The sequence below is a fragment of the Odocoileus virginianus genome, chromosome 3 (assembly GCF_023699985.2).
Source record: "Odocoileus virginianus isolate 20LAN1187 ecotype Illinois chromosome 3, Ovbor_1.2, whole genome shotgun sequence".
Taxonomy (NCBI): domain Eukaryota; kingdom Metazoa; phylum Chordata; class Mammalia; order Artiodactyla; family Cervidae; genus Odocoileus; species Odocoileus virginianus.
In genome coordinates, this window is record NC_069676.1 from 43,542,442 (window position 1) to 43,686,620 (window position 144,179).

The following is a 144,179-nucleotide window of genomic DNA, read 5'->3' on the forward strand; positions in this document are numbered from 1 at the left end:
CTCTTTTCCACAGTCCCTGAGCAAACCACATTGGTGGAAGGGAAGTAGGAAGGATGTGGAGCAGGAAATGGTAGCGGCTCTGCCACCGCCTCTCTGTAGGACTTTGAATGGATCACTTGACAACTCTGGGCCTCAATTTCCATAATCTGTCATACGTGATCATTCCTGTTCTGTCTCCCCACTGGGCCATTTTGAAGACCAAGTGGAAATATGTACTGAAAAGATGTCAGAATCTTATGCAAACATCTTGAGTTGTTATTAATGGAAGAACACGGTGATGTATGGATAGTCACTGGCAACAGTTGATTTGTAAAATACTGTAGTTAATATTAGGTGTCTGAGCTCCATGGGTGACTTGGAAAATATACCAACTGCAACAAACATTTGCATTTTGAGGAGTCTACACGTTGTGTATTTTACATTTAATTGCACACCCTTCTATCTTCCTAAATAGAGCAGAGAAGAAAAAATTTAACCTTTTCTTGTTGACCTGGCCATTATAAACATTATCAGCAATGGTAGCTGCTGGAGGCCAATTAATGAATATGCATTTCCCTCTGCATATATATTATCTTACTTAATTATCTTATTATTAAGTATTATCTTATTATTAAGTATTATTATCTTAATGAATATGTATTATCTTACTTAATTCTTGTCACAAACGTGGGAGACAGAGCACATTATTTATTCTGTCTTATACTGAGAAGACTAAACTCATAGGAGTGAGATAACCCACATCACACTGCCAATAAGAAGAGGGACAGGCGTTTGAGACCCTGAAATCTATTGCCCTCTAGTATAGCCAATAAGTCATTTAGAAATACTTTGCCTCTCTTCCCTTCCTCTCTCTTTTCTTCCTTCCTTCCTTCGTCAATGCCTCAGTCAAAAAGCCATCAGGCATTGGTATGGTGGGAATGAGAGACTTGGCAAATCCTCTCCCCAAATAACACAGGACCAAATTGTCAAAAACAACCATTTCCGGGCTCTAGAAACTGACCAAGATTACATGTTTCCGGTAAGAAGATAAAATGTTACAGCAGCTTTGAAAAACAGCCTGGCAGTTTCTTAAAAAGTTAAATATAAACATACTCTGCAACCCAATTAGGTATCTGCCTGTATTGGTTTCCTGTCATTGCTGTAACAAATTACCACAAGCTTAGTGACCAAAAATCACACAAATGTATTATCTTACCTTTTAGGAGGTTAGAGGTCCACCAGGATCTGACTGGGATACAGTCAAGGAGTCTGCAGGGCTGCATTCCTTAGGAAGGACTGGAGGAGAAACCGTCCGGCTTCTAGATGCTGCCCCCGGTTCCTTGGTACATGGCCGCCTCCCTCCACCTTCAAGCCAGTCAGCAACAGTGGGTTGAGTCCTTCTCACATCACTCTGGCCTTCTCTTCTGCTTCTCCTACTTTTAAAGACCCTTGTGAGTAAACAGGACCTACCCAGATAATCCAGGATAATCTTGCTTTCTCAGACAAGTTGATTAGCAACCATAATTCCATCTCCAACCTAAATTCCCCCTTGCCATGTAACATATATTCACAGGTTGTAGAGATTAGGACATGGGGGCTTCCCAGGTGGCTCAGTGGTAAAAGAGTCCGCCTGCCAGTGCAGGAGACGGGAGACTCGGGTTCGATCACTGGGTCAGGAAGATCCCCTGGAGGAGGGTATGGCAACCCTCTCTAGCATTCTTGCCTGGAGAATCCCATGGGCAGAGGAGCCTGGCAGTCTACAGTCCATGTGGTCTCAGAATCGGACATGACTGTGTGACTGAGTGTGACTGTGTGACCCCCTGTGAGCATGGGGGTTTAGGACATGATATAAAATAATCTAGGATAACCTTGCTTTATTGAAGTTGGCTGATTAGTAAATTAGACTTCTTTTGGAGCCATTATTCTGCCTACCATACAACCCAAGATAATGAAAATATGTATCCACACAAAGACTTGTACATGAATGTTCATAACATTATACATAATGGCCCCAAACTGGTAACAATCTGAATTTCTGTCTACTGGTTAACAACAGATAAACAAAGTATGACACATTCTTAAAATGGAATATGATATGGTAGTAAAAAGGAGCTATGGATGTCTGTTACCTCATTATGTAAAAACATTGTGTTAAGTGAAATGAGATGCAAAAGATATATAATTCCCTTTATATGACATTTCCAGAAGAGGTAAATCTACAGACAGGAAGCAGATCTATGGTTGATCTGGGGATGGGGAATGGGGTCTGGCTGCAAATGAACACTGGGGAGCTCACCAGAGTGATGGAAGTGCTCAGAAACTGAATTTAGATGATGGTTAGGTGATGGTTACACAATTCTCTGAATTCCCTGTACAAATCTTTGAATGATATAAGGTGGGTTAACTTTATGGTAATTTATAATTCACTAAAACTGTTCAGGAAGAAAAGCGTTTATGTAGGTCCAACAGGGTTGTGGCCTGGTAGAGGTTCAAGGCCAGGTGAGGAAGGTGGCTGAGTATGGTAGCAGCCTAGTAGACCTGAGAATTTGATTATACACAGGATGCTTGAGCAGATAAGTAAATATATTAGGATAATTGAGGCTGGTTTTCTCACTATTAGAGGAAGGAGTTACAGATAAGGAAATAGGAAAGTGAGATTGAACCCAGTGTTGTCAGCCTAGAATTGGAGGTGTTGGTATAAACACTTGGTTTTAAACACAGATAAATTTAGAAATTAGCATATATGTAAATTTGATGTGTATATGTGCATTCACATATGTAAATATTACTGAGCTCTTTCTACTAGGAGGGCATAGAAATACCTACATAGCAAATAGCACACCTGGTGGCTAAGGTAATGGTTTCTAATGCTGTTTTTCACTAAAGAAGACCAGGACTACTTGGAGAAATGGCTGATTTCAGGGGTGGGGCAGGGAAAGAACACAATGAGTTGGAAATAAGTCCTACCAGAAAGTATGGAGGTGATCAAAAAATGACATGGATGTGTCAGAAGAACATGGAAGTCAATTTGAAAGGACTCCCACTGGTGCAATCTGGGACATTTGAGCATCATATTATATAATAATAGTAATGGTTTAAAACCTAATAAATAGCATTCCATGAGTCACTGGTTTAAATTAATGCAGAAAAGAAAACTCTTTATCATGGTAGAATGCCAGCTGATTAAGGTAGAAGGAGTGATGGGGTTAGGAAAAAATCTCCACTCACCATTCATTATAGTGGTAATGAATTCAACTAAAACTCATTCATTGAAAGTAGTTTCATGTTAAAACATTCAGGGACCTCCTTAGCAGTCCAGTGGTTAAGACTTCGCCTTCCAATTCAGGGGGTACCAGTTCCATCCCTGGTTGGGGAGCTAAGACCCCCACATGGCTTGTGGCCAAAAAAAACAAAATATAAAACAGAAACAATATTGTAACAAATCCAGTAAAGATGAAAAAACAAAAAAGAAAACCTAAAACATCACAAAATCTATTTGCATGCAGTGATGAGCCAGGCCTTGTTCTGTGCTGATCAGATATTTAGCACCGTCTGTTCCTGCCTTGAATGGTCACAGGCTGCTTTTTAAAGTTTATCTGTTTCATGGGTCTACATTCTTTGCCTGGGTGTCTGCTGTCCGTTAGTAGCTGTCTTTTTTTTTTTTTTTTGCTGTGGCCTGTGTTCCATCTGCAGGTGGTCCTGCTTGATCTTATTGGCAGTTCCCACCTGTAATTTCCAATCTGTTGTGGCTTAGGACACCATAGGAACAAGCTTGTTAGGGGCAGCACCACTGGCTCTGAGGGACTTGCGCACGAGGAGAGGGCATGGGCTTTTGTACATGGAAGTTGGGACAATATTTTGGCTGCTCAGAGACCTTGTAGCCTATTTCCTGGCTCCTATGATACTTTGAAGAGGTAAGATTGCCTGAACATTGGATATAACTAATGACCGCCTTTGGTTTAGGGGGACATCCGGTTTCTTTTCCTAAAGCAGAGTCACTTGACGGGTCAATGTGACCCGTGAGAATACACGGGAATACAGTGAGAATACACACGCTCTGGTCAACATTGGAGCCCGTAGGTTGCCCGGTGTTAATAAATTGGCCAAGGCCGCCTGCAGAGGGAGTTGTCCTTAGACACTTGGGAGATGGCTCCAGGGGAACACCAGTCAAGTGATCCTTTTAATGAAAATGAGCAAACTCTTGGCTGTTAATGAGCTAAATAATTGTCCCAGTTACCTATCCAGACTCAGACCCTTTTGCTCAGAGACAAATGCTGTTTCTTCACTTGCCAGTCCACACATTCCAAAAGCCTCTTCACTTCCATGTCGGCTGGGTCATCACGAACCCTGCAGCTGTGTCTGTCTTTAGCTCTCAGAGCCTGGGAGGAAGATATTTGCAGAGGCATATCCTCAAGACAGCTGTCATGGGGCCAGAGCCCTCATTGCCAGTGACACCTCTGGGATTGGGAACGTGGGCAGGACAGATGGCTCTGGGCTATGGGAAGCTGTCCCAAGATGTTTGGTCTACCACCCACAAGTAGACATCCATCATCCTGAAACTGGAAATTTGGTTTCTGTGCTCATTTTTATGTGTATTTATGTTGGCTGCTCTCCTCGTAATAACCTTGGCCAGCTGAGGAATAAGGGAAGTCATGCCGTGTCCACTCTGAGAGGGTAATTCCAAAGGGATGGGTGGGATGGTCAGGGACTTTTCTGATAGGGTACAACATGCCTCTGCTTGGCTGAGCTTGGTTTTAATGTGGGCCGAGTGCTCTCTTTGGAGTGGTAGCGAGGGTATATCATGCCAGGAGAGGCCCCAGAAGCCCGCTGGCACCATGTGGAAGGCAGTTTCTTCCAAGGAGCAGCATCATGAGCCAAAGAGGGTCTGGGTCTGGGGCCCATGCATCAGAGCCCTCAGTGACCCTCCTTTCTTCTTCTGAAAGTGAAAGTTGCTCAGTCTTGTCCAACTCTTTGCAACCCCACAGACTATAGAGTCCATGGAATTTTCCAGGTGAGGATACTAGAGTGGGTAGCCTTTCCCTTCTCCAGGATATTTTCCCAACCTACGGATCAAACCCAGGTCTCCTGCATTGCAGGCAGATTCTTTACCAGCTGAGTCACCGGGGAAGCCCAAGAATACTGGAGTGGGTAGCCTTTCCCTCTCCAGCAGATCTTCCTGACCCAGGAATCAAACTGGGGTCTCCAGCACTGCAGGCAGATTCTTTACCAACTGAGCTATCAGGGAAAGTGCTTTCTACTTGTAGGCCCTGTCATATGGATTTGGAAAGTACCTGTTCTCTGTGTACCCCTCTGTACCGGGCTGGGCACATTCGGCCTTCTCTGATAGGAAACACAGGCTGGGAAGTGATGCTCTGGACTCTCACATCCGCCAAGAGAAGGAGACAATCTACATGGTCACTTCCTTTCTTTCCTTTGGAGCCCCGTATCCCTATCTGTCATTGAGGGTGCTAGATTAGAGACCCTCTAAGGTTCCTTCTGGATAACATGATACCTGCAAAGCCACCTGCCTGGCAACTCTCCTCAGTGAAGGATGTAAGTGTCTGTCCCCATATGTAGACCCCTAGGCATGGAGTTCATGCAAGGCAGGGGATCAATGGCATCCTTGCTGGCAACTTTTAAGATTTTTTTTTTTTTGGTCTTTGAGTTTATACATTGTCACTGTGATAGGTCTAAGTGTGAGTTTCTTTTTTTCTGTTGTACTTGGGATTCATTTGGCTTCCTAAATCCGAGGGTTAATATCTTTTACCAATCCTAAAAAAGGATTTGATGAGATATACAATAAATAAACTTTCTCAATCTATCTTCCATTAAATTTTTCAAGGAAGTACTTATGATAGAACCATTTACTTTTTGCTCACAGATTTGTAGGTTGGGTTCTGGTAGCTCCACTCCACGTGGAGGGTTAGATTTGGATCTGATCCACGTATTGTCATCCCAGGATCCAGGCAGAAGGGACAGCAGTTACCACGGACATGTGAGAAGCCAAGGCAAACCACAGAAGCACATTTTAAACTCAGTGTACTTCATGTCCACTCACAGTCCATTGGCCAAAGAAAGTCACATGGCTATGCCCAGAACAGTGGGTGGGAAGTCTCATTCACCCATGGAAGGGGCTGAGGAAAGATGATTTTTTTTCTGAGCAGCAATGCACTGTACCTGTCACAGTCTGTCCACCTAGTCACAGATACTCACTTTAAGCCTCAAGCAGAACACACTTCCTTTCTTCCCAAGACCGTCTGAAGTTTTACCCAATGATAGAATCTGGCTGAGTCTTGTAATCTCCATCAGGTCTCTTGGTCCAGAGTCTTGTGAACTAAAGAGACGAGTATTTGCTTTCTGCTCCAGCCCCTTCCACTGCAAAAGGAAAAACTACACAATATGTAATTGAAGAATGGGGACAAAGTGGTCACAATTATTATTCCTGTTGACTAGAGGAAGAATGGGAGGCGCAAAGCAGTGGTCCAGGGTAGATTCCTCTTCCTGGGAAAATACAAAAAGATCCTCTTTTTGGGAGGGTAGACAGTCGTCCTTGATTCTTGCTTGAATATTCCTGAATTCCTTGATTCTTGGAGCAGTACCCACATCCATTGTTCTCCGTGGATCCTGGTTTCACCTCCTGGGATTTTCTCCTTCTTCCATTAACCTCCTTGCGTCCCTCCAAAGAGAGTGTTAGAATGTATGCCTTCCTTCCATGGCTGAGAAACTTTCTGTGGAAAGTGGGGGTGGGTGGAGGCAAAGTCTTTTTAAAAAAATGTATCTATGTTTGGCTGCGCTGGGTCTTCGCTGTGGTACGCGAGGCTTTCTCTAGTTGCGGTGAGCAGGGGCTGCTCTCTAGCTGTGGTATAGAAGCTTCTCATTGCAGTGGTTTCTCTTGGGGCAGAGCACGGGCTCTACGGCTCATGGGCTTCAGTAGTTGCAGCACATGAGCTCTAGAGTGCGGGCTTAGAAGCTGTGGCACATGGGGCTTTGTTGCTTCGTGGCATGTGGAATCTTCCCAGACCAGGGATCGAACCCATGTCGGGAGGATTCTTAACCACTGGACCACCAGGGAAGTCCCAGGTGCTTTTTTAATGGTAATATAACTCTCTCAGAATCATGTTTTAAAATGTGTTTGATTTTATTGTATTTTTACTACTTACCTCTAAAAATGTTTCTGAGTTCCAACTCCATATGCCACAAGCCTTTGGAGGACTGCCTCTCCCTCTCTCCTTCCCTTTCCCTCTGCCTCTCTCTTTTTCTCTCTCACTTTAATTATAGGTATGCTCAGTTAATCAGGCTTCCACAAGAGGAAAGCCTGATGTTGCTCTTTATCTACCAGGTATGATCTTAATCCCCTCAGATTTTAGCAAATGCTATGTGATGGTCACATCTGTGCTCTGAGACAGTGTCTTAAAGCCTGTGCCCTTGATTTGTTCTTTGACCTAAGGCTGCGTCTTTATGGCCATACCCTCAACTTGGTGAGAAAGCAGTTCCATGTTGCACCTTTGCAAGTCCAGGGCTTTCGGGACCCTCTCCATTCTGCTTGCAAACTGTTCCCATGGTCAGTCCTTTCCTGCGCTCATTTCTCTCTTGTGTCACCCTATGAAATGCAATGAGTAACATCCAACTCAGCCACAGAATCATCTTTTATGACGCTGCTTCACTGGAAGCCATAAATACATGAGGTGAATCTCTGGCTTTCCGGTTTCCAGGGCAGCAGTTTTCCCACCACGTAACACAAGTGCCGTTTCTCTAGCCCTGCTTAGTTTTCTTTACCACCTGCTACCCGGCCCCAAAGCCAGAGCCACATATTTTAGGTTGTGAGAGCAGCCCTCTCCTAGGTACCAAGTTCTGTATTAGTTCTAGCAGCAGCAGTACTTTCTGATAACTTCAGAAAACAAATACTTCCTTTTAACTCAGGGATGTGCAGGGCTTTTGTTCTGCTCCAGGCTGTGGGTCAGGTCTGGGTCCATGCCACTCGTTGAATATTCTGGGCTCCAGGCTGAAGTGCCGACCGCTATGGAGGGTGTGCTCATATCATGGTGTATCACAGAGTCTGAGCACTAGCTTATTTCTACCCAGTGGTCCTTTCATTCCCCCCCTCCCCCACCATCCCATTCTATCTTTGTGTCAGTCTCTTATTTGTTTAGATCTTTTCCAGTGAGTTAATTCTCACATCAGCTGTGTTTTAACTGTTCATTGGGCATTTAATTTTATGTTTCATTTCTGGAAATTCTAAGTTGATTCTTTTTCAGGTATTCCTGGTCAGTTTTGAAATGTTCTTTTTTCATTATGTTTAATCTCACCAGTCTTAATTTCTATTTCATGTCTGCAAATTTAGTATCTGGTCCTTGGGGCCCAATTTTGCTGCCATTGTTCTGGCTGACTCTCACTCCTGGTGCCTTCCTTGGGTCTTTGGTAATTTTTCATGGTGAGTTCATAGCTGACTAATTGTAATCTGCAAGATTCCTGGAAGGCCTGGGCTGAGCATGCATCCCCTAGAGAGCTTTTGTGGGTGCTTCCTCTTGATGCCTGAGGATACCACTCTCTGAAATCACTTTTTTTTTCTTTTCTTTTCTTTTAATATGGACCATTTTTTAAAAGTCTTTATTGAATTTGTGACAATATTGCTTCTGTTCTGTTTTTGGTTTTTTGACTCAGTCCAAGGCATGTGGGATCTTAGCTCCCCAAACAGGTATTGAACCTGCACGCCCCGCATCGGAAGGTGAAGTCCTAACCACTGGACCATCATGGAACTCCCTGAAATCACTTTAAATCAACATACCTTCCAAAAGTTTCCCAGGCTGAGAAGGTGTTGTAAATTCACATTCAGAGCCAAGCATGGAGACGGCCACATTTCCTAGCTCTTTTGTCCCAGGGACCAAATTGGAGGAGGTAGATCTCTTGCAGAGTCCTGGGTTCCGGGCAGAGGTCTCAGTACAGACCTCCCTCTTGTGTCTGCTTCTGGGTTTGGCAGAGGCCCCAGGGACAGCCCATGGCTTTAGTGTTCACATGGCCTTGGCCTCCATATAGCACTGTTGCCACATCTGTTAGCATTCCCCACATCTGTTCCTTGCCTCTCTTCCTGCCTTCTTGACTTCCTCTGCTTCGCCTTTGCATTTAAATTTATCTTTATTGTGTCCAATCCAGCATTTCTGGATGTTTATAGTGGGAGGGTGGTCGGACACAAGGGCAGAAGGTCTCCCCTCCGTGGGATGCTTACTGCTTCCTGGGTGCACAGCAGGCCCTGTCTCTCTAGAGGCCTGGGGGGCACAGTCCTGGATGCAGCCCAGGGACCATCCAGAGGAAGGAAAAGGCCCATGTCCCCTGCATTCTCGTCAGAGGACAGGGTGGATGGGCACAGAGAGGTGGAAGAGGAGTAAGGACTCTGAGTTTATTGAGTGCCTCCTGTGTGCAAGGTACCATGTTAGTGCCTCTCTACTCATATTTAATCCTATTTAAATATGGATTTAAATCCTATTTAATCCTCACAATAACCTTTTGAAAGGCTTATTATTTAAGCCTTATTTAATCCTCACAACAATCTTTTGTTTAATCCTTCTATTTAACCCTCACAACAACCTTTTGAAAGGCTCAGAAATGGCAAGGGATGTACCCAAGGTCACACATGTAGTGGGCAGCCAGGTTGAGAAGCCAGGTCCACCCCGTTTTCACTTCTTTAGAAACCAAGGTGCAGGTGGGCCTGGCTGTCTGGGACGGGCCCTAGGCAAAGCAGCCTGACCCTTCATGTACCGCCCTGGGCAGCTGGGTCTGAGTGTGCGGGTGCAAGCTGACGGTGGGCACCCATAAGGGGGGCCTTAAGGGGGCATTCCCCCTCGTCCCTTTTCATGATGGTTGTAGAAACTCAAAAGTATGCTTTTTAAATGAGGTAGAGAGACGCTGTACTCTCTGGGGGCAGAGGGCTGTGGTGCGGCGGGGGCTGGCAGGACTGCCAAAACCCTGTCTCCTTTATTTATTTATTTATTTTTTCTTTATTTTTTTTTTTTTTAATTTTTTATTAGTTGGAGGCTAATTACTTTACATCATTACAGTAGTTTTTGTTATACATTGATATGAATTAGCCATGGAATTACATGTACTCCCCATCCCAGTCCCCCCTCCCACCTCCCTCTCCACCCGATCCCTCTGGGACTTCCCAGTGCACCAGGCCCGAGCACTTGTCTCATGCACCCAACCTAGGCTGGTGATCTGTTTCACCCTAGATAATATACATGTTTCAATGCTGTTCTCCTGAAACATCCCACCCTCACCTTCTCCCAGAGTCCACAAGTCTGTTCCATACATCTGAGTCTCTTTTTCTGTTTTGCATATAGGGTTATCGTTACCATCTTTCTAAAGTCCATATATGTGTGTTAGTATACTGTAATGGTCTTTATCTTTCTGGCTTACTTCGCTCTGTATAATGGGCTCCAGTTTCATCCATCTCATTAGAACTGATTCAAATGAATTCTTTTTAATGGCTGAGTAATATTCCATGGTGTATATGTACCACAGCTTCCTCATCCATTCGTCTGCTGATGGGCATCTGGGTTGCTTCCATGTCCTGGCTATTATAAACAGTGCTGCGATGAACATTGGGGTGCACGTGTCTCTTTCAGATCTGGTTTCCTTGGTGTGTATGCCCAGAAGTGGGATTGCTGGGTCATACGGCAGTTCTATTTCCAGCTTTTTAAGAAATCTCCACACTGTTTTCCATAGTGGCTGTACTAATTTGCATTCCCACCAACAGTGTAAGAGGGTTCCCTTTTCTCCACACCCTCTCCAGCATTTATTGCTTGTAGACTTTTGGATAGCAGCCATCCTGACTGGCGTATAATGGTACCTCATTGTGGTTTTGATTTGCATTTCTCTGATAATGAGTGATGTTGAGCATCTTTTCATGTGTTTGTTAGCCATCTGTATGTCTTCCTTGGAGAAATGTCTGTTGAGTTCTTTGGCCCATTTTTTGATTGGGTCATTTATTTTTCTGGAGTTGAGCTGGAGGAGTTGCTTGTATATTTTTGAGATTAATCCTTTGTCTGTTGCTTCGTTTGCTATTATTTTCTCCCAATCTGAGGGCTGTCTTTTCACCTTGCTTATAGTGTCCTTTGTTGTGCAAAAGCTTTTAAGTTTCATTAGGTCCCATTTGTTTATTTTTGCTTTTATTTCTGAAATTCTGGGATGTGGGTCATAGAGGATCCTGCTGTGATTTATGTCGGAGAGTGTTTTGCCTATGTTCTCCTCTAGGAGTTTGATAGTTTCTGGTCTTACATTTAGATCTTTAATCCATTTTGAGTTTATTTTTGTGTATGGTGTTAGAAAGTGTTCTAGTTTCATTCTTTTACAGGTGGTTGACCAGTTTTCCCAGCACCACTTGTTAAAGAGGTTATCTTTTTTCCATTGTATATCCTTGCCTCCTTTGTCGAAGATAAGGTGACCATAGGTTCGTGGACTTATCTCTGGGCTTTCTATTCTGTTCCATTGATCTATATTTCTGTCTTTGTGCCAGTACCATACTGTCTTGATGACTGTGGCTTTGTAGTAGAGTCTGAAGTCAGGCAGATTGATTCCTCCAGTTCCATTCTTCTTTCTCAGGATTACTTTGGCTATTCGAGGTTTTTTGTATTTCCATACGAATTGTGAAATTATTTGTTCTAGTTCTGTGAAAAATACTGTTGGTAGTTTGATAGGGATTGCATTGAATCTATAGATTACTTTGGGTAGTATAGCCATTTTGACAATATTGATTCTTCCAATCCATGAACACGGTATATTTCTCCATCTTCTTGTGTCCTCTTTGATTTCTTTCATCAGTGTTTTATAGTTTTCTATGTATAGGTCTTTTGTTTCTTTAGGTAGATATACTCCTAAGTATTTTATTCTTTTTGTTGCAATGGTGAATGGTATTGTTTCCTTAATTTCTCTTTCTGTTTTCTCATTGTTAGTGTATAGGAATGCAAGAGATTTCTGTGTGTTAATTTTATATCCTGCAACTTGACTGTATTCGTTGATTAGCTCTAGTAATTTTCTGGTAGAGTCTTTAGGGTTTTCTATGTAGAGGATCATGTCATCTGCAAACAGCGAGAGTTTCACTTCTTCTTTTCCTATCTGGATTCCTTTTACTTCTTTTTCTGCCCTGATTGCTGTGGCCAAAACTTCCAAAACTATGTTGAATAGTAGTGGTGAGAGTGGGCACCCTTGTCTTGTTCCTGATTTCACCCTGTCTCCTTTAAAGTCAGCATGTGGAGTCTCTGGTCACTCCCGCATGGACGCTTCAGGTTGAGAGGCGGGGGTGGTGGGTGTGTGTGGATGGGGCTTGGCCGTGTGGTGCTTACTCTGCAGAAGTCCTGGCGGCCGTGTTGTTGAGTTGCTCCCGAAACATTCACCACCCAGGACTCAGGGGGCCCAGGATCCTCAGGTGTTTTATCATTTTTTAAATCTAGATTCATTCCCAAGGATGACAGCAGCTTTAACACACAAGTCTGGCCCAGACTTTCTCCCCCAGCCCGGGGGAGAAAGTGGCATACACCTTTGCCACTGAGCAAGCCACATTTCCTGTCTCCTCCTTGGCACTGCCCCAGCCCCCGGGCGGTCTGCTCCCCTGCATCAGGGTGTCCCCATCGCTGAGAGGGAAGGCTTCAGCAGATGTTGGAGGCAGAGCAGAAGGAAGCTGCCCTCAGGGGATACCGGGACCTGTGCCGCGCTCACCTTGGCTTTCCCAGGCCAGCAGGGGCAGGGTGCTCTGTTTAAGGAGTGGGGCAGGGTACTCTCTCTAAGGAGGGGGTGGCCTGGGGGCTGAGGGGCGGGCTTAGCTGCCGCACAGTAGTGCCCTGAGCTGACTTTAGGTCCACAGAAGCTTTCTGGGCACAGCAACCTGGATGCTGGGCCTCTGGGCAGAGTTCTGTGATGGGAGGGCAAATGCCAGGGCAGGGAGCAAAAAGGTTCAGAAAGTGGATCCAGGATACAGATGAGCCTGTTTGCAGGGCAGAAACAGAGATGCAGATGGAGAGAATGGACAGGTGGATATGGGAGGGCGGGAGGATAGATTAGGAAACTGGGAATGACGCATGTGCGCTGCCATGAATAAAACAGACAGACAGTGGGAAGCTGCTCACAGCACAGGGAGCTCAGCTCGGCGCTCTGGGGTGACCTAGAGGGGTGGGATGGGGGTGGTGGGAGCGAGGGCCATGAGGAAGGGATGTATGTATGCATATAGCTAATGCACTCTGTTGTACAACATTGTAAAGCAACCATACCCCAATTTTTCGAAAAGAAGAGAAAATGGACCCTGGGTTCAGGTTCTGGCCTGTTGCTTGCCTGTGTGACCTTGGGCAAGTTGCTTGACGTCTCAAAGGCTCACTCTCCCCCCACCTTGCGAGTGAGAGTAACGGCAGCATCCTCCTCTGTTGTTGCCGCTGCCTTTTGCACAAGGCCTGACACGTGCTAAGCAGTCAGTCAATGCTGCCTGTTGTTGGCGGCATCATCGTGGTCGGTGTTAAGGAATCCTGGAGTCCATGGTGCTGACTTCTGTCGGCTCTGGTCTGAGCATCAAGATGAAAACTCAGACCATAAAGCGCAATAATTCAGAGCATCAAGGTAGAAAGTGAGTCACCGGTGCCCAGTACCGGTGTGGTGATGCCCCTCACTCTGGGGGGAGGGCATCTGAAAGACCAAGTGGGGTGAGCAGATGGTTGAAGGGGGAAGGCCCTCCTGGTAGCTTCTCTAGCGAGCCTGGCAGGTGAGTCAGCCTTCTCCTGCTGCTCACTCAGAGGCGGCTGGTCTACCCTGCCTGCCTCCGGGAGGTCAGGAGACAAGGGCCTTTCCTGGAGGAAAGCTGCAGAGGAGCCTGGGCTGCCAGAGATGGGAATCTGGAGAAAGAGCAGGCATACCAGGACCCAAAGAGAATTAAGAGAAAGCCACCACGCCTGACATTTGGAGGAGGGTAGATACTTACCCACTAGGCTGCACTGGGACTGGGACTGGGGTCGGGTCAGGATCTGCAGGCTCAGCCAGCTGCAGAGGTGGGCATTGATCCTGGGCTCATGAACTCCAGAGCCCGTTCTCAGCCTGCTTGCTGTGTGTATCCCACGGGAGCTGCAGTTTGTGGCTGCTCAGAGCCCATTCCTCCAGCCCTCTGTGGCTCTGCATCCCCTACATCACCCCCTGCCAGGGCTTCACAGGGTCAAAAACTGGTCCAAAACCAAGTGGCTGGAGCCCACACTTGGAGCTTTGTTAGGTGGCACCATGAAAGATTTGAGTCGGGGAACAGCAGCCTGATGGGGGAAGGTTTGGGTTAAATAGTGGAGGGCCGGGGTCCTAATTCCCACTAGGGCTAAGCACATGCCTGACCCTGGAGCCAGCCCTGGCCAGGAGAGGGGCCTTATGCCCCTGGGCCTTCAGAGTCACGTTCATCGGGTGATGCTGGGAGAAAGCACTTTGCAGGGAAAGCTATGTTTCATCTACTGGATTTCCTTCCTTGCATGACACACACGATTCTGCTAATCCTTTCTTGATGGCAAGTCCATCTTTCCCTGTTCCTGGGGGTATAAGTGCCACTTATGCCCCCGAGATCTCTGAGGACAGACTCTTGTAGATGGAATACCACACCCCCCTCCCACCCAAAGGTGCTCAATCCTAATCGCCTTTACATGGCACAAGAGACTTTGCAGATGTGATTAAGTTCAGGATTTGGAGATGTGGCTCAGATGTAAAAGCATCTGCCTACAATGCGGGAGACCCGGGTTCAATCCCTGGGTTGGGAAGATCCCCTGGAGAAGGAAATGGCAACCCACTCCAGTACTCTTGCCTGGAAAATCCCATGGATGGAGAAGCCTGGTAGGCTACAAACCATGGGGTCACAAAGAGTCAGACACGACTGAACGACTTCACTTCACTTGGAGATGAGGTTATATGGCTGGGTCCAATGTAATCATAAGGGCCCTTACAAGTAAGGGAGGAAGGCAGGAGTGTCAGAGTCAGAAAGGGGTGGGATGACAGAAGCAGAGGTCAGAGAGAGGCAGAGAGGAGTTGGAAACTGCTATACGGCCGGCTTTGCAGATGGCAGAAGAAGCAGGAGCCCAAGGCCTCTTGACAATGGAAAAGGCAAGGAAGTAGGTTCTCCCTTCGACCTCCCCCTGCCCCCAGAAGAAACACAGCTGGGTGACACTTTGATTTTTAGTATAAGGAGACCCACTGTGGACTTCTGACCTCCAGAACCATAGGATAGCATGTGTTGTTTAAGCCGCTAAGTTGGAGATAATTTGTTACAGTAGCAATGGGAGACAACTAAAGACACAGACCTGCATGGGGCTGAATGAGACACTGAGGGGGCCTGTCCTGGACCTTCCCCAGAGCCTCTCCCTGAAGTGGCCCTGGCCACCGCTGTCTGTGTGGGCTTCCACTTCTTCCCTTGCCACTACCCGACACTCTGCTGCCGTGTCTTTGTGAGCATCTTCTATCTTCTCGGTGTTTGTTTCCTTCAGAGTTGCGTCCAACAGCTGATTAGGAGCAAACAGAAAAGATAGCAGGCCCCTGGGGGAAGATCAGGCCTCACTGACGGGGAATCGAGCCCCCTTTTCCTCCCAAGTCATAACTGTGAGCTTTGTGACAGCGGTTTCCCTCCATTTGGCTGCACTCCGTCAACAATTTCTGGCTTTATATCAGTGTTCCAGAGGGCAGAGCTCCCAGAAGGCTGAGTGCCAGCCAAAAATGGGTTCCATGTGCTCTCAGGGAAGACAGGACAACTCACTCCACTTTCTGGCCTTTAGAGAAAGCCAGCACAGGAGTGGAATCTGTGAGTTTTTATCAGAAACACCTTTGGCTTTGGTGTACCTGAGAAGAAGCCCTAAACAACACCTTCATCATGGCTTAAGGAAGATAGCATGCGATTGGCAGCTGGCTTTGTTGGAGGAAATGGCAGGCTGTGGTGATGGACAGGGGGTGGGAGGGGGGTGCATCAGCTTTGGTGTTTTGCTTTTTGCTAAGGCCTTAGGAATCTTCCATGACTAGGCCAGCCTTTGCTTCTGGGGGGCCTCCTCCCAGAACCTGATTGATCCACACATTCCTTGACATTTTAGAAACTTGAGAAAACAAATCAGCTCTTTATCTAAAGAAAAATTTAGCACAGACAATTAACCTTGGGATTTGGGCATTTCAAGGCTGTTATAAAGGAGAGTGAGGCAAAGACAGAAAGGCAGATGGACCAAGACAGTGGCGCTTACCTCCCCAGCACTGACACGAAGCTAGCTGGTAACTAGGTCTTGAGTGGTTTCTCTGCACTGAGGCCTCAGTTTCCCCACCTGCTACCCAGGTGGTTCCCCATGCATCCAGCCACTGACTTCTACCTCATACTACTGGTTGATTCTAAGCCTGAGTATTGCCACAGGCCTGTGTTTTACATGACTTTACAGTGAGGAGGTCTTGCTTCATTCAGAAACAAAGAGAAAATATTTCATGAATGATTTCAAGAAATTCTCCTAGAAACTAAGAATTCCCTAAAGGTGGTTAGCAGATAGTTCTCAGAATTTGCAAAGAGATAATCAATTTTCCAGGTGTTTCCAGACTAGGATGTGGCAGAGAGATGTCAGATCTTTAAGAGGAATGCCAGGCAGCCGGATTCCTACCTGCAATCCCTCCCCACCCCACCCCTTCCTGAGGGCACAGCCAGAGGACTTCTGTTGGCCTGGCCTCCACTGCTGGCTGCAGGACCTGGGCTCTTGGAGCCATAGTTAGTTAACACTGGAGTTTGAGCCCACGGAGGAAGAGTTTGATTTTCTGCAGCAGATAGTAAACGGTCCCCACACACTAGACCAACTCCCTGAGCCCTGAAAGCATTATAATAAAACCACTACCACCCCCCCCAACCATCGCCAACTCAAATGAAAATGTTTCCTTTGTATAGTTGCTGATTACAAAATTCCAGCTAAGCTTCATGATGCTAAGTGTTTCTTACTGATTGAAGGGCCTGCTTGGCTTTCCAGCCTGGAGTGTTCTGTACTAAAGAGTTCATGGTTGTGGCCTTTGGAGTGTGAAAGAACTGAGATTTAAACCCAGTTCTGTCTCCTTCCCCCATGTGAGCGTCTCACTTCCCTTTTTCTCGGTGTCTTCCTCATGGAGCTATTAGGCTTGAAGCTACCATTTATGGAGTGCACTGTGTGTGTATGTGTACGCTAAGTGGTGTCTGACTTTTTGTGACCCCATAGACTGTAGCCCACCAGGCTTTTCTGTCCATGGGATTTTCCAGGCAAAAATACTGGAGCTGGTTGCCATTTCCTACTCCAGGGAATCTTCTCGACCCAGGGATTGAACCCATGTCTCTTACATCTCCTACCTTGGCAGGCGGGTTCTTTACCAGTAGCACCACCTGGGAAGCCCAGTTGGGAAGCTTGCACTGCGGCATAATAGTCACAGTAACCTCATGGTGGGTGTATGTATGTGTTGGGGACATCACTGTTCCTATTTTAGAGACAAATGATAGACTCAAAGAAGCTAAGTGACTTATCCAAGGTTACAGCTTATAAATGGCAAAGCTGGAACTTGATCCCAGAAATCAACTCAAATGTCTGCATTCTTGACCACTAAGTTCATGCTCACCAAGTGCCCAGGAGGCCTTGTACTTAGTAGGTGCTCATGCAAATGAGTGAATAGAGAAAAGCTGTGTGCATGTCTGCAAACCTGACCCAAGACACATGCTATCACAGGCGTGAAACCGTGGCTTCTGTGACCTTGGCATGATGGCAGGCAGACAGCGCCCTCGGGGATTCTTCCAGGGCGAGGCTGGGCAGGAGAAGGCCCTCTGGGATGCCCGAGCTGTCTCATCCTCCTCCTCCTGGGCGAGCATCACTGGAGTTTGAGTCCAGATCCTGGATCCTGGAGGCGGGCACGGAGGTGTTTAGATTTAAGGGATAAGTTCAAAGTAGAAAGGAAGCTCTCTTAAAAATGAAGGGCAGCATGAGTGTCGGGGCCAAGGGAGGATGGTTGAGAATTCCTAGTAAAACTTTACAGCTTCCGCATTTCCCCTCCTCTAAATCTTCCCATGAAAACTGTGCGTCTGGGGGGCCGTCTCGGCCGAGTGAGGGCAGGAGCCACCCATTAGCCCAGCCAGGGAGGGCTTTCCGGCTTCATTAGTGCCTGCCCATGGTCTGGTGGGCAGTGGCCTGCTGAGTGGGCGCCATGCTGCAGGCCCAGAGGTGAGGAGAAGCAGCCACAGATGCCCGCGGCGGCCGGGTGGTACCCACGCTGCCCTCCAGCCCTGCTGGACTGCATCTGGGCAGAGGAAGCTCAGCTGTTGTCCCTTTTATGCGTATTGACTTAGTGGAGTGCAAACATGTTAAAAGTTCACTTTCTCCTTTATAGAAGTCTATAAAAAGGCTCTTAAACCGGAGTCCTAGGGCTTCAGCGAGACACATATAGACTTGGGCCCTGGGGACGGCACGGTCCATCCCTCTGCCTCCAGCATGGGGGTGTGATCCCCTCAGCTTGAAGCCCGGAAGCCCTGGTTTAGCCAGCATGGCTGCAGTGGACGCATAACAGCGGGCAGAGGGGTCCTGACTCAGGGGCCGCCTGAGGCCTGTGGGCTGTCTGAGCCCAACGCCTGGCAATCCTTGTTCAGTGACTGATACACAAATGAACGAAGGTTCTGGGGCTCATGCCAAGGGCCCGGCCACCTTTGCCCTGTCCTGCACCCTGCACCTTGGCATGGGCCACAGCTAGGGCTTGGGGCAGGAGTGCCTGCTGCTCACAAGTACATACAGTGGCGTGTCCACCTGACACCTGCTGCCCCTTTGCACCCCACTGACCTGACCCTGCAGAGGGCCGCACTCCCTGAAGGGGGCTGGCAGCACAGCTGGGGGCTTCATCCATCATCTTCCCCCACGGTCCCTGGCCATGGGCAGGCCCACTGAGCTGGTCCCTCTAGGAACTCGGGGGCCTGATGGGCTGGGGCAGCTCCCCTGGCCAGGAGGGGTCTTCACAAATAAGGCTGAGCTTTCCTGAGAGGAAGAAACATTCAAATCTATGTGAAAGCCCAGAAGGGAACTGGCACTTACGGGAAAGAGCAGGCATTCCTCTGGGTGCAAATCTAGTCAAAGCACAGAGGGTCAGACGGAAATCCGCATCTGAGGGGAGGCTGGCTGTGCAGCTGGAGCTGGTAGTGTCCCTCTGCCTTGCTTGAGCTCTAAGTCCATGTTGTCTTGAGTAAAATGGAGGTATGTCACTAACTGGAGCGTATTTGGAAGGTAGGGGTTAAATGTAATACAAGTATGAGGCATGCAGCAGTGTCTGAAACATAGAAAGCATCAGTGCATGGATTTTACTGTTTCCACCAGCACGATTATCAGTCCCTGTCCCTGTCATTATTGGCAGCATAGAAACATTTGCTAGTGGAAATGCCTCAGCCATTGTTGTCGCTCCATACACTAAATGGTATGAAAATCTTGGGGTGTTGCTTGGAAGGGCTCCATGGACTGATGTTCTAGAACGGAGCTGCCTGGCTACTGAGTACTTACAAGGTGACCAGTGAAAACAAGGAGCTGAATTCTTAATTTTATTGTGTTTTAATGAATTTAAATTTAATGATTTTAAATTTAAATAGCCACATGTAGCTAACAGAACAGCTACACTGGATGGCACAGTTCTAGAAGGTTCCCTCCAAACTGGGCATTGCCCAGCTCCTCTCTGTGCTGTGGTAACACGAGATGGGGAGGGGCTTGCCAATGACTGCAGCCCCTCAACCATGCACAATGCTGGGTTGGAATTTACCATGGTATTGTTAACCACGTGGCCATGTTCCCTTGAAGCTAGCCACATGGAGATGAGCTGGCTACTGTCAAACACTGACCCTAGCCAGACTTTGGATTCTAGCCATGACAGCCACGTGGCTTCTGACCTTTATGGGAACCAGAGCAGAGGAAGAAGTAGCTCACTTTGATGGAGCATCTGTCCCTGACACTGGGCTGCCAACTCCATTTTAACAGATGAGACCACCCCCGGAAGAGGCAGGGTGACTTGTCGGGGCTTCATCCCCTAGCAGTTCCTCAGACCACAGAGATAAAGAATGAGCCAGGTTTTGCACTGACTGGACAGACACCAAAGTACAGAGGCTCAAGGTCGCAGGCTGCAGAGTGGAGCTTTCCTGGCCAGGCAAGGCATGGTTTCCCATCAACAGCTGTGGGGATGGAGGCTCAGAGGGTCAGGGGACCTGCCCAAGACCCCACAGAGAGGTGGACAGTCACTGGTGGCAGGATGGAGATCAGGGGCTAGGTGTCTGAGCCCACTTCTCCCACGCCCCTCTCCCCCCGGCCCCCTGCAACCCTGCTTCCCCTTCCTGCGGCCACCCTCGGCCCCTGAGCGGACAGGCCCCACCCCGGGGTGCATCCTCGTGCACTGGAGGGTGGGCGGGGCCCGGAGTGGGGTGGTCGTGCCTCCAGGGGGCGCGGTGTTTGGGGGGGCGGTGGGGGGCTGACAGCTGACAGCCTTAATGGGCACATTGTCCCCTCACTGCCGAGAGCGCCGCCCGGCCACTTCCTCACACGCCGCGCGCTGGATGAGCTCATGTCTGAGGCCGCGGGCGGCGCGGGGCGGCCGAGCTGGGCTGCAGGGAGGCCCGGCGGCCGCGAAGCCCGAGCGGCTGGGGCGGCAGAGTCGTGAAGCGGAACGTTGTAATGAGCGACGCCGGCTGGATTTATGGGGCTGCGCACGTGCGCCTGGCCTTCCTGCGAGGGCCTCGCCTGGGAACAAAAACAAGTCCTGGCCCAGGCACGGCGCGACTGGGTCTTAACAAGAGCCCACTAATTACTGGAAGGCCCCGGCCAGGTCCCCGGCCTGCAGAGGAGCAGTCAGTGCTGCTTCCTGTCAGTGAAGGCCTTGCTGGAGCCCCCGTTCTCTGCCCAGGAGGACGCCCGAGGCCAGCCTCTCCCTGGCTCGATGGCCTCCTGGAAGGTGCTGATCGCCATCCTCCTCAGTTTTCCTCATCTGTGAAATGGGGGTAATGTACCTTATGCGGCCATTGTTAGGCATTCTAGAATGAGCAAGAGTTGACTTGAGAGGGCCTCCTTCCTGGTTTTGAATCCTGTTCAGCCAGGTTCCTGCTGTGTGGTCTGGCCAAGTCACTTCACCTCTCTGATGCAAGTTTCCTCACCTAGAGTGTGGGGATGGTCTTGCTCATTGTCAGGGTCATTAGGAAGGTCTGACGAGAGGACGCATGCAGGCTCCTTGGTGTTCCTAGCATCCACACTGCTGCGGCTTCTCCGTGCATGATCGCATCCCTGCTTGTGTTGTTGGTGTGGTTTCCACCCGAGCGTGGAGGTGGCAGATAGGGTCTTGAGCGGTTGGCATCAGGTGACCCTGCCCTGCGCCCTGGTGGTCTGAGCAATGCACAGTTGGACCCACGTCCTGTCCAGGGCATTTGAAGACTCACCAGGGCCAACGAGTGCCATGAGCTTGTGATCACAGCCTCGCTCTGCTGGTGTGGAGCCTGACGGGACCAGGATCCAGGCCTTGGACTGAGCTGCCACAGGACCTGTTGTCCTGTCCCAGGGCTGGGGCTGTGAGATGCTTCCTGACTCAGGCTTGTATGTCGGGGTCATCAGGAAATGCTGCCCGTGGCCCATCCAGGACACCTGCCCTGGGGTTAATAGGCTTGCACCCTTGCCTGTGAAAGGTGTGACCTCAGCCTCACTGGCACACAGGCCAGGGCTCTTGGCCACCATCACACAGAGGTTTCTCCTGCACACATTTTCCGCTGCTGTCCCTGTCTGTTGATACTGTGAATTTAGCATCTAGCCGGAAAGTTTCCATGTCCACACCCTTTTCAAATCAAGATCCAGGGAAGCGGAAACAGCAGATACCACGAGACCCAGGCTGCCATTAGCTATGTGGCTGGCTGGTGCAAGTCAAAGTCTAGTGGCAACATCGGACTTCACTCTGACGCCTCTCTGTGCACACATGGAGCCAGAGACCCAGTAGGGTGTTGCTCCAGAACCGGAGCTCCAGGAGTGGGCACATGTGCCTGGGTCTTCCTCCTGCTTCCCCTCTGAGTCAGGTGCTCTGACTGCTGGTTGGCCTTTGAGGTTCCAGCAGGCTCGGCTTGACCGTGATTTGTGCAACCCTGAGAGAGAGTCCCTCTTCCCTTCTTCCCTGGGGTGATGCACTGAGGGTGCCGCAGGGCGCTCAGGGAGGGTGGGGTCTTCTTTGCTTGCTCACTGCTGCACATCAGAGCTGAGTGCAGTGCTTGGCCCAGAGGGCTCTGGGGATGTGTGTGAATGAACTTGCTGTCTGATAGGGAGATGGCCATGTCAGCTTCTGATAGCTGTCCAGTAGGTACAGTGCTGTCACTGGTGGGTGTGCAGGCTACACCGAGGGAGGACACTCCACTGGATGGTGGGGTCAGGGAGGCCTTCCTGGAGGAGGTGGAAGGGCAAGAGAAGAGACCTAAAAGGTCGAGCAGGGTTACACAAAGCCAGCAGTAATGTGTTCTGGGCCGAGGAACTGACACACACCAAGTCTTGCAAGCAAGATATGAGTGGCCTGAAACAGAGTCAGGACAGGTATAAAGAGGGGCGGAGGTGGACTTCGACTTCGAAGACAGCTTTTAAAACTTGCATGGATGGTCTCATATCCTTAACAGTTTTATAAATGGAGACATCGAGCATCACCCCGGTGTGTTAGGATTGAACCCTCTGTGTGTATGCAAGTCTTGCATGCTGGAAAGGGCCAAGTGATGGGGTGTGGTGATGGTTTCAGAGCGCTGCCCTCTGAGAAGCCCTGGGGTTACTGGGGACACTTGAGGCAGAGGAGGGTTCAGCTAAGGGGCCCCTGGGAAGTGAGGCTCCCTGGATAGCACCTCAATGGATGTTGTCAGCATCCTCCAGGTGTTAGGATCTGCTCATAATTAAATCCTGGAGGGGCCATCAGTGGCTGTTGACAAGCATGTCATAAGCACTTGGCTGAGTCTAAGTTCTCTGAAGTTGGTCCAGCCTTTGCCCAAGGTGGCATCTCTTTACAGAAGCTGTGTGGCAGGACCAAGTAAGTAAGTGCCTTCTCTCTGGGGGCTCGGAGACTGTCTCAAGGTGGGAATCCATAGCTCGGACCTGAGGGGCCCTAATGAGGAGCTGCCAGGGTTCAATTAGGCGCCTGGCCCCGGCTCTGCAGTGTTTGACTGACAGCTCATTACCCTGCTGCCATTTTGGGGCAGTGGAATTTAATCTCCCAGATGGGAAGCAAATCAATTTGCCCATCGGCCGCAGCTGAGCCTCCTTGAACTCAACTCTAATTTATTCTCCTAAGCTTAGGAAGCTTTGTCGTTTCAAGGTACAGAAATATCAGGTTTCCCAGCCAGCCTGGGCATGGTGTGCATAGGTGAACGTGTCGAGAAGGTCAGGCCTGGAGCCCAACCTGGGCCAGCCGTGTTGGTCGGTGGGGACTGTGCCATCAGCCTGGCTAGGAGGATACCAGGGTTCTTGCCTGGGAAGCCAGGCTCATCTGTGGGAAGGTTGTATATGGAAATTGGGGGCCATGTGACATCCCAGGTCATTGGAATCAAGGTTGCTGCCCAAGAACTCGGCCTGGAAGGGACTCCTTCCAGCAAGGCACATGTGACTGGCTCGCCTGGGTCACCTGCATCCTGGGGCCACGTTCTTCTGTGTTGGGGTCATGGCTCTGGTTTCCTACATTTAGACACAAGAAGACTTGGAGGGTGTCGTCCTGGGACTCTGAGCTTTTTGCCCTCCCTGGTGAAAAGTGAAAATGTTAGTCACTCAGTCGTGTCCAACTCTTTGCGACCCCACCAGGCTCCTCTGTCCTTGGGATTTTCCAGGCTAGAATACTGGACTGGGTAGCAGTTCCCTTCTCCAGGGACTCTTCCGGACCCAGGGATCAAACCCAGGTCTCCCAGCAGATTCTTTACCATTTGCGCCACCAGGAAAGCCTCCCTAAAGTGTCATCATAAACCCACAGTGCAAACAGTGACCTTTACCTTGTAATACCAGGACTGTGCTCAGGTCTCAGAGTGGCCTCTCGTCAGTGATGACATTACCTGCAGCATGTGTTCCAGGGCATGTGATGGTGCCCCCTCTGCTGTGGGCGCTGGGCCCCAGCGGGCTCTGGCGAGCAGTGGGTGCCCCTTCTAAGCACACTCAAGGGAGTGTTAGTAGAAGATGCACATTCAAAAGGTGAAACAGGCCAGGGAGGGCTTTGCTGAGCAGGAAGGTAAGCTGTCTTATAGAGCAGAGAGTCCTGGCTGATTCTGTTCAAGGTGGATGTTTCTCTGCTTGTCCCTTGATTTTGTCCCCTCTGACACACAGGGCCTGGAGTCTCCCGCCTTAGGTGAAAGAGGGTGAGCACGTGCATGTGTGTGGGCGGGTGTGTGTGTACACGTGTGAGCATGGGTGTGAGTGAACATGTGCGTGATGGTGGGTCACTTGGGTGGGAGTAGGGGAGTGAGGGGAAAGTGCCGTCCATGGAGAGAGAGTTTCTGAGATTCTTTCTCTGAGTTTGACAAAGGCGCCCGGCTGGGTTGGTTTTCAGGGGTCAGGGAAAGGCCAGTCTATTTACACACCTTTGCTGAGGAGCATGGAGGGGCGGTGATGGGGGCCGGGATTAATGAGCAGTTTTATTGCTTTGCCTGTCAGGAGGGTCATGCGATATTATTTTGATATCGGGGCCCCCAGAAGCAAACACAACGGGCCAGGTTATAAATGGGAGAAAAGCCAAAGAAAAGGCGGCCTCACCCTTTGCCATTGAGCGTTTCCCTTTCTTCTCGGCCAGGGTTGGCCCGGGACCCTCCTCCCGCCCCCCGTGCCTTCAGGTGGATCGCCCCGAGGCGGCACCGAGGCCAGCTCCCAAGATAACACCGGTCAGTGGCGCCTGGCCGTGAAAATTAAACACCATGGTTGCTAAAGAATAAATGGGCCATGCCATCCCCCAGCCACCGTGGCTCTGATGAGAGCTGGACCACTCAGGGTGACTGAGGATGCAGCCTGCATGACACAGAAGCGAACAAGGGGGCTACCGACCCCCTGAATCGACTGGTCCAGGTTGCCACCCTCTCCAGGAAGGCCAGACTCAAGAACAGACCAGCCGTGGGGCCTCAGGGTTTTGAGGGATGTGATGGAATGAGAGAGGGCAATTATGTGCATCTCTTGTTCCCATCCCTTCCCTTTCCTTTTTCTCTTCTCTTGCCTTCTTTTCTCTGTCAGGGCTAATTGTACCTAGGACTAAACACAGTCCTCTGACCCAGGTAAACACATCCACGGATGGACAGCTCCATATGCGGGGGGCAGGGATGGGGGCAGAGCTAGGGCTGGCGTGGCTCCCTGGCTGTGAGCAGGCTGCAGACACAGGCTTCCCAGCTCAGAGAGACAGTGAGCTTCCCCAGCTGGGACAGAGATGCCTGTGTGCCATCCTGTCGCTCATCCCTATCACCTGGCTCTCTTGGCCTAGATGATTCCAACCTTCCCCACATGGCCTGACTGTAGGTTATCTGCTCCAAGAAAGTCTCCCTGAGCACTGTGAGCCCATGGGTGCAGCTCCCCCTGCCAAGCCCCTGCCCACACAGTGGCTAAGTCTGTGGGTCACCCACGCTGCTGGGCAGAGGCAGCGTCTCACCCGTCCCTGCGGGAGGCCCTGGTCTAAGCCTCAGCCAGAGTAAGCACCCAGTGAGTCCTTGAAGCCCACTGTGCATGCGTGCTGTGTGCTCAGTTGTCTGACTCTCCGAGACCCCGGGGCTGGAGCCCGCCAGCTCTGTCCCTCTATGGGATTCTCCAGGCAAGAATCCTGGAGTGGGTTGCCATTTCCTACTCAAGGGGATCTTCCTGACCCAGGAAATGAACCTGAGTCTCTCGCATCTTCCTCCATTGGCAGGCAGATTCTTTACCACTGTGCCACCTGGGAAGCCACTAGATTGTTTTAAATACATGTTTCTGTTTGCCTCTCATCCAGGTCCTGGGTATACCCCCAGGCCAGCTGTGTAGGACCTAGCAGTTGAATAGGCAAGAAGCCATGTCTCATTGGAGCAAAATTTGGGAGCGCATACCATAGGAGGGGCCAGTCCCCAGGGCAGAGGGGACGGGAAGAACTCTATCTGTAGACGCAGACAGCTGAGTTCAGACCCCATTCCACCACTGATAGCTTGGGGGATACACTTCACCTCTCTGTGTTGTAATTTTTTCACCTGTAAAATAGGGAGAGTATGACCAACTTCCTAGGCTTGCCATGAGAAGTAGATGAAATGATGGATATAGAGGACCAGTACACACACGTGTGCACATGCACATGCACACGCATACACACACACACACAGTAGTTATTGTCAGTGTGGTCCCAGTTGGAGCCACGGCGCTGTGTTTAGATCTCCGATGTCATTTAAAGAAGCTCATAGGCTTTCTGACAAAATCGCCTGGGTTATTTGGGGCAGAGCCCAGCTGCCGAGGGCAAAGGTTGCTCCTCAGAAACAAGCAGGAGGGGGTGTCATTTGCCCAGCCACAGGCACAGGCTGCGTTGCCGGCTGCAATCCTGAGGTCGGGCTGGGGCTCAGGCATGGTGGCCATGTGGCCGTGTGACTGTGGGGTGAGTGGCTCCCTCCCTGCTCACTGCAAGCTCACCTCCAACATAGCTCACAGCACCAGGGAGGCCGGGACAGCCCTTACCTCTGCAGAGGCTGCAGGTTTCTCCCGTCCCAGAATAATCTCACTTCTGGTAGATTTTACTAACTGCAGACTTGTCTTTGCATTTGAGGTCTGTGTACGTTTCAAGTGGTTCCTTGCACTCATACCATTTTTTTTAAAGTAATGAGCTGTTTTCTTTTTTCCCTGTAAACACGAGGCCAACATCAGAGAACAGTTTTTGATCTCCGTTCTGAAAACAGACAGGGTTGTTTAGAGATGATGGGGATCCCAGGCAAGGGGCTGGTGCGCTTTCCCTCAGTGTCACTGAAAAGAATTTCTTCAGTGAGCCCACATTTCAGGGGCAAGACACACTCTGGATTATCGGAAGTTTAGAAACACTTAGGTGATTATGGTAAATAATTCACACAAATCCTGACGAATGCAGTATTCTTTTGTGCAAACTCGGAAGAGCAGAAACCTGCAGCGCTTTCCTCTCTTGGCTTCCCATCCTTCGAGTGACATCTAGTGGACGATCTCTGATAAACACAGGACTAGTTTTTAAGGTGTTCCTTTTTCAGGGCGAAGGAAATGCCATTTACCTAGAAACCACTTATACCTCTGTTCCATCTGTTTCAGTCTCTGAGTTGAAAACTGCACCGAGGCCAAATGGCCTCTCTTTGCTGCTGATTAGCGTGCCATCTTGGGCCCTGACATGGTGGTCAGCATTTCTGTGTTTAAATCTGGTTATCACTTATTAGCAGTGTGATCACAAGGTACTCAATCTCTCCCAGTCTGTGTTCTCAGCTGTAAAATGGCTTTAACAAAAGGACCCGCCCTACAGGATTGTCACAAGGACAGAATGAATGATACCTGTAAGACACTCAACACAGTGCCTGACACAGTCAATAACCAGCTCCTAGGGGCCACAGCGTCCACATCACAGACTTCACCTGCACAGGCCCTACTCTTGGGTGAAAGGCTACTCAGGCAGACGTGTGCGGATATTACTGATGGAATGATATCATTTTAAGATGCATCTTCTTTTTTTCTTATTATTTTTAAATTTTTGTTTTATTTTGGACAATAGTCAACTAACAATGTTAGGTTTCAGGTGTATGGCAAACTGATTCAGTTATACATGTATTTATTCTTTTTCAGATTATTTTCCCATTTAGGTTATTAGAGCATACTGAACAGTTCCCTGTGCTATACAGTAGGTCTTTCTTGATTATTTTATATATGGTAGTGTGTATATGTTAATCCCAAGATGCATCTTTAAAAAAAAAAACTTTCTTTTTGCCAAAATATAATGAGTAAGTAGGAATATGTAATCTAGACATAGTAAAGATCTTGGGGAAAAAATATAAGTCTTAATAACACCTTATGTTTAGGAAAATTTCAAAAAATCAGGTTTGAGTGAGAAGGGTTGTAGTTGCTCTTTCATTGAAAAGGCTGGTTGTGTGATGGCTTAGGAATTCTATTTTTATTTCCTTAGGCACAGTTTGGAAAGGAAAAACAATCCTTTACATCCATCCAAGATATGCAGTGTGCTATATATTTCCTCCTGGGTAAAGTCTGCTTTAGAATCAGGCACGTTTCTTTTTTAAAGTGACGAAAGCAGTCTTCTGTGCCTTTTAGGCAAATTTAGATTAAGGTGAATGTACCTTCTGAAGCACAGAGTTTCTGCATTTTGCTAACGAGTTGAGATAGCCAGAGTTTCGCTACTCTAGTGTGGTAGGGCGGAGAAGGCAATGGCACCCCACTCCAGTACTCTTGCCTGGAAAATCCCATGGATGGAGCCTGGTAGGCTGCAGTCCATGGGGTCACTGAGAGTCAGACACGACTAAGCGACTTCACTTCCGCTTTTCACTTTCATGCATTGGAGAAAGAAATGGCAACCCACTCCAGTGTTCTTGCCTGAGAATCCCAAGGACGGGGGAGTCTGGTGGGCTGCCGTGTATGGGGTCGCACAGAGTCGGTCACGACTGAAGCGACTTAGCAGCAGCAGCAGCGTGGTAGGGATCATCCCTAAACACCCACAGCTGCAGGCAGGCGTGTAAAAGCTGGCAGCATGATGAGGGCCTCGGTGACAGCACCTTCCTTGCCTTTGGAAAGCTCCCAGTAACAGGGACCCCATCCTGTAGGAACCAGCATGGCCTGAGTTGAGGGCTCAAGGCTTCTGTCACTCCATCTGGCAAGTAAGTGGCCCAGAGGCTCTGGGTTCACCCATGACTCAGAGAGATGGTCAGGAGGGAGGAGGTGGCAGGAGAAAGCTGAGCTCAAGAGTCTAGTGATCCAGGCTGCGGGACCAACCTGCCACCCACATGGCTGTTGGAACATCTGCTTTCTCATCCATGAAATGGGATCTCACCCTTGCCCAGCGTCACGGGATGAAAGGAGACTTTATACAAACTCCCCCCTAGAAACCATCAGGGTCTGAAGCTGCTCTCCCTACCCCAGGGGTGCAGTGACCACTGCAGTATTTCTCGGGGGTAGGCTGCCCCACCCGGGGTCCCCCATTCCTGTGATGGGAGGAACCAACTTAGGACTCAAGGGTACAGTAACTTGGGACACACCGGTCAGAACAGTTTAACATTTTACTAAATCAATTCACACAAATCCCAAATTGCAAATATAATTAAGGACAACAGATTCTGTTCTGCCTTTTAAATCTTTCATTTTTCAAATCCAACATTAAGACAAAAAGTAAACAAAAATTAAGTCTGCGGCAAATTCATGATTTTTCTTGAGGGGAGGGAAAAAGGAACATTATAGTAAAAAGAACGCCACTGGGTGTACAATAAAGCACCACGACACACGGTTACAAAACGGGCTTCCTGCACTCTGCCCCACGCAGAAGACCCTGCTCTCCCCACTGCTCTGCGTCAGGCAGGATTCCATTAAAATAAAACTATAAAATCTCCTAGGTTACACTAAAGTCAGACACGGTCTGGAACAGTGCTTAACAACAATAATGTCAACTATCAGTGCTAACGTAAAGACATTTTAGAAGGTCAAAAACAATTAAACTGGAAACCAAAACCTTATTTTCCCTAGATGAGCAAAACTGGGGAAAAAAAAAATGAAAGGGTTCCCGCCTCCCACTAGGAGTGGAGGGGATTTTTTTTTTTTTTCCTTTTCTTTTCTTTCTTTCAAATTGGAGGCGGGGGCATGGTGCGGGTTGGCCTGCAGTTCCTCAGCCTAGTTGGCGTCCAGCTTGGCCATTTCCTGCACATATATGCCTATACTCTCGCTGTCGAAAAGCACAAAATACACCGTCTTGATGGAGGAGGACATTGTGGACACGAAGTAACTGGAGATGGCCTTCAGGATCAGCTGAGCTGCCGTCTGCTTGGGAAAACCGTTCCTGTGAGAGAGAGAGCGAGGGCTCAGCAACTACAGGGGCCATGGAGGCCACGGGCCCACCCTCCCCCGCCACCTCCTCCCTCCAGGAGCCCCTCGCGCTCCCTGTGCTGAGGTGGCTGGAGCTGTGTCGGGGTTCACGAGCGGCCCTCGGCCTCTGGCTGCTCGGACACAGGTGTGAGCCCAGTGCCAGCAGGCAGGGGGAGGATGAGGCGGCGAACTGTGACCTGCAGGAGAGTATGCTGTGTGCTCCAACAGGGGGCGTGCCGTGAAGCTTTCTGAGAGGCAGTTAGCAAGGCGACAGGGTCTGTGTTTCGCGACGTGTGGGTGTGTACCGTCTCTTGTGGGCAGTGTGAACACTCATGGTTCTCTTCCCAACATCACTGGGACTAGCATGGGGCTTGAGATACAGCCCAGGCTCCCAAAGGCTCCCCGGGGGGCTCAGTCTCAGGGGTAATGGAGGCTGGAGCTTCTCCAGGAAGCTCCAGCCTCCGTCCTGTCCACGGTAGAGGGTTGCACCCTCCCCATGGGCCTTCAGATTTCATGGGTGCCGAGTATCCTCCTCCCAGCACAACCAGCTTGGACACCCCATCGGCCTGAGTGTCAGGGAGCTGTGTGAGGGAACAACTCTGGGACAAGTAGGCTCTTCATCCCAAGGGACAGCATCCAAGTCTCCAGGCCAAACTGATGTGAATTCACATACAATTCCATTTAAAGTAAACGTCACGTGGCTCAGAACTCAGGCAAGAATCTGAAGGCAGGACTAACAGGATAAGCACTGTTTGCTCCGTGTGTGCCCAGGCCGTTCCTGGGCAACACTGCAGGTGTGGGACCCACAGGATCCAGGACTGTGGCACTAGGCTCAGTCTAAGGGAGATAACGTGGCCTTTGGAGCCAGTGGCCCTGGGTTCATGCTCTTACTGACCCTAGTTTACAGTTCAGGATCCTGAGGGCAAGAGTGAGGGGCTGGAATCCACGGGGATTTCTTTGTTCATCTGCAGGTCTCCCATCTCCCATCCGACCTGACCTTGGAGTCTGAAGTGTGGGGCCAACTTGCCAGTTTCAGTTGGGACTTTCCTTCGAATGGTGCACCTGCTGCCAGACGAGAGGCTTTCAGATGTCAGGTACAGGATTTCTCCCTGGCTCACTCGCTAAGTGCTGTGAAATGTGCACCACCGTAGCTTCTTTTGGAGGGTCACACTTACTCTATTGTCAGCACTCAGGGCCTTTCAGAGCCGAGGAGAAAACCATTCTTGCAACTTGCTTTTGATCAAACAAGGCTTCACTCAGCCTGATAATGGACCCCTACTAACTCCTGAATGCTTCAGAAGTGAAGTTCACTCTTAGATGACACGGGCATCACCCCAGGCCTGTTCCCAGTCTGTGCAGAGGAGCCTGCAGGCTGTAGTAGGTGCACCCCAGAGTTGGGGCTCCCTCACAGGTCCCCTGCACCGAGCACAGGGCATTCCTGCCAGGCAGCCAGCATACACGAGCCTGTGACCAGACCAGGGTCAGAAGCTGAGGGAGAGCTGCAGAGGTGTTCTGGCCAGGACGGTGCTCCGGACAGGCAGCTTCCGCATGAGGACCCCCTGGGGGTTCTGTGCACCCGCAGAGTTGGGCTGACTAACAGGTGGCCTGGGGTGGAGGGTGGTGGAAACGGTGCAGGAAGAGTTTCTCATCCCTACTCCCGGACCCGCAGGCTCAGCCTGGGAAGCTGCTGTTCTCACAAGCCTGGCTCAGCTGCCCTGACTCTCCTCACAGGAGTCAAGAAGCACAGAGGCCATGCTGCCCAGGACAAGACACTGGCTGGAAAGACTGCATGAAATAAAGCCGACCTTCTGTTTTGGTGCTTCTCTCTGGTGAGTGTGCTGTGGGGCACCCAGCTCACACCCTGGAGGGGCTATCCTTCCTTCCCCACCCCCCACTCTTGAAAGGGGGACCAGGCCCACTTTGGGGGCGAGTGTGCAGGCACAGGGTCCTAGGGTCACCCGAATAAAGGGCCCCCTTGAAGCATCTCACAAAGAGCAAATGTTTATTTTCCTGCTGTAAATACAGATGCTGTCCAGAGAACTCATCAATTAAAACGATCCCACTTGTTCTGATCCTGATGAGAAAAGCATGATGAGGCAGCTGCCGCTGGGCAGACAGGCAGGAGTGGGGTCGCGGGGCGGGGGCGGGTGGTGGCAGGACCACAGAGCTCCACCTACCGTTGGGGGTAGCCTACACTCAGGCCAGGAACTCCAGGGGCTTCTGACCAGGCAGAGCTGGGCCTGTACACACCACCTGGCTAGACAGGGGCTGGGCAGCACTGGGAGGTGTTGCCTCTGCACTGAAAGCCCAAGACCAGGCTCCACCAGCCCCAGACACCCCACTAACGATGCCCTCCTGGGCGTCCCTGCCTGCACCTGCACAGGTGAGCTGGGCTGAGGTGAGGGCCTCTGTTGTGTGGCCTGATGGTCACAGCTCACCTCCTTTGGCGTGTGCTCCATTGGAGCTGGCTCTGGGCACGGCTTTGTGAGCTGCCCTTGTGCCACTCTGAGGCTGCTCTGCCCGAGCCAGGGGAGATAGTGTGGTATAGAGATGTGGCGGGGCCTCACTGGGGCGCCCCCAGCAGGCCAGCCACTGCACCTGTGCCCAGCACTTTCTGACACAGACCTTCTCTCCCAGCTTCCCACTCCTCTGCCCTAGAGGATGTGTAACTCTGACTGAAGGGACATTAGTCCCTGTTCCTCTCAGTCAACAGTTCTCCACTTTAGCTTCTATTAGGATTACAGAGGGGTGGCCAACATACAGTCTCCTGGGCTCCAGCCAGGAAGTCTGATGAGGTGAGCCCAGGGACCACAGTCTGAGAGCCACTGTTCTACATGCAGTCAGGGTGGACTTAATCTGAGCTTGTAGGGTAGGCCCGGAGGTTAAGAACCTACAAGTGGGGAGAAAGGGAGGGGTCAAAGGTCATACAGCTGCAGTGCCCAGGCCTGTATGCCCCACGGTTAAGGGAGCACGGGCTAATCTGGCTTGTCCTGCAAGGTTGCTGTTGGGTGACTATCAATGTGATCTGTTTCCAGGAAACCTCTTGTGGACAAACCCAGCCCCATGTCCGAGGCAGTTACAGCCTGAAGAGGACACCTAGGCATGGGACTGTGGCAACTCTGGACCACACAGGCCGCCGGGAAGGAATGGAGGCAGCAGCTTTCCTCGTGTCTTCAGGTAGGACCTCAAAATGATTTCTAGTAGGCACACTTAGAAGTATTTGTAACAGAATGGAATGTGTAAGTGGATGCTTTCACAGGCAGAGCCCTGCACCCTTAAGACAGGGGCAGCTGTGTGCACGCAGCAGCCTGGAGGCCCAGAGGACTTGAGTCTGGGCCCTGGCTCTGTGCCTTGTTTCCCCACTTGGTGAAATAAGGCAGGTAATCAAGTATTTATTACCTGGAGAGGCTGTGCACATTGAACAAGATACTACACAGAGCCCTCAATCAAGTGTCATCTATAAAGTGGGAACACAAAGTCTTTCTAAAGGTACACATGGTGGAAAGTGGCCTCCCAGGCCCTGTGACGGCTGGGACTGGGTGACTGCTGCTGTCTCTGCTGACAAAGTTGTAGTGGAGGCCCCCAGAGGGCCGCTGTCCAGGCCTGTGGTGTCCAGTTCTCTTGGAGGGCCATCAGCCATGACTGCTGTGGTGTGGGCTGGGGCTCTGTCAGCCCTCCTGGTGCAGCACCGGCTGGTCTGGAGAGAGGTGCTCACCTCTGTGTCTCACTCATCTCTTGGCTTATGGGCGGGCTGGCTGGGCTCCCTTGTGGGTGGAATAACTGCTGCCTCTGCTCGGCTGGGTCTTCCTCTCCAGTCACTCTGTTCTATGCCACTGCACTGTGTCTGCCTCCTGGCTGAGACCAGTCGCCGCCGCCTCTAGAGCGAGGGCGGACACGGGCTCCCACTCCTGTCAGATTCTAGCCTGAATCGTGCTCTCTCAGCACAAGCTTCGTCCACTGGGATACAGGTGCGGCTTCCCCGAGAGCTGGGAGCCCCCACGTTCCCCTGTGGCCCTGACTCAGCCAGGTGTGCTTATGCTGTGTCTTAAGTTGCTTTGTGAGAAAGGGCTTCCCACCCCTCAGAGAGTTTATCTTACACTTTGACCTTTTTTTATTGCGTTGTTTTGACCAGACTAAGAAGGTGTCTGAGCTTCCCTCAAGTCACTCCAGTTGTGGCTGAGGCCTCAGTCTCCCTGACTGTTGCAAGTGGACCCCATGGGCTACCACCATGTGGTGCTCGCCGATGGCTAGGGGCTGTCTGTACACACCAGTTTCCTGTCCACTGTCCCATCTGGATGGCAGAGATTTGGGTTCACGTGGCACAGAAGAGGGTTTCCTGCCTCCAGCTGGGCTGAGCCCCTCTTCATTTAGGGCTTTGCCAGGCATCCCTGCTTCCAGTGAGCTTGGCCTCCAGGGCTGGGTAAGGCAGGCCTGCATGACTGGAGGCCAGGGGCAGTGCTGAGGAGGCTGACCAGGGACCCAGAGATTCCTGCGAGGAGAGGCTGTGGCTTGGGAGCTGGAGAACCCAGATGGATTTTCTGAAGGAGAAAGACGAGGCCCAAGCCTAAGAACAAAAGTGGCTTCTAGATGGACTCTGGTTTTCATATTGGACCAGGCCACCTGTTTAACTGTCTCGGCTGTTTGGAAGATGGATAGGGCAGGGTAGCTTGGGTGATGCGGGCAGAGTGTCTGTCGCCCCATGTGGACCCCGTCTGCTGGGTGTAGGTCTCCTTCACACTGTGCTCTGTCTGGCTTTGAATAACTCCAACCAGAGACAACTCTATCCAGAGGTAAAGACCAGGCGCTCAGGGTCCGAGCTGAGAGCGGTGGGTTACAAGAGAGTGAAGCTAAAATTCAGAAGGCATTGGCATCCAACACAGTGCCTCCAAAGCCAAAGAAAGGCCAGGGCAACACAACCCCCCTGAGGCCTCCTACCTTCTCTCCAGGGCTCATGAAAGTAATTCTCCCCAATAGAGTTTGTCTCTGCTCTTTGTATTTGTCTTCTAAGGCCCATGCCCAGGGAGCAGGGAGGCTGATGCTGTGCCTGGGCAGGTCAGGGAATTCCGAGCAGCGTTTCCAAGGTTCTCTAAAATCTACTCCCACAGAGAGTGCACAAGGAGTGGTGTGATCCTCTGGCAAGGCTGACCAGAGGGGACAGCAGGCGGGGGTTCCATGTGCCTAATATCAAGAGCCAAGGGCCTCGGACGAAAAGCTGGCTCTACAAGTACGTGCTGTGTGACCTCTGGTGAGTGACTTAACCGCTCTAAGCTTCCCCTTCTTTGCCTTTGAGTGGAATGAACAGTGCTGCTCACCTTGTGGGATTGCTGTGAGGATACTGCAGATAGAAGGTTTAGCACCACTCCTGAAACTCAATGAACAACCATAAATGGTAGTTTGAAGAAAACAAACTGGCTTTCCTTTTTAGGCTCATAAATCTAAGGAGAGTTTAATCAAAGCCCCACACTAGCTATTCCCCAAGTACTGCCCCTCCGGAGAGGGGTCGTCCCCTAATGTCAAACAGAGCGGAGGGAGTGGGGGGATCCATAAATACTGTGAGCAGGATGCCCAAGGATGGGAGGGCCAGAGGCGGTTTCCCAAGCCCGGGGTTACACTGTGGGGGTCTCATTTGTCTTCGGTGGGCTCTAGGAAGGCAGTGCAGGGCTGTGGTCATCCTCCACACGCCTGTGACACTGGGCCTTGGCTGAGAGAAAGTGATCCCACAGCCCTTCACCAACATGTTTGCATTTATATTGTTTTAATTCCAGCATGACTTTTATGCTGGAGACACTGGATGCCACAAACAAGCTGTTTTATTTCCCCTCCTAAACCCCACTGTGATTTACTGGCCGGCTCTTGTGTAATCCCATTCTCTGCTCATGAAAGGGAGGGCAGCTGTTTACATGGCTCTGTGGGGCGAGGTCTGCCCCACAGATGTGGGGCCGGGCGGCAATGCACATGTGCTTGTCTTTGGCATTCTGCCCTCTTAAAAGCTTTCAACTGATTATTTTTTAAAACATTTTACTCCGTGAAAAATGTAAATAAGTTTGTAATAACAGATGCTCTTTTTATGGGCATGACTTTTATGCTTCAATTAAAAATTTCCCAATAGTCATATGAAAGAGCGTGAAATAATTACCTCCAATAAAGACTCCTCTATTGCTTCTCTCCTCGGAAGCACCTTTCATCAGAGTAGATCAAAGTGCATCCGAAATGCTAATTAACTGTGCCTTAGAACCGTCTGTGAGGAAGGGCAGTCCCTTAGCCTCACTAGCTGATAAGGCCGGCCAGGGTCAGAGAGGGTGATTCATTTCCCAAAGGTCACACAGCAGAGCCATGCCACAGAACAGAATTTCTGTCGGAGGATGGGAAAGTGAGAGAAGCAGGAAACTAGCTAATTTTATGCTCAGATCCAAGAGCACGTTATTTAAAAAAAAAACAAAAAACACCTTGACTCTGGGACCGAGTAGGGTCAGTCCCTACTCACATCTCCACAGTTCCTGGGGAAATTTGGTCTGCTGGGTGCTTGCTGACTATCTTATGAAGGGTGCGTGTCTTTGCCAGGTGCTCTTAGAACCAACTGAAAGGGCTGTTAGATGCTCTAGCTCTGTCAGCTTTGCTTTCTTCTCAATATGCATTTACATGGTATTGACTTTTAAAATGATGGTCAAGTTTTGCTTCTGGCAGAAAATAGAATGAAGATGCATGGCAACTAGAAAGACAGACGGCATTCCAAAACAACAGTGGTGTTGGTTCTGGACTTACCTGCACTTGGAGGTGAAGGGGCTAGAACACAGGGCAGGGTGAGCATGGGAACTCCAGGCTGGGGCGGTGTGCACTTTCACTTGTCCTTTGTTCAGGGTCCCTCCCCCCCACACACCAGCTCTGCTGGTAAGCCCCAGAAGAGAGCCCACTTCCACAGTGGGGCCCTTGTGCCCCCTCCCACTGCCCAGAAGTGCAGAGCCTGAGAGGAGGCGTGGCACCCATAGCTCATCTTCAGGAGGGGCAGCAGGGGGATGCTCCTTCTGTCCTTGCTGGAGGGGGACGGAGAGAGGCTTCAGAGGAAGAGTTTTCCCGTATCAGCTCCTCTGGTGTGACCACCATGACCCCTCAGAAGCCCTGGTGCATGGTGCCTGTCTGCCTATAGGCAAGGCCTTCTGGGTATAACAGCTAAGCTCTGCTCGAGCAGAAGTCCCAGGACCGGCCGCAGCACTTAGGCTGTGGGACCCTCAGTGATGGCACTGTTCAGGGAAGCAGCATTACAAGGTCTGCACAAGGCTAAAAACAGCAAAGTCCACTCTCTGTCCTTGTGGGTTTGAAAGGGGAGTCCTTTGAAAAGAGCAGCTTTCTGTATGCACAAGGAATGGTTCTGGCCCAGGAGGACAATGTAGCTGGCCATGTCATAGGACATCAGTGTGCTGGACCCATGTGGTACTGCACAGCCCACCTTCCTCAGGTACTGGGAAGCATTGATGGCAGAGACCCTGCAAGGCTCTCCATGTGCGCAGGATGCCCCAGGGACAGCTACCTGCCGACACAGTGCCCTGGGCTGCAGCAGCTCTGAAGGCCACTTTCCACTTGCTACTGTGCCCTGTTCAGAGAGTGAGGCTTCTAGAGGCCTGAGGCTCAGACCCTGGGGAGGGAGGAGCCTAGAGATGTGACGGGCAGTGAGACACAGCCTCAGAGGCAGCCATCCCACCTTCTTCATGGCAGAGTTCTCAAAGCATGCTCTTTTCAGAGAGCACCTTAATGTCTGAGCAGTCCCGAGATGCTGCGTCGGGGTAGGGGGCGACGATCACGTTTCTTTTACAGGGTAGGGGGTTAGAGCCAGAGTGGGGGGTTCGTTTGCCTGCTATCACTCGCCTGGTTAGCCAGGCCCAAGTCTGAGCACAGTGCTGCTGACAGGCAGGGACCTTGTGGGCTGTGTGCTGACATCTGGGGTGTACCACTGTGGGCGTGGGGGGTTTGTGGTTGGGGTTTGAAGCTGAGTCCTACCTGCCCCGTTAGAGGTTCAACAACTACACCCTTCCAGGGCTGCCCCTCTGGGTTGTGTGTCTGTCTTAGGGGCAGTTGTACTGCTCCCCACAATCTCTGTAAGTCTCCCTGGGGAGATGTCAGGGCTGGGAAAAGGGGGCAGCCCTGTTTCACGTACCTTCCCACTCAGATCTACCTCATGTGCGGGGCAGTGAAACACAGGTAGAGAGGGGGGTGGAGAACGCTTGGGAATCCACAGGCAAGGGGCAGAGGGCTTTGCCCAGAGAGCGCTGGATGCAGCCTCAGCTGACCATGTGCACACAGCTCTCTGCAAGCGTGGCCCACACACACCAGGGAGAGAGCCACATGCCCTTACCTGCCGCTACCGATGGATGGAAAGGCAATGGACTTCAGCTTCTTGTCATCTGCCAGCGCCAAGCAGTTCTTCACCGTCTTTTCCAGAAGTTCCTCACACTTGTCTGCACCCCAGACGGGACTGTTACAGTGGATCACAAACTTGGCGGGCAGGCCATGGCCTGCGCTGACAGCAGCTGCAGGGGACGCGATGGGAGCAGTGAGTGGGGTTCCCACACAAAGCACAAGGACCACTCTCCAGCACATCCCTCCAGACTGCCTGGTCCCAGAGTCTCCTCCCTCGGTAAGGGGGACACCCACCCCCACCCCTGCGAAGTTGGCGTTAGGATGAATCACCACCAGGAACTTTAGCCAAGGTCACAAGGCAGGGCCTTAACCATCTAACTTGACCAAATGTGTCAGAATGTTTGTAGCCTCCAATTAATTGCCTTCTGGGGTCTCCAACTGCCTTTTCCTCAAGTGGATTCATGTGCATTTAATTATGATGTATCTATAAATCTCTCAGACACAGTTCAGAATAAACCTATTGGGAAAGTAATCTAAATAGCATGTCTGCTGCTCTAGTCTTCTCCCTGACTAACCCATCCTGCTAGTTTTGACAGAATTAATTGGACGGTGTTTCTAGGATGCAACTATTTTCCATCTTACTCTTTTCCTCTCTTAGAAGAAGCCTCTTTCCAGCTAAAGATCTCTAGAGCAGACCTGCCTTTCCAGGAGTGTTCTCACTCTCCGCCCTGGGTCAGATCTAAAGACAATGGTCTTGGGTCTGCTCCCACCAGGATATGTGACAGGTCAGCCCATGGCTCCCAGAGCATGTTCTAGGATTCCCATCCCAAAAGCTGCAGCGCAAAGAAGGTGGTTCTAGAACCAAGGTGTCTGATGAATGCTGCCTGCCAGATTTCTGTACTGGAGCACACTCACGTAACCACCCACTGTTCCACTAAGACACCCAAACCTTTTTAATCAAATGTTCCCTAAACCCAGTTTGTGAAGAACACCCAAGTGCTATCCAGGGGTCTTGGTGGTTACTGGGTCTGCTATGTGACTAGCAGAATCCGAAGGGGGTTTGTGAGAAGTGTCTCATGGTGCAGCAAGCAACAGTCTGAACCCAAAGTCACAGGTCTGACTTTGAGTCCTGGCTCTGCTGACTGGTTCAAAAACTGCGGGCTTGACTGACACTGAGGGACCTAATTCACAGGTCTGCCCACATGAGAAGTAACTGCTAAACCATGCTTGGAAACGACAAAACCTGTGTTAGCAGTGATTATCTATTTCCTTCATACTTAAAAATATTTTAAAACATTTTCTAAAATCTTAGAATAAAGAACAAAATGTGTTCTTGTTTTTGAAACAAGCAAACATACCTTTAGTTGTGCTAAGTCTAATGGGTTGGCACCAGCTGTGGCTCCTCTGTCGCCAGCTAAGATGGTGTGTGGCAGCATCAGGGCCCCCTCTCATCACACCTCCCGCTGAGGGCCACCCAAACCGGCTTGAACTGAAGCACCAATGGGAAGGACGCCGGGCTGGCACAGAGAGTGCCAGGCGGGGGCTGAGGAAAGGCCAGGAGCCCCTGGCTGGGTGCTTTATGCTGCGTGTGTCTTCCCTGTTCAGTGTGGGCAGTTTCAAGGGCAACTGCCTCCAAGAGCTCGGTAACTGTGCCCCCACAAACTCTCCGCAGTGTCTTGCCCTTTGTAGGCAAAACAGAACTGAACTGGCTGAGCAGAGGTCAAATGCAAAGCCATCCTTTTATCCCCGCTGGGACCCATGACTAGCCTAGGATGAGAGGTCACGTGCAGGCACTGGGGAAGGAAGCGTAAGGCCTGGGGGACCCTCAGAGAAGGCTGTGTGGGTGTGACCTAGGAACCATTGATGCCCATATTTAATTAAGATTCATTTTAAAAATCATAAATAGGATGTGGAATGGGCATTGGGGAACCATCTAGTAGGAAGAGGAAACGAGCCCAGAGAGAAAGGAAGCTGTTCTCACACAGCTGGGGGGTGAGCCAGCCTTGCCCCCGTCCTGACTCTCAGGTGCTCGGGAAACCCTGTGTCCACCTAAAATCCCCCAGTCCAGGCTGGCAGCCCTGAGTAGTGGCCTGCCTTGAGTTCTCAGCAGTAACTCTCCTCATCTCACACTTCATTTTCTTACCCCTCTTATCAGGAAAGGTGTAACTGGCAAATGACAGATGTATATTTGTATTTCTCCCATTAAAAACACAGACGGCTGAATGGGAATGATTCATTTGCATCTCTCATCAGCAATTTTGCAGATGGCTCAGTATCACTGTAATTCTCGGCTCTCAGATTTGCCAAGTTTGGCTTCTGTAACTGCTTAAAATTTGAGGGCTAGACACCAACCATTTAGAAGCTATTTTAAGTAATAAGGAAAAAAGTTTAGAAAGGCAATTTTCACAACCCCTAATTCCCCTGACAATTAGCATGTGATAAAAAGTCTACCAGGCTTTCTTCTGCCCTCATCTCAGAGACACCCATACACCTCTGAATTCTAATCTGTACTATAAAATGGTTTCCATGATACAGCATGTACCATTTCCAGATCGTCAGGGTGCTGCCCCTCCTTACCTCCAGCTACTTCCAAGGGCCCGTTCTTTTTCCGGAGTTCCAGGACAGCTTCCACAAACTCCTTGCCACCTTTCTTCTCTAGTGTGTTTCCTAGACAAGAACAGGGCGAGGTCAGATCGCCATCCCTGGGTCCCAGGGCACACACAGACACTTAGCATGTCAGATGATTACGTACTAAAAATGATCTGACCAGCTAAATTTCCAGGCAGCTGCAAGATAGGAACAAAGCTGTGGCTGAGTCAGAAAAGTGAAATTTAGAAGAGATTCACTATCGGCCAGTCACCACTCTGCACAGCTGGTCACCGGGCCACCTTTGCTGCCCCTCTATGTGGGGGTGACTTGGGGTGATCCTGGACGTGCCAGAGATGTGGAGGAGACGCCTGTTCTCTGCAAGCATGCCTGTCTCGCATGCTTTCCATCAGCGTGAGAAACCAGATGGTGCTGGCTTCCAAGGCTGATGCCTCCCCCTGGATTTTCTTCTCTGTCTCTGGGGAGAACCCCCAAATAAGGAGGTTTTAGAAGAAGCATACCAGGCTTCCATCAGGCAGCTAGCTCTCCTCTTGGCAGCAGGCCCAGAAGAAAGCATTCAGATTTGGCCACCTTTGGACTAGCACTACTACCAATGCTTAGTTTCTATTTTGCAGCTTTGGTGTCATATGTGAATTAAAAAAAAAAAAAAATGGCCTCAGACAATATTTCCTTAATCACACTAATGATTCAGAATTGTTTTAGGTAGAGGAGGGCAACATCAGAAACAGAGCTTAAAGATGACCTTATATCAAAGCTTGGAAAGAAGGATGTCTGTTCAGGACCAGGTTTTAAAAATCAAATGGGATTTTGGGAGCACTACTTCTTAAATTAGGGTACTTACTAAGTAATCAGTGCCTGCTATGAAAGCCAAGTTCCCAAACACAATCATCAGCACCTGTAATAGGTCTGTGGGTCGAACGTCTCGCCAGGGAGCACCAACCAGAGTCGCCCTTTTAAGCCTGGCCAGCATGGGGTCCCAGTCTTCCCTAAGCTCTGCCTCCTCAGCTGTGCACATTTTAAAGCACATTCCTCACAAGAGGATAAAAGTACTCCCCTTAAGATTCACCATCTGTCATGGAAAATTCCAGGTGCCCCTGGCACATTCTGGCATGGGTCAGTCAGCGTGCACTGGGATGCACCAGCCCAGATTCTCTTTGGATTCACCCTGGAATGACTAGGTCTGATGATCTTAGAGAAACCTGCCTCATTAGCATGTTGTTGTGGAGGGGTGTGAAGTAACTCCAGGAAGTGTCTAGAAGGAAAAGCAGATGGCCTGGGCACTGTCACAAATAAGTCAGCACAAGGGCTACTGGCAAGCACCACCTATAAGCCGCCCACTCCACGAAGTCTGGGGGCCTGAATGAATGTGAACAGCAAGCCGTCACCCATGAGGAGCTCTCAGCTAGGAGAAGGCCTGGCTTTCAGACAGAGATTAATGTGGGATCCCTGAGGTGGGATCCAGTGCCCCTCCTCGTTAGCCTGGACTGCCCACAAACCTTCACCTGTCTTGGAAAGCGGTGAAGTGGGCTTTAAATGGCAGAGGCGTGCAGAGGTAAAACACACCCACCCGCTTCAAAGACTTTCACTGACAGCGGTAGTGGCCTCTGTTTGTGACAAAGTTCAGCATCAGGGACAATGGCCAGTGGGCTTAGGGGAGCAGGCCTGGGCCACATGGCCCGGCTCCAACCAGCGGGAAGTGGAGAGTTTGAGCTACAACCCAGGTGAGTGAGGCCCAGTTACAGGTTCACCCGAAATATCCATGCAGCCGAGAGAAATGAATCTGAAATCTAAATCCGCTGGACCCCAAACACTGCTGCCCAACTACACCTGGTCTGGCCTTCCCTCCATATCCATCCTCCAGCCTGAGAGATGGATACGAACATGCTCTAGGCAGGACTACTTCAGGACGCATTCTTTATTCTACCTACTCTTTAGGGGGAATGGGAAATTTGGAAGATAAAATCAGTGCTGTATTAATACTACCGACACCTTTCTGAAATAGAAAATATTAAGAAAATGGGCTGATTTATAATTAAAGGTGTTTTATCTTAGGAAGAGTGTTTACTTTAAAATTTTTACTTATAATTAAATCTTGCTTTAATTAGAAGTGAAATTTGCACGTTAAATTACACTTAATGCATTTCCCAAACTTAAAAATTGAACCCTAGATTGCAGGCAATCAACCCGGGCAGGACTTGACTCCTACACACACATATGTATGCACATGTTCATGTAGACACACGTGTACTTTTTAACAAGAAACAGGCCCATTTCAACTGTATTGTCAACACTCTTAATGTAAGACTCTTGCTTTTTAGGCTTAACTTCAGGGTTAATCATAAAGCAATTGGCTTATTTGCCCCCAAGCATAAACATGTGTTACTCCCATGAGAACAAGAACATTATTTCATGCTTAGAAAGCAGGCATAAGTATCAGTGTTCAAAACAGCCTAAGCAAAAATTTAGGCTTGGACAAATGTCAGGCTCAGCCTGTGGTCTATTTCACTGTTAGAAAGAACTTTTTGATGGGTAAAAGTTAATCACTGGGGCTAAGCATTCCTGCACTCGCATTCCTTCTTCCAGCAGTCTCGGGACTCGGGAATTCACACCAAATATGAGAAGTGGAGTGATTACATCCTCGCTTCCTCTTTTCCCCTCTCACACATCAAAGTGGGAGCTGGAACCAATTGAGACCATGTGTGAATCTGGTTGATCATTATTTTGGTATTGTAAGAGATCTGGGTTCAGTTCTAGTTTGGACTGGTTCAGAGAAAAAGCACAGAGGTGGGCTTTGGAAGCCCTGAGTTCTAGTCCTGGCACAATCTTGCTCCCTGGCCAGTCAGGTTGTCTGGACCTGTTTTGACAGTGTCTGTGAGTGACATGCCAGGCAGCCTTGGCAGAGCTCTCAGACCTGAGTTAATTACATGTCACTGAGGCTGCTCTTCCCTGCCCTGTGCACATGAGTGGGTTAAGGGCACACGTGTCAGAGAGAAAAGCACTAGCACTGTCATTATTCCAAGGAGACCAGTTCCATTCATGGTTTAGGAAGGACTGGGCTCTTGTAATGTGGGGACAGTTGGCTCTGCCTGTTACCCTAGCTGGCCCCTTCTGGCCTCAAAGCCTCCAGCTCCACCTCCTGGTGTGGCTAATCCTGAGGAAAGACTTCTCCAGTGGCAGCAGGCTGGCCCTTCCTTTCTCTCCCCTGGGCAAGATTATTTTGCCCAGCAAGTTTCATAATTTCCATTTCACCCAAAGTCCGGGATGGCAGGATGAACCCAGGCTTTAGCCAATCCTGGCTGAAAAGATAAGCCCTTGGCTGTTCGTTTATTTTCCTCCAAATCAGCACTTCCCTCCCATCAAGTTTTCACTTGGTTAAGAAAGGAAGTATCTTTCTCTTAAGTTGCTTGACTTAGGAGCTCTTAAACTCCTCCAAAATCTTGAGAAAGGGGAATTTATTTTAATTGCCTACAGCCTGATTTCATCTGGGCCTAACAGGTTTGGCAAATCCCGACTTTCCATCCAGTTTGTCTTTCCATCTTTATCCAAAATCCAAAACGCCCAGGAGAGCAATCAGCCCAAATCCCAGTGGCTGGGGCAGACTGTGAGCAGCGGGCTTTGTGACAGACACTGAGCAGAGCTGGACAGCTACAGATCGCTAAGCTGCTGTGCTTCTAGTGTCTGGGACACTCAGGCAGATCCCTACAGCCTCATCCTTCAAGATGACTTCACTTTTGCCCTTAATAGAAATGTATCCATTCTCTCTGGAAGCAGGTGTTGGAATCTACACTCAGAAATGCTGCTCTCAGGATCAGCACGCCTACTGTAAAAATCATACATGCCCCTGAGAACAAGACCACAACGGTAAGCCCCTATCACGAGCCAGACGTGAAGCAGGGTGCTTTGCTTACATGATTTAACATAATTCAACACAATTCTCATTGTTAACACTATTTTATGGATAGGGAAACCAAGGCACTGAGGAGTTAGGTGACTTGCCAAGGCCCCAAATCTGGTAGATGGTAAGGTTAGGAATCAGGATTCTTCTACCTAGCTCCAAACCTGCGCTGTTTTGCCATCACACCCACATTACAGAAGCCCCTCAACACATTCGTACAGCAGGGCACTGTCTATGCCAGTCTGCAGCCACAGAGTCTTGGCGCCCTGCATGCTCATTTTGCCTTGCCCCACCCGCAGCTACTTAGGGCCAGATGCCAGCTACTGAGTGCCAGATGCCACCATGTGGGTCAGCTGCTGGGGCAAGGAAGGGGCTCTATGGACACAGGAGAGTGTTTCTCAAGAGTGTCTAGAAACACGACATCAGAATGAGGGGACCTTCGTGCACTTAAGGTCTGAGAACACGAGCGTGGGAGAGGGTTGTCAAGTTCCTCCAGCATGCACTTCAGGTTGAAGGCCACTGTCAGGAACGAGCGTGCTTCTGACGCAGACCTGTGCTTCTGTGCACAGGCGTTCCTACATGTCTGGTCCACAGAAGGGCACAGAAGCGGTCATGGATGCCACGCAGCCCATCAGGCTGCATCCCTCTGGCAGCTTCAGATCACACGGGAACTCAGTCTCCAACAAAGCTGTGCCTCAGGAAGCAAGTGAGGACACGATGTTGCTGAACCAGTTTCCAAACCAGAAGTGGGCCCAGCTGGGAGCGGCATGATGCAACCTGGCTGACAGTTAGCTGTACTTCTCGCATTCACGACCCGGGGACAGGAGACCTGGGGAAGGTCAGGACAGCTGGAAGTGTGAAATGAATGCAGCCCTGCATAGCTGTCAGAGGATCAAGCTGTCTGCGGCGGCCGACTGACCATGCACACACACACTCGGCAGCACCCCGCTAGGCATTACCTACTTCACCACCGGTGTAGAAGTCAGTGTTTGTCGGGTGAACGACAGCATCACTGTCGATCGAGGCAATGTCAGCCTGTACAACTTGCAACTATAACAGGTAAACAAATGTATATCAACTGTGTTGGACCGAGACCCACGCACAGGCACATTTACTAAGGCCCCAGTGGCAGGGCTGGCCTACCTGGTCGATTCCAACATACGAGCCAAAGGGCAGTCAGTCCACGAGGTGTGCGCACGTGTGGGTGGGGGTGAGCGGAGGAGGGGGAGGGATATCAAATGTGACATGTTTAAATTAAACATTTGAATGATAGGTCCAAAAAAAAGAGAAACACACACGAGATCATTTCCAAAGGTTAAAAGAAAGAACAACGAATGCCCCTTTTCACTTCGCAAAAGCCTGTAAGACTGGCACCCCACTGAGAAGGCTATTAAAACATGGCATCTGTTTTTTTTTTTTTAAATGTGGACTATCAGGCCAACCAAAACAACAAGTTTCTCCATTTTCTCGGCAGCAGTCACCGTTTAGGGTTTGATTTTTATTCCTGTTCAGTTCATCATTTTGTCTACCTTTGAGGGACATTTCTTGAAAACGGAGAAAACAGTATAGGTGTGCACAGAGGAGTGCCTTTATTCTTCCCCTTAGATGTGTAAAAATATTTTTCTAGGCCTACCTCTTATTCTAATCTTGTTTTTATGTATACTATGAATAGATGAATCCTCCCCTTTTCTAGCTTGTGGGCTTTTTTCCCCTAAAAAATGAAAGGACCTGTTTAAGGCAGCTGGAAAACAAGTTCAGGCAGGGCCTTTTGAGTCCCAGTGCTCACGTCTTCAGCCCACGACTGCACCCAGCGTGTGTGGGTCGGGCCTGGGCTCTGGCACGGGTGTCTCTCCCGATAAGGAAATCTGCCGTCTTACAAAGGCGGCCACAGATGAGAGCTAAAGGCGCATAAAACGTGCCTAAGTCAGTACCAGACACATGGCTGCCTTGGTGGGCATGTGACAGCCTGCTGCCCCTGCAAGGCTCACAGCTAAGGAGACAGGAGCCTTCGCTGTGCCCTGGTCCTCTCTACAAAGGTGAGACCAGAGTGGGACTCCCGAGAGCTACCTCTCAGCTTGTCCTGAACCATCCACCCTCCTGGACAGGGACTCCACAGCTCTGGCATAGGTATCCTCCATAGGAACTCACTCAGAGAGAGTGAGTGCCTTCTCTCTAATATCATACTCAAGCCAAAGAATTCATGAAGGTGGCACCCAGTCATATACTGTTTTCAGTTGTAGAAAAAGTTGAAGTGGCAGTACATGGTAAATTTAGGGGAATCCAATTTGCTGGTGGATGAAAGACAACTTAATAATATCCTGATGTGCAGGTTAACTGTCTCCCTTCTCAAGTGTTTTCATGCTTTGTTTAACTGTCATTTCTAATTAAGGCTTAAATGGAGAAACTCATTTTGTAGTTACCTGAGATGTTTCAATTCTTAAAAAAAAACAAAAAAAAAAACAAAAAAAACACAGTTTTAAAAAATCCCCCCCAAAGTAACCAGCAGTCAGTGTGATCATTATGGAAGAGAATTTAGATGGCAATATATTTATAATCAAGGGGAAAGCAGCCAATAGGGCTTAACAAAACATAATCACATCATTCCCAGTTGGAAGGGCTTAGAGTAAGTAGACATTCAGTGTCTACCCTCAAATATTAATCTCGGTTTTGGGAATTTAGTTTGACCATCTGAAATTTGAGAAGGTGAAGAGCCTAAATTCTGGGTTCCATAACTTTTCAACTGACAGCTGATGGTGCCAAACCCCATCCCCAATTACCTAGGTCATCTTTAAGGTCAATGTCAGCATTGGTAGGATTGATTATGGCCTCCACCTCAAAGCCGGCTAAATTACTGATTTCACTGTGAATAAGGTTCAGCTGAAAAGAAAAGCATGAGGTGGGAAATAACAGGACAGCTGGGAAGTCACAGAAATGGGAGCCTTGGGATATAGATGAAGGGCAGGGGATACTCCAGGTGCACTGGGCACAAACGGGAAGAGGGACTCACTGGCTAAAATGAATCCATTTCAAACAAAAGACTCAAATGCCACTCAGGATGCTACAAAGAAGCAAGCTAGGCTGAGGGTCCAGAACATGTTTGGTGATTCCTGGGGCCAAAGAGAAGCCTAAGCCAAGTCAGACTGGGGGATCCACCTTCCTTTAAAAGAATTTGTGATCTGGGTGCCAAGGTACAGCAGCTCTCAGGACCCAGAGTCAAGTAATGGCTGGGGTAGGGTCGGGGGGTATATGGGACTGTCCTCTTTTGGAGCACTGGGATACTACAGAAGTCCTAGCTGGTTTGGGCAAACCCCTAGCAGCCCTGCCATTCTCTTCCAAGTGGCCATGGGTTTCTTAAGCTCTTCTTGTCACTGTGAACACTGGCTAAGTGGCTCCCATGCCCTGCTCAGGGGTGGTGAGCGAGAATGGTCTGTTATTTAGTAACATCTAATTTTACAGGCCTGTTAGTTTTATGATGCTGAAGATCTGGCCAAACCCAGGAACAGACACAGCAGTTCTCCAGCAAGACAGTGTGTCTTTTAAACTGTGTTCACCTTGTCGGTGAGGCTACTCCAAGGCGCAATGGGGAGAGTGCTTTCCTTGAGTGACTTTTATGAGTACCCCACCAGCTGAGTCCTTATAAAGCGCCACTGCAAGTCCTGCCTCCCTGCTGCTATTCTGGTGCCACAGCCTCTGAGAGGCTGTCAGAGGTGCAGGAGGGTTGAGCTGGCCCAGGACTCCCCTTCCTGCTCTCAGGCCCAAGTGCCTGCAGCGGGGCGCTCACTCTCTCCCAGGGAAGATGGCTGTTCTTAGGTGACAGAAATTCCGACCAGCTGCACAGAGAGCCATGCCCAAGCGGCCCCCAGAGGAGCTGCTGACCAAGACAAATTGCAAGCCTGGCTAGGGGAGCTGACCACACCCACTGGGCCCAGCGGGGCAGGCGTTCATCCCCCAGGACGGGGCCATGTGCGGACACTCAGCCGGGATGCTCCTGGCCACTGAGCTCCAAGTGACTGAATTTCTGGGGTCAGACATTTTGTTGCAGACAAAACTAAAACAATCCAAACCCTGACATCCTATAAGCAATAGAAATATTACCCCCCATTTCTGATTCCCAGAAGCAATGATTCTCAAAACAGGGGCCTGCTTAAACTAAAAGTTGTGGAAATGAATTGGTCTTATGGCCAGGGAAGGACCCTGGCTAGGCCCCGCCACAGCGAAGGGAGGCCTCATCTTCAGTTAAGGCTCAAAAGGAGTAGACGCACAAGCTCTCTCCACTTACACTTTCTGGGGTGCAAGTCCCAGCACTGCTGGGTGATCAGGGGCCCTGACATTCTGGCAGCTGAAGGATGCCCACCGAGGTGACCTCACACAGTGACGTGCTCAGAAGCACATGTGGGCCCTGGTGCCAGGACAGAGGCACAGAAGGGATGGCATCGGGGCGAGGGTACTCATGGTTGTGCTCAAGGGGAAGGGGTGTGGATGGGGTGTGATCTCAGAGTAAGGCAAGTGAAGCTTCAGGACAAGGCAAAGGGTTTGATTATGTATCATGTACGTATTGCATATGACTTCAAGCAAATGCTGTTTATAAAAGCTCAAATTAAGCCAATATTCCCCGTTCCTTCCACCAAAAATAAAAACACACTGTGTGAAGCAGCAGGAGGCTCTAGCAGGAGGAATGGAAAGGAGAAGGGGGCGGGGGACACTCCACTTGGTGTTATGGGTGAATACGCTTTAAAGACATCTAGGAGATTTTATTTTTTAGGTTTTTTTTAAATTAAAAAAAAATTTTTTTTGGTTTGTTTTAAAGTCATACATGTTTAAATCTTTAAAACTCATGCTGTTTTTTCCCTCAATTGTATAGATGCTTCTGGATTTGTATTCAGAAAAGCCTCAACAGAAAACCAGCTATTTCCATGGGCTCTGATTCAACTAGCCAGGGAGACCCTGGTAGATTCTGTCTCTGTCTCGGAAGAACCACCCCCCACTCTTTAGCGGGAGGGGTGTTCTGGGGAAACCATAGGGCTTCAGGGCCTTGCTGAAGTGAGGGAGAGGTTGCAAACAGAATTCCCAGTTCTCTCTGGGCTCACCTTCCCTCTGAGTGGAAGCAGTCCCCCTCTTGGAATCACAGAATCCTGCCTGTCAGGGAGCCACTGCCCCTAGCATGAAGAAGCCCTAGCTAACCAAGTGCACCTTCACTCTCACCCACATCCGAGCCTTGATTTCCCAACTCTGTTCTGCCAGGTGCCAGGCTCAGAAGAAGTCCTCAGGGTGAGGGGCTGAGCCACAAAACAGTATTGCTATTTAAAATGTTTGTGCTTGGGGGAGGCCCAGTCTGTGTCTGTGTTGGGGGAAGAGGAAGGGGGAGGGGAGAGGACACATTGCTTCAGGCACTCTGGACAGGTACATGGGCAATCATCTTGGCTTGGACAGGCTGGACCAGGTGCAGAAGCTGACAGTGATCTGATCATGAACAAGGACAGAAGCTCCCCTAGACAGGAGGATAAGTAGAGGCTGTGCATGCACATGCCTGGAAAGGATCTGGATGTGCAGAGGACATATGCCAACAGGCCTGGCAGGCCCAGGATAGATGTCCAGTAGTAGGAGGTCCAAGGACCGACCCCCCACCCCCAAGACCCAACCAGGATCAAATCCACTTGGGCCTCTCACCCAAAGGGGTGCACAGCTGTCTGAAGCACATGGCAGAGCAGCAGTGTTTGTGGGCTGGGAAATCAGATGTCTGGGGCACTGTGAACATTCCCAAGTTGAGCCTGATTTTCTGGGAGGAGGGAGGCTTGTTAATGATTTCGGAATGTGAGTAAGGTGACTACTTCCTTTGTCTTAATATTGGGAAAGATGGAAAACTAAGTTTCAAACTCCGGAATGGTGAATTTAAAATATCTGTGAAGACTACTGGTCACTGGAGAAAGTGACCAAAGAGCGTCGCCGGGCATACAGCAGAAAAGGGCCCCAGGGGCTGTGGGGCTGGGGGAAGGGGCTGAGCCAAGGCTCCTTCAGGATCTCCTCCATCATGGGGGCCTGATGATGCCCAGGTCACTGGGCGCTGCTGCAGCCAGCCTCTGGTGTCTGCGGTCCCCAGTCTTCCCTCAAGGAGTTATGCCGAGTGAATCCTTGTTGTCTACTTCTGATGTGAACTCGTTAGGGTGTAAGCTCCTTGAAGGCAGAGAGAGGGCCATCCAATGCCTATGACAGTGCTCAGGTCTCTGTAGGCCCACAAACAGGGCTGGGATTGAACATCAAACATCCAAACACAACTCTGCGATGCTTCCCTGAAAGCAGGGATATGGCGAGGTCAGAGCTCAGGCACTGCCCTTGTCCTGGCTGGGACCTGGGTTGGCTCAGAGCTGACCTGGCCATCCTGGAGCTGGCTGGGAGGCAGCCTGCCTGTGGTAAGGAAGGAGCTGGTGGCTTGGAGCTACTGGAAGGACATCTGGGCTAGCTTGACATAACCTCCTTGGCTAAAGGAAGCAGTACAATCATTGTTTTAAACATATGTGATCAGAAATTCAATTTTAGGGAATAAAAGTCAGTATTAAAGATTATCTGAGTGACTGAGTATAGACTGTCATAGTCCAAGCTTTCTCTCTCTCATTCCCTCACAATGGACAAGGAAGAAGACTTCTTTCCCTGTATCCACCACATAAAATGGAACTCTTCTTCTGTCCCCAGGGTCCACTTCAACTAAGGCGAATGGAGAGGCGAGGTCCTCCACAGAACTGTCTCCACCTCCTCACAGAGCACGTGTCCCTGTGGCCTGCTTCAGGACCCACTCCCACCCCGGCCCCTCACGTAAAGGGGCTTCCTCCTCTATGCTATGCTGCCCAGCCCACACGTATGCCTGGTCTGAATCCCCCAGAGGCTCAGGTCTGGTGGTGGCATCTGGTGCGTTTCAGGCTAGAATGTGCCACCCAAGGATAAGGACTCAGGACACGGCTGGAGGAAAAGCATGGGATCGCCCGTGTCCTAAACTGTCTCAGAAGCGAACTGTCTGCTGTAGGGTGGAAGGGGGTGGTGGGCCTCTCCTCCACGTTACTGCTTCAAGAGCCCTCTCTCTCTTCACTGTTCCCTAGCCCTGAGACTAGGGTGTCTGGATCTGAGGAAGAAAACCCCTGGTGCCTACCCCTGCCTCGAGCGGCCTACAGGGGTCTGGCTGCAATCCTGATAGTGTGTGGTGGGGGCGGGGAGGGCACATACGCACGCCCTCCTGACACCGCCTTCCCGGCCGCTTCTAGTAACACTGACTCTTCCAGGGAAGTCTACATCACTTACTACCACTGACAAAGACTTCTAATACACCTTGGAAGTACTGCTTTTGAACATAAAGCTTTTTAAATCTCTGAAAAGACGCTGAGAATCTCCACTGAATCACAAAGCAAACACATCTCACCAACTTGGATTCACAGCACCGTTTCCCTTTTGAAAACAATTCAACACTGTATGTGAACACTGGGTAAAATCAAAGAATAATGAGAGTGATTACTCCTGAGACAGCTGTATGTGAAATACATCATCATCAACAACAATTAGATCCCAGGCTCCTAAGCCCTGGGCCAGCTTCTCCTGCGAGTAGCTTAGCAACCATGCCTTTCAGGGCTGTAGTGAACACAGTATCACCTTTCTGACCTCAGCTTGCCTGCACTACTCTAGCATCGGTGTCATTGTCACAGGTGGAAAACAAGACTCGTAGAACATAGGGTACCATACAGTCATCACTGTGAAGTATCCTTTCTGAAACATTTCCAAAAATCCAAGTCAAAATTAATGCCTGTACTAATAACATTTTAAAATGCGCTTTGTATGAAAATTCCTGTGTGTTAGTCTAACAACTCAGGCCCCTTTTGCACTAAATGCCATGACTTTCCCCCGACAGTAAAAACTAACAGAGGGCCAGAAAGTATTGCTTCACAGTAATGCTGCTAACTATGAACACCTACTCCCTTTCTCACGCTGCAGGGGCAGAGTTCCAGGGACACTGTCTTCTAAGAGGGTGCCCCGGCTGACGAGATGTTGATTTATTCTGTGATAGCAATTCTGGGGAGACAGAGTTTACTCTGCTAAATGGTGCCTACAGGACTGGGTCTGGGGTAGCTCATCCTGGATGTGTGTATCTAGGGTTGTAAAGCTGCACGGGGAAGAAGGTGGGTGTCTCTTCCGGCTCTGCACTCAGCCCCTTCTCTCACAGCTGACCATGTGACACTGGCTCCAGCTCAGCCCCTCCTCTCAGGCTCTCCCTCCAAAAGTCAAGATACTGAACAGCCACGCTAGCGTCACTGTCGAGCCCACTGCTTCCATTTTCCTGTATTTCCTATACAGTATTAGATAACACACCTGTAAATTACTCTACAGTATCAGTGCCTCTCTATGGCATTTTGGACTTCCCTTCCAACCTAAGTCGGGTGTAGTCAGTGTTCACTAGATTTGTACTTTCCGGTACTTTCCTGCCTGTAGTGCTGACCCTGAGGTCAGAGGCCAGACCCATACCCATCATGGAGCAGGTGGCGCTGCCTGGTCGCAGCAGTGCTAGCCATGAATCTGCAGCCTTTGCTGGCTCCCTCCCAGGCCTCATATGCAGCACATGAGGCCCTGATCCCATGGCCAAGAAGAGCGTCTCTATGTGTACACGGGCACTGTATGGCCAAGTACTGCCACTGGAGGGATCCTGCAAGGGGGTGCGAGGAGTTCTGTTCTGAGGCTGGTTTTGGAGTAAACAGCAGGAGACAGCAAGAACACAGGGAAGGGAGAGGCACCCAAGGGTGGGGCAGGGGAAGGAGTGAGGGAGATGGTGGCCCCTGGGCTAAACTGTTCTACCTGTTTAACAGGCTTCCAAGTGCCAGCTAATAGTCAGCATTTGGGATCTAAAGCACACTGGAGCTAGTCCTTAAATCGCAGAGCTTTTTCACACTTTGGTTCAAATGAAAGCAACTTGGGTGACAGGTCACATTAATTTTCAATATAGTACCCAAAGGACAGGTTAAAGGGTGAAAGTAAGCCCAGGTGGTTGCCTTCACTGCTGTGCTGAAATTTTATCAATAAAAAATATTTTACACAAAAACTTTCAAAGCCCCAGACCTTAAGATGACAACTAGTGCTGCTTATATTTTCCCTTTGAAAAGTGCATACAAAATACAGACAATGGTTATAAAATGTACACTGTAATGGTTATTTGCTGGAACACAGAGTCCACCACAGGAATTGCATCATGAGAGCCTGAGTGCAATTAGTGACAGGAAGCGGGAGGGGGAGGAGAAGGCTTGCAATGAAGTGAGCAGGAGGACTGTGTCACTGAGATGCAAAAGAAAACTGACGGTGAGCTTTTAAAAATGATGCAGCTTCAGGACCAAGTTGTTCACCACATTCGAACTAAATGCAATTTACGTGGAAGTTCAGATCCATGCCTTTAATACTTTTTAATGTAGGATTAAAAAAAAAATCAGCCAAGTAATTCCCACTGTCTCTCCACCCCCTTTTTTGGTGTTAACAGAGAAATATTAACCCTCCTTCTGAGGTCTTAAAAGCCTTTGCATCATTTTTATTTTCAACAAAAGTGAACCATCTGTTACAAAACCATATAGTGTCCTGGCAAATCTGCACCACTGGGGCAGGTGAAAACACTGCCCACGGTTAAAACAAACACCTGGCTTGAGGACTCCTCAGGTGGCACGGTGTGTCTAGCAACAATCCCGGCCCCTGGATCAAGGCTCCGCCTCCAGTGTCCACCAGAATGCCTGGGCTGCCAGCTAGATCTTTCTCTTTCCAGGCCCTGGTTTTGACTTTCTGGCCAGGATTATAGGATGACCAGGTCCTCCCATGTAGGCAGCTCCTTCCACAGGCCGAGCCCAGGCTGTCTCCAACCCCACAGGAGCTACTGTCCCTCTTCTTCACCACCCTATCTCCTCTCCCCACCTGCCAATCTCCCCTCAGCAACTGGCCCAGCCCTCCCCGAGTTCTCTCCTAAACCGCCCGCCCCTACTCTCTCCGCCAGCCCGCGAGGCCAGGAGTGGTCCCCAGGCAGCCTTTCTGCTGGTGGAGGCACCCATCCGTCCCAGGGCCCGCGAGCAGACTGGGGCAAGCGCTGGCCTACCTTCTGGCCGAGGAAGAGGCTCTTGGTGGAGAGGACAGTGAAGCCATCGGCGGGCGTGCCCTCAGTCGTGCTGTCTGCGCTGGCGGCCTTGCTGACTTCTCCCTGCTTCTTCTTACACAAACAGAAGAGTCAGTGTGAGGCCCGCACAGGTGAAGACCACGTGAATCTGGGCTTTTCTGACAGGCGCAAAGAAAGCCTTGCCCATAATGCTCAAGAGAAAACAGGAAACTAAACCACTACCAGTTCTCAGCATTTGGGGGCTGCAGGCTTATTTTCAAGTCCAAGAATTCCATACAGAGTGCTAAATTGTATTTTCATCACTTTAGAATCTTTAAAAAAAAAAAAAAGGGACTTAAAGGCAAAACTTCTCAGTGATAATTTACAACAGAAATGCTTGTATAACTGTAGACCAAGTAAATGTCTCTTAATTCAGGGTCTTCACTTTCTAGATGCCTGTACAGTATTCACATCTGAGAGGAAAAAACAAACTGCTCTGGGTACTTAGTTCTCAAAGAGCCAAAAAAGCAGACCAAGGATCATCACCCTCCAAGCCTCCCCAGCTCAGGAGGTAAGATTCTCCCACTTTCTTTCACTAAGACCCACATCGGAGAAGCCTCTTTATGGGGGCTGTTGGTGAGCTGATCTGCCCCCTTGAAATGTCCCAACCCCCAGCAGTGGGCATGAATCTTGGCAGGCTCCTGGGCCTCTTTCTGGCATCATTCACATTGAAGGATGTACACCCTGGGGTTTCCAAGAGCCATGCAAGGGTATGTTGGGTTGAAAGGTTTAATTACTCTCCAGATCCTCAGCTTCCTAAAGTATTTACTTCTTCCTGAAATGGATCAGCCCTAAGAGTGATCTACACCAGCAATCAAGGCTTCATGCTGGATCTTGCTGGACAAACATTTCTCAGTTTCCAAGAGTGGACGCTGCATGGCGCACCACCCTTCCAGAAGGGATACGTGCCTTTCTCAGTCTTTCATTTCTGTTAAGGATGTATTAGAAATGGATTTTTTGGCTCATCTGGGGATTTATTTTACATTCAGATATATTGTCGAGTAAGGAAGGTGAGCACAATGGCAATTTTTGTTTAGATACTTCACTTTTTTTCTTCCCCCAATTATTATCAAAAAGGACATCACTCCTGAAGAATGGTCTAATGGGAGCAAATCAAGAAAGTAGGGGGTGAGAAATATAAGTGGCTATGCCTTCCTGAAGGAAGGATCTGGACAGTAAATTCAGAGCAAGGCCCATGCCCTATCCATTTGCCCTTTTAATACTCAAATTCATTAACATATTAACATTTTTACTGACATTGAAAAGGTCTAGTTTTACTAAGTCCTTTAAAAATAAGGACTGGTTTGGCATTTAGGTTACATGGCTAACCTGGAACATTTTCTATAAATAAAATGAGCTAAATTTGATGCTTCAAGGTGTTTATATAAATGATAAGACAGAAAGCATTTTATTAAGAAATATGGTATTAGCAAAGATCTATTAAAATTATCACAATTTTGTTTCTCCTAACCATTTGAGTGTATCAAATTTGACAAGTAAAAGAGAAACAGGTATAATCAACAATTACATGGTAAGTCTTAGTAAAGCCTTTTTTGATATACTTTCCAGGAAACAAGAAAGGCAAAGGCTGGATGACAAATCCTTTCACAAGTCAGATGTTTCTAATTCTGTGCTTTCAACAAAACTGAAGAAATACCAAACTGAGTTAGCAGCTGATTCATCATTAAAGAAAGGATTGATGGAGTTTAGTTAATAGTAGTGTACCAGTGCAGGTTTCTTAGTTGTGATGAATGTACCAGGGTTATGGAAGATGTTAACAACAGTGAAACTAGGTGAAGGATATTCAGAAATTCTCTATACACGCTTTGTAACTTCTATAAATCTAAAACAATTCTAAAATAAAACATTTATTAAAATAAATTGATGACAGATTACTATGTGATTGTTGGCATGCAACTCAGAAAGAGTTCAGAGGATTGAGTGATGTTGCTATAACAAAATCCTTTCCATCCCCATTTAATTATTTTTGTGAGCAAGACATTCCAGGCAGTTGTACCTATAAGTATAAAAATATAGGATGATGATTCATTTTTACAATAAGCAACATTCATCTTAGGTTACTTGAGTTAATTGAAAAAACTATCTCCTTGAATCCTATGACATGATACAGCTCCAAAAAACTTTTACTTTCTCAATAGTTAAAATGTGTCAAGTATTTATCAGCTTGGTCAATTGTGTATTATTAATAAAGATGATAACTATCCAATCCTGTGTAAACCATAACATTTAGTGCTTTTATGATCACAGGAAATTTTTTCAAAATGAATTTAAATTTATATTCATTATTTTTGTTGTGCAAATCACTAACACAGTACAAGCAAAGAAAAATGTATTATGTTAGGATAAAATTTTCTGGGGAAAGGGAAGGGAAACAAGGGCTCACAGGAGAAAGATGATGTAGATTTTCCAACTGTTAAAAAAGAGACTCCTTGTGTATTTTATGGTATATCAAACCATCACAGTAATTAGATTTACTTGGATACATTTAAAGGAGTGATGAAAGAACTTTCTTTTTAAATTTCAATATTTATTATATATCAAAATTATGCCCTTTATAGATATTTAAATTTATTAGTATGAGAAGTTTAGTTGTCAAATTTTAGATGTATGAGATATGAAGATTTTCAAAACTGCTTTAGGAAGTATGCAAGCAAAAAACTGCTAAAGCCAATGGTCTACCCAGTGAACACCATTCATACAGGAGATATTCAGTAAATGCTTGGGAATGGAGTGCAGTTGATAAGTAGACAAAGATTTACTGCTTCTGTCCAAGGATACATGAATTTTAAGAGGTCAGAAAGCCCTAAATGATAGAATTTCAGGCATCTGGGAATTGGAGCTGGTTTTACTGGGAGGAGGGGCCTAAAGGGCCCCCTATGCCCCTCATACAAGCCAGCAGCTGCCTATACAGCCAGGTCACAAAGCTTAGCCTGTGATAACTAAAACTGGTAATTTTCAGCAAGCATTCATTTGCATACAGTCATCTGCACTAAAGCTGTTGCCCCATACTGTAAATTGGTCCAGCCACTATGGGGGGGAAAAAAAATATATATATATAAAGATTCTTCAAGAAACAAAAAATAGAACTACCATGTGCTATAGCAATTCTACTTCTGGGAATGTATTCAAAGGAAATGAAAACATTATATGAGGAGTTATCTGCACTCCATGTTCACTGGAGCATTATTTACAATAGCCAAGACATGGGAACAACATAGGTGCCCATCAACAAATAAATGGATAAGGAAAATGTGATACACATACATGTGCAAACACATACATACAATGGAATATTATTTAGCCATAAAAAAAGAAAATCCTGCCGGGAACCTGAAAGTGTTCCAAATGAGATGAATGCAAAGAAATCCATGCCAAGACACATTATAGTTAAAGATAAGGAGAGAATCTTTAAAACAGCAAGAAAAAAACAACATGTTACCCAAAAAAACCCATAAAATTACCAGCAGATTTTTCAGCAAAAACTTTGCAGGCCAGAAGGAAATGCCTTTATTTTTCTAAGTGCTAAAAGTTAAAAAAAAAAATTTCCCATCAAGAATACTCTACCCAGCAAAGCTCTACTTGAGAAGTGAAGAATACAGATAACAGTTCTCCAGACAAGCAAAAGCTACAGGACTTCATCACCACTAAAGTCACCTTACAAGAAATAATAAAGACTTCTTTAAGCTCAATGGAAAGGGCACTAATTTACCAACAGGAAAATCTACGAAAGTATGTGTCACTGGTAAAGATTTACAAATACATAGCAAAGGTGGTAGATTAATAACTTATAAAGCTAGCATAAAAGTTAAAGATAAAAGTACTAAAAATAACTAACTACAGTAATCAGTTAAGGACATACACAAGAAGAAGCTTCCCAGATGGTGCTAGTGGTAAAGAACCTGCCTGCCAATGCAGGAGACATAAGAGACGTGGGTTTGATCCCTGGGTTGGGAAGATCCCCTGGAAGAGGGCATGGCAGCCCACTCCAGTATTCTTGACTGAAGAATCCCATGGACAGAGGAACCTGGCATGGACAGAGGAGTCCACAGGGTCACAAAGAGTCAGACACGACTGAAGCCACTTAGCATGCATGCAAGCACACATGAGCAAAGAAATGTAAAATGGAGGGAAGAGTAAAAATGTAGAGCTTCTGAATGGGATCAAACTTGTTATCAATTTTAAATAGACTGTTATGTTATACATAAGCCTCAAGGTAAAGAATAAGCCTATATTAGATATGCAAAAAGAAAGAAATGTTAGCATACTACTAAAGAAAATCATCAAATTACAAAGGAAGAAAGCATGAAAATAAAGGAAAAGGAACTACAAAACAGACAAAAACAATTAAAATGGGAATAAGTACATACTTATCAATAGTTACTTTAAATGTAAATGTACTCAATGCTACAATCAAAAGACAAGGAGTGGCTGAGTGGATGAATATATAACACCCATCGATGTGCTGCCTACAAGAGACCCATTTCGGATGTAGGAATATACACAGACTGAAAGTAAAGGGGTGGAAAAACATTTTCCATCCAAATAAAAACCAATAGAAAGCTGAGGTAACTATACTTCTATCGGACAAAATAGACTTTAAAACAACAACAGACAATGAATGACATTGCATAATGATAAACAGGTCAACCCAACAAGGGGATATAATATTTGTAAATATTTATGCACCCAACATAGGAGCAAATAAGCTTATAAAACAAATATTAACAGACCTAAAGAAAGATACAGACAGCAACAGAATTATAATAGGAGACTTTATACCCCACTTTCATCAACGGACAGATCTTTCTTACAGAAAATCAAAAGAAACAATTCCATTCACCACTGCAATGAAAAGAATAAAACACTTAGGAATAAATTTACTCAAAGAAACAAAAATATTGAGAACTATAAAACACTGATGAAAGAAATCAAAGATGACACAAATAGATGGAGAAATAAACCATGTTTGTGGGTTGGAAGAATCAATATAGTAAAAATGAGTATACTATTCAAAGCAACCTATAGATTCAATGCAATCCCTATCAAGCTACCAATGATATTTTTCACAGAACTAGAACAAATAATTTCAAAATTTGTATGGAAACACAAAAAACCTCAAATAGCCAAGCAATCTTGAGAAAGAAGAATGGAACTGGAGGAATCAACCTGCCTGACTTCAGGCTCTACTACAAAGCTACAGTCATCAAGACAGTATGGTACTGGCACAAAGACAGACATACAGATCAATGGAGCAAAATAGAAAGCCCAGAGATAAATCCACATACCTATGGACACCTTATCTTTGACAAAGGAGGCAAAAATAAACAATGAAGAAAAGACAATCTCTTTATCAAGTGGTGCTGGCAAAACTGGTCAACCATCTGTAAAAGAATGAAACTAGAACACTTTCTAACACCATACACAATAATAAACTCAAAATGGATTAAAGATCTAAATGTAAGATCTGAAACTATAAGACTCTTAGAGGAAAACACAGGCAGAACACTCTCTGACATAAATCACAGCAAGATCATCTATGAGCCACCTCCCAGAGTAATGGCAATAAAAACAGAAATAAACAAATGGGACCTAATTAAACTTAAAAGCTTTTGTACAACAAAGAAAACTATAAGCAAGGTCAAAAGGCAGCCTTCAGAATGGGAGAAAATAATAGCAAATGAAGCAACTGACAAAGAATTAATCTCCAAAATATACAAGCAATTCATGCAGTTCAATACCAGAAAAATAAGCAACCCAATCAAAAAACAGGCCAAAGAACTAAACAGACATTTCTCCAAAGAAGACATACAGATGGCAAACAAACACATGAAAAGATGCTCAACATAACTCATTATCAGAGAAATGCTACTCAAAACCACAATAAGGTACCATCTCATGCCAGTCAGAATGGCTGCCATCAAAAAGTCTACAAACAATAAATGCTGGAGAGGGTGTGGAGAAAAGGGAACCATCTTACACTGTTCGTGGGACTGCAAACTAGTATGGCCACTCTGGAGAACAGTGTGGTGATTTCTTACAAAACTGTAAATAGAACTGCCATATGACCCAGCAATCCCACTGCTGGGCATACACACTGAGGAAACCAGAATTGAAAGAGACACATGTACTCCAATATTCATTGCGGCACTGTTTACAATAGCTAGGACATGGAAGCAACCTAGATGTCCATCAGCAGACAAATGGATAAGGAAGCAGTGGTACATACACACAGTGGAATATTACTCAGCTATAAAAAAAGAACACATTTTAGTCAGTTATAAAGAGGTGGATGAAACTGGAGCTTATTATACAGAGTGAAGTTAAGTCAGAAAGAGAAACGCCAATACAGTACATTAACACATATACATGGAATTTAGAAAGATGATAATGACGACCTTACATGCAAGACAGCAAAACAGACACAGATGTGAAGAACAGACTTTCAGACTATGTGGGAGAAGGCGAGGGTGGGACAATAAGAGAGAACAGCACTGAAACATGTACATTACCATATGTAAAGATGACCAGTGCAAATTCGATGCATGAAGTAGGGCACGCAAAGCTGGTGCTCTGGGACAACCCAGAGGGATGAGGTAGAAGGGGAGTGGGAAGAGGGTTTAGGATGGTGGGACACATTTACACTCATGGCTGATTCATGTTGATATGTGGCAAAAACCACCACAATATTGTAAAGTAATTAGCCTCCAGTTAAAATAAATAAGTTTTTTTAAAAAGCAGGAAGAAAATGACTGCAATGAATGACAATGAATGACACTGCATAATGATAAACAGGTCAATCCAACATGAAGATATAATGTAAATATTTATGCACCAAAGATAGGAGCAAATTAAGTATATAAAACAAATATTAACAGACCTAAAGGAAGAAATAGACAGCAACACAATTACAATAGACTTTATACCCCACTTTCATCAATGGACAGATCTTCCTTACAGAAAATCAGTAAGAAAACACTGGCCTTAAAAAACATATTAAACTAGATGGGTTTAAAAGATACATATAGAATATTCCACCCAAAGCAACAGAATACACAGTCCCTCTCAAGTACACATACAACATTCTCCAGGATAGACTACATGAACGGCCACAAAACAAGTGTTAATAAATGTAAGAAATTATAAAGTATCTTTTTTTGACCACAATGGTATAAAACCAGAAATCAATTATAGGAAGGAAACTGAAAAAAATCACAAATATGTGAAGGTTAAGCAACATGTTACTGAACAATCAATAGGAAGGAAACCAAGAGAAATTAAAAAAAAAAAAAAACAACAAAAAACCAAAACCTAGAAATGGATAAATTCCTAGAAACATACAACCTACCAAGAGTGTGTTGTGAAGAAACAGATAGTCTGAACAGACCAATTACTACTAAAGAGGTCAAATCAGTAATTAAAATCCTCCCAATAAACAAAAAATCCAGAATCAGACAGCTTTACTGGTGAATTCTACCAAAGATTTAAAGAAGGATTAATACCAATCTTTCTTAAACTCTTACAAAATATAGAAGAATCAGAAACACTCCCAAACTTATCTTACGAGGCCAGCATTATCCTACCAAAACAAGACAAGGACACCAAAATAAAATTAAAGGCCAATACCCCTAATGTACACAGATCAGAAATGCTCACCAAAATATTAGCAAATTGAATTCAACAATATATTAAAAAGATAATACACCATGATCAAGTGGAACTTATTTCAGGGATGGAAAGATGGTCCAACATCTGCAAATCCATCAATGTTATACACAAAATTCAACAATACATTAAAAAAATAATGCACCATGATCAAGTGGAGCTTACTTCAGGGATGGGAAGATGGTCCAAGTCTGCAAATCCATCAATGTGATACACAAAATTCAACAATACATTAAAAAGATAATGTACCATGATCAAGTGGAGCTTACTTCAGGGATGGAAAAATGGTCCAACATCTGCAAATCCATCAGTGTGATACACCATATTAAAAAATGAAGGATAAAACTCATGATCGTAACGATACAGAAAAAGCAATTGAAAAACTTCAACATCTATTTGTGATGAAAATCCCTCAGCAAAGTAAGTACAGAAGAAGCATACCATGACATAATAAAGGCCATATATGCCAAGCCCATAGCTAATATCAGATTCAGTGGTGAAAAGCTGACAGCTTTTCCTCTAAGATTAGGAACAAGGCAAGGAGGTACACTCTTGTCACTTTTACTCAATGTAGTATTGGAAGTTCTAGCCACAGCAATCTGGCAAGAAAAAGAAAAGGAATCCAACTCAGAAAGAAAGAAGTAAAATTGTCACTATTTGAACATGACATGATATTATATACAAAAAAACTCTAAAGTCTCCACCAAAAAAAAGTTAAAATAAATGAATTCAGTAAAGTTGCAGGACAAAAAAATAAATACACAGTTTTCTGTGGTGTTTCAAAACATACACTGATAATGAGCTATCATAAACAGAAATTAAGAAAACAATTTACGACCACATTAAAAGGAATAAAATACCAAGGATTATACTTAAACAAGGAGGTGAAAGTTCTGCACAGTGAAAACCATAAGACATTGATGAAAGAAATCAAACACACAAATAAATGGAAAGATATTCTATGCTCAAGGATTAGAAAAATGCCATAAAATGGTCATACTACCCAAAGTAATTGACAGATCCATTACAATCCCTATCAAAATTCCAATGGAGAGAGATCTCTGCAAGATGGCAGAATAGAAGGGCCTGAGCTCACCTCCTCTCATGCAAACATCAGAATCAAAACTAACTGTTGAGCAACCAGTGACAAAAAATAAGGTATTTTCAAGAAAAGAAGAAGCCACAACAAGATGGTAGGAGAGGTGCTTTTGTGATATCATCAAATCCCAACCTTTAGCCAGACTCATCAAGAAAAAAAGGGAGAAGACTCAAATCAATAAAATTAGAAATGAAAAAGAAGTTACAACAAACACTACAGAAATGTAAAAAATCATAAGAGACTATTACAAGCAACTATATGCCAGTGAAAACAAACAATCTAGAAGAAATGGACAATTCTTAGAAAGGTACAATCTCCCAAGACTGAACCAGGAAGAAATAGAAAATATGAACAGACCAATCATAAGCACTGAAATTGAAACCATAATTAAAAATCTCCCAACAAATGAAAGTCCATGACCGGACTACTTCACAGGTGAATTTTATCAAATATTTAGAGAAGAGGTAATACCTATCCTTCAGAAACTATTCCAAAAAGTCACGGAGGAAGAAAACTTCCCAATTCATTTTATAAGGCCACCATCACCCTGATCCTAAAACCATACAAAGATACCACAAAAAAAGAAAATTACAGGCCAATATCACTGATGAACATAGATGCAAAAATCCTCAACAAAATACCAGCAATCTGTATCCAACAATACATTAAAAAGATCATACACTATGATCAAGTGGGATTCAATCCAAGGATGCAAGGATTTTTCAACATCCACAAATCAATCAATGGGATACACCATATCAACAAATTGGAACAAACCCATATGATCATTTCAAAGACACAGAAAAAAATTTTTGACAAAATCAGCACCCGTTTATTATAAAAAGAAACTCTCCAGAAAAGTGGGCATGGAGCCTACATACCGCAACATAACAAAGGCCAGCTACCTGGAGAATCCCCACAGACAGAGGAGCCTGGCAGGCTATAGTCCGTGGGGCTGTAGAGAGTCAGGACACAACTGAGCAGCTGAGCACGGCACACATGACAAACGACAAACCCACAGCAAGCGTCACATCAGTGCTGCAAGCTGAAAGCATGTCCTCTGACACCAGCAACAAGACAAGGATATTCACTGTTGCCACTGTTTCCAACACAGTTTTGGAAGTCCACGCTATAGCGATCAGAGAAGAAAAAGAAGTAAAGGGAGTCCAAACTGGGAAAGAAGTTAAACTATCACTGTTTGCAGATGACACAATACTATACAAAGAAGACCCTAGAGATGCTACAAGAACATGACTAGAACTCACCAATGAATGTGGTAAAGTTGGAAGTTACAAAATTAATACACAGAAATCTGTTGCATTCCTATACACTAACAATGAAAGATCATAAAGAGAAATTCAAGGAGCAATTCCATTTACCATTGCATCAAAAAGAACAAAATACCTAGGAATAAACATACCTAAGGAGACAAAAGACCTTTATTTCAAAAACTAAGAATGCTGATGAAAGAACCTGAAGAAAACATAAACAGATGGAAAGATATACCATGTTTGTGCACTGGAAGAATCCATACTATCAAAATGACAATACTATCCAAGGCAATCTACAGATTCAATGCAATCCCTATCAAATTACCAATGGCATTTTCCACAGAACTAGAACCAAAAAACCCTCAAAATTTGTATGGAGACACAAAAGACCCTGAATAGCCAGAGCAATCTTGAAAAAGAAAAATGGGGCCATAGGAATCAGGCTCCCTAACTTCAGACTATACTACAAACTCACAGCCATCAAAGCAGTATGGTACTGGCACAAAAATAGAAATATAGATCAATGGAACAGGACAGAAAACTCAGAAATAAGCCCATGCACCTGTGGTCAATTAACCTATGACAATGGAAGCATTACTACATACACAATGCTGGAAAGAAAGTCTCTTCAACAAATGGTGCTGGGAAAACTGGATAGCCACATGTAAAGAAATTAGATCATTCCTTAACTCCATACACAAAAATAAGCTCAAAATGAATTAAAGACCTAAATGTCCAACCAGACAGTATAAAATACCTAGAGGAACACATAGGCAAAACACTCTCTGACATAAATCACAGCAACATCTTTTTTGAGCCATCTCCCAGAATAATGGAAATAAAAGCAAAAATAAACGAATAGGACCTACTTAAACTCAAAATCTTTTGCATAGCAAAGAAAATAAACAGACAACCCACAGATTAGGGGAAAATATTTGCAAAGGATGTGACTGATAAGGGATTAATCTCCAAAATTTACAAACAGCTTATGAAGCTTAATGGCACCAAAAAATGGGCAGAAGACCTGAATAGACATTTCTCCAAAGAATACATACAAATGGCCAATAAGCACATGAAAAGAGGTTCAATACTGTGTTATTAGAGAAATGCAAATCAAAGCTACAAGGAGCTATCACCTCACACCTGTCAGAATGGCTATCATCATAAAATACACAAACAACAAATGTGGCAGAGGGTGTGGAGAGGAGGGAACCCTTCTCTGCATTGTTGGTGGCGATGTAAATTGGTATAGCTGCTATGGAGAACAGTATGGAGGTCCCTTAAAAAACGAGAAACAGAGCTACCATATGACCATAATCCCACTCTAGGGCATATATCCAGAGAAAAACATGGCCCGAAAAGATAAATGCATCCCAATGTTCACTGCAGCATGGTTTACAATAGCCAAGACATCGAAGCAAAATAAATGTCCACTGACAGAGAAATGGATAAAGAAGATGTGGTACACACATACAGTGGAATATTACTCAGCTATTAAAAACAATGAAATAATGCCATCTGCAGCAATATGGATGGACCTAGAGTGTCATATGGAGTGAAGTAAGTCAGACAGAGGAGAAATATCATATGACATCCCTTATTTGTGGAATCTAAAAAGAAATGATACAAATGAACTTACTTCAAAACAGAAAAGAGACTCACAGACTTCGAAAATGAACTTATGGTTGCCAAGTGGAAAGGATAGGGACTTTGGGAAGGTCATGTACATGCTGCTATATTTAAAATGGATAACCAACAAAGACCTACTGTATAGCACATGGAACTCTGCTCAATGTTATGTGCAAGCCTGAATGGGAAGGGAGTTTGGGGGAGAATGGATACATGTATATGTATGGCTGAGTCCCTTCACTGTTCACCTGAAACTGCCAGAACATTGTTAATCAGCTATACCCCAATACAAAATGTTATTGCTGTTAAAATTTTTTAATTAAAAAAAAATTACAACTAACTGCTGAGCAAACACTGACAAAAAATACTAGAACCTACCAAAGAAAAAAGATATTTTCAAAGAAAAGAAGAAGCCACAACAAGATGGTAGGAGAGGTGCTTTTGCAATATTATCAAATCCCAAACTTTAGCCAGACTCATCAAGAAAAAAAGGGAGAAGACACAAATCAATAAAATTAGAAATGGAAAAAGAAGTTACAACAAACACTATGGAAATATAAAAAATCATAAGAGACTATTGCAAGCAACTATATGCCAGTGAAAACAAACAATCTAGAAGAAATGGACAATTCTTAGAAAGGTACAATCTCCCAAGACTGAACCAGGAAGAAATAGAAAATATGAACAGACCAATCACAAGTACTGAAATTGAAACTGTGATTTAAAAACTCTTGACACAAGTCCAGGACCACATGGCTTCACAGGTGAATTTTATTAAAAATTTAGAGGAAAATTAACACCCATCCTTCTCAAATTCTTCCAAAAAACTGCAGAGGAAGCAACACTCCCAAACTCACTTTACAAGGCTACCATCACCCTGATACCAAAACCAGACAAAGATACCACAGGAAAAGAAAATTACAGGCCAATATCACTGATGAATATAGATGTAAAAACCCTCAACAAAATACTAGCAAACCAACCCAACAATACATCAAAAGGATCATATGCCATGATTAGGTGGAATTTATCCCAGAGATGCAAGGATTTGTCAATATCTGCAAATCAATCACTGTGACATACTACATTAACAAACTGAAGAATAAAAACCATACGATCTCAACAGGTGCTAAAAAAGCTTTTGACAAAATTTAACACCCCTTTATGACTTAAAAAAAAAAAAAAACCTCCAGAAAGTGGGCATAGAGGAAACCTACTTCAACATAATACAGGCCATACACAACAAGTTCACAGCAAACATCATTTCAATTGTGAAAAACTGAAACCATTTCCTCTAAGACCAGGAACAAGGCAAAGGTGTCCACTCTCACCACTATTATTCAACACAGTTTTGGAAGCCCTAGCCACGGCAATCAGAGAGGAAAAAGAAATAAAAGGAATTCAAATTGAAAAAGAAGTATAACTGTCATTGTTTGCCAATGACATGATAGTATACATAGAAAATCCTAAAGATGCCACCAGGAAACTACTACAGCTAATCAATGAATTTGCTAAAGTTGCAGAATACAAAATCAATGCACAGAAATGTTGTGTTCCTATACACTAACAATATAAGATCATAAGAGAAATTAAGAAAACAATCCCATTTATCATTGCAACAAAAAGAATAAAATACCTAGGAATAAACATACCAAACGAGGTAAAAACTTATACTCAGAAAACTATAAGACACTGATGAAAGAAATTAAAGATGACCCAAACGGATAATGTTCTTGGATTGGAAGAATCAATATTGCAAAAATGACTATACTACCCAAAGCAATTTACATGTTCAACACAATCCCTATCAAATTACCAATGGCATTTTTCACAGAATTAGAGCAAAAAATTTTTATAATTTGTATGGAAACAGAAAAGATCTCAAATAGCCAAAGCAAGCTTAAGAAAGAAAAATGGAGCTGGAGGAAATCAGGCTCCTTGACTTCAGACTATAGTACAAAGCTAAGTCATCAAGACAATGTGGTGCTGGCACAAAAACAGAAATATACACCAATGGAACAGACTAGAAAGCTCAGAGATAAAGCCACACACTTAATCTATGACAAAGGAGGCAAGAATATACAATGGAGAAAAGACAGTCTCTTCAATAAGCAGTGCTGGGAAAACTGGACAGCTATATGTAAAAGAATGAAATGAGAACATTCTCTAACACCACACTGAATGTCAAAGAATTGATGCTTTCAAATTGTAGTGCTGGAGAAGACTCTTGCGAGTCCCTTGGACAGCAAGTAAAACAAACCAGTCAATCCTAAAGGAAATCAGCCCTGAGTATTCATTGGAAAGACTGATGCTGAAACTGAAGCTCCAGTACTTTGGCCACCTGATGCAAAGAGCCGACTCACTGGAAAAGACCCTCATGCTGGGAAAGACTGAGGGCATGAGAAGGGGACAATGGAAGACGAGATGGTTGGATTGCATCATCAACTCAACAGACGTGAGTTTCAACAAACTCTGGGATATGATGAAGGAAAAGGAAGCCTGGCGTGTGGCAGGAAGTCCATGGGGTCACAAAGAGTCGTACATGACTGAGAGACTGAACAACAGAAACACCATACACAAAAATAAACTCCAAATGAATTAAAGACCTAAATATGAGACCTGGCACTATAAAACTATCAGAGGAAAACATCTGCAGAACACTCTTTCACATAAATCACAGCAGATATTTTTTTTACCCACCTCCTAAGGAAAATAAAAACAAAACTAAACAAATGGGACCTAATTAAATGTAAAAGCTTTTTGCACAAAGATAACCATAAATGAGACAAAAAGACAACTTCAGAATGAAAGAAAATATTTGGAAATGAAGCAACTGACAAAAGATTAATCTCCAAAATATACAAACAGCTCATGAAGCTCAATAACAAAAAAACAACCCAATCAAAAAATGGGCAGAAGACCTAAACAGACATTTCTCTAAAGAAGCCAACTATTGTCGATAAGTCACTGAGTCATATCCAATTCTTTTGTGACCCCATGGACTGTAGTCTGCCAGGCTCCTCTGTCCATAGGATTTCCCAGGCAAGAATGCTGAAGTAGGTTGCCATTTCCTTTTCCATGTGATCTTCCTGACCCAGAGACTGAACCCATGTTGCCTGCTTGGCAGGCAAACTGCTGCATTGTAGGCAAAGCTTTTTTTTTTTTAAACCACTGAGCCACTAGGAAGCCCATACAGACGGTCAAAAGGCACATGAAAAGATGCTCAACATAACCAATTATTACAGAAATGCAGATCAAAACTACAATGAGCTATCACTTCACATCAGTCAGAATGACCAAGCAGGGAACTCAGCTCAGTGGTGACCTAGACGGATGGGGTGTAGGGGAGAGATGGGGGTCCAAGAGGAAAGGGATATATGTATACACAGCTTGTTCACTTTTGTTGTACAGAAAAACAAACACAAAATTGTAGAGCAACTATACCCCCAATTAAAAAAAAAATAAAAGAATAGGTATGTGTATAACAAAAATCACTTCACTGTACACCTGAAACTGACACAACAATGTAAATCAAATATGCTTCAATATAAAATTTAAAAGATAAAAATGTGCTATTAAATAATTTTAAAAGAATGTATGTATATACGTGTGTGTGTATGTGTAACTGAATCACTGTGCTTTACAGCAGAAATTAACATTATAAATCAATAATACTTCAATTAAAAAAAGAAAACAGTAACATGTGAAAAAGATTCCAATGGCATTTTAAAAAGAAATAGAACAATCTTAAAATCTGTATTGAACTGTGAAAGACCCTCAACTATCCAAAGCAGTCTTGAAAAAGAACAACAAATCTGGAGGCATCATGTCCTCTCATTTCAAACTACATAGGAAAGCCGTAGTAATGAAAACAGTATGGTACTGGCACAAAATCAGACAATGGAACAGAATAACAAGCCCAGAAACAAACACAGGCATATATGGCCAACTAATTCACAACAAAGGAGCCAAGAATATACAATGAAGAGAGGACAGTGTCTTCAATATATACTGTTGGGAAAATTCAACAAGCAATGGAAAGGAATAAAACTGCACCACTATCTTACACTATACACAAAAATTAACTCACTATAGACTAAAAACTTGAACGTAAGAGTTGAAACCATAAAACTCCATGAGGAAAATAGACAGTAAGCACTTCGGTATTTGTATTGGCAATGATTTTGGAGTTGATGCCAGAAGAGGCAACAAAAGCAAATATAAATAAGTAGGTCTATATTAAACTACAAAGTTTCTACACAGCAGAAGAAACAATCGACAAAATGAAAAGGCAATCTATGGACCTATATAAAAACTCCAACAACTCAAGAGCTAAAAAGCGCAAGAGCACTTTTTCAAAGAAGACACACAAATGACCAACCAGTACATGAAAAGGTGCTCAACATCACTAATCATGAGGGAAAATGCAAATCAAAACCATAATGATATAGCACGTCACACCCTGTTAAGAGTGGCTATTACCATAATGACAGGAAATAAGTGTTGGTGAGGATGTAGAGAAACGGGAACCCTGGTACACTGTTGATGGGAACATAAATTGGAGCAGCCACTTTTCCACTTTCCACAATGGAAAACATTGTGGAGATTCCTCGAAAAATTAAAAATAGAACTACCACATGATTCAGCAATTCCACTTCTGAGTACCCATCCAAAGGAAACAAAAACACTAACTCAAAGGATATAAGGGCTTCCCTGGTAGCTCAGCTGGTAAAGAATCCGCCTGCAGTGCAGGAGAACTGGGTTCGATTGCTGGGTCGGGAAGATCCACTAGAGAAGATAGGCTATCCACTCCAGTATTCCTGGGCTTCCCTGGTGGCTCAGCTGGTAAAGAATCTGCCTGCAATAGGATATATGCACTCCATGTTCACTGCAGCATTATGTGTAATAGCCAAGATATAGAAATATGGAAACAACCAGAATGGCCATCCATGGAAGAATGGATAAAAAGTATCACACACACACACATACACACACACACCCCTATATAAACAAAAAGGAGTATTAATCAGTCATAAAAATGAAGGAAATTCTGCCATTCGTGACAAAATGGATGGACCTTGACAGCATTGCTAAGTGAAATAAGTCAGAGAAATTAAAATGCCATATATACCGTATAATCTCTCTTATATGTGGAATCTTAAAAAACAGTAACAGGAAAACCAACCTCACAGGAAAAAAAGATCAGATCTGTTACTAGAGGCAGAGGGTTAGGGGAGGAGGGATTAGAGGAAAGTGGTCAAAAGGTACAAACTTCCAGTTATCAGATAAGTACTAGGAATGTAATATCCAACATGAGGACTATGGTCAACATTGCTGTATGAGACACAGGAAATTTGTTGAGAGCAGGTCCTAAGAGTTGTTATCACAAGGAGAAAAAACATTTTTTTTGCATATGAGATGATGAATACTAACTATACAAATAGCTGAGAAAAGTGAAAGGCAAAGGAGAAAAGGAAAGAGATACCCATCTGAATGCAGAGTCCCAAAGAATAGCAAGGGGAGATAAGAAAGCATTCTTAAGTGAACAGTGCAAAGAAATAGAGGAAAACAATAGAATGGGAAAGACTAGCGATCTCTTCAAGAAAATTAGAGATACCAAGGGAACATTTCATGCAAAGATGGGCACAATAAAGGACAGAAATGGTATGGACCCAACCGAAGCAGAAGATAATAAGAAGAGGTGGCAAGAATACACAGAAGAACTGTACAAAAAAAAATCTTAATGATCTGCACAACCACAATGGTGTGATCACTCACCTAGAGTCAGACATCTTGGAGCATGAAGTCAAGTGGGCCTTAGGAAGCATCACTATGAACAAAGCTAGTGGAGGTGATGGAATTCCAGTTGAGCCATTTCAAATCCTAAAAGATGATGCTTTGAAAGTGCTGCACTCAATATGCCAGAAAATTTGGAAAACTCAGCAGTGTCCACAGGACTGGAAAGGTCAGTTTTCATTCCAATCCCAAAGAAGGGCAATGCCAAGGAATTTTCAAGAGCACACAATTGCACTCATCTCACATGCCAGCAAGGTGATGCTCAAAATCCTTCAAGCTAGGCTTCAACAATACGTGAACCGAGAACTTCCAGATATACAAGCTGGATGTAGAAAAAGGCAGAGGAACCAGAGACCAAATTGCCAACATCCAATGGATCGCAGAAAAAGCAAAGAATTCCAGGAAAACATCTACTTCTGTTTTGTTGACTATGCTGAACCCTTTGACTGTGTGGATCACAACTAACTGTAGAAAATTCTTAAAGAGACAGAAATACAAGACCACCTTATGTGCTTCCTGTGAAACCTGTATGCAGGTCCAGAAGCAACAGAACTGGACACGGAACAACAGATTGGTTCCAAATTGGGAAAGGAGTATGTCAAGGCTGTATATTGTCACCCTGCTTATTTAACTTACATACAGAGTACATCATGCAAAATGTCAGGCTGGATGAAGCACAAGGTGGGATCAAGATTGCCGGGAAAGATATCAATAACCTCAGATATGCAGATGACACCACCCTTATGGCAGAAAGCGAAGAGAACTAAAGAGCATCTTGATGAAAGTAAAAGAGGAGAGTAAAAAAGCTGGCTTAAAATTCAACATTCAAAAAACTAAGATCATGGCATCCAGTTCCATCATTTCATGGCAAAGAGATGGGGAAACAATGGAAACAGTGACAGACTTTATTTTGGGGGGCTCCAAAATCACTGCAGACGGTGACTGCAGCCATGAATTTAAAAGATATTTGCTCCTTGGAAGAACAGTTATGACAAACCTAGACAGTGTATTAAAAGCAGAGACATTACTTTGCTGACAAAGGTCTGTACAGACAAAGCTATGGTTGTTCCAATAGTCATGTACAGATGTGAGAGTTGGAACAAAAAGAAGGCTGAGCACTGAAGAATTGATGCTTTTGAACTGTGGTGTTGGAGAAGACCCTTGAGAGTCCCGTGGACTGACTGCAAGGAGATCAAACCAGTCAATCTTATAGGAAATCAATGCTGAATATTCACAGGAAGGATTGATGCTGAAAACTGAAGCTCTAATACTTTGGCCACCTGATGGGAAGCGCCAACTCATTGGAAAAGACCCTGATGCTGGGAAAGATTAAAGGCAGGAGGAGAGGGGATGACAGAAGATGAGGGGGTTGGATGGCATTACCGATGCAAGGGACATGAGTTTAAGTAAACTCCAGGAGATGGTGCAGGACAGGGAAGCTTGGCGTACTGCAGTCCACAGGGTCACAAAGAATCAGACACAACTGAGCAACAAAATTATGGTAAGCATTTTACGATATATGTAAGTCAAAGCATGCTGTATACCTTACATGTATCAGTGCTTTATGTCAATGGTAATTCAATACAAGAAAAAGAATGCTGTAGAAGAGGCAGAAATTATAAAAAGAATATATATCATGAATGTACACACAAACTTAACAAGAGGCCAGAATGTGGTATTAAACAATTTTTTTAAGCTGTTGCCCCACTCACCCTGCAGTGCACAGCTTTGCAGCCCTCCACCATCAGGCCTGGGGGTTTGTGCCTGGAGAAGAGGTCCACAGTCACAGGACACACAGTGACACTATGTTTGAACCTTCAAGTCCTTCATTTCAGTCCTGATCTACTGGCTGAGAAGCCTTAGGTAAACAGTTCACCTTCCCTAAGATTTGACTTCCTCATCAGTAAAGGCAGAAGAACTGACTAAACGAGTGGCCAAGGCCAAAAAAGAGGCAAATGGTGTGCAAGATAGGCCATTCCTTCCCAGTTCTCACAGTCTATCCACCTGGAAACCAACACCTGCCTCTTCCTTGCAAGGTTTTCAGCCCATGCTTCAAGGGTGCTTCAGGTCTGCACAGCTGCCTCAGGAGACGTCACTACATGCCAGTCATAGTAAGTGTGCCGTAAGTTTTCCTAAGGTCTGCAGTCTGAGATTATGTCTCTTTCTCACTTTTTGGTATTAAGATGCCCTTTCTTACAGGAAATGGTGATAGTATGTGGCAAGTTCTTTTCATATCCTGGCCCAAGGGGGACAAAAGAGAGCAAGCAATACTTTGTCAATCTCCACAGTGATTGACAGTTTGGAAATTCATACTGTTTTACAAATCCAAATGCTCCATGTATTGTGCACACACCCAACCTTGTTTTCAGCAGCAGAAAAACCTGTAAGGTCAGAGTCAGCAGGAGGTGCACTTAAGAATCTGTAGATGTGAGTAGTCCCAAAAGACTTGTGTGAAATTATCAACCCAAGATTACCTTGGCCAAGTCTCATCTGCTCTGATGTTTGAATCTCTGGAAATTTCATTAAAAAGTCAGCAAAATTTTGCAAGGATGGCAGCTTCTCAAAAGAACCCATCCCGTTCTTTGGCATCCCTTACCAGAACATTCATCCCTCATTTGCAGTTTAAAATATTTCTCAAAAAAGAAAGAGGCACTCTCCCAAAATCATCTTGGGCTTTTCGCCAGGCAAAAAGGAGCAAGTATATTTTCTTGATCAAGGAGAGTGATTCACACATGAGGGTGGAGTTCAGTTGAGGCAGCAGCATGGATATATATTTGAAAAATCTGAGGTGAGATAACTTTTTATCAGAATTTTTGGCAAAAATTATCTTCTTGGCGATGCCCTAGAGATTATCCTGTGAATCCTGGTGAGTCTTCTGACAAGGGGGCTCAACCTAGAAGATTTAGGCATGGATAGTTTCCTTTGAATCTTCAGTCTTTTACTTTGAGAAAGGGCCCAGGTTTCTATGACGTGCTGGGGACCCCACCTGAAGGCCTGTCCCCTCCTCTCTGGGAGGAGTCTGGTGTGCTCCCATCCTTGCCAGGAGCTCTCTTCTCTGTCGCGGGAATGCCTGACACCTCCTCCTGCACGTGCTGCCTCCCCTGACCACCTAAGCAAGGCGACGCTGCCCTACCGTCACCCCACTTCACCACGGTCAGAGAACCAGCCGCCCCCCACCCCGCTGCTGCAGTGACTCTGCCTCCCTCACCGAGCGCCGAGGCGCTGCACCCTCACCACCGAGAGGAGGGACAAGCACGCGCTGACGAGCAAACACGGTCGCACGTTATGCGTCTTCCTTCAACAACTCAAGTGTCAAACGTGAGAACAATAAGGCCGCTTTCAAACTCTCTTAATGGGATAATATGCTGTATATGCGAGTAACAGCCATCAAGGTTAAAAACACACTGTCTCCTTCAGCAAGTCCACTTGGAGGACTTTCTCCTACAGATGCAGTCGCACACAGAGACCCAGGCACAGTGACGGTCACTATGGCACGGTTTCTCAGAATGGACACAAGGAACAATCCAGAGGACTGGGTACACTGGTTCTGTCTACAGTATCAGTAACTGAGGTCACACCATGAGATACTAAAGCAGCTCACACGCCAAGATGAACAAGAGCTGCCAAGGTAGTAAGAGCAACAGCTGACGTGTGCCAGACACTGCTGCACGCATTCCACATGGATTCTCTTTTAAGCTTCCCAGCCACCCTGCGACATACCTCCAGTTTACAGATGAAGAAACTGAGACGCTAGAGAAATAAACTTTCCAAAGTCACACAGCCACAGGAACTATCAGAACTGGAATACAAAGCTGGCACCAATAACCACTGAAGCCACACTGCCAAATCTTTGGGGAATAAGATTCATATAATTATATATATATGTATATATGTATAGGTGTATCTGTATGTATATATATATATTTGTGTGTATGTATATATATATTTAAAGCTAGTAGGATGGGGAAGGCTTTAAATATCTGTATGCTTTCATGTGCTTAGACTTTCTCAAAGGGTGCATGAAAACTCTGCTCTGGGGAGAAGTGGGAGGACTGTGGTGTGAGTGAGATTTTATTACCACATACTCTTTCATACCATCCAAACTCACACACACTACCCATACAAATATTCATTAAAGTCACTAAACTGCAGGGCTGTAATGGAACCCATTGTTTCACAGAGGTGGGGGTAAACTGAGGCACAGAGTCACCTGAGGCTACCCAATTAGAAGGAGAAACCCCAAGGCACTTGCAAGGACCCCGGACACCCAGCACCCGGTGGGCTGTGTCGCCTTCTCCAACAGTTTCCACTATAGCTGACTCAGCTGTCACAACTGTAGACTTTCAAAACCTTCCAATTACACAGAATTGGGGGAAAAATTATGATTTGGAATTCAAGTGTTGACACTTGAAAAATACCAACTCCCTTTCACTACAAGTGCTTTAGCATGTTACTAAGGCTTTTTCTGCATGTCTCTGGAAAGGTTATTTTCAGAACATTCCACTTAAACCTGGAGATGCAGGGTTCTCTGCTGTTTCTGGGAGCTGACACCACAATTTACATTAAACAAATGTTTTGAAAATTAGCTGTTCACGGTTCCAATTTCAGCTTCCCCCAGGGTTTAATGTTAGCCAAATACTGGTACAGTAAGCAGACAATGTGTTTTATTGTGTGGAAGAAAAACAGACCACCAGAACAGACTTCCTGCTTTTGTAATCAAGGGAGGAGTTGAGTGTTCAAGTGAGTACTGGCATTCGGTTATTAGAAACACCGAGTTCCAAATATAGCTACTAGAAGCTAAAGACATACACACACACATGCCCTCTGTATTTCGAGTCCAGAAAGAAAGAAAAAGCATTCCTAATGTTTGGTAAGTTGTGAAGTTCATAAAGTCATGGGGCAAAAACTATGGCAGAAGACTGGGGGTGATAGGGAGTGAGGTTCAACCCAGGATTGCCAGACACACTAGAGTTGAAGAGGTGCTCAAACATCAAGAAGCAGTGGCCGGCGTGAGCAAGGCCACACTCTGGCCACGGTGCAGGAAGGCTATGTGGAGGGATGCAGTTCTGCCCCTACTGGCCCCTGCTCTGTGGGCAGCCAGCTTCCTCAGGCCCACAATCAAGAGATGATGGACTTGGCATCTCCGTTTTCTTTTTTAACATTTAAAGAGGGATGCATGGGCACTTTCCTCGCTTGCCCTGTCCTGCCTCTCCCCACAAATGCAAATGTTGTAAGGGAAAAAAGACACAGTTCAATCTGCTAATTTTATGGTTAGCAGGAATGAGTAACAGCATTCTGTGAAATCCCCTGCCTGCCCCGACCTCCTCCAGGACTTGTGAGCTAGGTGGAGTGCAGTGTCTGGAAATAACTTAAAGGACACTCTCCAGTATTAGGTTTCTCTCTCAAAGAGGTGGGAATGATTCTGAGCCTGGTGGGTGGGGTGGGGTGGGGTGGGAGGCTCTGTGGGCAAGAAGAATTTAGATTTTGTAGTTTTCAGGGAAGTGTTTGAAGACTGAAGGCAGAAGGGGATGGCAGAGGATGAGATGGCATCACCGACTCAATGGACATGAGTTTGAGCAAGCTCCAGGAGTTGGTGATGGACAGGGAAGCCTGGCATTCTGCAGTCCATAGGGTTGCAAAGAGTCAGACATGACTGAGTAACTGAACTGAGGGAATGAGGGAAGTGATTGTCTACATACAGAAGGGTGAACAAAAAATATAGCCTCTTAATACCTTAACTAAAGAGTCCATGAACAGTGTGGGTGGGAGGTTAGAGGTCTCAGAAGGTGCCCCCTCCATTTGATGAAGGCCTGCCTGATCTTTGGACAGGCTTGGAGGAGGGGACATTCTGGGAGGGTGGGCTGGTGTGTGGCTCTGGGTCAGGGCTCCTGGACCTGTCCAGGGAAGGTGTCTCACCATCTCACTCCGGTGAGGGCTCTGGTAAAAATGTCCTGACACTGACACTGCATTAGACCCCTCACGACATTTCCAAGGGGACATGACTTACAAAATAGGAAAGCCACCTTCTGCCACAAAGAATCTCCTCTTAGTCTGGCTGGGGGCCGGAAGGATGACTCCTGAGAGGGCAGGGCAGGGCAGGGCAGGGCAGCCTTCAGATTCCATTTTACTAAACACAGAGCAGCACTGGTTCTAGCCTGCTGGTCCTGGAGTCTGTGACAACAGCTGAGAGGCAGGGCCCAGCAAGGAGGAACAGAGAACATGTGTCCCAGTTACCCTGGAGTCTCAGACAGGTGAGTACAACCACTTATATGCATGAACCTCCCAAGGGAGGACGAGCCAGATCCTGGCTTGGGATCAGTTGGCTCACCCTACTCCATTAGGTCACACTCACGAGAAGGTTTCACTCCCCACAAGATCAGCACCGATGGCCTAGTCTCAGTTCAAACCGGGTCTGGCAGGAGGCGCCCAGACAACACATCCACTTTCCTCCTTAACGAGGCAATCATTTCAAAGAGCTAACTGAACCATTCCTGCCACAACAGGCGTGGGAGAGGACACGAAGCCATGGCAACAGGACGACAATTCTGAGCACATCAACGGCGAGCATTGCAGCCGGCACCTCTGGGCAGGACGTGACCGCTGCTCGCACAGGGAAGCTCCTGCACTCAGAGGCCTGAGTATCTCCTCGAAGGGCAGGCACCGCCCCTTCCAGCCTGGGGCTATCTGCCCCAGCACCTCCCCACATCACCTCTGCCTAGGGAAATCTAGTTTCCCACCTGCATCCAGACTCTGTCCACTTGAGCTGGACTAGCTGTTGTCAGCTCCATTTGCTTCCATAGGCCCCCACCCCAAGAGGGGAATGAGCCCTCACCAGGAGGGGGCACCCTTGTGACCCCACCCACCTGGACCCACACCTCACACATTCCTGCCAAATCACAAACTCACCTTGGATTTCCGGGCCCCTTTCTTGCCCCCTGTTTTCTTAGACACAGGCTTCTTCTGGGATGGAGACTTGGCCTTTTTGGCTGGGGGTGGCGTGATGATGGCTTCCAACTTCCCTTTGGATCCTCGTTTCTTCGCTAGCAACTCTGGATGGATGTTTGGTAACACACCCCCGCTGGCTATGGTGACTCCTTTTAGCAGCTTGCAGGAAAACCAAATGAGCAGATGGTGAGCCAGACCACCCCTTCCATGACCTTCAAGAAGTCAATCCTCCCCACCCATGCTCCTGCTCTTGGTTGGCAGAACTCTCTCTATGGCATCTACAAGGATGCTAACAGGACCCTGGCTCACTACACAGGGAGCAGGCCTTCAGACTCCTTCACTTGGGTGGAGTTTCCAAACCATCTTTCTTCCAGGAGAGTCAAATATCTTTCTTCATTTTCCCCACCCCCAACCAATAAAGTCTTGGGGACAAATTGCCATGGGTGGTGGGGGGAGGGCAGGGCAGTGGCTAATAAGTCACAAGCAGTCCACACCCTCGACAGCCAGCCAAACACCACCCTCCCTCCGGATATACAGCTCTTCGGCCCGCAAGACTGCCTGCTGGGGTGTCTGGGTGGGGGAGGCAGAGGGGAGCCCCATACCTGATTCAGCTCTTCATCGTTGGCCACAGCCAGCAGGATGTGCCGGGGCGTGACCCTGCCCTTCTTGTTGTCTCTTGCCGCGTTGCCAGCCAGCTCCAGAATCTCCGCTTTGGGGAGAGGAGAGGAAGGGCATGTGGTCACATTATAGCATCAGAGAACTGTGTGCACCCTCCCGAATCCCCTGTTCTTGGTGTCGGGAAGGGGAGCAGGCAGCAGTGTCCCGACCCTACCCTGAGCCACGAAGCTGCAGGCGGTCTGCCTGGAAACACTTGGTGGCAAGTCACAGAGGTGTTGAGAAGCAAAGCTGAGGGGGATAAGGGAGACCCCTGGTCCAACCCCTTTGCTGTGGGTATGCAAAACTGAGGTTTAGAGAGGAGAAAGGACTACCAGCTAAAGGCCCTCAGTGAGGAGTAAGTGGTAGAGCTCAGATTTGAACTCTCTTCCCAGAACAAGGCTGCTCACAGTCAGCATGCCACATACCATCAGCATCAACCCCACGGGGCCAGCAGTGGGGCCCCTGAGCTAGGAGTTATGCAGGGCTTTCTGGGACGTCAGGAGGAGGTGGCATGTTACTCAGTACATTTCTGTTAACAGAATCAATGCAACAGAATCAATGTTGAACGCCTGCACACTCAGATTCAAAACTAGAAGGATATGACTGCACCCTTTACAAAGTCAACATCATAAAAACATAAAAGAAAAGAGGTGGGATGTAGTAGATTAAAAGAGGCTACACAGACACAACAGCCAGATACAAAGTGTCAATACTCAATGGGATCCTGATTACAAAAAAAGTTACAAAGTCATTCTGGAGCCAACTGAGGAGATTTGAATGTAGGCTGGATAGTAGACACAAAGGAATTACTGATTTTCTTGGGTGTGGTAACAGTATTACCACTCTGAAGGGAGCATCTTGTCCTTAGGAGATACATGCTGAAGTATTTAGGGGTGAAGGGCCCTGGTGTCTGCAATTTACTCAAATAATTCTGAAAAAAAGTCTACAGAGGAAAACAAATGTGGTGAAATGTTAACAGTTGTTAAATCCAACTGTGACATGAGAGAGTAAGACGTCAGAGTTCCTCTCTCAACATTCTGTATATTTGAGATTTTCCACAAAATAATTAAGAACCCAGAAGGAGATGAGCCTGACCTATAGTTGGCGCTAGGTTAGAGATTGCTGACCAATCTTTTGGGACAAGGTCTAAGCAGACAAGATGACAGGTCTCCAAAAGCACCAAAGATGGGAGAAATGAGGAAATGCCCTTCAGTAAGAGATTTTTTTCCCTCCTTGGTGGCCTAGTTCTCTTTGTTAACTGTCAACCTCATTACTTTTGTCTCATTTTCTTAATGAGAAATGCAGACTGTCGCCAAATGTATCTTACATCCCCACTTCTGCAATTCTGTCCACACCACAGCCCTGCCTGCAACATCCATCTAGCCCACCCTTCTGGGCTCAACTGAAGTCTGGCCTCTTCCTAGTACTAAAGGATTTATAATATTCAAAGTTATGTTGTAAACACTAGACTTATCCAGCAAAGTTAAAACTTGGCATCATTATAAAATAACTGCAGGGAAAAAATTTAGCTACATTAAAATCACATATTTAAAATTTACAATATTACATGGTTTACCCTGGAGAAGGAAATGGCAACCTACTCTGGTATTCTTGCCTGGAGAATCCCATGGACAGAGGAGCCTAGTGGGCTACAGTCCATGGGGTCACAAGAGTCGAACACAACTTAGTGGCTAAACCTATGTGGTTTACAATGTTAAACCACTGTTAGAGCTGAACCCAATGCAAAAATGAGTCTGTGTGTCAAACTGAACAGCTGCTTGGCTACCCATAGCTGGATCAGGAGGGTTCCCCCTCAATCCAAGGCAGGAATTCAATAATCGCTGCACTGATGATAAGTGGACACCAGAGGCACCCAAGGCTCTGCCTGCTTGATGCTCCCAGGTCACAGGGATCCTTATGTGCATGTTCTTGAAAGGTACACATGCAAGTCACTAGAGTGAGGCCCAGGGAGGAAGGGGATATAATCAATACATCTCCCACCCTCATCCATTAGCTTCAACAGGACTGTTCCCCAAACAGTCTGAGTATGAGGATCCCCTGTCAATTTTACTGAAGCTTCTCTGTAACTGATGGTTGGCTGTGTGTGCTGAAGCCCAGAGGAGATGACCCTATCATGGCCAAGCAAGAAAGAGTGCTTGGGATGCCTAAGTGACCTGATGTCCAGCTGCAGAAATGAGCCCAGCTTGGCCTCCACTCTGCCCCGTTCATGGAAGAGGCAGTATACCTGCAACACTATTGTCCAATTCACCGCCTGGAGGAAGCCAAGCAGGAGCCCAGACCCTGAGAGTCAGGGCACAGGAAGGAGAGCCAGCCACAGCCAGCCCATGTGGCAGGAAGGCTGGAGAGGGGCTGCTGGCACCACTAGGCTGTAGCCCACTTGGCTGGCTTCCTGATCTCTACCACCCCCTCACCTCCCCAGCCTTTCTCCACTTTTGAGGCCACAGGAAACATGGGGCCATCACTATCTACAGCAGGAATATACAGAAGGAGGCTAGGGGATTACAACTTTGTCCCCATAATGTGCTAAGGCCCTCATTAAAAAAGAGACAGAGAGAGAAAAAAACAGAAACCCACAGTAGTGCCCTAAGCCCATCCCTGTGGTAAGAAGATCGTTTGAAATTACGGTTTCTCGGGAAAGTGGAGGTGGCCTGTTTCCTCTTCCTGCCCAGAGTACTGGTGCAGGCTCTCCCCAAGAGAAGGCACAGTGGCCGTTGGTGGGGGTAGGGGGGAGAGGGATGTGGTCATTTTATTTTTGGCATCACTACTTTAGCTTTTTTCCTGTGGGGAAGGCGGTAACGATGAAGTGCAAAGACCTGGAGGGTGGGGAAGGGTCGCCAGAACTCCCAATGTGTTCCAGTATCTGGGTGAGGGGCAGACAGTACGAAATACAAGCAAGAGAAGCAGTGCACTTACCACTAAGTAGCACCCACAGTTGAGAAATAAGATCAATTCTCCAGGAAATCCCCTGAACTTCCACTAATTTCACACCCCTACACTCTCACATTATGGTGGAAATCTCCAATGGCCCAAGTCTCTCCACTTGCAAAATTTCAAGGATTGTGCTCACTGACTGCTAATTCAAGGCTTCCCTGGTAGCTCGGTAAAGAATCCACCTGCAATGCCGGAGACATGGGTTCAATCCCTGGGTTGGGACGATCCCCTGGAGAAGGAAACGGGAACCCACTCCGGTATTCTTGCCTGGGAAAACCATGAACAGAGGAGCGTGGCGGGTTACAGTCCACAGTGTTGCAAAGAGCTGGACACGACTGAGCAACTAAACAGTGACAACAACTGCTAATTGAGCCTGGGTCAGGGATGCCAGACAGGATCCATCTGGGAGTGACAAGATGGACATGGAGGGGCTGGGGGGAGGGTGTGTGGAGTGGGACGAGGAGCATCGAGCACCTTGGAAACAGCTGGGCTGGAGTGTCCTTTCTATGCATTCCTCTGCCTTTTCACCAAGGAGCCAGAAAACTCCTTTCTTTTTAGAAAACTCTAGCTCACTTTTGATCAGTGAAGACCAAGACAGTTGACCCTCCCACTCCCTATCTTCAAAGAGTGGACCCTCAGCCCTGTCGGAAGGGAGGGAGCAGCATCAAATGGGGTAACGAAGAAGGGCAGAGGTTCACAATTTGACTAGCTGAGCCAGAGCTTTATCTTCTGTTTACTCCTGCATGTTTTCCAGATGGATAGTTACCATAGCAACTCCTTCCTCAAGGGACACACAAGATGGAGCACCTCAGAGACACACCTCTTATGAGAAGTGTGTTCCCGGCTCCACCCTACCCCTGCACTGCGGCAGGCAGAGGGCTGGGGCAGTTGACAAGAGACCAGAAAGAAGCAGGAACCCAGAGCACAAACTCGCGCCTTGCCAAGGATTCAGTAATATATTCCCCTCTTTCATCCTCAATCCAGTTTTAGAAACAGCAATCGTAAAGGGCTTTCCTGGCTAAGAGAGGGCTGCCTGCTGCAGGGGGGGAGGAGAGGTGCAAAATGCCAGCAACTCAACAAGATGGATCAGCTCCCATCTGCTCTCCAGGGCATGTTTGCAGGAGGGCGGGAGAGAGGGCCCTGAGTGCTCAGGAATTGGGGCAGGGCACACACCACTAAAGGAGATTTCCTGATTAAGTTTCCTTCCTAGTTAAGTGATCCTCGGCTTTGCGAATGATAGCAAGGACACATCTGTGAAAGCCCTAGACTCAGGGCTATGTCTGGGTGCCAGCCACTGTACCCACTGCCCACGGGGACAGGCCCCTCCTGGGCCAGGCTGGAGTCAGCTTCAGCTCCACCTGGACTTGAATTGAACTTGTGCCTTCCTACCAGGGAGGGTTTCCTGCACTTGATTAATCTTGTATTTCCAATGGTTTTGTGTGTCTCTAAAATTTTTTTTTGCCTCTGGCTATTTTGATAGAAAGGGATTCTGAGAAAGAGAACTAGACAAGCACCACATTTATAGATGAAAATTCTTTTCTCCACAGTTTGCAGTGCTCCGTGCTTGGATCCTGCCTCAGAGGGAGTTTCAGGAGCCACAGCGCAGAGACTGTAACCGAAACAAATGGAATCTGTAAGAAATCAGCAAAGAGTGGTTAGCAGGAAAAGAAACAGACCCCTGACCAGGGTCTGCACCCCCTCAAGCCAAGACTTCCTGACCAATGACAGTCCAACTTTGTCACCAGTGACCAACACTGGGACAGGTTTGGGGCTCAGAGCCCAGGGCGTCACCTCTGAGAAGACTCTCAGTGTGGCGAAGTTCCCTAATGACAGACACCGCAAAGGGGTCAGGTCTAATAATGAGTTACACTAGCCAACTCGTGTGCCAGTTTTCTGTCCTAAGATCTTTTTTAAGATCTAATTGGTAAAACACCTGAGCATCTCTGGCTCCAACTCCTGGCCAGTGGTGAGCCACTGGCTCCATCACATGCAGCAGCCTGGCCCAGTGATGCGACCTTATTCTCTCCTCCGAGCAGCAGGCAGGCAGAGGCACCCCTGGGCCCACCATTCCCTGGCCATGAGGAATGTGATCATTTTAGGGCCATTTGATGAGAGCCCCACAGCCTTGAGTAACAGCATTATTTGGCAGCCTTCTCGGCTACAGCCCAGCTGTCTGAATGTGAATGCCTCTGACAGGTCTACTTTCCAAGTTCACCCAGAGACCAAAGGCTTAGTATCTTTTTCTTCTTCTCCAATCATTGTGCATGTAGCCCTATCTATTGTACTGAAGCATTGTGTCTATCTTCCTTCAGGGAGATGAAGTCATGGTTTGCAGAATTAGACCCCTAACAACTAACAGGTGATGCATAGAGGCTGCGCCAAACTCTAAACACAGCCCTCGCAAAGGAAAGAGTCGGGGGCTCCTACAGAACTGTTTGAAGCGTCTCCTCTCACAAAAGAAATATTGAGAAGAACAACCAGAAATCAAAGAAAAGCAAATGTTCACGTAATCCCGGGGAGAACACAAGATATTTGCTACGAAGCCAACAACATGACAAGGAATCTGTTTATTGTATTTCCTTCCATTCATCAGGCTGCCATCAGCAGTTCATTGAGTTCAGAGCTGTTTTACACTATTCTGGAAGGCCTTAACCCAATCAACCCCAATCGGAGACTGACTGCTAAGTGTTTCCTGCATCCTGACTGCACCAGTTTCCTCCAATTCCCTCGGCAGCCCAGAATCCACCTTTTCGGGTGATGAGTGGCAGGAGCTGAAGCCCACTGAGCCATCAGCCTGGAGCACCAGGCTCTCGCCTGTGGGCCTCAGCAGAGTTCTCCACTCTGCTTGTCCCGGGGGCCGCCAAGGAACCAATGATTCCACAGGGAAAATAAAAACAACAGCAGTAACTGGGGGTGTTATGTTCTGGGCAGAAGACAGGGTATTTTGCAGCAATGAGCCATTTTATCACTTTTCTGCAGATATTCTGAGTCTCACACAAACTCAGCCATTGATGTTACGCCCACATGACAGACCCCCCTCCTCAGGGTCCAGGTAGCAGCATGTGGTCCAGTATCCCACGTTCCCCACAAAGTCTCCCAGTAAGAAAGAAATGCAGCTTAGTATCAAGTTTCTAAACTAAGCTAATTCTTTTACACATTTTAAAATAAATAATAATTTTTGCATTATACACATTAAGAAAAAGATTATGATTCTTGGCAAATATTGCCATTACCATCATCTAACCCACCAACCCAGTCTGGTGCTTGATATCTTGCCTTTCAGGAGAGTCTTCCTCTTCCTTCCCCAGATCACTGGCAGGTCTGTGTGAGTTCACCACCTGGGTCCATCTTCAATGGTGGCTACAGCCCCACAGAGCACCGTGGTTAAGCAGGGGCATGCTGTCAGACAACCTGGGTGCAAATCCCAGCTCCTGCCCTGAGCTGTGAGATTTGCCAACACCCATGCCTCAGTTTCCCATTCTATAAACAGGGGGTGAGGTTACCTCTAGTCTTGGGAGGATTAATGAGTTACCAAATCACATGCCTAGAACACTTGGTAAAAGTAAACTCCAAATACTGACACCACAACCACACACTTTTATCTCTTAATAGAGTATAGCAGGCTTGATTTCTAGGCGAAGAAAACTTTCTTTTCCTCGATTTCCTCTATCAAAATAACTGGCTGTCTGGCTAGGTGGATAGATGGGATGTACGTGAGAGCTGAGAGGAGGAGACACGCAATATGGAAAACCTGGTGTTTCCTCCCCTGATAGTTTACCCTTTGCCGTTACACTTAACAGTTTACATATGTTTGAAAAATGCACTTGAACCTGCTTAACCTTGGTGCTGCCAGACTTGCCTTGATATTATGCAGCACCCAGGGCGGCCCCACAGGCAGCCTCTGCCTAGGGATGGGGTCTGGGGCTTTTGTTTGACCCTGCAGGGGGTGGCGTGGTGGGGCAGGAGCAGAGCCAGCTGCTGAGGCAGCACAAGTTGAGGCCCCAGGAGGAAGGCGGGAGGCCAAGGTGTCTGGGGAAGGCCAGAGGAACCTGCTCTAACTGGGGGCCTGGCTGACAGCCGGGCAGGGCCCTCTCTGCATGGCTCATTGCTTTCAAGGACTTGAAATTCATTTACAAGGAGATGGTTAATATATATGTTTGTTTGATATGGAAAATCATAGCCATTTGTTCTTAATTTATCTCAGAAAGGGGTGAACAATCAGAGATGTCTGCTGAAATGAAAAGATGTGAGAAGTGTAATGTAAAGAGGAAACTCATTTAAAGAACCCTGGTGCCATTTCTGAGACAGACTTCTGAAGTGGAAACAAGGAGCAGAGCGGGGCTTTGGTGGGCTGCCATCCTGTGGGCAGGCGCATGCCCGTCACTGGCGATGCCTGTCGCCCGTGCTTACACACACCATTTAGGAGCTATGGCACGGCTTTGCTGCCTGGGAGTGGAGTTGGTAACCAGGTCTGAGGGAGACATTTTGCTCTACCTGCTTGGGTGCTGACTGAGCTTATCTTGTGTGCAATTTATTTTTTCAAAATGTAAAAAGTAAACTGAAAACATAGCATAAATGAGAAGAAGCGACTATCCTAGATGCCACCCCACTGGCCTTGGCAACTGCGTGCCTGCTTTGACATCTGTCCTGGCCTGCTTAATCATGCTTCTGGGATTAAAAAAAAAAAAAAAACCTGAGCACATGAAGACTTTTTAGGTTCTTTCATAAATGACTATTTAGAGCCATATAAGGATGTCATAGTAGGGGAGGCTCCCTAGAAGGGGCCTGGGGTCACCTTTTATAGACCTGCCCCAGCTCTATCTGTCCAAATGGATTCCCAATGCCGAGGGCCACTGGTCTAAGGACTTGTCTAAGCTCTGTCACTCAGGATTCCACCTCTCGTTCACTAACAGGACAATGAAGGGACATCAGGAATAAACCTTCTGGCTCTCAGAAGTACTAAGCTGAGAGTATAAGCACTATACTAAGCAGTATAGCCACCCCATACTGACTGGGCTCTGCCCTCTGCTCTCCTCACTGCAGCCATCAGACCACCTCTGGCCATCTGCAAGCTTCTCCCCAAGGATGTCTGTGTCCTGTTGCTGTTATAGGCAGCCCCTCCCACACTGATCAGACTGCCCCTTTCCTAGAGCCCAGCACCCGTCACTCCAACGACCATCACCTCTCTTGTGCTCATGCACTCCTTTCCCACAAGCCCTCAACTTTCCTCCTGTCCTTCCAGGTTCATCATGTGGGACCCCTGTCCTCTCTGCCCAGGCCAGGCCACAGGGTTGTCTCCCGCCCGGCACATCTACACCACGTGCCCTCTGGCACTCGTGAGATTGCAAAGGGCCTGCCCCTCTTGGGGATCCATGCCTGCCTCCCCAGTTAGGCTATGAGGACAGGAGCCAGCGTGGAGGAAGGGGCATATCCCATCTTCCAGAGACGTCCGCTGAAGCCAGAGGAGAGGCAAAGTGGACCAAGTGGTCCCGAGTCCAGCGCTCACCGTTTAACAGCTAAGATTTCAGCTCCATTGAGAGCATACAGAAATGCTCTGCTAGAGATGAGTTACTGTGCTCAGTGACCTTCGAGAAGTACTTCAAACTCCCGGAGCCTCAATTTCCTCCTAAGCAAAATAGGTGGTTTGAGGATTCAGTGAGTTACTCGACGTAAAGCACTTAGCCAACGCCTGACACACAGGAAACGCTCCATGTACGGCAGGTATTTTATGACCTACACGGCCCTGCCTTTGCCTGCACTCAAGGCACTGCCCTCTGTGCCCCCAAACTCACATCTTGACAAGCCACAATTTTAATCTGGGAGGGAGACTGCCAGGGCCTGGGGCAGAGGCGGAAGGGCAAGGAAAACAATGCTATGGAGCTAAGGACTGGCATCTTCTGAGTGAACAGCAGATACTGACTTGGCGGTCAACATCCGGATTTACAGAGCCAACAGACAGCTGTTAACCAGACTACCTCAGTTACCAATTACCATAGGCAGCATCAGTCAGGACACGGGCGGCAAGGGAAACCGAAAGTTAACCTTTTCCAGAGACCCTGGATTTCCACGTGGTTCTCACAGTACTGCAGGCAAGAAATGTGGGCTCTGGCAGAGATGGAGCCTCCTTCTCTGAGGAGGACATACATAAATGTCTTCTACCAAGACATGTCTTCTACCTGTAGCCATCGCTACAGGTCCCCCGGCAGACCCCACAGGCCTCCCCAAGTGCCAGGCAACGTAATGCTTTCTGGCCACTAGATGGAGGGCACTTGTCTGAAAAGGAAGAAGGTAGGGTGGAAGACGAAGGGAGAGAGAGGGAAGGAGGGAAGGTGGAGGCCGGTCAGAGCTGTAGGCTGGCTGAGCCTGGCAAACCCAAGGAGAATGTGTGTCATCATCTTGGAAACCGGAACTGGAGGGGTGGTGGGGAGAGACAGGCCAAGCGGTGGAGGGAGGCTGCCTGTGGTCAGTACCCCTTTGCATCTGTCTTCTTGCTAGAACTTATTTATAGCTCTGAGGAGCGGTTTTTTGCTCTCTGGTATTTTATTCTGGATTGACTAGACACAGAAGCCTTGAGACAGGGAAAGAGAGTAAGAGGGCTATAAATATGTTTTATTAGTTGCTGATAATGTTAATGGGAAGATACTGAGAGAAGAGATATTTGTGGAATTCTTACCCACTTCCTCCTCTCAGTAAGTTAGTAGCTCCTTTAAAGCCATTCTTGATGTTCATCCACAGGGGGACCCGGGGGTATGTATACCTTGAACACCCCTCCTGGGATACTGCTACTTTAACCAGAGCTCCTGGCTCCCTCTGCGATGCAAGGTACAGCTGAGACATCCTTTTCTGGCAGGAGTGATAGATCAACTCTTGAAATACCCCCAGTGCCTTCCTGTTTGCCACCAATGGCTGCGCTGCCACTGGCCTATCCTCAGACTGGGCTGGGCCATGATGCCATGAAGTTAATCCTAATTACCCACCATTAGAAACTCCAGGGGTTTAGCTCAGCTCTCATTCTTACCAATTTCCTGGTAGCATCTGCCATTAGCACCATCCCCTCCCCTCCAGAAACTCATCCTTCCCCTAACTGGTCTTCTTCCCCTTCAACAAAAATCCAAGTGCTGAACAGCAGAGCACCCAGTGATGAGAGAGGGGTGAGAAAGGCACAGTCCCAGCCCTGGGGTCACTAATACGTCCTCTGCAATGTCTGGCCCGTCACACAGTCAATACACATCTGTTGAAATCAGCAGTGATTCTTCGGACCCCCCCAGCACCCAGCTTAGAATCTTGTACCTGGTCAGAGCTTGGTAACTCTTTCACAAATAGGTCATTACAGATGAATTACTAAACCACTGAACAAGCACTGCAGCATTCAGTCGGGGATGCAGTATGGAAGTGCAGGGACACTCTCCGAGGCACTGGCCTGGTTTCATGGATTAGAACGAACACTTAGGATCCATGGCTTGCAGTGTGAGCTACAAAGCTGTCATCCCAGGGGAGAGCAGCCCCTGGATGGCCCAGGGTCCAGGCAGGCCACCCTTCACGGTCTCAAGTCAGGACGCGAGGTTGGCTCGGGGGTGGGGGATCGGGGGTGGGGGGTGGGATGGAACAGGGATGCTGGGGCAGGTTAGAGGCAGATGAAACACCCTCAGATTTTGGCTCAGATACACATATACACATCAGTCTCTGCATTTCACATGCACCTATTATTTTTTGGCATTACATTTTCTAGATTTATTTTAAAATGAAAAGGGGGAGGAATATATTTAGAAACATATATAGCATATATAAGAAACTGGTAACACTGATTGTCCCCTGGGAGGAGAACTGGGTTTGCAAAAGAGTAGCAGAAGAAATGCATGTCTCACTGTTATGTCTTTTGGGAACACGATTTTTACCACTGGTATATATTACTTATTAAAGAAAATAATGTGCTGCGTGCTTAGTCGCTCAGTCATGTCTGACTCTCTGTGACCCCACGGACCACAGCCCACCAGCCTCCTCTGTCCATGGAATTCTTCAGGCCAGAATTCTGGAGTGGGTAGCCGTTCCCTTCCCTAGGGGATCTTCCCAACCCAGGGATCAAACCCAGGTCTCCTGCATTGCAGGTGGGTTCTTTACCATCTGAGGCACCAGGAAAGCCCAAGAATACTGGAGTGGGTAGCCTATTCCTTCTCCAGGGATCCTCCCCACCCAGGAATAGAACCGGGTCTCCTGCATTGCAGGTGGATTCTTTACCAACTGAGTTACCAGGGAAGCCCAAAGAAAATAATTACTTTCTATAAAAATAAAAACAGTGAAAAACCTGCCAGATATGAGAAACATCTTATAAAATACATAACAAGATAAATATACCATTGAAACAGAAAAGAAAGTCCAGAAATAGCCCTATGTATATATAGAAATTTCATGTATGATAAAAGCAGCCTCTTAGATCATTGGGGAAAAGCTGGAATACTCAATTGTGTTGAGATAAATGGATAACCATGTGAAATAAAATTAAGTTGACTCCTCTCCCACACTATATCAGGACAAATTCAAAATGGGTCAAAGTAAAAATGTAAAAAATTAAACCATAAAAAGTACTAAGCAAGAGCATGAGGGAATTCCTTTGCAGCCTTGGAGAGAGGTAGACACTCTGAACAATAACTCAAAATCCAGCAAAAACAGGCTCATAAAAATTTCTGATACTAAAATTATTCAGATAAAATGGCTAATCATTTCACTCATATTAAGTCATCACTTTGTACATTTTAAATATATACAATTATATTTGTCAATTATTCCTTAATAAAGCTTGGGAAAAAAGAATTATTCAGATAAATACATAAGAACCATGTGTAAAATATAAAGAAAAATTTGAAAATGAAGAGAAAACAAGATATCGTGAGGAATAACCAAATATATTCACAAAGGAACCAAATAGAACTTCTAGACTAAAAAATAACAAAACAAATTAAAAATTCAGTGACTGAATTAAATAGCAGATATGACACAGCTGAAGAGAGAATTAGTAAAGTGGGAGACAGTTTTACAAGACAGACCTGAAGTAATTATCCAGAAAGTAATCTGAAAAGACAAATGAAAAATATGAATGAGATAAACAGATATGGAGCTTAGAAAAAACACTAACAAATCGTTAATTTGCATTCCATAAGGAGAGACTAGAGACACTGAAGAAATAACAGCTAAAAACTTTATGGATAAGATATAAAGACATGTTCAAAATCAGAGAAACTTTACCACCAGAAGACCTTTGTCAATGAAGTTCTAAAGGAAGTATGTAAAGTGAACCCAGACAGAAGGCCTGAAGTGAAAGAGGCCTGCACATTTTGGGTCACACACTTTTCCTTGCTCACATCCAGAATCAGTTTTGTAGTGCTTTGAGCCTTCCCACTAGCCTGGGAAAAAACAGAACCCCTCATGAGAACTCATCTAAGTACATGCAGACCCCAATGACAGAAATGAAAAGCTGCATACCACCCTTCAAAGAGAAATCAGGGAGTAACAGCGAGACTCCTTGATCACTGAGGTTTACTAGGCCACACAGCTTATCTTCAAGAAAGCAGAGGTTTTCAACAAATGGTGGTGGAACAATTGCACATCCATGTGCAAAAAACTGAATCCAGACACAGACCTAACACCCTCTGCAAAAATTAACACAAAAGGGGTCACAGACCTAAGCGTAAAATGCAAAACTATAAAACTCCTAGAAGATAACATAGGAGAAAAATCTAGATAATCTTGGGTTCAGTGATGACTTTTTAGATACAACACCAAAGGCACAATGCATGAAAGAACTGAAAGTTTTTATTTTTAAATTAAAAAAAAAAAAACAACCTTCTGCTCTGTGACAGACAGTGTTGAGAGAATAAGATAAGTCACAGAGCAGGAGAAAATATTTGCAAAAGAAAGCAATGAGACCTTTCCTTTCTCTGGTCTAACCCACAGGGCTGGGTCAGGGGACATGGGGCCATTGTTTTGTAAAGGGGGCCCAGATCACACTCACACTCTCCTGGACTGCCTCATGGCCTCCTTAGGAGGACTGGGTGAAGGACCAGATACAAACTCAGTTTTTGACCTCTGCAGCAGATTCAAGAGGCCCTGGGAGAAGCGCGTCCTCAAGCTGTGCTGCCACCTCCACACCACGGACCGAGAAGCAGAGCACTGGGGCACCCCACTCCTCACTGCTTTCCACGTCTGGCCTCGCCCTGAGGTCTGACTCACCTGGGTCTGCTAACAGCCTGGTTATCTGACAACAAGTCACCAGGGAAACAGCAAGGGCTAAACTGCTGCTTTTCCAAGCACTTCTTGAAGGTTCATCCACCACGGAATTATCTATTTCCCCGGGAGACTGAGGAGGACTGCCAACGTAGCTCCACCTTAATGACTGCATGATTTGCTTCATATGATCATGTACAGTGATCATCAAGAGCAGACGTTAATAAAAACAGACCAAAATCTAACTCTCTTTCATGCATCTACACATACACACAAAAGGCATTCAGTGCCAGCTGCTATCTCTGGGCAGTGAGATTATGAGTTTTAGCTTCTTAAATTTTTGAACATAAATTACTCACATAACTGGAAAACGGAACATACATTTAAATACAGTCTGCACACACCGGGTACCCAGCACAATGGGGTTTCAACTTTTGTGTTTTTGATTTTTTTCTAGTTGCACCCCTCTGGCTTATTCAAATCCAGTCCCCCCGAGACCCCGCTTTCATCTGCTGACAGGCTTTGCAGAACAGTGAGCCCTGTGGGGTTCTGGGAGCCTCAGAAAAACATGAAGTCTCTAGCAAGAAGAGTTAGCTGGGTCCGGGCCAGAAGTGTAAGTCTAAGGTAGGGTGGCCACGCAAACAAGCAAGAGACACAGCCATTCAGAGGGCCTCGAGCATCACAGAGCCACCCTGTCCTGCTCTCCCTGCCCTATTTTTAGCTGCGAGAGCACAGGACACACTTGGCTGTTCCGGATAGGAAAGTGGGAAGAGAGGCCAGGTAAGCGGCAGAGCCAACTGCAGGCTTGGCCTACCCTAATCTTCCTGGCTTGTCGGATCCTTTCTTTCCCAGGCCAGAAATGCCAAGTGTGATGGATGTTTGTTGAAATGACTATCTGTGTAACAGGACACACTGCTGACAGAGGAGGCCTCTCCCTGTCCTACCTACGAGAGGGGGGCAGGGATGGAGTGCAGATAATGAATAACACCAAAGGGATATGCAACAGCTGACCTGAGTTATAGATCAGAAAGCAAACAAACTGAAAACTTGGGATGAGGATGATCATTTTACTAGCTAACACCAGGGAGCGGTGTATCTTTAACAACCATCTCTTTTCCCTGGGGTTTTACTACAGGAGGCAGTCAGGTACAAGGGCTAGGGCATATCCAGTCTGCAGAGTGGCCATAAGGGTCCCCTGGGTGAACCCTGCTTGCTCCCCAGGTCAGGACCTGACCCTGAAAACTTCACCGTGGCTAGCCTAGTACCTACAGCCAGCTTCAGAATGGAGCACCTGCTGTGAGAGACGCCAGGTGCCTGCTAGAAGTGTGTGGAGGTCCTTCCTGGTCACTAACAGGAGACAGCAGAGAGAAGACTAAGGTCTGAAACACAGGGTGTGGGGAGGGGCAGGGAATGGGGAAATGCAAAAGGACTGGTAGGTTAGGAATATGCAAACCTGGATGTCTTCATTATTTTGTAGAACAGAGCCAAAGATGACAGGAAAAAAAAAATTGTAGGCATGGCCTTACCCTATAAGAGGTGGAAATATAATACTATAACCATAGGTTTCTAAACAGACCAGAGCAGGGTATCCAAATCAGCAGATCTCTCATGGTGATCACCTTGAGAGGGTCTATACTTATTACAAACTGTCGACATTCAGTCTTGAGATGGGAATTCCCATCCTCCTTACTGTCGAGAAATCAACTGAGAATAGATTTGATTTTTGCAAACAGGTTTACATCCTAGGAGGCAGGTTGGCAGCTGTGTGATCAGGCTATGTAGCAGTTTCTAGACTCCCCCACCCAAAAAATATGTCATCACACATCCTTTTGGATTTGGTGATCAGGAACCAGGCCTGTCCTCTCAGGAGCTGGGTGACTCCAAAGGCACGTCCCTCCAGCGTAAGCCCAGTGGGCAAGGACTCTCATCTGGCACCTCAGTGACTAGCACAGCTCTGAAGAGTGGTGGGCCCTCCCCAAGTCAGCAAGTGAGTGGCTCAGCTTAGCAGAATAAGTGCACAGCTTCCCCAGGCCACAGCCTCATGGCACAAATGCTGAAGCACTTGTGTTGAGCCCTGTATGGAGGCGGCAGACCTAAATCTCCTTATCTATTAGACAAGCTCTGCACCTCAATGCCGCAAGCCAGACCACAGTGCATCCTCCATGGTGGCCTTAAGCTTTGCTTCTTTGGCTGGAATTCCTCATGGTGCCATTTTCACGTCCTAAGCCAGAAATGTCCCCACACTGCATCATGTAAGGTCTTTAGAGTATAGTTGTTCCTTGAAAGGCTCTCTGATAAAAGTTTGGGAACCACTATATATCTAACTTTCTCCCTTGGGGATTCACGAGGACCCCCAAATGTTAAAGGCTCCGAAAAGTCTTGCAGTAAAGAAAACTGTTTTCCAGTGGTTCCCAAACTAAAACCTGTTGCTTTACTGAGGAACTCAATAAAAGGTATTCATATATCCATCTCAAAACAGGGAATGTGAATACAGCCATCTCCCAGTTTCACCCACAGAGCCCTATGTCTTGGTGGACTACCTCTTACATTTCACCAAATACCTGGGTTCTGCTGGACACAGTTTGAGCAATGTTGACCAAGGGTGCTTTGCATCCAACTAGTCATAGCATGCTTGCTTTCTGCTCTTCCACATCCTTTTCATTCCCCCTACCACCCGCACTGTAGGACTCCTTGGCTTTTAACTTAGACCTGCCCTATTCCCTGACTGGTCTATGGACTTATGTGTTCCCAGCATCAACTTTCCCTAGGGCAAAAACCATGTCACATGTTCCTACTTCACATCTCCTAAACCTCCCAGCACTGAGCAGGGCTGTGCTGGGCACAGGGAAGAGACTCCAAAGACGCCTTCTGAGCTGAACTGAATTCAAGTTCTTCTAAATATCACTTAAGAAAAAAAGTACCACAGTAATACAGAAGCAAAGACAATGCCTCAAAGAAACTACCTCAGTTTCCCCATGATAATACTTCTCTTTATCTATAATTTATTGAGCATTTACTAAGAATGCTGGCTAAATTCATAAGATGCAATACCAATCTTCACAGCGACCTGAGAGGTGGGGCTACTATCACCACTGGGCTGGAAGGTCAAGGGCCATGGGGTGGAGAATGGACTGTGCGGGGGCACCGGGAAGCCCAGTAGACAGCATAGCATTCCTCGGGAGGAGCTCTGGGAAGAGTCAGCAGGGCTGCAGAGCCAGGCACACAGAGAGGTGGGGAAGGAGCTGTCTGGTCGCCAGACTCAAGCCTGTTCCAGATGTTGCCTCTTCCTTTTAAGTTTGGCAGATGACTGCGCTCTGCACCCAAGAGGAGAAACAGACGCCAGCTTCAAGTTTCAGAGAAGACGCAGGCCCCATCCTCCTCCCACAACCACCCCAGCCTGGAGCAGACCATAAGGAGGAATACTGCATGGTCACTCACCCGTGAAGACATGCCCTTCACAGGGGATCGTCTATCTGGACTCTGACGGCCCCTGGTCTGCAGGGCTGCTGTCTGTCCTGATGCTCTTGTGCTGGTCTGGCCTCAGCTCTGACCTAACCCAGGCCCAGGGCTGGGCATGCTCAGCTCCCAGTTAACCAGAAAACCCCTCAAGGTTTTCATGAGTGTGCCAAGAGCTCAAGACAGAAGTAGCTTTTGACACCAAACAGAATAAGAGTTTGGTGATAGGGCACCTTGGTGTTGAGGGTGAGTCTGGCTTTAGGTGTGTGTGTTAGCTGCTCAGTCATGTCCAACTTTTTTGCCACCCCATGGACTGTAGCCCATCAGGCTCCTCTGTCCATGGGATTCTCCAGGCAAGAATACTGGAGTAGGTTGCCATTCCCTTCTCTGGGGGATCTTTCTGACCCAGGGATCGAACTTGAGTCTCCTGTACCGACAGGCAGATTGTTTACTGTCTAAGCCAGCTTTAGGAAGAGTCAGATGGCAGCTTGAAATAAACCAGAGGGAGTAGGCCTGTAACAGCCAGGACGTTCTGCAGGTGCCTGGTGAAAGGACACCACACCTGAGTGGGCAGGGACAGCCCCAGCAGCACCCCCAAGGCAAGTGGGCACCCTCAGTCACCTCAGCAGCTGGAGCAGGATTACTTCCTCTCTGCTGTCACCCTAACGTCACCAGGTTAACAGCTGGGCACCTACACTGTGCAGACACAAAAAAGCACTTCACGGGTATCCTCTCATTCCCACCTCATAGTAAATCTATGACAGTTACTATAATCCCCATTTCACAGATAATAAAACTACAGCTTGGGGATGTGAGTAAGCTGCCTAGGCCATAATGAGGAAATGGCAGCTCTGACACCAAGGTCCATACTCTTAACCACCTGGTTCTGCTGCCCCTACCAGATTCTACTGGACAGCACGGCACAAGTGGTGCCGCAGGCTGGCTGGAGGTGGCAGCTCCCCGCTCCAGAGCTACCTGGTCCTAGGTGGGCCCTGCAGCTCAGCCACCCCGAGCATCCAGACCCCTTCTCAACTCTCCACCAGGCTGTTCTCCCAGGAGGCCTGGTCCAAAGAGCACTGGGTGGCACCCTATCACCATGCCTGCAACTGTGTGCCTGTCACACACCTGTCAGAGAAGGAAACAAATCCTCCAGGGGACCCCTGAGGTGGCAACTAGACAAACCGGGCGGCTCTGGTCAGCAGGTTAACACACATCCTTCAGGAAAAGCTTTCTGAAGCCTGATCTCAACACGTGTGGTCTTGCATCATCACCACCTTTTCCTGGTTTGTACCGGCCTCTGGACAAAGCTTCTGGGGGTGGGGGGAGGTCTTGCTGTGGCTTGATTCTCAGCACTGGACACAATACAGCTCTCCTGAGGGCCTGTGGAATGGGTGGCACTTTGCTCAGATGCCGTGTGTTGGAGCACAGTGTCTGAGCCCAAAGCTGCATTAGCATTTCCCAGCTCTGGGAAGAGGCCGGCACCCAGTGGGTGCATTGTGAAGGTGGCAGAGCTTTCTCCTATCCCTCCTAGAGCTGGTTGGCACAATCTCCCTCTCCAGGTCTCAGCTGATTATGTCTCCTCCTCAAATAAAACCCTCCTGGGTCGGTTCACCTCCAGGGCTCCTTGGCCTGTTTACAGCCTCCACAGCCCTTGGCATAGTCAGGAACCATCTGGGTTGGCTGGTTCTTCCTTCCAGACTAGACCATGAGTTCCACGGAGCAGAGACTATTTCTGCCCCAGCCACTCCTGTGCTCTGGAGGCTAGCACAGTGCTGGGCACAGAGCAGGTGCTCAGGAAGCATGTGAACTGACCAGGAAAAGGTCTTCTGTGAAACAGGAGCAGACAGCAGAGCAGAAACAGAGCTGGCCCACCTCTGCTCCTCTCTCAGGGACCAAAGCCCAAGTTCTGAGCAGGCAGATGGGCTCCCACAGCCCAGCCTGAGGGGCTCAGGGCAGATCACCTCCTGAGAGCAGTCATGGGGGGTGGGGCGCAGCAGAGTCCGGACGGGGAAGTGCAGCAACACTTCACTGATGTGGCCCTGGAACTCAGCTCCTGCCCATCAGACAACTGGACACATGACTAGCAGTGATCGAATACAGTGCCGAGGGCCCAGGACATCCCCCAAGGCCCCATCACACAGACCAGATGACAAGTCGGGGCCCTGGGCAGTGGTCACTCCAATGACTCAACACTGTGTGTATGCAGAGAAGATGGCTCAGATTCAGCTAATTATAGCTCTTCTGGAAGGACTTGGTAAAATTTCAAAATATGTATTACTTTTTAATACACAGGGGTTAACATGGCTAACGCCAGAGTAAGGATTTGCCTTGAGTGACGTGGCCAGCTCTAGCACTGGACCGCCCTAATCGTTCCCACCCCACTCTGGGACCACTGCTGCACCCATGAGAGTCAGAGATGGGCACAGGTGGGGTGGTTCAGGGTCAAGGTGCCTGGCCCCTGTGAGAACAAACCTGCTGACCTGGCCCTCAGGTGCGCTGCGTTCAGTTTCAGAGCCAACCAGACACAGATAAGGAAAACATACAGATTTTCTGTGCGGCACAGACAGTAGTTGCCTCAAACATGACAGAGCAGTGGTAGCCCCCCCACCAAAGCCCTGCTAACTAACAAGAGGAAGCTGGATGGAAGAAATGAAACTGCTGTGGTACTTGACCTAATGAACGTGTTTGTGAACATCCCAGTGTCATGCCTGTGCCAGGGGCATCAGAGCATTCGGGAACCAGGAAACACAGGTTGGCTGGACTTACACATCATGTCAGCTTTCCCCATTGTGCTCAAACAAAGTCCCTTTGGATCTCACAGCAGCCTGGACTTGGTGAAGCAAGGACTGTTGTCTCCAAATGAGCTGAAAGGAAACTGGGATCCAGAGAGGTTAAATGACTCTCTCCGGGTCACACAGCATATAAACTGCCAAGCCAGACCTTAGAAGTCTCCTCTGAGTCCTACCTAGGGACTTCTCCCCTGGTCTCCCTAGCTGACTGCCAGCATTACAGGTAGTTTTCCTGGGTGTGACACAGATGTTCTGGGCTTCTGTTTCCTCGTCTGCATAGTGAGAAGAACCATGCCTATGTCATGCTACCAGGCGTGCCACTTGAACTGGGTCCAAGTTCCAAATATGTGCAAAGGCCTTATAACTAGAACCCCAATTACTTTTTATGCCTAGACACTTTTAACACAACAAAAAAACTCTAGAACCCTCATGGTTGTTAGGGGAAGCCTTGGTCTTATCAAGAGGGCTGGGAGAGCAGGAACCTAGCCTTGTCTTGCTGAGTCAGTCTCTCCTTTCTCTCTAGAGAGATAGCTGCCCCCACCTGCCACTTGCCCAGATGATGTATGGAGAAAAAACTGGTAAAAGCATTACAAAAGGACATCAGGATGTGTCCCTTTGCAAGTACTTCCTGGTTATATGTGGCAAATCTTTTCATGCCCTGAGGTTGGTTTCCTCATTACTAAAAATGGCGGCGGGGTTGTTGGGGGGGGTGGGGTCGGGCATGAATCCCTGCCCAGCTGACCTCCCACAGTTGCTATGGAGTCACCAATAAGACCAACATCATTTTATCCGGGAAAAGGACCAACCACCTCGCCCCGGAGGGACAGCTGATTCCAAGACTGGGACAGGGGAAGGTCAGGGGGAGACGAGAATCTCTTATTTTGTTGGAAAGCAAGCATTTCCTTCAGAGTGATGGAGAGGAGGAAGAAGGGCATAAAAACCAGCCTGAAGGTCAAATTTGAGACAATGCGACCAAAATAATGAGTAACGACATGACAGTACAAAACATGTCAAATTCTAAAAATCCACGAACCAACATTGGTATCAAAAAAAAAAAGAAAGAAAAAGAAGGGAAGGGCAGAAGGAAAGCTCTTCTTAGCAGAAGAATGCCAACTAATAAATGTAGGAGAAAGGACAGAAATAGAAAAACCACTATTTTATAACCACCCTAGTGATAACAGATCCTGGTAATAACATCATCAAGGAATGCTAAAGCCATGGGTGAAAGGCTGCGATCCAGGATGTGCAGAAATGCACAGACACCACCTTAACCCAATGACCACAGTGAAGATCACTAGTGATAGGACAAACCCACAGCAAGTGCCTCCTGACATGACACCAGAGAAGGACTCAACATCACTTATGGAATTCTCCTGCCAAAACATTTAACCTGAATCCAAGCCTAAAGGCCATTCTGCAAAATATCTAGCCTGTGTCCTCCAAAAACATCCATGTCATCAGAGATTTTTTTGAAAAGCTAAGGAATTTTTTTTAAATAAACCTAAAGAAACCTGACAGACAAATGCAATGTATGATCCTAAAATGGATCCTGGATCAGGAAAGAAAATAGAACAAAATCATAAAGCACGTTATTGGGACAATTGAGGACATTATAAAACAGACATATTATAATAGGTAACAGCCAAAAATAAACGTACACATGTGCATGCACATGTGCGCGCACACACACACAGAATGGGAGAGAGAAATCAAGTGGGGCAACATGTTAACAGATGGCGAATCTAGGTAAAAATGTTCACTTACTGTTCTTGTAACTTTTCCATAGGTTTGACATTTTCAAAATAAATGAACAAGGTCCTACCAATCCTTGGAAGCTGTGGTGTCCAGACTGACTAACGCACACTCACCTGTCAGGTACTCCAGGACGGCAGCCATGTAGACGGGCGCCCCCACTCCGATCCTGTACTTGGGGTGGCCTTTCTTGATGTACCGCAGCATCCGGCCCACAGGGAAGATGACTCCCGCCTTGGCGGACCGGGAAGTTTTGGTGGACTTCTTCTTCCCGCCCCGGCTGGACATGGCGGTGGCCCTGGAGATGGATCAGCAAGTACACTGTGGAGGCAAGAGTATGCTCAGGTCAGGATTACTGGGGACATCTCCCCTTTCCCCACACCCTCTGGGCCCTGGAAGAAACAGGCTGTGCCGGCAGATGCCACCACCTGCAGCCGCGGAGCCCTGCAAGCCCAGTTTCTGCATTCCACCCATGTGCTTCAGCCCTGGAAAAAAGAATGGCTTAGCTTTTCACATTTTATACCATGACATCAATTTTATCAGCCACTTCCATTTAAACGTTACTCTGACAATGACTGCTCTTAAGTGCCTTGCCTTTATGCCACATGATGTAAAAGAAAATGGGGTTTCTTGGCTGAGATCTATACGCTTGTTTAATAATTGCATTTTCATACACTGGAGACCAGGGCTGATAAATTTGCTGAACACTTGATAAAAGAAAACTATGTCACCTGCCTCTACAATGAAGACGTTAAGTCAGACACTTAGGTTCTTTGATGAGAGCAGCCTCTCTCCCTCGCAGTCCTTTATCTGTGAGAGGCAAGAACTGCTCACAGGAGTTAAGTGGGAAGCCAGGTTGGAATATGAGGCCCTCTGAGCACTTCCTGACTGCTAGTCAGGCCTGTCCTCAGAGGACAGAGAGGAGAGTCCGTCCTTCCTTCCTTCCCTGACTCACTCACCATCCAAAATGCCCCATACCTCTTGTAGAGTCCTCTCTTCTCCATTCCGACTGTAACTGGATCCAGGTCACCACTATCTTAACCAAATGATCACACGTTTGGTCCTGAAAAGGACTTCCCACCACAGGCCACACTCTAACCCACTGCTCTCCACTGGCTGAGCAGTCTCCGTGCATACAAATCTGAATATGCCATGGTACTATTCTTAAGTTTTCCCTGCTGCCACAATTCCCAAGATGCAATCAGAACCTTTGGCCTGTCAGGGAACGCCCTAGAAATCTAGGCCTGCCACACCCATCAAGCTTTACCCGTGCTTCCTGAGGTCTAAATGCAAACACAGGGAGTACCCCCAAATGCCCTTCTCTCCACAGCAGTCGTGCCCTTTAGCCAGGACCTCCTTTATCCTTCACGCTTTTCTGCCTTCTGCCAACCTTCCCGAGTGCCCCATCCTCTGGTTCCTATGTGCTTCACACACACACACGCTCCCCTGCCCTGTCTCTCTCGTCACACTGCTAGGTCTCAAAGGGCTGCCCCTGACTGCATTCCTGGTGCAGTACCACACAGCAAGGTTGCAGATGCTTCCGAAGAGCATCGAGTCATTCATGCATTCACTTCAGGAATCACGCTTGGGATGGAGACGGCAATGCACAAGGCAGATGGGGGAGGTGTTCTCCCAGAGCTGGAGGGCAGGAGAAATACTGAATAACCCTGCAGCCATTCCAATGGGAACTGTGAAAGGCCAGAGCAGGGTGCTGCGGAAGGGGCTGTGAGAGGCCTCAGCCTGTTCCAGGGCACCAGACAAGACTCCCCACAGATGCTCAGACCACTGAACCAAATGGTCAGGACTCCCATTTACTGGTAAACTGAGGTCAAGCTCCCCAGTGTGTGGGCTCCTCCGGCTCCAACAGTCCCTGTCTCTGTGACCATGGAAGTCAGAGTTAGGAGTCCTTGTTCCTGCCACCCGACCCTACATTCAAGATATACATGGTCCATACCTAACATCAGTATGACCCCCAAGACCACCTTGGATGGTCCGTCTGACAGAGATGGCCAAAACAGCAGAAGGCAGAATTTCTGGGTACTCTGATAGGCCCATCAGAATTAAGGGGGCTCAAGGCCTGTGTGATGAGAACTCTGCATTTCACCCTGTCAAGGGAGGTACTAAGTCTTAATTGATCATTGACTGCTAAACAGAGTCCCAGAAGGGTCTGGTTTTTCTGAAACAAATAGTTGGCTCCATTTCTTCTGTAATGAGCTCTGTTTTAAAACATTCCTGGCAAACAGGTGCCCACGCTCACTCTGAGCAGGAAATGGTATTTGTACTTGTGTGTGCATGTGTTGGTAGGGAAAAGTTGTATCTGGGCTCCCAGCAGTCTTCGGCTTTAATACAAATATGTTTCACAGACTAACCCCAGACCTTTGGACTGCGAGTTTTTAGATTTGAATGGTTTCCCCTTCCAGCAGGAGAGGCCAGTGACCAGGGATGGTTTACGCAGCTCAGCCCCGTTCTTCCCGGTGCACAGACTCCGGCTCTGTCTCTGGGTGGACCTGCTGCCTGGGTATGTTTGGGGCTGACTTTGTGGGAATTGGACAATGTCCTGTCCCAGACAGGAGCCACTAGCACCCAGGGACCTGACACGCCTATTCTTCAAAAGTAACGTTCCTGGGGATCCCCTCTGACTCGAGCCAAGAGTCTTTAGTCAACAAGCTGGTGACTCCCGGGTCCCTATCCCAGCGCACACCTGGCTGCCGAGCCCCAGGGCTCTGTTCTGACTGCCCTCGGAAGGGCCTGCTTTTAAGTGCCATGTGAACTCCTGTGGGTTTCTCAGCCCCAGTGGTGGCAACTTCATGCATCAAGCTGTCAATCAGGAGCCAGTCCCCACTTCTCTGCCCACCTCCACAGCTCCCAGTCATTAGCCAGGCTCCGCTGAACCCACTTCCATAACTTCACAAGCCTCTTCCCTTCTCTTTGCCCTCCCTGCCTTGGTTCAGCTCCCGTTCCTCGCTTGTTCTCCACAGCACTAGTCTCTCTCCATGGATGCCAAAGGATCTCTGCCACTTTGCTGGTTCTCCAGCTCCCCAAGCCAGCCACAAACAGCATCCTTTACTTCTTCAGCACTGCTTCCCATCACCCCTGCCTGGGCTCAGATGCCCAAGTTGCCCTTGACTTCCTGACCTGTGAAGTTGTATCCAGAATGCTTTTATACATGCTGCTTCTCCTGCCTGAAACACCCCTTGTCCTCTTGCCAAACCTGAACTGATGCTCACACAACCTCTCTTCTTGGTCCCGACCATGGACTGGACTGTTCACTGCTCCGTATTCCCACAGTACCTACCCTGGCACCTTTACGTGTGCCTGCCTCCCTAGCTCGACTGGAAGCTACTCCATTCCAGGTGCTGCAGTCATCTGCAGGTCCCCAGGTTCCAAGAAAGACCTTCAACACCAGTGCTTAAATGTCAGAGCCATCTTCAGGGCTCGTTTGGAATCAGACTCCTTCTCTGATAAAACAGCCCTGAGTCTTCATTCCCTCCCCAAGACTGCCCTGAGGAAGTTCTGTTCCTTGCCCCTCCTCATGTTCTTGCTGCACTTCTATCAGTAAATCCCTAAGCTGTAGCCACAGCTATGAAAGAATTCTAACAGAGCCACGCAGCTTCATGACATCCAATAATGTGTGGTGACTTTTAAAACATCATTTGGAAAATCGCCTTGTGGCGGTGCAAACTCCAGATAAATGCATGAGTGTGGCAGGTCCATCTTGCTCTTCAGAAGTCCAGGGGACAAGGTCGGTTACAGCCAGCACCAGCATGGGGAGGCAGGGTGGGAAGAGAAGCTGTGACAGAAGTAGCTGCTGAGCGCTGTGATCAATAACGCGAGTCCCTAAGTCAGACTAACCAGATTCAAGTCATAGCTCCACCACTGAGAGCCTGTGCTACCTTGATCAGCTGCTTTAACAAATAAGCCCCTTCTTCTTTCTCACCTGGGGAAAGTCCATGACTGGTGTTTCTCTGCAGGATGATTCATGGGTCCAGACTCCTCCCACCCTTTAGTGCACAATCTGCAGTTACCACTGGAGGTAAAGGGCCATGGAGGAAAACACCTGGGGGCTTTGAGAGGCCAGGTCTGGAAGTGGAGCACACTACTCCTGATCATGACCCACCAGGTAGAACATGGTCATGTGGCCACATCTACTGCAAGAGAGGTTGGAAAATGTCCTCCAGCTATTTCCTACAAAGAAAAGAGGAAACAGCCAATCTCTGTAACCTGACAAACCAACTTGAGAGCTGATCCTGAAGCCAGGGTCTGAGTGACCAGTCAAAGCCTACTTTGACCCATGTCCTGTGTCGAGCCTTTTCTGAGAGGTGGACAGTCCTCTGTCATGCAGAATGTGGCTTCCCACACATTCAGCTTCTCACCAGAGCACTGGCCTTGTTCACAGGAGAAACAGCAACAGTACCCTGCCAAACTGACAAAACTGTGTCCTTCCTTCCTGGATTCATCAGCCAGGAGGGCACCCCATTCAGCAAACCAGAAGACCTCAGCCCTGCAGAGGGTCCCACATGCTTTGAAGACAGTGATAGGTCTTCAGGCAACCCTGGCATTTGTTCATTACTGAACATTAGCTTGACTGTTATCAGGTCAGGAAATGAAGATTTTGTGGTTGATCCTGAAGGGATCTCTGTGGTCTTTATCTCTGTAACTCCTCCAACTATAAATCAATCACAATAGACATGAACCTTGTTTGCAGAAACCCAAAGTTCACGCAGACACAGGGGCAGAGGGGGCTCTACAGAGAAGAACCAGGCTCAGTGAGAAGCAGGTCTTTGACAACAAGCCCCTCAATGATCAAGATGTGACTGTGACAACGTGATCTGTCCTCAAAGCACAGGACAAATGAGATGCCCGGCTGTGAGGATCCCGTGAATAAGACAGACATGAAAACACAGGGAAGGGGCAACAGAGGCAAGCAGGGCAAAGGGTCATCCTACTATACTGCTGTTCTCCTCACCAACAGGGCACATAACTGGCTCCTCCATGTGCCGCAAACCACCTTCACCCCCACTTTCACCCTTTAGGACATGCCGCTCACTTGGTATGGAACATTCTCTCCTGCCCTCAGTCTGGGGCGATTCTGCCTAGTGGATCCAACATTTCTTTGATGATGGAGATTTATCCAGCAGCTCCCTCCTCTGCCTCTCTGCAGTGGCTGAGCCATGTGGCCCCCAGTTCTAGTCTAGTGTGGAGCAGCCCCATGCCCAGGTTCTGGCTCTGTACACAGAACCCAGTGACCTCTGGCCCATCTTTCCTATTACCAGCAAATGAGGGCTCCACCAGGCCAAATCACTGTTTCCTCAGTAGACATTCCTGCAGTGGCCTCTGAGTCCAGTGAGAAATCCCTTTTAATGACCCTCAGCCACCACTGAAATATGTGCAGTTGTTTTTCTCAGTCTCATATAAAGGGCTCTCTACAAGCAGTGTCCAGCCCGTCCCTGACTGTCACTCTAGATCCAACTTACACAAATATTCTAAAGCCACCTACCCCACTCCTAGCACTTGTTACACTGTATCACCACTGCCTATGTTCTTGTCTGTCTTGATGGGATGGACCAGGCCACTCTGCTCACTGACTGTATCTCTTAGAACCTACCTCCCTGCCTGGTTCCTGAGAGGCCCTCAAGTGCTGGCTGGGTGGTAACTGGTAAGTTACAGTGGCTGGGGGTTCTCTTGACAAAGACGAGGGCAGCATTTGCAAGGATCACAGGACTCAGATGTGGCAAGTGAGACACCACTCCGGGAGCTTCTCTGTGACCATTCATGTGGGAGCCCAGATCCACAAAATTCAGGAAGCTTGTGGGGCTACCTTGGGGATTCCCAAGAAGGGACCACCACCATTTCCCCGATGGCTGAGGTATGAGCATGCAGAGGCCTTCTGTGACCATCCTATGACTCCAGCAATCTCCCTTCTTGCCGTTAAGACAGGCACAGTTACACAGACCAGAGGAAAAGACTTACCCTCCTCATATCTGTAAGACGCTGACCTCTGTTAAAGCTGCCACCTAGAAAACTCTCAAATAATCAGGGCACTCACGAAACCATTGGAATGGTCAATGGTAAAGTCTTTTATTATCTAAGCAATGAATGTGTGCATATTGATCTTGAGCAAAATATTGATTAGAACTGCTGGGGGGCTGCTGGTCAGACAGCCCTATCTCTGGCCCCCAAGGATGGAAGAATCTGAGCTATCAGCGCTCAGCTCACTGTTACAGAGTGAGGACTGCCCCATCCATTCCCTGCCACTGGATAAGTGCCCACATGTCCACATGCATTTGTCACCTTCCCATCAACTCCAATCACGAAGGCAAGCCTGAGACACTTAATTCTGAAGCGCAGGACACTAATCCTATTTACAGCATTCTCTTCCGTTTACTCCCATCATACCAAATGATTAATGGTGACACTGCTGTCATGTCCCCAGAGGCATGTGGATATACTACACAACTATCACTCGCAGAGCTGGAGTTCACAAGATGCACTCTGATTGGCTCAGAACAGAGACCTCTCTGGTACTTTGGCCAATCAGGAAAAACATCTCTCTCCATTCATAAAACACTACACCATAAAATGAAAGGGATGATTAAAGAACTTATGGTCCATCCTCAGTGAACCAAGGGATTGGAAACAAGAAGAAAAGGACAAATAGAGATAATAAATAAACCCTAAAGCAAACACTTTGTTCCAGCAGATTTTACTCTTCTCATGTGTCAGGATTTTAGTTGTGGGAAAAAACAAAAGCCAAAATGAAGAGTGTTATTTACTGCAAGCAGGAACAGTTAGCAGGAAGACAGTGTGGGATTAAAATGTTCACCTCTGCAAATCCACTCTGTGGTATGCATCCTGAGCAACACTAAAGGAACCAGCACTACATTTCAACAGTTAGTATGGCACTGTCTGCCTCCTTCGCAAGGAAATTTTCCTTCAAACCTCCTCTCCCTGTTAAAGGCTGTGCCAACGAGGGGACAGTCACCCCAGTGGAAGGCCATCAGAGGAAAACGTGAGCTTCAGTAGGGCAAGAGCCTGGTCAGGCTTAGCATCTAGAAGCTATTCAATGTTTGTTGAACAGATGAAGCATTCCCAATAAGAGACATCTTCCTCCTATCCAGAGCCTTCACAGGCTTATTACTGCTCTTAGAAGTTTAAATCCCTCAGTGTGTTTCTGATCAGGATCCCCCTCTGTGATTTGGTCTGTTTGACCCTCTGGCTTCACTAGTTTCCCTCTAGAATCAAGACATCCTGAGCCTCTGGCAGTTCCCCCATATGACCTCTATTCTCATTGTTCTCAGACTTTGCACATGTGGGGCAGGTCTCAAACACTTGTCCCCACCTGCCCTCCTTTGCCCAGCCAACTCTTACTTGGTCTTTCCGTGCCTAATGAGGGCTTGCTCCTGGCTAGGTTACTGTCCTGGGAGCTGCTATGAGAGCTAATGTGGCTTCCTGCACTGACCTTGCAATGGCCACTTGCCTGCCTTCTGCTCCTCGTGTCAGCTTCCCAAGGGTAAGAACTTGACATTTTTTTTTTCTTTTACTACATACCAGTTTATTAACAAAAGGATATAACTTGGGAACAGTCAGATGGAAGAGATACATTCATAGGGCGGTCCAGGGAAGGGCATGGAGCTTCCACGCCCTCTCCAAGTGTGCCACTCTCTCTAAATCTCCACTTGTTCATCAACCTGGATGCTCTCTGAACCTTGTCCTTTGGGGGTTTTACAGACATTCCATTACATAGGAGTCATGACTGACCAAATTACTGGGCCACTGGTGACTAATTCAAGCTCAAGCCCCCTCCCCTCCTGGAAAGTAGGGGGACATGGCAAAACTGGACATTTTCTTGATCTGGTTCTGTCCCTAGTGCCTGACCCCCAAGAAACATGATTCCCAAGAGATATTTCCTGAAGACTGCAAGACACTGATCTGGCAGGCTTGATCCAAGCTAACAAGCTGTACAATTCTCTGGAATGAAGAGCTAACCACTTGGACTCACTCGTAAGAGCTGAGGTGGGGCCCAACGTATTTCTAAACCCATATGACAGATATAGGCCCCACTGACCTCTGCCCTTTCCCAGCCCATGTGCCAAGAACAGGGCTCTGAAAAAGCTGACACAAATCCAAGGGCACAATCCCAAGAGAACTAGAAGCTGCTGCCAGTCTGATGAATACCACATATAGATTCTTGTTGGGTTTTGTCAAAGTTGGGCTTTTATTTAAGTAAACCTCCTTTAAATGGCTTGGGGTAGCATTAACTTTGAAGATATTAGTATTCATGTATGTAGTATTAGTAATTCATGTATGTAGTCCAAGCCTCTCTTGGAAATAAGAGATGAGAGAGTCTTCCAGAGATCTGCTATCTGGAGGACCAGAAAAAATGGCAGACTGAGATGTACCACTCTCTGACCCTGGCCCACTGGGTACAGACCAAGCCAGTGACTTATACTTGTATGAAGTATAGAATATTGTGTGTGATGGTCTAGACGATTCAAAGTTTAATAAAACATACGCCATCCCATCCTCATTCTAAAGGCCCTGCCTCAAACAATTTTCACTTATTTAACTCCCTCCCTCCTTCTAAATACCTTTATCTAAGAATCAGTATTAACAATGGTAAGAGATCAAAACAGTAACAAAGTAGAGAGATTTCCTACTCTCCTCCTAAAAATAAAGTAAATAAGATTTTAAAGTCTTGACGATTTAGAAAGAGGAAGAAAGAAAAATAGGTTGAAAAATACATCTCTCCTCACTGGGGAGCCTCTTGTGCAAGACTGAGATGCCCGTTGCCCAGCTTTGGTTAGCAGTGTACATGGGTATTAATTCCAGGTGCAGCAAAGAAGTGTCCATTTCAGAGCTAATAACTCCTTTGAAAGCAGACTAGTAATCTAAAGGTGGCCTGGAGTAGGTGGATTCCATCTAATTCACAAATAGAGTCTCCCACTCATTCAAATTTAAAACTGTTCAAAATTTCCTGAGTCCGTGGAGCAGGAAATCTTGGAACAAAGCACTTTCCCCCTCTTTAATGATGAAACCTCAAACCACAAAGGTAGAAGAAAGAGAGAAGCTCGCAGGAGCGCCCCTCTAATTGTCTATTCTCATATGCTGTTTATTGGATCATTAAAGTCTTACAAGGACTTCGTGGTAACTGTAATTGCTGAATTTAAGGCTTGTCTTAGCTGTGTGTCTCTTATTTCCACACTCGGGAAAGTATGTTTCCCTAACATCTTGTCTAAAACAACGTTTCAGGCAATCTACTGACAAGATCCTTCGTGAGTGATCTGTGGTCCCTGCAGCAGTGCAGGTGGGACGCGCCATCCCGCACACCTGTTGTCAGGTGACATGATCAGCAGCACCCTGCGCACTCACCTCCTCTTTCCACCCCACCCCCCAGCGAGAGACTTCCCTCCTGGCCTTCTCCACTCGAAGAGCCTACAGCCTCCTGGAGTTACCTTGCGGGGAAAAATAAAAAAATAAAAAACACCTCGCAAACACAAAGCAAACAAAAGGCTGATCAGAAAACGAGAGGGCAGCGGGGGTTCCCGCGGCCCCTCTCCAACCAGTCCCTGGACAAACCCCTGCCCGCCCCGCCTTGGTTCCAGTCTTGCAACTCCCCAAACCCCTATCCCACTCTCCCAGCACACCAGCCAGACGCCTACACCACCTGCCACCTGGGGCTCGAGCCCCACTTATTGTGCCCGGGGACGGCAACTCGCGAGCGGGCGGGCGCCTCACCAAGTACAACTCCGCGCACAACAGCTCCCGGGCGCCCAGGCCCAGGCAGACAGGCTCCCGCCGCGACGCCTCCCCCGGCCTCGAGTCCAGCCCGCCCGCTGCAGGAAGGGTCGCTGGGGCACGGGCCGGGGCTGTCTCCTGTCCACAAAAGCGCCCAGGCGCGGGCAGGAGGACGCGGTTCTAAGACAAGTTGGCTTCCGGGTTTGCTTTTTGAACAAAACCAAAGAGGATCCCGCGCGGCCCGGGCAGGGCCTGGGAGGGCGCCGTGCGCGCGCCGAGGCCCCGGCGTGGGCCGCGTTGAGCCCAGCAGCCCGAGTCGGCCGTGCGCCGCCAGGTGCCCGCCAGGCCCGGCCGCTCCCATGCAGCCTCGGCCGGAAGAGCTCGGCAGCCGGACCCGGGCGTCAGGGACGCGGCGCGCGGCGAGGGGGCCCGCGGGGCACTTACGGGGCGGCTCGGCGGCGGCAGCAGCAGCAGCAGCAAGGTGTCCGGCCTGTGCTCTCTCAGCCGCTCGCGCCTTTTCACTCCGCGCTCCTCGCTGGCCCGCCCGCCCGCCTCCTCGCTTCCCGCCCGCGCGCCCCGCGCTCGCCCCCTCCGCCCGGCTCCGCTGCCGAGTGAACTGGAACCAGTCGCCGCGGCCCCGGGATTCCCACAATGCACAGCGCGCCGCTCGTCACATCCCATCCCGTCCCCGCGCGTCCGGCCACCCCTCCCGCGCCACCTGGGCGCCCCAGCCTTGACCCCAAGCCCGTAGCCGCGCGCGCGGGGGCCCTCCGTGCTCTACCTCCTGGACGTCGGTGGGTTAGTTCCCCAGCCGCACGGCGGCCCCAGCTCTGGTCCTCTGTCACCCGGCCCGGACGCCGCACGCAGGGTCCCGCCCAAGCCGGGGACTCGCCCTGAGCTAAGTGCTGGGAAACGGTCGGGCCCCTGGGCAGAGGCGCTTCTCCAGCGCGCGTCCCAGGCTGTGCGTCTCGAGGAACGCTTATTGAGCGCCTTCTGGGAGGGGGTGGGGTGGCGTGGGGTAGGGGGAGGGTGGCTTTCCCTGCCGGTCTCTAGAAGCCTTCTCATTGACGCAGGGAGGGAGGCAAAATTGCTGTTATCAGCAAGCATTTTCCCCTCCCTAACCAATGCTAACCTCCCTCGCATCTCAGAAGCTCCTGCTGTCTCTGGACCCAAGCCCTTATCAAACCTGGTCTTCCCCACGACCAACTGCTGCGCATCCGGCTCCCCTGGAGTTCTTCGCAGTGACCCCCAGAAGTCTGGATCTGCTTTGTTGCCTGGAAGCCGTTTACTTAGATTCAGCAAATGTTCACTCTTGGACCCGAGTTGAGATTTACTAAACAGTGATTCTCTATCATCACACACATTTTTGTTTGTTTTTAAATTATTTTCCCTTTCCCTTTATTTTTTAAAATTAATTTAGTTTTTATTGAGACAAGCAGAAAGAGGGGCCCGCTGCAAAACCCAGCTTGTATTTCTAAATTGGTTTTTGGCCTTAAGACCCTGGTGACCCATCCCAAGTACTAACATAAGAGCCCTCCGGCTCCTCCTCCTCTCCCCTTCGTCCGTCAAAGCGGGGGGAGGAGGCATTAGCACCCAGCTGAACCAAATTTAGATAACAATGCAGACCCTGCAGAGTTGTTCTGAGGCTGCTGAGTTGGTGGTGGAAGATTGTGAGTCATTAATGACCACTCCCCGCCCTCAGGTTGCCCCTGTAGCAGCGGTGGTAACCTCCTCCCTTCACCACGAAGCTTTACACTGTACTTCAAAAGTCTGCAAAGTAGTGTCCAATACGTGCCATTCATACATTCATTAATTCAGTTAACTACTGTGGTCAGACTTTGTGCCATGCGCCAATTTGGTTAATGAAGGTGAAGCAGTGACTAGAACAGGCATAAATCCCTTAACTCCAGAAGTTTGCAGTCTAGCTGGGAAAGAACGATTATAGGCAAAAGAGATGATGTATCAGATGGTGTAAATGCAATACGGAAAAATAAAGCTGTAACGGGGGAGAAACTTTTGTATTCTATTACAAGTTAATCACTAAAGGAGTGTTGCCTATAAGCTTAAATTATACAAAATGGCCCATTTCTGGTAACTCTGTCTAAGATTTAACTCACGGGAAATATCCTGACCAGGCCCACCTGTGAATGGCTTCTTGGAAGAAGAAATTAACACATCCCCTTTCCAGGTTGACCAGAACCAGGAAATGTTTGACTTTATTCCCTCCCCTTTTAGTATAAAAGAAGCCTGAATTCTAACTCAGGCAGGATGGTTCTTTGGAGGCAAGAGTCCCCCATCTTCTTGGTTTTCTGGCTTTCCAAATAAGTCGCCATTCCTTCTCCCAACAACTCATCACTCGATTTACTGGCCTGTCATGTAGCAAGCAATATGAGCTTGGGCTCAATGACAAAGCAAGGAAGAGGGATAGGGGTATAAGCTGGGATGGAGCTTCAAATTTTAGAAAAGGCCTCATTGATAAGGAGACATTTAAGGAATTGAGTGAAAATGAAATTCGCTCAGTCGTGTCTGACTCTTTGCGACCCCATAGACTATACAGTCCTTGGAATTCTCCAGGCTGGAATACTGGAGTGGGTAGCCTTTCCCTTCTCCAAGGGGATCTTCCCAACCCAGGGATAGAACCCAAGTCTCCTGCATTGAGGGCAGATTCTTTTACCAGCTGAGCCACAAGGGAAGCCCAAGAATACTGGAGTGGGTAGCCTATCCCTTCTCCAGGGGATCTTCCCAACTCAGGAATCAAACTGGAGTCTCCTGCATTGCAAGTGGATTTTTTACCAACTGAGCTATGAGGGAAGCCCAAGGAATTGGGGGAGCAAGCCAAGAGGATATCTGGGGGATTGGGGGGGATATTCTAAGCGCAGGAACAGCAAATGAGACAGACGGAAGCATCTCTGAAATCAAAGTACAATGAGTGTGTTCACAAGAAAATGTGTAACATGATAGAGGTGTTAACTCTATGTAATCACATGGCAGTATATAAGTGTAACAAATCAATAGGTTGTACACCTTAAACTCACACAATGTTATAATGTCAATAATATCTCAACTGGTAAAGTGTGGGTTGTCGTGGAATGAGTGAAAGGAGAATTACAGGAGATGAAACTGCAGAAATGATGATTCTTTGGGTCTAAAAACAAAGCATTAAGGATGTGTGAGGATTCCCCTAGGGAAGCTGCAGAGAGGTCTTAGAAGAGGGACAGAGACCACCACCACCCACCCTTGCTCTGTGCTTCCCTTCTCCTTGGGGAGGTCCTTCAGTTCTGCAAGGGCCAGCTACCAGGTGAGGCTTCTGTAAGCCACAGTGAGTCAGGAGGATGCCAGACTTCAGTAAGTCATTCAACAAACACTTGCTGACCGCCTGCTGTGAACCAGTCTCCTTCCAGGAGAAAAACCCTCTAAGTGCATTGCCACGCTGCCTAGGTTCTGGTCTGAAATATAAGCAGTACAGTACTCCTGGAAACCTTAACAGGAGAGAACAACTGCGCTGGAGGAAAGCCCAGGCAGTGTGGAGAGGGGGAGACACCTGCAGCCTGCTGGTGCCCTGGTCGTGTACAGACCTGAGGCTTCCTCTTCCCCAGGTCTTTAAGTGATGGCGAAGGCCAAACACAGAGCAAGATTGTCTTAGAGATCTGCAACCGTAGCCGACCAAGAAGTAATTCGCTCACCTCGACCCCAGCTTTGGTCTCTAAGTTGGTTTCCCTGGTGACCTGAAAGTGGGTCAAGCCTACAAGACCGGTTTTTCTTTCCATCCTATTGCACACTCACCATGTGTCAAATCAGATATATCCATCATTTCTGTTTCACAACAGCCCCAGCAGGCACACTATTTCTGGGACATTTCTATCCCCATTTTACAGGGCACTACAGATTCGGAAAGCTAAGAAACATGCTGGGGATCAGAAAGTGGGTAGGCTGGCACTGGGGTTCAAGCCCAGTTTCATCCAGGACCTGAGTTTTCATGACTCAGTCCTAAATAAAGCCCTTCTAGGGGTGCCCTTCCTCCGAACCCAGTATCCGTCCTCCCCATGCCACCACCCCCAAGTTTAGAGTGGGTATTTTTGTCCCCAGAGTCATGCACCACTGTCCTTGGGTTAGAGTCCTCACTCCTCCAGAGCTGACTTTGGTGCTATCCCCCCACCCTTCATCCCTCCACAGTGTACCATTCACATAGAACTCACTGGGAATATTGTCCCTGGGAGAAGTTCAAGATGCCCTCTCTTCCTGTCTCCCAAAGGCTCCACACTCCCTTTCTCTTCCCCTCTAATTTGTCTGTCCTGTTCTTCCATGTCGGTGCATGCCCTCTCCCCCAGCCAGGCTCAGAGGATTCCATCAGATTTTCTTCTTTAAGATTGCAAAATAAATGCATGCTCACTATGTAAAACTTGGAAAATAAAAATGCACAAAAGCATAAAAATCACCCTAAGTATACCTAGGAGAAAACCACTGCTTCCTTTTCAGTCTTTGTATCCATATCTGCTAAGCTGCTGCTAAGTCACGTCAGTCGTGTCTGACTCTGTGTGACCCCATAGACGGCAGCTCATCAGGCTCCTCTGTTACTGGGATTCTCCAGGCAAGAATACTGGAGTGGGTTGCCATTTCCTTCTCCAATGCCTGAAAGTGAAAAGTGAAAGTGAAGTCGCTTAGTCATGTCCGGCTCTTAGTGACCCCAGGGACTGTAGCCTACCAGGCTCCTCCGTCCATGGGATTCTCCAGGCAAGAGTACTGGAGTGGGCTGCCATTGCCTGCTCCGTTGTATCCATATCTACTTAATATTAAATGTATTTGTGTTTCTATTGCATTTAGGACTCGTCACCTGCTTTTTAAACTTAATTCTCCTTTATAAACATCTACCCTGTTGTAGGTATTCTACAACAGCAGTTCTGAAACTATTTGAATTGAAAACACCTTTACTCTCTTAAATTATTGAGGACTGCAAAGAGCTGTTGTTTTACATGGGTTGTATCTGTCAATATTTGCTCTATTAGAAATTAAAACAAAAATCTTAAATATTAACTTATTCATTTTTAAAATGTTAATCTCTAAACAAGTTTCATGTTAAAACAATGTATTTGTATGAGAAATAACTATATTTTCCAAACAACCAAATTTTAATGAGAAGAGTATCACTGTCTTCCAACTTTGCACATTTCTTTAATGTCTGTTTTAACAGAAGATAGCTAGATTCTCATGTCTTCTGTATTCAGTCATTGCTATTTATTGTTTTAAGTATATGAAAAAATACAGTCTATATAAAAAATACAGATATGTATTTGGGAAAAATAGAGGATTTTAATAACCTTTTCAGATAATTTTGGATATTCTTCTTTGATACTACTCCAAAACCCCAAAAGTAGTAGTTTCTTAAAGGTTAATAGCAATATAGAATCTGAGACCAACTGATTTGGTAACATCCATTAATCTATATTTTTATTATTTTTAATGGATTTATTAATATATCTTAGTTTTTATCCATTATTTTGATGGACCTTTTAGCAATGCATGATTTGATATAATCACTCATTGGTTGTTTGGAAAATAGTGGTTCACTGAGTTATACAGATCTCCTAATCTTCCAAATGTGAACTCCTTTCATGGTATAATCAGAAAATCACATTTCTGATATCCTTGATATCAGCAGAGGTTTTTAAGTACTGAGAAGTTTCCAAGCTCATGGTGGCAGATAGAAATTTCCCAATACTGTAATTTTTGGTTGAAAGGTCAAATTTATCATTGGCAACGTAACATCACAGTTACATTTCTTGAAGTGACAGGTTCATTTCATTCCTTTTCAAGAAAACGTCCACCATATTCTCAGGGCTGTGTTGTGGCTTTCTGGGCCTCAGGCATTCTTACCTTCTTGGGCTCATTTAAAAACAAAAAACCTCCCCACTTGTGTAAAGACAAGTATATTAGCATGATATATACAACTACGCCTAGTGGGAAATTCAGCCTGGCACACACCAGAGTCTGAACCATCACAGTTCATCTGTCAGGCAGGCTCACCTTCTCCATAAGGAATAGAGCCAAGGTCCACTTGACTTTATGGGACCATGAAAGTGTTCCCATTTCTTTAAAATAAGAAGAAAATGAAATTCACTTCTTTTAGATCAAATAAAATATTTTAATACATAACATTCATATATTTGTCCCTATGCCAATACAGTTGTAAAATATAATCTTTATATCTTTTTATAAAGGAAGGGGCCTGCAAAGACAAAAGTGCCTGGAGCCCATGAAAGTATTAACATAGCCCTGCTGTCCATCATCATTTCAAGTAAAATGGTGTTTTGTGAAAAAAGCAGCTAGTTTAGCCCACAACTCAGTCACACAAATGCTTTTCCTTAAGCCAACCATCCTAGTTTGTTAAATAGCAGAACATGAAAAGTGAAAGTGGTTCAGTCATGTCTGACTCTTTGCGACCCCATGGACTATACAGTCCATGGAATTCTCTAGGCCAGAATATTGTAGTGGGTAGCCTTTCCCTTCTCCAGGGGATCTTCCCAACCCAGGGATCAAACCCCAGGTCTCCCGCATTGCAGGTGGATTCTTTACCAGCTAAGCCACAAGGGAAGCCCAAGAATACTGGAGTGGGTAGCCTGTCCCTTCTCCAGTGGATCTTCCCAACCCAGGAAGTAATTCACATATACTTCTCATGTGGTCACAGAGAACATTTTAAAATGTAAAGTATGTCCTGAAGGGTCGAGATCAATAAAATTAGTAATTTTTACTGCTTTACTGTGGAAAAGGAAATGGCAACACACTCCAGTATTCTTGCCTGGAGAATCCCCATGGACAGAGGAGTCTGGAGGGCTGCAGTCCATGGGGTCTCAAAGAGTCGTACATGACTGAGTGACTAAGCAACAATTGCTTAATCAAGGACACTCTTAAAGAAACTACTGGGATTTTATTTTCTGGCAGTGCTTGGCAATAAAGGATAAAATGATTATTAGTAGAGTTTGGTGTCATTGCTGATATGTGCTAAGTCATCAGCAGTTTTACCCACAATTGTTTTTGAACCACTGGTGCAAAGACCAAGACAGTGAAAAAGCTAAATATTGTCTTAACATTGTCACAAAAAGTTTGGATTTTGTGAACCCCTGCAAAGGGTCACAGTGACCTTCGGCAATCAGCAGACCGCATCTTGGGAACTACTTATTCCAAACAACCTGGGCTGTACCATCACTTAGTTAACCAATTATTGTTTGTTATTGTTGTTACTGTTTTTCTTTCAGGCAGTTTTGCATTCTATTAGAAAAACCTGATGCATGTCCTTAGCAATACATCTTAGTGCACATCTGATGGCTGAAGGTTAATTCTTAGAAGTGGAACAGCTGGATCAAAGATCCACAGTTTAAAAGCTTTAACACAGGTAGCCAAGTGGCCCTCCAGAGATCCTGGGACTGGGCTGGCAATGGGCAGGACTGAGCATTCCTGCATTTTCCCAGCACCTCTTAGCCTGACCCTGACTATTCTCCAAGACCTTTGATGATCTGAGAGTCAAATGGTGGGGTGTCACCATTTCCCTGGTTTAGCTTGACCTTATTTGTGGGCAGGGAGAGGTCTCTAGTTAGTTCCCAAGCTTTTGATCAAGCCAAGGGGTGGGTGCGGGTGTGTGGGTGTGGTTGTGCACGCGCTCGTAGGAATCCCAGGAAAGAAAGAAACTGCTCTCCCCCACCCTCTGTCTCTACAAGCAAACAGATGCACCCTTTTCCACGGAACAGATGCACCACCGTCTCTTGCATTGGAACCTTTCCTCCTTACTTGATTACTTTAGAGATAAGTTGTCTCGCTTTGATCTGTAATAAGCGGCAACATCTGACTCTCAGCCCGGTTCTCAACAATCCCCACCCGCTCCTGTCTTTGTTAAGCAGTTAATGCCTTTCTCTAAGAGAAGTACAGGTGAATATTTACCTTTGATTGAGACTAACAAAGGGACCAAGGAAAACCATCCTGTGGTGTAGGAAGGGCTGTATTACCTTTTTCCAGACCTACAGGCATCTCTAGATTTAAATATTTACCCCCCCACCCACCCCCAGGTTAGAGCTGGATTGAAAATATGGTTTGAAAAATTCAGGCTACCCGAAGAGCAGTGGTGCTCAAAGAGACCTTTAGGGGGTCCCTGAGACTCTTTAATGGGGCCTGTGTGTCAAGACTACGTTTATAATAACACTAAGGCCTTATTTGTCTTTTTCTCTGTGTTGACATTTGCACTGATAGTACAAAAAGCACTGGTGGGTAGGACCATGTCTTAGCATAAATCAAGGCAGTGTCCCAAACTGTTTGCTGTCATAGAATTCTTTAACACACACACCCAGTTTCACTTAAGAATTAAAAGTGTCTTTAAATGAGCTGATTTTAAAATTCTGAAAGCTTGTGTCTGCCACCATGAGCTTGATAGCTGACAGCTTCCCAAAACTTCAGAACCTTTCTGATAACATTGGTGATGGTATTAAGTAATTTAATTTTCTCATATTGTATAATAAAAATCTGTTAACATTGGGAAAAATCTTATATATCTTAGACATATATAATATAGTACAACTTGGTGAACTAATATTTTCCAAATGACTAATGTATGATGTTACAACATTATGCATTGGTTTTAAAAAATCCATCCAAAGTGAAACAAAAACCAGTGGGTTTAATGGCACAGAGTATGAAAAGTCCAGTGATATGTTCTAATATCACTACCTTTAAGAAACTACCACCTGTTGAGTTTGGATGTAGAATCAGAGAACAATATCCATAATTATCTGAAAAGGTTATTACTGGGTTGGCCAAAGAGGTCTTTCAGGTTTTTCGGTGACATCTGATGGAAAAACCCAAATGAACTTTTTGGCCAACCCAATATAATATTCATCTCTCGACTATATTAAAAACAGCACAAAACTTTGCATGAGAAAAGAAAACCACCATAATAAAGTCAGAAGACAAATGACAAACTCGAAGAAAATACTGGCAAAATATAACACAGGTGAAAGTTATTATCCTTATCTTAATCTGCTTAGGCTGCCATAGCAAAATACCATAAACTGGGTGACTTAAATAATATAATTTTCTCACAGTTCTGGAAACTGGGAAGTCCAAGATCAAGGTTTTGGTACAGGTCAGTTTCTGATAAAAGCTCTCTTGCAGGTCACATGGCCACTTGTCTTCACAGGACTTTTCCTCTGTGCACGTATACAGGGAGGGGAGAGAGAGAGAGAGAGAGAGAGAAGTCATTCTCTGGTGTCTCCTGTTATAAGGACACTAATCCTGTTGGATTAAAGCCCCAGGTTTATGATCTCATTTAAACTTAATTACCTCTTAAAGGCCTTATCTCAAAGTATAGTCACATGGGGGGTTAGAGCCTCAATATGAATTTGGGGGTGGAGGTGGAAGACACAGTTCAGTCCATAGCAGTCATATAGATCTATCTTCGGAAAACTGGGGGAGGAGATTTAAAATTCTATTGAAAAATGCTCAAATGATACAATCAATTAACAAACAGAAATAAAAATGGCGCTTAGACTTCTCTGGTAGTCCAGTGGTTAAGAACCCACCTGCTAAGGCAGGGGACTTGGGTTCAATCCCTGGTCTGGGAAGATTCCACACGCTGTGGGGCAACTAAGCCCATGTGTCGCAACTACTGAAGACCACATGCCCTAGAGCGTGTGCTCTGCAAGACAAGAAGACACTGCAATGAGAAGCTCGTGCACCACTAGAGCAGTCCCTGCTCACTGCAACTAGAGAAAGCTCGTGCACAGCAATGAAGATCCAGCCCAACCAAAAATAAATAAATAATTTTTAAACAGTGCTTAAAATATGAAAAGATGTTCAACTTCACTCATAAGAAAACTATAAATATACACCTAAATATTTTTCACTTATCAGACTAACAAAAGTTCAAAAGCTTGAAACTGCATTCTGTTGGCACAGCTGTAGGAAACAGGCTCTCATATATTCCTGGTAGATATACAAACTATTACAGATCTATGGAGGGGAATTTCACAACATTTAATAAAAGTATCTTTGCATTTACCCTTAACCAAGCAATTCTGCTTTTAGAATTTACCCTGAAAATGCACCCCAGTGATACAAAAATGCCTGCTCATGAGATTTTTCACTGCTTCATTATTTGTAATTGCAAAATATTGACCAATACCTAAGTATCCAAGCATATAAGATTGGTTGAATCAACTCTGATACACATACATAGTATATACTACACACTGTAAAAATTAAGGATGAAGATCCCTATGAACTGATTATGGGGTGATTTCCAGGAGATACTGTTAAATGGAGAAAACAAAGTGCAAAGGAGCATATATAGTGTGCTCCATTTTGTATAAGAAAGAAGGAAAAGGAAGAAAACATACGTAGGGGCTTCCCTCATGGCTGCGGGGTAAAGAATCCACCTGCCAACGCAGGAAACATGGATTCAGTCCCTGGGCCGGGAAGACCCCACACGCTGCAGAGCAACTAAGCCCGCACCACAACTGCTGAGTCCCTGCTCTGCAACGAGAAGCCGCTGCCATGAGACGCACACACCGCAACTGGAGCTCAGACTCTGCTCACTGCAACTAGAGAAAATCCACACAGCAGTGAAGACCCAGCACAGCCAGCGTAAGTAAAGTAAAATAGTTAAAGGGGAAAAAAGCATACATATATCTCTACAAATAGAAATGAGCATGCATGCCTACTTAGTCGTGTCCAGCTCTTCTGCAATCCCATTGACTGTAGCCTGTCAGGCTCCTCTGTCCATGCGATTTTACAGGCAAGAATATTGGAGTGGGTTGCCCTTTCCTTCTCCAGGGGATCTTCCCCACCCAGGGATCAAACCTATGTGTCTTGCATTGGCATGCAGATTCTTTACCATTGAGCCACCTGGGAAGCCTAATAGAAAACACAGAAGGTATAAACCAGAAAACAAAGAACATATTTACCTATAAGGGATAATGGGTAGAAAGCAAGGGAGATGGATAAAATTTCTCTGAGTATATTTTGCACACTTTTGGCTTTTGGAAGTATGTTAGAGTTCTATATATTCAAAAGCTAAAATTATTATTTATCAGAATGAACAAGGAGAACATTCCTAAAACTGAAATCAAACTAATACCAATGAACTCAATTGTGTTCCAAATGAATACCATAATCGTACTGAATGCAGATGGCAAAGAAACAATCGACTTTCCATGGTGCCTCAGTGGTAAAGAATCTGCTGGCCAATGCAGGAGACGCAGGTTCGATCCCTGGGTCAGGAAGATCCCCTGGAGAAGGAAATGGCAACCCACTCCGGTATTCTTGCCTGAGGAATCCCATGGACAGAGAAGCCTGGTGGACTACAATCTATGGGGTTGCAAAAGAGTTGGACACAATTTAGCAACTGAACAAGAACAAATTTGACACTGTGTCTGTGGTGAGAAAGGGAGTCATGGAAGATTTACAAACAAAACCTGAACCATTTTTATTGAGTTTGGTATTTTGCAGTGCAGTAGGAAAATCAATTCTAAAACAATTTTGTATCTTTTATAGGTTTTAGGAAAAAAAGTAAATGTGAGTTCCCAGCAGTAGGGAAAAGGGACGTAAAAATATAGAATACAGGAAGGCAAGAAACAGCCCTACAGGGATGAACAGGAACTGGAAGTATCAGGTGAACTCATTTCTAAAATAGGTATATATAAATGTGCATATTTATATACCTATATATGTGCACACACATATATCTACATCTGTATATAGATATATACATGTGTCTTACAAATGCATATATTACCTAGCTCTGTATGCTGAAAAGAAACCCCTGGGGCAATTAGCATATCTATCATACAGATCTTGATTCTAATACCATTGCCTACTAATAGGAGCTAGGTCTCCTTGGAGAAATGGTTCACTCTAGAGCTCGGGTAGGAAGTACATAAAATGAGACTGGAATATCTTGTTATCCTTAATGTAGGGAAATACACATGCACAGGTACACACACTCACAAAATGATGAGAGCCAGTTTAAGAAAGAGGCTCCCATGGGCCAAATGTGGGACAATTTTATGGATTTGTGAATCCATACTGATAATAAAAAGATAATACATGTACAAACATGTAATATTATTTATACATATATACGTATATTGTTGTTCAGTCACTAAGTAGTGTCCAACTCTTTGCAACGCCATGGACTGCAACATGCCATGCTTCCCTGTCCCTCACTGTCTCCCTGACTTTGCTCAAACTCATGTCCATTGAGTCGGTGATGCCATCCAACCATCTCATCCTCTGTCACCCTCTTCTGCCCTCAGTCTTTCCCAGCATTAGGGTCTTTTCTAATGTGTTGGCTCTTTGCATCAGGTGGCCAAAGTATGGAGATTCAGTTTCAGCATCAGTCCTACTAATGAATATTCAGGGATGATTTCCTTTAGGATTGACTGGTTTGATCTCCTTGCTGTCCAAGGGATGCTCAAGAGTCTTCGCCAACACCACAATTATAAAGCATCAATTTTTCAGCATTCAGCCTGCTTTATGCTCCAATTCTCACATGTGTACATGACTACTGGAAAAACCATACCTCTGACTGGTCAGAACTTTGTCAGCAAAGTGATATCTTTGCTTTTTAACATGCTGTCTACTTTTGTCATAGCTTTCCTTCCAAGGAGCAAGAGTCTTTTAATTTCATGGCTGCAGTTACCCTTCATAATGATTTGGGAGTCCAAGAAAATAACATCTGTCACTGGTTCTACTTTTTTCCCTATAACACATATATTAATAATATATACTTATATCAGTTCAGTTCAGTCACTCAGTCATGTCCAACTCTATGCAGCCCCATGGACTGCAGCATACCAGGCTGCCCTATCCATCACCAACTCTTGGAGTTTACTCAAACTCATGTACATTGGGTTGCTGATGCCATCCTCTGTCGTCCCCTTCTCCTCCTGCCTTCAATCTTTCCCAGCATCAGGGTCTTTTCAAATGAGTCAATTCCTCGCATCAGGTGGCCAAAGTATTGGAATTTCAGCTTCAGCATCAGTCCTTCCAATGAATATTCAGGACTGATTTCTTTTAGGATGGACTGGCTGGATCTCCTTGCAATCCAAGGGACTCTCAAGAGTCTTCCCCAACACCACAGTTCAAAAGCATCAATTCTTTAGTGCTTAATTTTCTTTACAGTCCAACTCTTACATCCATACATGACTACTGGAAAAACTACAGCTTTTACTAGATGGACCTTTCTTGGCAAAGTATTGTCTCTGCTTTTTAATATGCTGTCTAGGTTGGTCATAACTTTTCTTCCAAGGAGCAAGCATCTTTTAATTTCATGGCTTCAGTCACCATCTGCAGTGATTTTGGAGCCCAAAAAATAAAGTCTGTCACTGTTTTCCCATCTATTTCCCATGAAGTGATGGGACCAGATGCCATGATCCTAGTTTTCTGAATGTTGAGTTTTAAGCTTACTTTTTCACTCTCCTCTTTCACTTTCATCAAGAGGCTCTTTAGTTCTTCTTCACTTTCTGCCATAAGGGTGGTATCGTCTGCATATCTGAGGTTATTGATATTTCTCCCGGCAATCTTGATTCCAGCTTCTGCTTCATCTGGCCCAGTGTTTCTCATGATGTACTCTGCATATAAGTTAAATAAGCAGGGTGACAATATACAGCCTTGATGTGTACGCCTTTCCCAATTTGGAACCAGTCTGTTGTTCCATGTCCAGTTCTAACTGTTGCTTCTTGACTCGCATACAGATTTCTCAGAAGGCAGGTCAGGTGGCCTCGTATTCTCATCTCTTGAAGAATTTTCCACAGTTTGTTGTGATCCACACAGTCAAAGGCTTTGGCGTAGTCAATAAAGCAACAGTAGATGCTTTTCTAGAACTCTCTTGCTTTTTCGATGATGCAACGGATGTTGGCAATTTGACCCCTGGTTCCTCTGCCTTTTCTAATCCAGCTTGAACATCTGGAAGTTCAAGGCTCACGTATTGTTGAAGTCTGGCTTGGAGAATTTCGAGCATTACTTTGCTAGCATGTGAGATGGGTGCAATTGTGTGGCAGTTTGAGCATTCTTTGGCATTGCCTTTCTTTGGAATTGGAATGAAAACTGACCTTTTCCAGTCCTGTGGCCACTACTGAGTTTTCCAAATTTGCTGGCATATTGAGTGCAGCACTTTCACAGCATCTTCTTTAAGGATTTGAAATAGCTCAACTGGAATTCTATCACCTCCACTAGCTTTGTTCATAGTGATGCTTTCTAAGGCCTACTTGACTTCACATTCCAGGATGTCTGGCTCTAGGTGAATGATCACACCATCGTGATTATCTGGGTCATAAAGATCTTTTCTGTGTAGCTCTTCTGTGTATTCTTGCCACCTCTTCTTAATATCTTCTGCTTCTATTAGGTCCATACCATTTCTGTCCTTTATTGTGCCCATCTTTGCATGAAATGTTCCGTTGGTATCTCTAGTTTTCCTGAAGAGATCTCTAGTCTTTCCCATTCTATTGTTTTCCTCCATTTCTTTGCATTGCTCACTGAGGAAGGCTTTCTTACCTCTCCTTGCTATTCTTTGGAACTCTTCATTCAAATGGGTATCTTTCCTTTTCTCCTTTGCCTTTAGCTTCTCTTCTTTTCTCAGCTATTTGTAAGGCCTCCTCAGACAACCATTTTGCCTTTTGCATTTCTTTTTCTTGGGGATGGTCTTGATCCCTGCCTCTTGTACAATATCACGAACCTCTGTCCATCGTTCTTCAGGCACTCTGTCTATCAGATCTAATCCTTTGAATCTATTTGCCATTTCCACTATATAATCATAAGTGATTTGATTTAGGTCATATCTGAATGGTCTAGTGGTTTTCCCTACTTTCCTCAATTTAAGTCTGAATTTGGCAATAAGGAGTTCATGATCTGAGCCACAGTCAGCTCCTGGTCTTGTTTTTGCTGACTGTATAGAGCTTCTCCATTTTGGCTGCAAAGAATATAATCAATCTGATTTCTGTATTGACATCTGGTGAAGCCCATGTGTAGAGTCTTCTCTTGTGTTGTTGGAAGAGGGTGTTTGCTATAGCCAGTGCGTTCTCTTGGCAAAACTCTGTTAGCCTTTGACCTGCTTCATTTTGTACTCCAAGTCCAAATTTGCCGTTACTCCAGGTATCTCTTGACTTCCTACTTTCCTACAGTTATACATATATTTCGGAGAAGGCAATGGCAACCCACTCTAGTACTCTTGCCTGGAAAATCCCATGGGCGGAGGAGCCTGGTAGGCTGCCGTCCAAGGGGTTGCAAAGAGTCGGACACGACTGAGCGGCTTCACTTTCACTTTTCACTTTCATGCATTGGAGAAGGCAATTGCAACCCACTGCAGTATTCTTGCCTGGAGAATCCCAGGGACGGCAGAGCCTGGTGGGCTGCCGTCTAAGGGGTTGCAGAGAGTCGGACACGACTGAAGTGGCTTAGCAGCAGCAGCAGCATACATATACTTTTTTTTAGATTCCTTTTCATTTTATTTCTTTAAAAAACTAACATTAGGTTTTTTTTCTTTTAATAAAGACTTGCTGGCAACTAGTTCTCTCATATTTTCCTCCTTAAAATCTTAAAATGTCCATTTCATTTTCATTAATAAATTCTATTATGCAAAAATTCATACATTTACAAAGTAAGCAGGAAAATACAATTAACTCCAGTATGTTCATCACTTATCTACAACAATTAAATTCTGTCATTGTCTATACTCCCAAACTCCCCAACCTGATGGTGATTTTTAACAGTTCTTTTAAGGTAAAATATACATGCATAAAAGGCACACATTTTACTGTGCAATTCTGACAAGTACATACATCACTTAATTGCTTCCTTTACCATGATACAGAACATTTTCATCACCTTAGAAAATTCCCTTGAGTCCCTTTCCAGTTAATGTATACCTCTGAAGGCAACTGTTGTTTTGATGTTTTTCTTCGTATTGGTTTTGACAGTTTTAGAACTTCATAAAAGTGAAATTAGAGAGTATGTCTCTTTTGTCTTGTTGTTTTTGCTTAGGATATCAATCCATGTCGCCGTGTGCATTGATTGTTTTTATCGTTGAATATCACCACATTGTATAAATATATCATGATTTGTTTATCCACTCTCCTGTTGATGAATACTTGGTTTTGAGGGTTTTTTTTTTCCAACTTTTTGTTATTGTGAATAAAGACGTGTGGCATATTTTTGTACAAGTTGGTTTATGGATGTATGTTTTTTTATATCTTGGATAAATAACTAGGATTGGAACTGCTAGGTCAAAGTGTAAGTGCATATTTAACTTGCTAAAAAATTGCCAGAGTTTTTTCATAAAATGGCTGTATTCCTTCATGTTGCCACTAGTGACATGAGAGCTTGGGTAGCTCTACTTTCTTGCCACTTTCCTAATGCCTTGTAATGTTGAGCACTTTTTCACAAACTTATTGGCCATTCAAATATCTTCCTTTGTGAAATATCTGTTGAGTCTCTCACTTATTTTTATGGGGTTATTTTTCCTTTAAATTATTAACTTGTAGGAGTTTTTATGTTTTCTGAATATAAGTTTTTTCCAAGTTACCTATCTTGTAAATGTTTTCTTCCAGTCTGTGACTTGCCTGTTTATTTTTTCCTGGTGTCTTTTAATGAACAGACAGTTTTGCTTTCGATAAACTACACTTAATCAATGATTCCTTTTATAGTTATATCTTTCTAGTTCTGAGAAGTCTTTGCCTAGCCTCAGATCATGAAGATATTTTCCTTACTATTTTATAGCTATAGCTGTTACATTTAGGTTTATGATCCATGGCAAATTAAATCTTATATATAGTGTGAGGTAGGGAGGTCAAGTTTCATTTGATCTCATATGGATATTTAGTTGTTCTAGCACCGTTTGATGAAAAGACTTCTCTTTCCCCACTGGTTTGATTTGGCATCTTTACTGAAAATGAATTGACCACATACATGTCTCTTGAAAATAATGTGGATTCTGAACTCATTTGGTAAAAATTTCTCCCCTCAATGAAATCTTATATCCTTTAACCTCTATTGCCTCTATAGTTCTCTAATGCTTTTGAATATGATTTTTATAAGTTGTCTGTGTTTCTAGTTTTTCTTTCAACTGGGAGCACTGCCTTGCCACAAACTACTTCATGCATCTGGAAGTGGACCTCTTAGTGTTGAATATGCTGTTGATATTCCAACTTCCTGGTGACAGATGCTCTTTCCTCTTTTCTGTTCTATGAATTCTGAGTTAAAAATTTCCTTCTAGGTCCAGGTTTACTATATCCCATAATATCTTAGCCATTCCATAACAAAATCCTATAGCCTGGATGGCTTAAGCAACAAACTGTATTTTCTCAAATTCTGGAGACTGAGATTCCAAGATCAAGGTGTGAAGAGTTAAAGTCTGGTGAGGGCCCTTTTCTTGGTCTATACACCTTCCTCTGTATCCCCATGTGGTGAAACCAGAGAGGGTTCTCGTCTCTTCCTCTTCTTCTAAGGGTACCACTCTCACCATGGGAACTCCGTGCCACCTCATCCAAATCTTAATTACCTCCCAAAGGCCCTGCCTCCAATACCATCACACTTGGGATTAGGGCCTCAACCCATGAACTTTAAGGAGATACACTCAGTCCGCAGCCCGTAATTTTAGTATGCTGTATTTTCATTATGATTCTCCTCTCCCTTGTGACATTCTTTTGACCCAAGATTTATTTAGAAGTATATTGTTTAATTTCCAAACATTTGAGTATTTTCTAGTAAGTTTACTGCTATTGATTTTTAGCTTAATTCTACTGTGGTTAGAGAATATCTTCTGTATGATTTCAGTACTTTGAAATTTGCTTTATGGCTCAACATATGTTCAATTTTGGCAAATGTTCATATACACTTGAAAAGAATATACAGTCAACCCCTGAACAACCAGAGGGTTAAGAGCACTGACTCTGCACAGAAGCAGAAATCCTAGTATAATTTTACAGTCAGTCCTCCATATCCAGTCATACATCCTTGGATTCAACCAACAACAAATTGTATAGTACTAGAGTATGAAGTGAAGTGAAAGTCACTCAGTCATGTCAGACTCTTTGCAACCCCATGGACTATACAGTCCATGGAATTCTCTAGGCCAGAATACTGGAGTGGGTAGCCTTTCCCTTCTCCAGGGGATCTTCCCAACCCAGGGATCGAACCCAGGTCTCCCGCATTGCGGGCAGATTCTTTACTAGCTGAGCCACAAGGGAAGCCCAAGAATACTGGAGTGGGTAGCCTATCCCTTCTCCAGGGGATCTTCCCATCCCAGGAATCAAACTGGGGTCTCCTGCATTGCAAGCGGATTCTTTACCAACTGAGCTATCAGGGAATATATATGTGTGTGTGTGTGTGTGTGTGTTAAATTCACACTGTAGTATATATATAGTACTGTAGTGTATATATATATATATATATATATATGTATGTGTATATATATATATACTACAAGTATATAGTGAGAAAAAATTCCACATATAAGTGAACCCACACAGTTCAAACCATGCTGTTCAAGGATCAACTGTGTTCTCAATCTTTCACTATTGAGAAGTGATAGTATATACATTATTTAGGTCAACTTATTTTTTATTATATGGCTCAATTCTTTTAAATCCTGATTTTTGTTTACTTTTTCTAACAGTGGCTGAGAGAAGTCTCCTATCAGTATTTAAGTCTCCCATTGTAGTTGTAGGTTTGTCTTTTTCCCTTTCAATTCTGTCCAATTTTGCTTTCTATGTTTAGAGCCTCTATTGTAAAGTGCAGACAAATTTGGAATCGTTATATATTCCTGGTGGATTGACGCTTTTTAAAAAATTCATAATCCCTCTTTATTTCCTATAATGTTTTGTTTTGAAATCTACTTAGCTACACCAGTTTTGTTTTAGTTATTGTTTGAATTGAGTGTCTTTTTCCATCTGCATTTTAAAAAATAATTCTGTATCCTTAAAGTATACTATTTAAAGAAACATTTGGTTAATGTTGTTTCTAAATCTACTCTTAGACTTTTACTTGTAGCATTTTCTTCATTCATACTTAATTTTATAACTGATATTTAGGTTTCAGAATTACAACTTACTATTTATTTTCTATTTGTCCTTCCTCTTTTGCATTCCATTTCTTTCAATACTCTTTCATATTAACTATTTTTATTATTCTATTTTTTCCTCTCTGTTGGTTGTGACATAGTCAGTTTCTATTCTGTTGGTGACAAACCTAGAGATTCAATACGTCTAATGATTTATTAAAATCTAACATAAATATTTTAACAATTTTCCAGGCAATACAAGAATTTTAAAATATCTTAACTCTGTGTATCCCCATCCTTTTGCCTTTGAGCTACTGCTGTGCTTTAATTATGTATGTAATATAATTATGTATGTTTATTAGTATTTAATATGTATATAGTTTAATTACAAGTGATGTTAAATGTGTGTTTATAATCCCACAAAGCATTATTATTATTCATGTTTTCAACAGAGAAAATTCATTTGGTTTAACCTACCTGTTTACTTTTTTTAAAATAAATTTGTATTTTAGAATAGTTTTAAATTTACAGAAAAGTGGCAATGATAGTACAGACAGTTCTGTATACCTTGCACCCACTATGCCCTATTGATGACAATTTATATTACTGAGGTATATCTGTAACAATTAAAGAACCAACACTGGTAAGTAACTATTAACTACACTTCGCATTTTATTTGGTTCCCATTAGTTTTTTCCTAATGTTCCTTTTCTGTTCCAGAATACTACATTTAGTCATCACATCTTATCTAGTCTGTGACAGTATCAAATTTTCCTCTTTTTTTGGACCACTTTGAGAGTTTTGAGAACTGGTGTTCTGTAGAGTTCAGTATACCCTCCTTTACACATGTTCTCCTTTCTCTGACTCATTCCCTTTCTTCCTCACTCCAGCTTCCCCTGCAAGTGTGTTTCCTAGCAAAGTAACAGCATGCAAGTTTTTGCCTCTGGCTCTGTCTTCTAGAAAATCTTGGCTAAGACCCTCTTATTCTAGGTAGCAGATCTTTGAAATCCCCACTGAAAACCTGGGCTGTTCATCGTATCTTCTCCTGACTGGCAGGTCTGAGTTCAACTTTTGTTCCTGCACACCGGTGAGAGGTTATCAACAGTTCTACACTTTCTCATCAGTGCTTCAGTCAAAAAGTCCCAACTGGCAAACATCTCAAGGAGAAAAGGGATGCCAAATACTGGGCTCAGATTCCTGGCTTCCCCTTCTCTTTGAGATCTTGCTTCTAGAAATCTTTTGTTGCTTTTTAATGCCATCAAACAGTTTAAAATATTATATATGTGTTATATATATATATATATATGTGTGTGTGTGTGTGTGTGTGTATAACTATATATATATATAGTTCTGTCTCCTTTTTTAGTTATTTTCAGCTAGAAGCTTGGTCTGGAAAAAAGCTAGCCCCCCACCCAACCACCCATTCCAGGAAGCAGAACTCACAGCCTTGGGTTTTAATAGGAAACCACAGGGTATTGCTAGAGAAACTGCTGTTTGCTTATAAACTCTTGCAGGCCCCTGGCCCAAGAGAAAACAAAATAGGACTCTGTCCTCTCATGTGCTTCTCCTTTTATTTCTGTTTTTTTCCCCTCAATGCCTGTCTTCTAACAGTTCTGAATGTTTGTATATTTGATGGAAGGTAGCTTTAGCACAATTTTTCCTTACCTCATGCACCTGGATCTTTCAGTTGGAGAATTTTTAGACATGCAGGAAAAATACAAGCAGAGCTAGTCCTTGGAACAACTGCAAGGGAGATGGAGGTGGAGGCATGTATCTCAGAAGCTTTCCTGACTGTCCCCCACCCCATCACCCAGGGACCTCCCACAATCCTCATGTCAGCTTGACTTTTTTCATAAATATTGACTTCATTTCTCCATTTCATAAGGACTCGGTTACTATACCTGCATCAGCTATTATATAGTATTGCCCTCTGGTGGTACAGAACTGTCAGCCCTGTAGTGAATGTATCCAGAATGCTGCTGTTCTAAGAACTTTGTCAACAAAGGAGATGGCAGAACAATTTTTTAAAAAAAAGAGAGAGAGTACCGCCAAGTCTCATATCTTACAACGAATCTTATCTCCTCACTCTCTTGCCCTAACTCATCTGGGAATCTGGTAAATAGTACCTATTACAACTGTTTCTGAATTAAAAGTCAACTGGTAACAGGCAAGAGGCCACTTTGGCTTCTCAGATTTTTAAAAATTCTCCAGGGATGGCTCTATATTGAGAAGATAGGGGTGATCTGGAGCCTAGGATTTGTCTAATTTCAGAATGATTCTTGTATTATTTAAAGTAGACTAACTGCTGTAACAAGTAAGCTATGCATTTCCAATACTTTACACAGTAAAGTTTATTTCTTGCTTGTGCAATGTCCATCATCAGTTTACCTGATCAGGTGACATTTCTACATGGCTTTCCCCCACATTATGTCACAGGGACCTGGACTCCTTCTGTCTTACAGAAAAGCAAGTCTTCTTCAGAGAACTCTTCAATTAGCCAGTAGACACGAAAAGTAATCAACGGTTGTACATGGGAGGGTTTATGGGTCAAACAAGGAATCTGTATCCATCAGTCCACTCCGGGTATTCCACTGGCCAGAATCCAGTCACGTGACTGCCCCCGCCTGCAAGGGAGGCTAGGGGGTATAGCTCAGTGCTTGCCACAGGCCTCATTTGTATGTGTATGTGTTTGTTTTTCTGCCTTCTGAAGAAAAAGTAAAAGCAATGTCTTTGCTTTTGCCAAAGAGCCCCTAAACCTTATTGGCTTTTTCATTCCTCAGTTTTCTCAAGACCTGAATTAACAGCAGCACTGGAAATGGTTTGTTCAGGCTTTTAAGACTGGAAGGAAAATACTTCTAAATTAACACATGGAATATTTTCCTGGTCCTGAGTGAAGTCTAATCAGCCAAGATTATTTTATTTTCTATTAAGGTAATAATGGTTTATAATATTATGTAAGTTTCATGTGTACAACACCAGATTTTCACTTCTGTATACCCTACAGTGTACTTACCTCAAAAAATTAAGTTTCCACCCATCACTATAAAGCTGATTCTCTTTGCCCATTTCTCTCCCCCGCCCCCGCACCCCCGTTCCTCTGGTAAGCACTACTCTATTCTCTCTATCTATGTGTTGTTTTCCCTTGGTTTGGTTAGTTCACTTATTAGGGGTTTTTGTTTTGTTTTTTAGATTCCACATGTAAGTGACCATACAGTATTCGTTTTTCTCCATCTGACTTATTTTACTAAGCATAATACTCTCTAGGTTCATCCATGTTGTTGCAAATCAGCCCACATTATTTTTTAACTAAACTTTTTCACTGAAATTTATATAATGTTAAAAGAAGAGAAGAACCCATAAGTAACCAGCTTGGTGAATTTTCACAGGGTCAATACAGCCATGTGACAATCACCCAGATCAAGAAATAAAAAATGAACATGACCGTGATCTCAGAAGCTAACAAGTAAGGACTGGGGAGGACTTCTTAGTGATGAGGGAATTCTAGCAGCACTGAGTTTGGGCTATGATGCCTCCTCCATTAAATATTAGCTCCAGAGTTGAGAAGAAGATGAAGCAGTCTGGGTTCTGCCCTCCCCTTGATTCTGGCCATGAGAATTACCTTTGACAGGTCACTTCCCCTCTCTCTGTCTCTTTCTCCATGTGTACAATGGAAGGCTTGACTAGCAAGCCACGAAGGTCTCTCAAGCTGAAACAATGAGGTTTTAAGACTTGCCACAAACCCCACAGGATGGGAGTGGTGGGGGCAATACATGACAGATCACGAAGGAATCCCTGGGGTAGAGAGATGCTCAAGTCCCAAGCTGTCCCCAGACCTGATGGAAGCCACCTCCACTGAGTCCTCCAGATTGACATCCTGGGAGCAGGTCACCACTGCTCTGTTACAAACGGTGTCCACCCAGCTGGTGTGCAAGGTTTTTCTGCCTTAATTCAGTCCTGTGTGTACTGTCAGGGGGGACTTTGGAGAATCAGGGAGGTGTACACGTAGCTTGTGTGTGCTCAGTTGCTCAGCTGTGTCCGACTCTTTGCGACCCCGAGGACGGGGGCCCACCAGGCTCCTCTGTCCATGAAATTTTCCAGGCAAGGATATTGGAGTGGGTTGCCAATTTTCTTTTCCAAGGAATAGCCTGGGGCTAAGGATTTCAGAATGTAGACTTAGATAGACTTGGGTGCAACTCTGACTTTACTACAGACTAACTATGTGACCTCAGATGAGGCATTTAATCTCCTTGAGACTCAATGTCCTTATCTACGAAATTCAAAGGATACAGTCACCTATCTTAAAAAGTTCTTGTGCAGGTGACATGAGCTAATCTCTGTAAATATGCTTGGAATCATGCCTGGAATCTATATGCTGCTGCTGCTGCTGCTGCTAAATTGCTTCAGTCATGTCCGACTCTGTGTGACCCCACAGACGGCAGCCCACCAGGCTCCCCCATCCCTGGGATTCTCCAGGCAAGAACACTGGAGTGGGTTGCCATTTCCTTCTCCAATGCAGGAAAATGAAAAGTAAAAGTGAAGTCTCTCAGTCATGTCCAACTCTTCGCGACCCCATGGACTGCAGCCTACCAGGCTCCTCCATACATGGGCTTTTTCAGGCAAGAGTACTGGCGTGGGGTGCCATTGCCTTCTCTAGGAATCTATATGCTAGTAAGTGTTAGTTAGGAGAACTGCCCTTCCATGCTAATCCTCCAACAAGGGTGCTGTAACTCTTCCCCCATGACAAAGGGTCAGAAACCTGTAGCCTGGAACAGAGACCTAGGAGGATATAGGTTTGTTCTGCAGCCAAGTCCAGAAGAGTCACCTTTATTTTCTCTTACCACTCCCTCTGAACCCTCTCTCCCTTGGTACTGGAACAATTCATTTCTCATGATTGCCAGAGTCATTTTATCCATGATAATCTCCTTGCAATTTAATTTGAGATCTGATAATAACCACTGATGTAATTATAATTAATAAGAATGCTTAGAACATGTAGAGCATTTTTTCTCCTATGTTCCCCAGAAAGCAGTGAGAAGAAACAGGCTTCCAGGTTTTGCAATCTTGGGCTCAAGTAATGGTTCCACTACCCATCAGCTGTGTGACCTTGTACAAGTGACTTAACCTTTCCGAATACAACTGAAAAATGAGGAGGTGAGGCACACTTATTGTCAACTCAACCCTCCTTCCTTGGAGAGCCTGGAAAGTTCCCCAGGCTCCCTTGCAGCTAAAGTTATGGATGGGAAGTAAGTCCCGCTAGTTGGTGGTTCTCATGGGAGGTTTGGGGCTGAGGCAAGGAGCCAATTCCTCCTGCCAAGGCATGCTTGGCTGTTGTGAATTTAGAGGCAGTCAAGAAAGAGGGTCATCAGCTTCAGGCTGGGAGAAGTCATGTGGCAGTAGCCATGTTGGTGGCTATAGCAGCTTTCTAATGTCTCAGCCATGTAGTGGGTCCTTATAGATACAGCGTTTATCACCCCTTTGCACAAGCAGCTCTTACCATAATCTTATTGGCATTTGATTTCTGATACAAAAATCCCCTTTTGCTCAAAATACCTAGAACTTGTTTCTTGCACTGAACCTGACATAAGATGATGATATTGCTAATTTTTTAGGATCACAAGGATTAGGTAAGCTATTAAATATAAAATACCTGTCATAGAAGGAGTACTCAGTCAACAGTAGTCACTGATACTTAAAATAAGACTGTGTAGGTGTTAAAATTTGGGGGAAATCAGTTCTGTAAATTGCATCTTGCCACCCACTGATGTTAGCAGGATTTAACACACACACCCCGCCCCCACCCCCCGCACCCCCCTCTTTTTTTCCAAGCAGTCAGCAGGCATCTATAACAAGAGGAAAATGATCTTTGGCTAATGTTGCTTTCCCCTTATGTTCTCGCCAACAATTCATGTTGCCTTAAGAGATTAGGCCTTTTTATTGCTTGCCTCATTGCCCTGCTGTCTGCACCAAAGTTACGTCTTGGCTGGCTGGGCGTGTCCTTCTGATGGAGTCCAGGCCTGCTGCACAGAGAGCAAGGAGGTTATTTGATCTCCTGACTGTAGCTCTTACAAGTCCCATTGAGAGTGTGCTTACCCACAAAGCCCTGCTATGCTAATTGGCCCAGTGTAGCCCAAGAAGCAGAATTCCATCTAAAATGAGTGTTTTTTCTGGCAGGATTTGGCATTTGGGAGAAGGCAACCTCTATGGGGACTCAGGGGTTAGCTCTGCCGCCCATCCAACGCTTCCCAGACACTCAGAACCCCCATAGCTAATGGGTAGCAGCTTCTCAATGAGGGTGATGAGGGGTCATGGGGAAGGATCCCCTACCTCCAGATAGATTTTCATGCAGCCTGGACTAAAGTCCTGGAATACAAGAAAACTTCTCTGATTGGACATCTCTCAAAATGGATCCAGAGCCTGATATCTTGCCCACTAAGCACTGTTCCACAGACACTGCTGGTGGGAAGGCAGAGGAGCTATTCTCTCCATCTCTGTCTCACGTGTTTGTTTGCTTTTTATTAAAAAGCTGGATGGCACTCTTCCCACTGTTAATTCTCATTGTGGTGGTGGTTTAGTTGCTAAGTCATATCCAACTCTTGTGACCCATGTACTGTTACCTGCCAGGTTCCTCTGTCCATGGGATTCTCCAGGCAAGAACACTGGAGTAGGTTGCCATTTCCTTCTCCAGGGGATCTTCCTGACCCAGGAATCGAACCTGGATCTCCTGCACTGCAGGTAAATTCTTTACCAACTGAGCTATGAGCAAAGACAATTCTTATTGTAGCTCCTCCTAAAAAGGTAAAGTTATCCTTCAAAGACAACACACAAAATCATTAGACTCTGGAGAGAGGATCAGATTCTGTCCCTTCCACTGGTAAGAGCTTCACGAGAGTGGGTTCCCGACTGCAGGGCTCCATCGTCACTAATCCTGCACCTCTGCTCCCAGCTCAGTCACTATCTGCCCAGTCTTCTTAGAAGATCTCACACCCTCCCTCCCAACTCCCAAACTCTTCAAACCTGCTTCAGGACTATGAGGTTCAGTTGATGGGACACTGAACTCAGCACTAGGAACCAGTGTTTGTTTAAAACAACAAAGAAGAAAGCTCACTCTTTGAAAAACTGACAAAGATCCCCTTCCCTTTACCTGAGCCCTTATCTCTCTCTGTTGAAAGTTCTGTCTCCTTTTTAAATAGTAGACTTCTCCAACTTTAGTATGCATGAGAATTATCAGAAGAAAACCACAATGGGGTACTACTTCACATCTACCAGGATGCTTGCAATTAAAAAAAAAAAAAAAACATGGACAATAACAAGTGTTGGTGAGGCTGGGGATGGAACCGTTGTGCATGGGAATGTAAAATGGAACATGTGGTAGAAAATACTTTGGCATTCCTCAAAAAGTTAAACATAAAATCATCTACGACCCAGCAATTCTACTACTAGGTATATACACACGACACACACAAAATGAAAACAGGGACTTGAACTGGTACTCAAAGACTAAAGTTCATAGAAGCATTATTCACAACAGCCAAAAGGTGGAGTGTTTGTCAATCAATAGAAAAATGAATGGGAAAATAGCATGTGATACATCCATGAGATGGAATATTATTCAGTCATCAAAAGGAATGAAGTTAGGATAACATGATACACTGTGGATGAAACTGAAAATACTTACATTAAGTGAAACAAGTCAGACACAAGAGGACACATATTGTATGATCTCACTTACACGAATTATCTAGAAAAAAGGCTAACTCATAGAGACAGAGAGTGGATTAGAGAAGATTACCGGAAGTTTGCAGAGTTATTGCTTGATGACTACAGAACTTCCATCTGGGGTGATAGAGACGTTTTGGAAACAGATGGTCATGACCACACAACAGTGTTGATGTGATTAATGCCTGTACAGGATTATTCGTTTAAAAATGGTATAAATGTTGGGCTTCCTGCCAATCCACCTGCCAATGTGGGAGGCACAGGTTCCATTCCTGGCCTGGGACGATCCCACATGCCTAGGAGCAACTAAGCGCGTACACGCCAACTATTGAGCCTGTGCCCTACAGCCCGGGGAGCTGCAACTCCTGAGTCCACGCGCCGCAATTTCTGAAGGCTCGGTGCGCCCTAGAGCCCACGCTCTGCAAAAGAAAAGCCACCGCCATGAGTAGCTCTCATCTCGCCACAACTATAGAAACGCCCCCGCAGTAACAAGACCGAGCATGGCCAAAAGTGAATAAATAAAATTATTTTTTAAATGGTTTAAATGCATATTTTATGTTACATATATTTTACCACAGTTTTTTGTTTTTTTAAAGAATTACCTGAAGAGCTTGCTGAAATGCATATTCCTGAAATCCACTCCCAGACTTGAGTCAATAAGTCCGGGTTATGTCCCAAGACGTGTCTTTTTAAGCGTGTTCTCAGTTCCTAGAACCTGACCCGTGTCTGGTATCTTTGTGGTAAACTCTTTCACGTGAGCAATTTTACCTCACCAGTGGGCCGTTCGGCACGTCTGCCGTAAAGTAAGTAAGGTCAAGTAAGTGACTGGTTTCAATGTCGTAAAAGATAGTCTCTAAGAGGCCGCTAGTCATTCATAATGGTCTTCCAGAGCACTGATTATTGATTCTTTTGGCTAATTTAGATTAACTGTTTCCTAATACTATCTTTAACAAATTTATCATGCAATTGTTTCTGGTTGTGGGACTCAGCGTGTGGGATCTTAGTATCCCCATGAGGGACTGACCCCAGGCCCCGTGCTGTGGAAGGGCCGAGTCTTAACCATTGGACTCTCAGGGCATTCCCTCTTTTGCTATATTAGAAGTTGGGGCCAAAAGAAGAACGGAGCACTTCCTACCTCCCCGCTTCCTCATAAATGGTTACATGATTTGGTATAAGTTTCTTGAAAATGGTAGGGAAAAATTTGCTGTTTGATAGTAGATAACTGAAAGTGAAAGAGGAGAGTGAAAAAGTTGTCTTAAAGCTTAACATTCACAAAACTAATAAGATCATGGCATCTGGTCCCATCACCTCATGGGAAATAGATGGGGAGACAGTGGAAATAGTGTCAGACTTTATTTTTTTGAATCACTGCAGATGGTGACTGCAGCCATGCAATTAAAAGATGCTAACTCCTTGAAGGAAAGTTATGACCAACCTAGATAGCATATTAAAAAGCAGAGACATTACTTTGCCAACAAAGTTCCATCTGGTCAAGGCTATGGTTTTTTTCCAGTTTTTCACATCCATGTATAGATGTGAGAGTTGGACTGTGAAGAAAGCTGAGCACCGAAAAATTGATGCTTTTGAACTGTGGTGTTGGAGAAGACTCTTGAGAGTCCTTTGGACTGCAAGGAGATCCAACCTGTCCATCCTGAAGAGATCAGTCCTGGGTGTTCATTGGAAGGACTGATGCTAAAGCTGAAACTCCAATACTTTGGCCACCTCATGCGAAGAGTTGACTCATTGGAAAAGACCCTGATGCTGGGAGGGATTGGAGACAGGAGGAGAAGGGGCCGGCAGAGGATGAAATGGCTGGATGGCATCACCGACTCGATGGGCATGAGTTTGAGTAAACTCCGGGAGTTTGTGACGGACAGGGAGGCCTGGTGTGCTGCGATTCACGGGGTCGCAAAGAGTCGGACACGACTGAGTGACTGAACTGAACTGAGCTTGATGGAGGGACTTCCCTGGTGGCTCAGACAGTAAAGAATCTGCCTGCAATGCAGGAGACCTGGGTTGGGAAGATTCCCCTGGAGAAAGGAAGGGCTACCCACTCCAGTATTCTTGCTTGGAAAAATCCATGAACAGAGGAGCCCGGCAGGCTACAGTTTGTGGGGTCACAAAGAGTTGGGCACGACTAAGGGACTTTCACTTCAACATGATTGATGTAGACAGAATTTTGGTACCAGCACAGAATTTGCCTTAGATGATTTGGTGAAACATAAAGACTGTACATGTGATGAAGCATTTAAATATAGTCCAATATGTACTACCAGTTGTATGGGCTATACATATTGATTGAGAAATTGCAGATACTCTTATCTATTTGTTTCCAGGGAAATTTGAAGAGGTGTATGACAGATTATTTAACATTGTAAAGAATTGCATACATCTGACATTAGATCCTGAACCCTTAGTGATCAGGTTTGAGAAAGGAAGATCTCTAAGATATACCCATATCTCTAAGATATATCCAGGTACATACTATCCGGGTGCAGTCGCAAAGCTACACACATTTTGGGCTACCTAGGTGGCACTAGTGGTAAAGAGCTGCTGCTGCTGCTGCTGAGTCACTTCAGTCGTGTCCGACTCTGTGTGACCCCGTAGACGGCAGCCCACCAGGCTCCCCTGTCCCTGGGATTCTCTGGCAGAGAACACTGGAGTGGGTTGCCATTTCCTCCTCCAATGCATGAAAGTGAAAAGTGAAAGTGAAGTCACTCAGTCGTGTCTGACTCTTAGCGACCCCATGGACTGCAGCCTACCAGGCTCCTCCATCCATGGGATTTTCCAGGCAAGAGTACTGGAGTGGGGTGCCATTGCCTTCTCCAGTAAAGAGATAGTGGTAAAGAAATGCAGGAGAAGAGATGCTGTGTTCCATCCCTGGGTGGGGAAGATTCCCTGGAGGAGGGCATGGCAACCCACTCCAGTATCCTTGCCTGGAGAATCTGATGGACAGAGGAGCCTGGAGGGCTACAGTCCATGGGGTCGCAAAGAGTCGGACACGACTGAAGTGACTTAGCACGCACACACACACACACACACACACACACATTTTAAATGTATTCAAATAGTTATTGTATTTTCATTTTCCACAATAAAATCTTTTAAATCTTTGTTATTAATTTTCATGTTTCATTCACTATGTCTTTTTAATGTCCTCTTTTATTTTCATTATTTTATCTTTTATGTTATTTCAATGGCCAATTCGCTGTGTAGTGAAACTTCCAGCAGCAAAGATTCTTAGGAATATTGGTGTGAAAGAAGACAGCATGACCAGCTCCAGGAGGTGGTTGGAACCCAAATCATCCCCTGCTCCTGGCTTTTGCCAGACTGAGCAGGGATCCTTTCTGGACCAGTGCAGACTGGAGAAGAACACAAGACAAGGTTCTGAGTGCTGATATGCCATCTTAGTCCGGACTGTATTTTCTAAGCAGTAGAGAATAACAGAATACTCTGAGCAAGAGAGCCATGTGGTCAGGTTTGCAGTGAGTTTTTTTTTTAATGTATGAAAAATTTTGTAAGAAGTGAAAAGATGAGTATAATGAACCTCTCATGAACCCATACTGAAATTGAACTTTAGCTTTTTTTACACAACTACACTGCCATTTCACATCTCACACAATTAACAGTAGTTTCTTAACATCAAATATGAAGTCCATATTCAAATTTCTAAGATGGTCCCCAAAATGTTTCTGTTTTAAGGTTGATTTGTGTGATTCGGGATTCCAATCAGGCCCACATATTACATTTGTGACTTTGTTTCAGAAACGTCATTAGAGAAGGTGAAGTCTGAAAGGCTCAAGTGTCCTGGCTTGGGAGAGAGGCCAAGCTGCATTGTTTTGGTTAAAATTACAGATGTGAAATTCAGGAGAGCAGGCTGGGCTGGGATCATCTCTTGTGTTCCTAGGTGAGAAACGATGGGGTCTGAGCCCTGGGAAGGACCAGCCCTGAGAGTGGACAAGCGTGGAACTCTTAGGCAATCTTCTAAGAGAGATGGGGGAGAGGTGCCTGTGCATCAAAAGACGACCTTGACATTTGGTTCAAGGGGCCTGCAGTAACTCTGAGGATAGTCTCAGTGAAATAATGGGAGTTGGGGAGTCCCTTTGTGCTGCCCTGAGCACTAGGTGGAGAGAAGGATGAGGGGTATGGACAGCTCTTTCAGGAAATTGCCGAGAAAGCACCAGAAAATGGCCACGGTGAGAGAGGGAGTCCTGGCAGAGAAGCATATCATTAGGGATGGGAGGTCCATGAACCTCTTAAAGGCTGAGGCCTGAGAAGGATCAGGATGGTGCAGATAAATAAAAACTGCCTTGTGGAGGACAGACTAGCAGTACATATCCAGCTCTTCGAAGTGGCTATAATATGCAGTTTCTCTCACAGAAACTGGTGCAAAGGACATAATCAGAGGTGCATAACATGATTTATCTAGGAGGTTTGTTGTTGCCTTAGTAATAACTTATTATTACTTATTAATTAGTATCACTAACATGGATTCTCAACCTCAGCACTATTGACATTTGAGGTTAGGTAATTCTCTGTTGTGGGAGCTGTCTTGGGCCTTGTGGGATGTTTAACAGCATCCCTAGCCTCTTCCCACTAGATGCCAGTAGCCACCACTCGCCACAAGTGGTGACAGCCAAAAATGTCCATAGACATTGCAGAATACTCCCCGAGGGGGAGCAAAATCACTCAGCTTTTCTTGAGAATCAAAAAAATTGGTATGTCAATTTGGTGGCATTTACAGAGTCATGAGGATAGCTTTCAAGAGTCATTAGGACATGTTCACAAGTCCTTACAGTATCATACTGAGAAAACAAAAGTCACACCTCTACTTTTAAGTTAAAAAATAATACTAAATATATAAAATACACATGTATCACACATGGCAAGAGGTGGGAAGGAAACAGACTGAAAAATAAGTGGAAGCAACTTAGGATGGTAGGATGAGGGATCTGTTTCCAAGTTTCCACTTTAAAAAAAACAAAACATTTTCTACCCTGAACACAAATGCTTTATATTAGCTTTTAACACAGTTTTGCCATGGACCTGGCAATTTATTTTAATGAAATTTATTATGGAATATAACAAAAGACAGACAGAAAAGTGCCCAACTCACAAGTGCATGGCTTGGTGGATTGTCACTAAGTGGACACACCCATGTAACCAGCATCCAGCTCAAGAAACAGTAAGTCAGCAGCCCTTCAGAAGTCCCCCTGTCCTCCCCTCCGGTCACCACTGTTCTCAAAGATGACCTGCTTCCTGATTTAAACACCACAGATTCCATTTCCTATTTTAAAACCTTATATAGATGGTTTTGCATGCAGTGTGAACTGTTTTCCTGTCTAGTTGCTTTTGCTCAACATTGTTGGTGAGATTCACCCCCATTATGGAGTGTAGTTATAGTATGTTATAATGAGCATATAGAGATTTTTAAATCATAAAGCTGTTTGTTAAAAGATGGCAGATGGACGTTGTTAAAAATCTGAAAGCTTTCACTTCCCGGCGAGGGCTGTACAATGCTTCTTCTAGGAAGTTGGTCATGTCTTCCGGCCCCCAGCCCACTTGCCTGCAAGTTCTCTCTCCCAGTTGCTTCTCCAGGTCTTGGATGGATCTGTGCCAGTCCCAGCAGGCCCTCTCTCACTTGTCATCACCGGTGACACATATTGGTGTCTGAATTCCTTGAAGAAGAAACCAGTCAGACAGGGTGGGTGGGAAGGGAGCGTGGGTCTCTTGCACGAGCCTGAAGATGGCAGGAAGTGGGGCCATGGGTGTCCAGGATGGGGTCAGGGCCTCCTGAACGGAGAGTCTTCATCTCTGTTCCTGAAGTGACCATGGCTGACATGCCACCGGCAGAAAATCAGAAGTTTCCCGGCAAAAGCAGCCTCATCTGGCCGCCTGGCTTGTCACATTCCTCAGCACCAAGCACCCCATTGGCACTTTTCTATTTCTCATGCCAGCCCTATAAAGATGGGGCTATCATGAGTTCCCATTCTACCACCACGAGCCTGAAATGGAGAGAAGTTAGCTTGTGTAAGAGCCCAATCTGGGCTTTGAGCTCAGGTCTGTGGGACCCCAGGATCGCCCTGTCAAGGCCACTCCTCTACCTTTTTCATCACTGGCTGACATGGGAAGAGGGGAGTCGTGACTCCGTCTCCAGTGATGGATTCAGTCTGGCGGCCTGGTCCCAGCCATAATGTCAGGTGAGCCATTATCTCTGATGATGCTTCCATGGGTTTAATCATACAGCAGGTAGTTCAATATCTCTTGCTTCAAGCCCTACCTCCTGCAACCAGCGGGAATCTCTGGAAAAATGTTCTGGGGAAAAACGGAGGCATTTTTATGACTCTCTCCTCACCTAAACCCGCTGGGCCAGGACAGAGCACAGACCCTTGGGCTCTGACCATTACCCTACACTTTGGACCCAGCCGCCCCCGGCTTTGATGTTGTCTTGGTAAATGTCCCCCAG

At 46.2% G+C, this 144,179-nt stretch overlaps 1 protein-coding gene and 2 long non-coding RNA genes across 10 annotated transcripts; 2 read left to right on the forward strand and 1 right to left on the reverse strand.

Moving 5' to 3' along the window:
• Nucleotides 1-1,207: 1,207 nt before the first annotated feature.
• Nucleotides 1,208-33,532, forward strand: LOC110146910 (uncharacterized). 2 transcript variants are annotated; one of them, XR_011486852.1, is made up of 4 exons: nt 1,208-1,430; nt 30,944-31,066; nt 31,642-31,801; nt 33,008-33,532. It is a non-coding gene; the product is annotated as an uncharacterized lncRNA (long non-coding RNA). The 2 variants fall into 2 exon arrangements; XR_002316679.2 differs by lacking the exon at nt 1,208-1,430 and having other exon boundaries at nt 30,764-31,066.
• MACROH2A1 (macroH2A.1 histone) lies at nt 29,159-111,835 on the reverse strand. Of its 7 annotated transcripts, none has more exons than XM_020908003.2 (9): nt 111,746-111,835; nt 101,346-101,550; nt 80,008-80,114; nt 79,367-79,564; nt 54,926-55,036; nt 47,604-47,703; nt 40,902-40,991; nt 38,320-38,494; nt 29,159-29,946 (listed from the first exon to the last, which is right to left on the reverse strand). In XM_020908003.2, exons 2-9 carry the CDS (start codon nt 101,515-101,517, stop codon nt 29,781-29,783), a joined length of 1,119 nt encoding a protein of 372 aa, XP_020763662.1. In that variant the 5' UTR covers nt 101,518-101,550; nt 111,746-111,835; the 3' UTR covers nt 29,159-29,780. The 7 variants fall into 7 exon arrangements, 6 of the variants coding, with proteins under 6 accessions (XP_020763662.1, XP_020763664.1, XP_020763661.1 ...); XM_020908005.2 differs by lacking the exons at nt 47,604-47,703; nt 111,746-111,835 and adding exons at nt 45,786-45,876; nt 111,409-111,550; XM_020908002.2 differs by lacking the exon at nt 111,746-111,835 and adding an exon at nt 111,409-111,550.
• Nucleotides 111,836-111,845: 10 nt separating this feature from the next.
• On the forward strand, nt 111,846-112,325 carry LOC139034391 (uncharacterized). The gene is made up of 2 exons (XR_011486853.1): nt 111,846-111,925; nt 112,113-112,325. It is a non-coding gene; the product is annotated as an uncharacterized lncRNA (long non-coding RNA).
• The last annotated feature ends 31,854 nt before the right edge of the window (nt 112,326-144,179 follow it).

What these genes read in the sequence shown, in the direction of transcription:
- MACROH2A1 (XM_020908003.2), bottom strand. Translation starts at nt 101,517, where the DNA reads ATGTCCAGCCGGGGCGGGAAGAAGAAGTCCACCAAAACTTCCCGGTCC. An exon ending in AAGGGGCCCGGAAATCCAAG is followed by an intron (nt 55,037 to 79,366) that starts GTGAGTTTGTGA and finishes TGTTTGTGTAAG; the next exon opens with AAGAAGCAGGGAGAAGTCAG. An exon ending in GCCCTTGGAAGTAGCTGGAG is followed by an intron (nt 38,495 to 40,901) that starts GTAAGGAGGGGC and finishes CGTCCCCTGCAG; the next exon opens with CTGCTGTCAGCGCAGGCCAT.